This window comes from Schistocerca americana, chromosome 2 (genome assembly GCF_021461395.2).
Source record: "Schistocerca americana isolate TAMUIC-IGC-003095 chromosome 2, iqSchAmer2.1, whole genome shotgun sequence".
NCBI lineage: Eukaryota > Metazoa > Arthropoda > Insecta > Orthoptera > Acrididae > Schistocerca > Schistocerca americana.
In genome coordinates, this window is record NC_060120.1 from 872,513,130 (window position 1) to 872,627,702 (window position 114,573).

Consider the following 114,573-nt stretch of genomic DNA (forward strand, 5'->3'; position numbering starts at 1 on the left):
CTTCATCCAGTCCCAAACATGCTCAATGGGGGACAGATCCGGAGATCTTGCTGGCCAGGGTAGTTGACTTACACCTTCTAGAGCACGTTGGGTGGCACGGGATACATGCGGACGTGCATTGTCCTGTTGGAACAGCAAGTTCCCTTGCCGGTCTAGGAATGGTAGAACGATGGGTTCGATGACGGTTTGGATGTACCGTGCACTCTTCAGTGTCCCCTCGACGATCACCAGTGGTGTACGGCCAGTGTAGGAGATCGCTCCCCACACCATGATGCCGGGTGTTGGCCCTGTGTGCCTCGGTCGCATGCAGTCCTGATTGTGGCGCTCACCTGCACGGCGCCAAACACGCATACGACCATCATTGGCACCAAGGCAGAAGCGACTCTCATCGCTGAAGACGACACGTCTCCATTCGTCCCTCCATTCACGCCTGTCGCGACACCACTGGAGGCGGGCTGCACGATGTTGGGGCGTGAGCGGAAGACGGCCTAACGGTGTGCGGGACCGTAGCCCAGCTTCATGGAGAACGTTGCGAATGGTCCTCGCCGATACCCCAGGAGCAACAGTGTCCCTAATTTGCTGGGAAGTGGCGGTGCGGTCCCCTACGGCACTGCGTAGGATCCTACGGTCTTGGCTTGCATCCGTGCGTCGCTGCGGTCCGGTCCCAGGTCGACGGGCACGTGCACCTTCCGCCGACCACTGGCGACAACATCGATGTACTGTGGAGACCTCACGCCCCACGTGTTGAGCAATTCGGCGGTACGTCCACCCGGCCTCCCGCATGCCCACTATACGCCCTCGCTCAAAGTCCGTCAACTGCACATACGGTTCACGTCCACGCTGTCGCGGCATGCTACCAGTGTTAAAGACTGCGATGGAGCTCCGTATGCCACGGCAAACTGGCTGACACTGACGGCGGCGGTGCACAAATGCTGCGCAGCTAGCGCCATTCGACGGCCAACTCCGCGGTTCCTGGTGTGTCCGCTGTGCCGTGCGTGTGATCATTGCTTGTACAGTGCTCTCGCAGTGTCCGGAGCAAGTATGGTGGGTCTGACACACCGGTGTCAATGTGTTCTTTTTTCCATTTCCAGGAGTGTATTTTATGTGCTGTGGAATACTGTCAATCATTTTATTAAGGGAAAACCAAAGTGCTACCCTGCCTTTGTTTACTTTAATTTGACTGTTTAATTTCTGTTTCTCACACTACTTAACAACGACGATTCCGGCTGAATGGTTATTGCTGAATCGAAGATATGGCTCACCCGGCGATGCACTGCTGTGAAGGATCTTGCTTGTTGCTATTGCCAGGGCTACAGTGCCACAACAGAAGAGCGGTGGCAAGCTGGTTGATTAGAAAATTAATCACCAAAATTTCAAATCAATTTCCAGCGGCTGTTCCGACACATACCCTGTGATCAGATATACAGTGTAAAAACTTCTGTTTCCGAGTAGGATGTGGGACGGAATATGGTTCACAGATATAGTATTTTTCATGCTATAGCCACTATAGAAATGATAAGAACTTTAATATGAAAAATAAGTAATAAAAATAGCAGTCACAGAATTGAAAGCCATTTTTAATGTATGAAGATGTAATGTGAATAAATAGTACTGACTAAGAAGTAAAAAGTTAATATTAGCGGTACTACTATTACGATAACTACTGCTGCGCATAAGATGACAATGATAATAGTAACGATAGTAATGACGATGACAGTAATAGTAGTAGTGCTAGTTTAGGTACAAAAAGTATTTATTGGCCTATAAAAATGATATTTTCTGGTATATCTTGTTCTGAGCAAGTAAAATTTAAGTAGACTGCAATGAGGAAGATCTGGTAGCGAAAACGACGTAATAGGGTAATGAATGTGTATAGGGACAAAGGTAGACATGATTTTTGCTTCAGTAGATAAGGCATTAACTGTCTTTTGATAGTGGAGGTGTTATTCTCGGTTAGCTGCCTTTAGAAGTCACGGTGTATTTGCTTTTATTAAGGCCACTGCTTCTGGTTCTAGGTTGTTCGATGAATCTTTGCTTTCGTCTTCTTCCCAGCGTCTTCCGCGATGATCTTGAAATAAATCTTCTAGCTTTTAAGTCTTCTTAGGTCTTTCCCACTTGCGCTTACCTCTTCTACTTCGATCTTCGTAAAAAATAAACTTCTCCCAGAAATATTGGTAAATTACTGCACCAACAGTGAAGCAATCGTTTTCTAGAAGGCTCTAAATTCCGCTCGTCTCTACTTGTAAATAACAGTGTTCTGCATTTCAGTACACTGATCATCGAGATTTTCCAGTCTTATCCTCCTTCCACCGCTGATAAAACCGTTTTTCTTCCCATAAATTAATTGATCTTCCACGTTTCAACTCGTACTTCAAACACTCTCGAATCCCACCACGAACTATCAGCTCATCGACTGCCACTTCCGCACACACAGTATTTTTTTTACATATACGATATGTTTCCTATTGGGCTAAAATTTCAAAAATACACAGAGGTTACTTACAGTTACATTGAAAATTGTATTACGACTCAAACAACATTTTCTTTTCCTGTCCACAGACATAGATACATGGAATAAATAAAGGGAATAAAAATGTGGGTATATTTAATTTTACAATACGTTCCTAGGAAATATTAAATTGGTGGGCTGGGTTTTGCTTAATCATTGAAGAGACTGAAATACGCTCGTTAAAGACTCCAAAATTTCTCAACATCGCGTGATTAAAAGAATAAAGCTAGAATGAGATTTTTCACTCTGCAGCGGCGTGTGCGCTGATATGAAACTTCCTGGCAGATTAAAACTGTGTGCCGTACCGAGATTCGAACTCAGGGCCTTTGCCTTTACATATTCCATGCGTCTACTGCACGTGCTGAAACCCTTCTAGAACGTGCCGGTGAAGAATCTCAACCTTCTAAGCAGATCTTGAAAACTTCGTGTCGTTTAAGTGCCCCAAAAATAAAAATCCAGTAGACAAATCAGGACATGGAGCAGGCCAAGATATTGCTGCCCCTCGACCTAATTGTTCTCCTTTGGAGCGCAGAATGAGGTAGTGCCTCATCGTGCAAGAACCACATGTTCTGACGGAAGTGTAGTAGAACGTCCTCCAGCAATACAATTAAACGTTCTATTAAAAATTCTCTGTATGATGCTCCAGTCAGTGTTCCATTGAAAACGAAAGGTCCAGTTAACCTGTCTTATATTATGTCAGGCCATACATTAACGCTAATGTCTTGTTTCGAAAACTGCAGAACGATTCTCATTCGCCTATACAAGAGCGTCGTCAAAATCGTGCACTTCATTCTTGATAAACTTTGCTTCATCAGTGAACAATATGGTACATAGAAAGTTTTGGTCCTGGGGGTACATCTCCAGCCACCAAGTACAAAATGATTTTGCTGGATTGAAAATCTGTTTCCAAAAGACCTTGCACACTCTAACAATGATATGAACAAAGGAACTGATCTCGTAACGCTTTCCACACTATCACATGACTTACATTCTCAGTTTCTGCTATTTCTCCGATACTACTGCCATTGTCTTCAATATGATGAAGCACCCGTCCTTCTAAATCAAGTGTTCTAACAATATTTTCTCTTCCTCAGTAAAAGAAACTTTTCTCAAAAGAGCCGGTCTCCAAAATATGTTCGTATATTCTTTGAAAGGACTTCTTATTCGTACATATCTGTTAAGATATACTTCAGCATACAAACCTCTGGCTGCAGACGCATTCACTTTCATGTCCGTCATGTGCTCATTATAATACATTTTAACCAGAAACGTAGAATAGGCAGTGGCGGGAGAGAACATTCCGTACACACTAAACACTAGTAGAATAAGAGTAAACTTCCACTACAGATTGTGAGCGGAATATTAAAGCATTTGTTTATTGACTAATACCATGACAACTAAAATAAATGTAAGAACATGACTAACAAAAAAATTGTCAGTAGCTAAGAAATAAAAAAAGTTACGAAGTTGTACATGACATTTTTGCTTTTTTTTAAGTCCTCTGTTCATTCCAGAGTGTTGTCTCACATGTTACTGAATCCCCCGTATAATAAACATAGCGTAATATCACTATGTTCAGACAATAAAATTTATAGAAAGTTAGGTGTAATGTGTGATGCCCTACAAACATGTATTGAGGCAAGAAACGTTACACATGGAAATTTTGACACTTAACTGTCGTCGTAGCGATTCTGTTCTGAGTCTTGTGAGGTAGATCTTAAAGCTTTTATGGTTTGTCTCATTCCGCCTTTTTAATTTTATCGTTCAACTGTGTACTTTTAGCTAATTATGAAAAACAATTCAACGTAATGTGTTAGTTATTTATTACATTGTGTAGCTCACAAGATAAAAAAACTTCTATGATTTCTAAGCTGGGCGACTGTAATTTAAGAACGTAGAAGGACGCCTTATTTCCCTGCAAGAACACAATTTATGTTTCATATACCCTATCCAGGACGTCATTTTGTTATAAGCAGAGTGGGAAATAGGAATCCCGGAAAAATCCCCCTCCGCCCCCCCCCCCCCCCCCCGCCTAAAAAGATTAGAACTTTCAGAAAAGACAATTCTTTCAATTTTTTTATGTTGCTCTAGCCGTTGCCCCTGTTTTCATGTACACTAAGTGAGCAAATTCGTGTGATTTATCTCTTTGGGATTTGTATAAAGTTTGATGTGTGTGCATTCGTTATGTAGCTCTATTGGTACTACAGAAATGGGTAATGAGCACACCATGTTACTAGACAAATCTTCCCTAATGTACGCTACTCTGCTCACTGTGGGAGACTCAGTACCATTACAATCCAACTGGTCTATTTAATCTGAATTGGTCTCACCATCCTGTGTTAGACCATTATGAATGAATCTATACGAAAAGATGTAGGCGCAAGCTGCACAGAGTAACTAGATTTTTGTACTTCACAAAACGTTTACGAAATTAGCCGCCTTCATAACAGTATCCATTGGATCTAATGCGCTTGCTCCATGGATCTTGTCTCGGGGTACCTTACACAACAGGAAAATTTCACATGAGGCCAGATGTTGTGAATAGGATGAGTGAACGTCACTGGGTTTTTACTCATTAGCTGCCTAACACTCGACATTGTTATCACCACAATGGTGATCACATCTTCCATACCGCCTAAAGCTATGGTTTTTGTGCTAGATAATAGTATACCTAGATAGATGTCATACATAGGGAACTAAAGTTATGACAAGCTATTCCATTCATGGCGGTACAAGATGGTTTCCATACAGTATGGTTTCCACATGGATCCATTGTTGCACTGTTTCTGGTCTATGTTGACACCGTTTCTGCAACAGAAAATATAAATTTATTTGAGTAATTCTTGCACTGCGTTGGCATAAAGGACCAGTAACTCAGTGTATTTATTATTTATTTAGTTCTCCACCACATTTTCATCTTTTAAAATCACATGCAACTGTGATGGAAAACCAAATAACAAATTCATCAATCAATATTTACACTTTATTCTATCACATTTGTAGCAGCAAATTCACCAATCATCTGAAACATATAGCAGAATAAGTGTGCCGTGCACGCACGACATCCTTTGTGCTAGGTAATCGATTATGGAGTCGGCACAGAATACTGGGGCCACTGGATGTGCAGATGACAGGACACATGTAGGGAGAGTGGTAGTGGTGGGGGTTCTGGGAAGGTGCTGTACGGGAAATGCCGAACGCTGGAGGAGAAGTGCCGTTCTAAACTGAAGCCTATACTCACATTCTTTTGTAAATATGAAGCAGGTCCCCTCCATGCCTACACTTCCTCGGTGATCATTCAAAAACGCCTGTCACCTCTGCTTTGGCTAATATTTAAAGAGAATTCTGCCAAAAATTCAGCGATTTGTTTTCGCCTGGCTTGTTAACCATTTTGTGCCAACGGCCTTGCCGCACTGGTAACACCGGTTCCCATCAGATCACCGAAGTTAAGAACTGTCGGGCTGGACCAGCACTCGGATGGGTGACCATCCGGTCTGCCGAGCGCTGTTGGCAAACGGGGCGAATTAAGCCCTTGTGAGGCAAACTGAGGAGCTACTTGATTGAGAAGTAGCGGTCCCGACCTCTTAAACTGAAAAATGGCCGGGAGAGCGGTGTGCTGATCACATGCTCCTCCATATCCGCATCCAGTGACGCCTGTGGCCTGAGGATGACACGGCGGCCATCGGTGCCGCTGGTCCTTCACACTGTTCGGGTGGAGTTCAGTTTAGTTTAATTTTGTTAGCCATTTATAACTTTCAGAAGCGATCATCAGTGGCGAATTTTGATTAAAACCTACACATTTCTTTTGCTTCTTTTGCCAAAACACAGCAGCATTTACACAGTCTCACCTCACTGAAATGTTGTGCAGATGAAACTGTGAGAAAATTCTGAAACTGTGGTCGATTAAGTTTATTAAGTGAGGAACGGAGGAAAAGTAAGGTCAGTATCTTATGAAAAAGCTCATCCTCAGTACAAAATAACTGTGTAATGTCTTCAGCTGTTTTTTTCTAAAATCCATAGTATTTCTCGCTTCACCAGATTTCGATGACCCTCAAAAACAGCATTGTTTCATTGAAAACATCTGTTGTTAGTGGAATAACATGATAGATAATGAAGTTATCCATGATAACCATATGGTAAAATAATCTCCTCTTTGCGTGCCATCATTTGCCAATAACTGATTTCGATATCTCAAACCGTTTATGAAATATGAGGAATGTTGTAAACATTTCTCTCTGGCTTTATCGCTGGCGCGGTGTGATCGCAAATGAGTGTGCTACGTCAGATCAATTTTCTAGAGATTGGTGAGAGATAGAGACCATCACCACAGTCTAAAGAGAAATTCAATATGTTAGCTAAATTTCACACAAAGCAACATATTATGTAATATACAGTATACCAAAGCCAAACTCATAGCAACACCTGTTTTTCATTGCAAACATTTTCGAATTTCGCGCAGTGTCTTACACCCACGTAAATATCAAAATTACTACGACTGTTCACGAAATATTGGTCACATAATAATGTAAAGCGACAAGTAAGTACATAGGCAGCAGAGGACGCGATATAGGGGTGTGTTAAAGTCAGGAGGGAGGTGGCTTGCTGTCTGCTGCATGGACAGTTGTAACTGCTGGTTTGCCGATGACGTGCTGGGCTGAACAAAGTTGGATGGTGGCGGCGTGGCCTGTGGAGTGTTATTGACACCTTCAGACCGGTTGGAGTTTCAACTGTTAGCTACATTACCGTTGGAGGAAGCGAGCCTGTTTGGCGAACAGTTGTGCGCCGCCTGTATTGCGGACTGTTCCGTAGTAACGATAAGCGACGGCACCAGTAAAGAAGGCTGTGAGACGACGTCAGCCAGTAGCCCGCTAACAAGGACCGCACCACGACAGGAGCGGCCTGTAGCGTAAGCACAGTACTAGACCCGGCCTAGCAGAGAGCACCACGATAGCTGTTGTTGGTGATCCATACCAACTGCTTACATGGACCTTGTTTATAGCAAAGGACATTCTTTGCAAGTCGCCCATCGCTTGCGACACTATTGTAAATTGAAAGTTAAGTATTGTAATAAAACTTATTAATGTGATTTGCGTGAACTGTTGTATAGCTACCCGCAAAAGCAGCAGCCTTTCGGCACCCTATAAACGACGAGTGGGCAGGTCCACACGTGGACTATATGGTGAGGCCCTGTTTAACGGGTTGTAGTTTTGTACTTTGCTGCATTCCTTTCGGGTCTAGTTGATATCTGAGGCCGTTCTTCCGATTTCTTGTTGTGAGCAAGGGTGCTCTTTTGTATTTTTCTAAAAGGCTACGTCCAGCCGCTTTTTCTGATCACGTATTCACAATTTTTCGTAACTTCGGATTATAATTAGGTTCTTGCTGCCCACTCGTCACACTACTGTGTAGTCTGGCTATGTTGTTTGTGCACGCAAGAACGAACTTCCTGTCAAACAATGGTTCAAATCACTCTAAGCACTATAGGACGCAACAGCTGTGGTCATCAGTCCCCTAAACTTAGAACTACTTAAACCTAACCAAGCTAAGGACATCACGCACATCCATGCCCGAGGCAGGATTCGAACCTACGACCGTAGCAGGCGCGTGGTTCTGGACTGAAGCGCCTGGAACCGCTCGTCCACCGCGGCCGGCGCACTTCCTGTCAAGTATGTCTGGTGTATTATCTATTCAGTGGTCACTAACCGTCTTTAATTCATTGGTGTTTATGCAATTTATTAAAACAGTATTTAACGCATTTACTATGTAGCTACTGTCAGATACTTGTAATCAGTGCTTACCGAGCAATAATATGTGCACTGATGTTTGTATTTCGTTAGAATAATGTTTCAAACTTTCAGTGCTTGCCAAACCTGTTTTATTCCTTGGAGTTTCTATAGCCTGTTACTAGAACAGTTACAGGACCGATTAGCCGTTATTTAATGCCTTGCTTACCGAAACTAGTGGAAAACCCAGAAAGGCGGCCGGCCGGGGTGGCCGAGCGGTTCTAGGCGCTATAGTCTGGAACCGTGCGACCGCTACGGTCACAGGTTCGAACCCTGCCTCGGGCATGGATGTGTGTGATGTTCTTAGGTTAGTTAGGTTTAAGTAGTTCTAAGTTCTAGGTGACTGATGACCACTGCAGTTGAGTCCCATAGCGCTCAGAGCCATTTGAACCAGAAAGGGGCCTCATTGTATGCTTTTGTTCTTCTGGTGGCATTTTCTTGTGGCATTCGCGATATCATTCCTCGTACATCTGTGGAAAAGATATCTATTTGTATAAGATAGCTGACCAGCTTATTTTAGTAAGTTTGCATTACTTCTCATTAGCTATTATCCGAACTAGCCGCTAGTATAATAATTATCTTGTGATTTGTTTATTTGCCTCTTCTGCCAAGGAGATTTTTGTATATTTGGTTGGTTATCGCCACTGTTTGTTTTCATGTAACCTCTGAAACTAAGCGTTTTCCTCGATTTGGTATTTTATATTAAGTTTCTGTATACAATGGAGCTGGTTTCTTCTAATTCCCTCTTAAATAAATCCAAGCAACACCGTATAGAAGTGGCATTCAGTATGAATTCAAACTGATATTTGGACATTCTGCAATAAATCTCACTGTGTTTGTAAGCCTGATAACCTGCTTGCCCATGGATGAGTCTTCAAACGTAAACATAAATCCTTCAAAATAGTTACTAATAGAATCCTTGGATTTAAAAAAAAATTCATTTAAATCCTGAAGCACCTTCCCCAGATGTAAAAGTTGTTCACAAGGCCGCTGGCAGTAAATTTAGTCACGCTCTATCTGTCTCAAATGCTACTGAAGTTCCTTGCATTCAATTGTGTTCACTTAAGATGGGACACTATTGCCATAAACTGGTCTTTATGGCCGAGGTGTCGTCTCCTTAATGGAAGCCGTTTATGCTATTGCTTTATATAGTCATTTCCTTGCTCAGTGATGTTCTTGCCCTTTATTTGTCTGTTAATAACGTCAGTGCAACTACTTGATTCTTGGTAGACATTCATCACTGGGTTTTAAGCCATTCGTGGAGACGCTAATTATAGTCATGTGCTTGAACAATTGATCTTTTTGACCTATAATTGCCTATTGACGAGCAAAGCTGTATGGCAGTTAATAATTTGGTTTTAACTGCTTAGTTCTCAGAATTATTTTGATTATTTTATTTTGGCCACCAATGTTAAACGATCTTAGTTGTTTAATTACCATCCTACTCCCTTGCATTTCAAGGATTACATTTAACTGAATATTTTCTCACTGCAAGGAGTTCGTCTCTGATAATAAATTGGTGTTGGTGTATACTTCATTTTATGGTCAAAGTACCTTATCACCCCGCAACCAGCTCTCCACCGCTTCACAAACTGTTTGGGCAGACTGAAACTTGCTTACACATGACAGCTGGTTGACTGAGACAAAACAAAAAGTTACAGAGGCCCATAAAGGGAGATCCCTCCCTCAGCATTGCTACTGACTGCATACTTCTTTCCAGTTTCAAGAGTTACCTACTTGATGTTAGGCAAACTCACAAATTCTGCAGCAGAGCTGCGGATAATTTTCCAGTAATTGTGAGATGTACCTGATAACTCCTAGTCAAATCTGTGGCAGCGATAAGAAAGCTGTTTTGCTGGAACAGCCACTGGACAACATGATCTCAATGAGTCACGTCCCGTTCCGGTACGGAATCCCTATAATACGAGATATAACTGGGATAAAATGATCTAATATTACAGAATATAGGTCCATACATCAAACCATGATACAACCACTTGAGATCCACTCGCGTAACGAAAACTGATTGGTTTCCCACAGTAATTACAAATACTAAAGAGATAATATGAGCTGTGGGCTTTTTGGTGTAATGTGTTCGTTCTTCCACATTTTCCTGGAGACAATAGTGAAGTTAATCGTTTTAAAACGAATGTTAAATGTAAGAGGGAAAGTAAGAGAGATGCCTTAGGTCTCCATCACAGTCGCAGGGGTCTGTGGACTGGGAATATACATAAGATTTTACGCAGCACGGCCAGTTGGATTCTTCTTGAGACTATTTATAATTCTATGCATTTCTGCCGGAGGCTGGCTCTGGTTCTGAAGATGTAGGTCGAGTACTCTCCTGACAAGGTCATTCATAGCGCTGATGGAAGAACATTACGAGAATTTAAAAAGTTCACAGTTGTATTTTACGTTTAATATATCCCATAGCTGCAGTTACTGTCACTATAGTAGTCGTCCAATGTTAATAGCTGCCTAGTTCTACGTATTAAGTTTACTACAGATGTAAAAATAGAGCTTCTTTCCTCCGTCGACTATATCGCATTTTATGTGAGTCTTGGAGAACATATGGAGGCCAATGAGCGTAAGAGCTACACGCACATAATTTCGTCCCCAAACATTTCACTTTCTTTATCTCACATTCCCTCTCTACAAACACTCATTGCTAGCTATTGCTCCATATTCTGTACCCGTGGCGTTCTAAGTAAGTCATTGGCGACTCCTTTTCTTATAATCTGCCAACAGCCTGTTTTAGATATTTTGTTAATTATACACCACACTCGGAAGTCTGTTACAACCGCATATACACTGGGTTTAAAACAGAGCGGTTTGCCTCAACTTCTCAAACAACGCTTCATGGAAGACAACGCGTTCTAGATTTCCTTCGTCACCACAATAGCAAACGACTCTCTGCTTAACCTTGAGTCATTCAGGATGAGTGGGATAAGCACTGTGTCCTACCAAAAGATCCAAAATATGTAGCATGATTCGAAGAAAACTGAAATTGCATATTTTCAACGTTTCTCGAGTTGTCAGGAAGGGGAAGTAACCCCGTCGGCTCTGAGTGTTATCCTATCGACTCTGTCAGTTAACAAACCTCCAGTCTTTTAAGTGGAGCTTATTGGTGATCCTGAAGTTTGTTTTCTCTGAGAATTTTATACATTTTTGTTCCTTGGCCAAAATGATAATGCACTGTACCTAACAGTGACGTCTGTCAGGTACATTCAGAGAAGCACGTATAGTTATTTCGTTGCATTGGTTCGGAGCGTCCCACATGCACGGGACCCTGTACTCGACACACAGCTAGACTATGCTCCTCGGAGCACAGTCGGTGAGCCAATTCTTTGACTCCAAAACTGACTGTGGCTATCAAATATGGCACTGTCATTAGCTTTCACAGCGCTAAGTAGCATCCTTAAATTTGTAGTTCCTGTACTTGTTATGTTGTGCATTATGTTATACGGCATGTCCACTACAGTTCAGAACTGGGCACTATAATTATGTTTCTAATAAATTCGTACCCTAGTGTATGTGTAGATGTTTCTAGCTATGAAAGTGTTGCCTAATTAAAGAGTTAGAAAATTTGTGTTACCGATGAAATACATTTAAGCAATAGGTAAATAATTTTGTTCGCTGCATTCCTTCACACCACTTCATAACATACTTAGATAACCTAGTGACTATTCTGAAAAACCACGCTTGAGTTGACGAAAACCACTAGAATACGGTCGTCAATGTGCACTAGAACCAATTAAGATCAATGTCCCCAACCATTAAAACAGATGATGGATTCTATTGGTAGATACACATACTGACCTCTCAGAACATTCCTTCATGACTATTGGAATACTTTCCGGTATCCCGCAGACCACTCTACCGCTAATCCCTGCCAGTAATAACGGAAGATGTAGCAGAGTGAGGCTGATAGATGTATATACCTTATTGTCAAATTCTCGAGCAACGCAAACTAAAATAAAGAGAATAAAAATGATTAGCGGACCTTACGCTGTCGATCATAACTGACGTTGCGTATTTCCGAGAGGGTTCGTTTACTATGTCAAGTGAGTCTTCTATCCGTCCATCTTGTTTTAATGCCAGCTACGTTTATGAAGGTCCCTGTGTTCTTGGAGTCAATCATACAGGATGCGCTCCTGGACCATAGCTAGAGTATTGAAAAGCGAAGCAGACATGTCGGACTTTCATTTCGATGGGTTCTTTAATTCGGATTTTTTGACAATCAGCGCTCTCGCCAACTTCCACGATTCAGCTTCGACGTACTACTGGACCCTGTGGGTTTATGACATGATGACACACAAAGTATTGATAAATAATAAAATTTAAATGACGAAAACGGCACCACGAAGTAGGACGTTCCACAGGCACCAGCTCCAACCCAGTGTTTCGTTCGTAACTACTTTGCATAAGGTACGGTCTGCGACGTTATTTGTTGCATGACTTCAGCGTGGATACCGTCAAGTTCGAATACTTTCTATTTCTTTAACTCCGCCAGTGCCCTTGCAACCTGCTCTTGAGAATGAACTTTGTCCATTGTCTCCCTGATTTATGTGCGTTGATTGCAGGTAAGTCATTGTCGGAGAGGAGTTGTTACATCAGACATTCCGCTGTACCTCTGTTCCCTTGTGAAATTACTGTCATTCTGAAGTAGTGCTTAAGTGTTTTGCTCCAGTCAGCCAGTTATTACTGACCCATATACAAGGGTCCTGCCAACCGTTTTTAGCAGAAATTTTTAAAAAAATTATTTACAATATGACTGTTAACTTTTCAAAATACCTTCCATGAGCACTTGTAAATTTTTCCATCGCTTGAAACCACTTCGAAAATGGCCCAGTCCTAGCTCCTTTAGCGAAGTCACTTAGTGAAAGGTTGTAAGCTGTGATAGCCTCGTTACCATATGAAATACCGTGCACACAATTTTTTTCTTCGTCTTTGGAAATATGAAGAAGTCACAAAGGGCTATATCAGGTGAGTGTTTCGGATGCGGTAGCACTTGCACCTTATCTTTCTGCAAGAAGTCCACTACTTTGACCGTAGTGTGTGCTGAGGTATTGTCGTTATGCACAAGAAGGTACCCACTTTTAGACTTTGGGTGCAATGACGTTCATGTGGTACTGACTTTCGTCAAACATTCAGTCACATATAACTCACCATTGACTGCGCAAATTGTGCCCACGTTCACAGACCCATCTTCGTGACGAAAGTGGCCACCGTCTTCTTTCTGGAGATCTTTCTTCTCTAAACGGAAACTCAAAAACACCGTCCTGAAGTCTGCGTTTCCATTTCGCGGTCATAATGGCACACCGATGTTTCGTCACCTGTGGTGACATTGTGAGTGTCTTTGCTGGGAATTTAGTCGAATTTTTCGAGCACAGAACGACGCCAGTCCTTTCTCGTGTATTTTTGGGCTTCTGTTAGGGAATGTGGCAACCAGCTGGCACATATCTTGGTTAGGTCTAAGATCGTGAACGATGGTGTGCGCCACAGCAATTCCAATATTTAGGGCCACTGCAACGTCACAAAATACTAGATGAGGATCACTTTCTATTATTTGTCTCAGAACATCAATGTTTTTTTGGGCTACTTCCGTTTTGGGTGACCGGCAGGCCGTTCGTCTTCAAGATACTCTCGACCCTCTGAAAATTGGCAAAAATAATTTCCAGCGGTGGCCCTAGAAGAGGTGGACCTATCAAAATCGCGTACCACAGAAGATTTGCGTTCTTCTGCATTTAACTTTTTTTTGTAGTCATAAAACATCGCACGAAAATCGCGGCTCGTCTTTCACTACGTCTGACTCAGCACTAACTTCGTCTTCACTCCTCATTCGCAGTGTGAAGTGAAATCCAGAATTGGGGCAACCGCCGCGCGCATCCTCCAACGTCGAAAATCAACGCTCCTTCAATCTGAAATAATTCCATTATCGACTGAAACAGCTGCTAAAAGCTTTCGGTACGGTCGTCGTATACAAGGCTAACCAGAACTACATCAATAAACTTTCAGAAGTTGTTCAGGGAAAGCTACAGAGTACTGTGATATTAAAGACCCAATGCCTCCAGCGGCTCGTTACAGAGTTAATAGCGTTATTACAATTTATTTGGCTTGTTACGTCATTGACACTTGGTCTTATGAATATACCTTCACAGAAGTGGAGAAGCCAGTAATATGCAACAAACAACACAGAGTAATGCAGCACACGAGTGCAGACTATGTGGGTACGACGGGGATCGAGCACCAACACACATAATCTTGAAGGTGCGCCGTACCCACAAAATTTTTAGTATGATAAACACAAAGTAAAATAAATATTTCTCACTTACCTTTATCAAAAAGTAATGAATTATTGAAACGCTAAGATGGAAGTTAAAATTTCTGACCTCTAAAACATATGTTTGTTTCAGATGTCTTTGTGCAAAGACAATCAAGCAACACACCACCCCATTCCTTGCCTTTCTCTGGCCAAGTCAAAGGCACCGCCCAGAATAATAGACGCACAGTACTGTCAATCGAATTCCAACTATTCCGCTTGCGTTCATGTTTCCTGACAACTGATACCCGCTCCATTCGTCAACAATTGTTTTAATATATCTGCTTGCCAATATTGAGCAATAATTTGTTACAGACTACCTTAACAGCTATTTTTTTTAAAAAATAACAGCGGTGTGGTTTTTAAATTTCAGAGACATTGTTTTCACGTAACCTGGATTGTTATTGTTCTGTTTGTTGAGACAATGGCCTTGAAGGACGTGGGAGCTTACATTATGAACTGTGTGGGTGTTACCGCATTAATAGCACAAAGAAGAGGATCTATTAACGGGAGGCATGGCGCAAAAGCTCTTTGCGAGCAACAATTTTCGCAGTTTTCAAATGTTCAGTGACTACTGGAGGAGTGTCAAAAGCCGAAACACAATACTGAGTTTTGCTTCTATACACACTTTCGAATTCGAACAGTTTCCTAGTCGCTGTGGATAAATTCGTCATATGTTTGTCAACAAGAAACCGCCAAGCACGTCACACCATTAAGGATGGAAAAACACATTTCCTTTGATTTATTACGACGAAGAATTGGACGAAGCGTTCCTTAGCGTTTCAGATCAATGCACAAAATTTTAGCTGTTTTTAACTATTCCCGTTGTTGTTTCTTCGGCCGGCCGGAGTGGCCGAGCGGTTCTAGGAGCTTCAGTCTGGAACCGAGCGACCGCTACGGTTGCAGGTACGAATCCTGCCTCGGGCATGGATGTGTGTGATGTCCTTAGGTTAGTTTGGTTTAAGAAGTACTAAGTTCTAGGGGACTGATGACATCAGATGTTAAGTCCCATAGTGCTCAGAGCCATTTGAACCATTTGAACCTGTTTCATCGGGTGAACGCTTATTTTTGGAGCTCATACTTATTATGTGGAATTCTATGACGCAAAACAAGGTTAGTTAACGCAGCCTCCACAGTATCCAATGTCACCTATTGATGCCAATGAAATAATCAATACCTTCCACCATAGAAAGTACGCTACATGATGCGATTTCACTAGAAGTCAAGGTAAGCACAGTATAGTTTCCTAAGTACAAATCAGTCAAACAACAGATAAACTATAGGCCTATGCTTATTTATATTGACTGTCCAGCATTATTATGTGTTTAATTTTCAATAACATTTATCGGTATTAAAAATTTTTATTTAAACTTTGAATATACTAAACGAATGATCTCTGAGTTTATATTACATGGGATTTTACAACACACTCCATTTCTGTTTCTTCCTACTGTAATGAAAGTTAATGATAGATTATACATTTTAACTTAAAAGGTCAGGATCTTTATTTTTGCAGGCGGGCCTATATCGCGTACGTGACGCTTCCGGGTCTGAAGGTTCGTCCAAGTACATTTGAAGCCGAGTTTGAGCTCTTTTCTGTTGCTTTTAAGTCAGCTGTGTTACCGACTGAGGTAGGGCAGTCTCAACGTAAGCTTACAGTACCGGTAAAATGTTTCTTTATCACAGCAAAGATCTTTACGACAAAGGCAGTGCTCATAAAAGACTATAAATGGAAGGTGATGTTTTTAAAAACATCGAGACCGCCCAGAAAACTTATACTACATTCCGCCATTGATAAGCACCCACACAAATTTTGGGAAGTCGACACCACTGACTGCAGATGTACTACTTACTGTTCGATTCTATGAAATTCTGAGTTATTGTACGTTGTGTGTTAAGTTAAACTCATAGGCAAGAACATAAACACAATACGAAAACACAACTGGTATAGAAGACAGCGCTTTTTAGTGGTACATGTGTAAATTCTTGTTACGAACGCGTAGGATATTTCAATATACAACAGAGAAAGTGATCGGACTAATCCTTGCTAAAGAGAAGGTTAGTGTTTCTGCCGACCCCTTCAATAGCTACCCTTTATGTGCTTAAATCACTACCATTATCATACGATTTCCTATCACAGCTGCATCACACACTTTTTAGACACAGTACGGAAGATTCATTGTAGCTACTAGTATTGCGGTTGTATTACTCTTCAACTACAATTGTTTCATCAGCTACAACTATTTCATGTATTGTAGTTCGTCATGACACGGGTGCTTCATACCTTTCTCAGGATTTTTTTTTATTGTAACTTTTTGTATTAGAGTGCTGAATCGCGATGATATTACTGTTGTTCTAAGAATCATACTTCATTTTGGCAAGCCTGTTGGATAAAGTAGAATGGTAATTCGTACCAAAGTGATGGTATAGGTAGGAAACAATAGATGGTATTCTTCATATTGTTTCTCTGGTCTTTTACCGCGCTGGTAATGTAATGGTGCATAAATAATCAAGGTGTAGATGCCATGTCCGTACTAAAGGTATTATTGTGGAACGGAATTAAACAGTCATGAAGCAGTAGTTCGAAAAGCATAAAATGAAATCAAACAAAATGATTATCGAATAAATAAAGGCTTCACGTGTCAACAGTAATACAAAAGTGTATTACCTAAAAATATGTTCTATATTGTCTAATGTTGTTCTCAGGTACAATAAAATGGTTCTCACGTCTCAGAATTACAGGAATGTTCCAGATATATTTCCGTGTAATTCGTTTCATTTCCAGGAGTGCTGGTACTGAAATTCGCAGGACGTTCTTAAGTCAGTTATCAGGTCAACTTAGTCCATTGCTGAAGGAAGTCATTCACAAGATGTGCACAATGGGGGCGCGAATTGTCGTCCATGAAAACGAATGCCTCGCCAATATGCTGCCGGTATGGTTGCACTATCGGTCGAAGGAGGGCATTCACGTATGGTACAACCGTTACGGCGCCTTCCATGCCCACCAGCGGCGTAGGTCGGCCTCACATAATGCCATCCCAAAACAGCAGGGAATCTCCACCTTGCTGAACTCGCTGGACAGTGTGTCTAAAGCGTTCAGCCTGACCAGGTTGCCTCCAAACACGTCGCCAAAGATTATCTGGTTGAAGGCATGTGCGACACTCAACGCCGGAGAGAGCGTGATGCGAATCCTGAGCGGTCCAGTCGGTGTGTTGTCGGGCCCATCTGTACCGCATTGCATGGTGTCGTTGTTGCAAAGATGGACCTCGCCATGGACGTTGGAGGTGAAGTTGCGCATCATGCAGCTTATTGCGCACAGTTTGAGTCGTAACATGACGTCCCGTGGCTGCATGAAAAGCGTTATACAACATGATAGCGTTACTCTAAGGGTTCCTCCTAGACATAACCCGTGGGTAGCGGTCTCTCCTCCATGTCCGAACATCGCTTTCGTTCATACTGAGAGAACCCTTCCTGGCACAAAGTAACAATGCGGACACGATCAGACCGCGGTATTGACTGTCTAGGTATGGATGAACTACAGAGAACACGAGCCGTGAACCTCCTTTCTGGTGGAATGGCTGGAAATCGTCGGCTGTTGGACCTCCTCCGTGTAATTGGCGCTGCTCATGCATGGTTCTTTACATCTTTGGACGGGTTTAGTGACATCTCTGAACAGTCAAAGTTACTGTGTCTGTGATACAATATCCACAGCAACGTCTATCTTCAGGAGTTCTGGGAACTGGGGTGATGCAATTTTTTTTTTTTTTTTGATCTGTGTATGTTGCTGCAGTAATGCTGGGTAGAGGTAAATAAAAGGTGGCATGGAGAAGTACAAGGAACTTGTGCAGCCGGCGGGTGTGGCCGAGTGGTTTCTAGGAGCTTCAGTCTGGAACCGTGTGACCGACCGCTACGGTCGCAGGTTCGAATCCTGCCTCGGGCATGGTTGTGTGTGATGTGCTTAGGTTAGTTAGGTTTAAGTAGTTCTAAGTTCTAGGGGACTGATGACCTGAGATGTTAAGTCCCATAGTGCTCAGAGCCATTTGAACCATTTTTTTTGAACTTGTGCACAACCACAAAAAAAAAAAAAACCGGAGGTAGTGAGGAATGAAAACTTCAAATGAACGATGGAGATACATGAAATGTTCGTATGTCCATATTAGACATGTGGATGGTAAAAGAATAACCGCAAAAATCGCAGCGCGTGATGTGGCGCTTTGGTTAACACACTGGACTCGCATTCGGGAGGGCGATGATTCAAAGTCACTTGCGGCCGACTGAATTTAGATATTCCGTGAAGTCCCTATATCGTTTCCGGCAAATTCTGGCATAGATCCTTCCACAGGGCATGACCGAACTTCTTCTCCATCCCTAATGACCTAGTAGTCGACGAGACATTAAATTCTAATTTGTTTGCCTTTTTTTTAAAAAATGTATGGATATGGATACTTCCAGGAAGGTGGAAGAGAGATGGATATGGAAAGGACTGAGCTGAAGCAGTTTCAGAGGCTGCGCAGGGAAGAACCTGTCTACAACGACATCTGCGAACACAAGTTCCTAGTCGAGCTTCGCTGTTTTTTCTCCACGTGACCACTGCTCTGCTTACACTACGCAGGAAAGTCGTAAGAATGGACGCATGAGATTTTAAAAAGTATATTTAGTTTAATGAAATCAAAAAGGCGCATTGCTTAAAACAATGGTTAAAATTTCTTTCACGAAAACTCCGAAAGGCATCTGCATTAAAATTATCAGCTTTACAGGTGGAAAAGCCAGTTTAATTATTTATAAACCGACATGTAGGATATGAATCAGCTGCAGATAATGTCTACGCCAGTACATACTCATCTGCAGGAATAGTGAAACAGGCTACAAAAGTAATTATAGAAGCAAACTTATATAGCGCCAAGCGATGATTACAAAATCTAAAACAAGTTATCAGTGTTGCGAGGTGTGAGTGTATGGTGACGACATGAGGTCAGCATCAAAAAAGTTGAAAGGCTGATGAGTGATAGATGGCGGGCTAAATGATTCGCTGACTCACGTCCATGTTTATAATTAAAATGATCCAGTTAGTGAAGCGAGTCAGTATGATTCGCCAGTATCTGTCTCAGCGCCTGAGTGCGCTTGCAACTGTTAAGTCACCGTGACGCTGCACTTGCAGCGCGATAAAGGCAGGCGGCAGCCTCCCTTCCTGGTACAGACGCCGAGGCATCCGGCAAACAGCTCTACGCCATCGCAGCCAGACGCCACACTTGGTATGTAATGTACCGACACTAATTTTCCTAGCTGTATCACATAAATAATTACATTTTTCAAGAGCAGTAACTAGTCACAACGCCAATTAAATCTTTTATATAAGAAACTACCTCAGCACGCGGAATTGCCGGGTTAAGTAGACTGTCGCAACACGAAAAACTAATTAACGTAGAGAAACGAAATTTGGGAAACGCATTTGTCGAGGTAGAATATGTAAGTGATTAACAAATGGTTCAAATGGCTCTGAGCACTATGGGACTTAACTGCTGAGGTCATCAGTCCCCTAGAACTTAGAACTACTTAAACCTAACTAACCTAAGGACATCACACACATCCATGCCCGAGGCAGGATTCGAACCTGCGATCGTAGCGGTCGCGCAGTTCCAGATTGTAGCGCCTAGAACCGCTCGGCCACTCCGGCCGGCTAGTGATTAACATTACGAGATCTCACGTTAATGTAAGAGCGATATAAGCCATTGCAAACGTGAAATGCTGGTACATTAATAACTAGCGTAGCCACCAGAATGTTGAATGTAAGCATGCAAACGAGTATACATTGTGTTGCACGAGTGCCGAAAGTCAGTTTGTAGGGTGGAGTTCCATGCCTGTTGCACTTGGCCGGTCAATAAAGGATCGGTTAATGCCGTTAGTTGATGACGCTGGAGTTGTCATCCGCTAATGTCCCATGTTCTCAATTGGAGACGGATCTCGTAATAGAGCGTCGTCCTGTTGGAGAACACCCCCAGGAATGTTGTTCATGAATAGCAGCACAACAAGGTGAATCACCAGACAGACGTACAAACTTGCAGTCAGGGTGAGTGGGATAACCACGAGAGTGGTCCTGCTTTCATACGAAATCGCACCCCAGAACGTAACAGCTGGTGTAGGTCCAGCGTATCTAAGTCGCAGACAGTTTGGTTCCTGGCTCTCTACTGGCCCTCTCCTAGCCAGCACACAGGCATCACCGGCACCGAGACACAGCAAGATTTCGTCAGAAAACACGACAGACCTCCAAGCTGCCTCCAATGAGCTCGCACTAGACACCATTGAAGTCGCAAATAGCGGTGGTTTGGGGACAAGTGGAGTGCACGCAACAGAGCCACTAGATCCGAGCTGACCTGGAAGTACCCGTTTTGCGCCAATTCGTAGTCACTGTGATGCCTACTGCTGCTGAAATTGGTGCCGCAGGTGCAGTACGACACGTCGGAGCCATACGTTGAATACAATCGTAGTGCCTCGCGGCCGTGGGGCAATCATGTACAGTGGCTACATTCCTGTCAAGCCTTTCTGCAATATCGCAGAAGGAACATTCTGCTTCTAGTAGCCCTATTACGATACCTCGTTTAAACTCACTGAGGTTGGCGTTAAAGGCATTCTTGACTAACTTCAATTCAACACGAGCAACAGCGTTTATTTAAAGCAACCCTGATTTGCATCGTCACCTGGTTTGCACTACTAGCGCCACTCTTGTGCTATACCCGCGAAATTTTAATAGATATAACCTTTCAGATTTAGAAACACGCCTAGCTATTTTCGTTGATGTCACACAACTCCTTCTTGGTGTTGCGAATTTTTTGCGTCAGTGTGTAGTCCGTCTCCTCCCCCCCCCCCTCTCTATCAGCTCCTCCTCCTCCACCTCCTCCCATCTCTCTCTGACTATGTGCTCCTCCCGCCTCTGTCAATCTGCTCCTTCCCCCTCTGTCTGTCTCCTCATCGAATCCTCTAAGTTAATCTCCTCCACATCTCTATCCTCTCCTCACCTCATGTAAATCCCTCTTCTCCTTTTCCCTCTCTCTAACCATCTCCCCCTTAGGAGTTTGTTGATTCTTTCGCCAACAGTATTTCTTCCTAGATAGTAAATACTAACCAGTATGTGTACCAAGTTTGGTTGAAATCGATCCAGGTGTTTAGCCAGAACTTTATGACCAGCTACTTTTCAGCCGGTACGTCCACTTTTGGCAAGGAAACACGTAGCGACACGTTGATGCATGGAAGCAATGTGGCCTTTGTAGATCGCTAGAGGAAGTTGGCACCACATCTAGGTACGCAAGTCACCTTAATTCCATAAATTCCGGGGAGAGGTCGACGAGCTCTGACGCCACATTCAATCACATCCAAGATCTGTTCGATTGGGTTCAGATCTTGCACGTTGGGAGGACGCAAGCACATCTATTTGAACTCTCCACCGTGTTCCTCAAACCACTCCATCATAAGCCTGACCTTATGACATGACGCATTATCGTCTTCAAAAATGCCACTTCTGCCGGTAAACATGATCCTCGTGAAGGGGTGCACACTGTCTGCAACCAATGTACGACACTCCTTGGTCATCAAGATGTCTTGCACGAGCTCCACTGGATGCCCACGTGGATATTCCCCAGAGCCGCCATGAGCTTCTCCCCGTCTAGCCGTGCAGGTGACAAAGAACTGTTGCCCCAGAAGATGACGGATTCGGTCCCTCCCATTGGCGCAGTGGGAAAGCGTTGCATAGCATAATGAATCCTGAAGGAATCAGGATTCATTATAAAATTCAGCGCTCTGCCACTGCACCAGCGTCAAGAGTCGATGGAACTGTGCCCATTTCTGTTATAGTTGCCGAGGTCGTGATAACATTGGCACATGCATGCGTTATCAGCTGCAGAGGTCCATCGTTAGGAGTGTTCGGTGCACTGTGTGTTCAGACAAACTTTACTCTCACCAACATTAACTAACGTCTGATATTAGTTCCGCCACAGATCGCCACCAGTCTTTGTTTTACCAGTCTGCCCATCCTACGACGTCTGACACGTGTAATGAGGAGTGGCCGCCCAACCACGCGACGTCTGGATGTGATACCACCTTGGTTTCGCCACGTGTTGAAGACACTCACAACAGCACTCATCGAACACCCATGTCATGCAGTTTCAGAAATGCTTGTGCCGCCGAGACTCGGGGCCATCAAAATCTGCCCTCCGTCATATTAAGATGAACCGCACACCGTCCTCATTTTACACACAGACAGCACGCTCGCTGATAATCCATGCACTGCGTGTCTGACTAGCAGTCACTACTTCCCCCCAGGGGGTCCACAACTCTTTTGTGGACACGTGCGTAGCGAGCACGGGACCCCGAGCTAATGTGGCCCTCCTTCCTTTCCGGGCTGCATACCTTCCCTTCCCTTTCCGCATCCCTCCCCGTCCCCCATCTTGGCCCCCCCCTCACCTCTGGCTCTTTCCTTCCCTTTCTCCCCCTCTGGGAGTATGGTTTGTGCCTACGTCCGGAGACGGACGCTCGAAACTGTTCCAAATTCCTTGCTTTTACACTTGCAAGTCCTCGTCCTTCCTCTGTCCTTCTCTTTTCCTTCCCCTTCTCCTTGCCCTTTTCTCCGCTGCGGCGTTTGAGACCCCCTTTTCTTTCCTTTCCCTTTCTCTTTTTTCCTCCCTGTGCGTGTCTGAAGGCCGACCCACGCACTTCCATGCGTAGCCGGTGACGGGGTAACGCGTAATTCCCCGCCCCGGGTAGACAGGTAGGACACGTACGTACCCCCTGGTAACGGCCAGGCCCAGGGAGGGGTGATTACCCGAGCTGATACCTTCCGAAAGTGCCGATTGGTCCCTCCGTCCGTTTGTCGGGAGGTGTGACCTGAGGTGTGAACAATCACCTAAGGCGGGTGTGCCCTCGGTGAGGGCCCCCACAAGGGAGGAGCGCGCCATCGGAGACGCCGGTAATCATGGGGGATTCTTCCGCAATGGTTTCCTCACCTTCCACTATGTCTGCTCACAAACGTAAGTTCACTGAGTCTCAGCCACAGACGGTTCTTCCATCGTTGCCACAGTTCCTTGTTGTTTCTCGGTCTGACGAAGATCACGACTTTTCCACGGTCAACCCTTTCATTATTCAGAAAGGTGTCGACGCAATTGCGGGTCCTGTAAAGTCTTGTTCCAGATTACGGAATGGCACCCTGTTGTTAGAAACACACTGTGCCCTCCAGGCTCAAAAATTGCTGCGTACTTCTCTGCTCCACACCTTCCCTGTCCGGGTGGAACCGCACCGTACCTTAAATTCCTCGCGTGGAGTCGTTTATACACGCTCCCTCGATGGATTGTCTGACGAAGAAATTCAGCACTATCTGTCTGACCAAGGCGTCACGGCTGTTCATCGGGTTATGAAAAGGGTTGACTCGAACATCATTCCAACCCGCACTGTCTTCTTGACATTTGACAAAGTTCAACTCCCATCAAAAATCAAAGCAGGCTATGAGATAATTTCCGTTCGCCCTTATGTCCCAAACCCTACGCGTTGCTATCGATGTCAGCGGTTCAATCACACCAGCCAGTCCTGTTCCAATCCGGCCAAATGTGTTATGTGTGGCAGGGATGCCCATGAGGGTGCTTGTCCACCTCCATCCCCTCGCTGCATCAACTGTATGGGTGACCACGCTGCTTCCTCTCGAGATTGCCCTGTTTTTAAGGACGAAAAGCTGATCCAGGAAATAAGAGTGAAGGAAAAGGTGTCGACCTTTGCTGCTCGAAAGTTACTCGCCAGTCGACAGCCCACCGTGCCTCAGAAAGGAAAATACAGCGCTGTCCTTGCTTCTCCTCGGCCAACAAAGGAGGCGGCCACGCAGACTTGCGACCTCACATTTAGTACCACGGTCATCAGATCGGCCAGAGCAAAGATCGCCCGTTCAACCTCACCTCTTTCGCCTGCCCACTCTATGGCTCACCCTTCGTCGGGTTCTGCTAAATCTCGAGCCCCAAAGTCAGACGCCAAGTCTTCAAAAAAAAGAGAATTCTCGTGAAGAGTTTTTACGTACTGCAACTTCACAACCATCGGTTCCTCCTTCATCTAAACATACCTCCAAGAAGGCTACGAAGAAACACAGTTCCTCTCCTTCTCCGCCAAGGCGTGTCCCATCTACAGCACCACCTGGCGGAAATCGCTCTCGGCCATCTTCTGTGTCGCCGAGGCGCACTGTTGGTGGCCGGTCAACTGGCCGATCATTGGTGGCAGGAGCTGCTCCTGACCAACCTATGGATCAGGATCTTCTGCCTTCGACTGAATGCCATTCCATGCTGTCGGTCGCAAGCTCTGAGCAGTCGTTGAGTTGACAGCACCCTTGGTGACGTTCCTCCATTTTCTGTTCACCCTATGTCCATTATCCACTGGAATATCCGCGGCATTCGCGCCAATCGGGAGGAATTGTCGATCCTCTTACGATCCTACTCGCCGGTCATCTTCTGTCTTCAGGAAACAAAGCTGCGTCCCCATGACCGCTTTGTTCTCCCTCATTTTCAGTCCGTCCGATATGACCTCCCCTCTGTTGAAGACACTCCAGCCCATGGAGGACTCATGATTCTGCTCCATGATACTCTCCATTATCACCCAATCCCCTTAAACACTTCCTTCCAAGCTGTCGCCGTCCGTCTTTCCCTTTCTGGATACACGTTCTCTCTTTGTACGGTATACATTCCATCGTCTACACCAATGGCACGAGCTGATCTCCTTCATCTTCTTGATCAGCTTCCACCCCCCTATTTGCTGGTTGGGGACTTCAATGCCCACCACCCGCTTTGGGGATCTCCACATCCTTGTCCACGTGGCTCACTATTGCTAGACGTCTTCCACCAAGCGGATCTAGTCTGCCTCAACACTGGGGTCCCCACATTTTTGTCTGCCTCCACGGCAAATTTCTCCCATTTGGACCTTGCGGTCGGTACTGTTCCGCTAGCTCGGCGCTTCGAATGGTTCGCCCTTGATGATACACACTCGAGTGACCACTTTCCATGTGTTCTTCGACTGCAGCCTCAACTGCCATATATGCGCTCGCGACGCTGGAAGTTTGCCCAAGCCGATTGGACACTTTTTTCGTCTCTAGCGACATTCGATGACCGTCGCTTTCCCAGCGTCGACGATGAGGTCACACATGTTACCGACGTTATTCTCACAGCTGCGGAACGTTCAATACCACGCACCTCCGAATTGCCCCGGCGCCCTCCAGTTCCTTGGTGGAACGAGGCATGCCGTGACGCAATACGTGAGCGGCGACGTGCTCTTCGCATTTTCCGTCACCATCCAACTTTCTCCAACTGTATCCGATATAAGCAGCTCCGTGCGCGATGCCGTCGCGTCATCCGCGATAGCAAGAAGGCAAGCTGGAAATTCTTTACTAGCTCATTTAACAACTTCACTCCCTCCTCGGAAGTTTGGAGTCGGCTTCGACGGTTCTCAGGCGCGCCTAGTTTCTGCCCGGTCTCTGGGCTCACTGTCGCGCATGATACCTTAGTGGACCCCGTCGCAATTTCTAACTCATTGGGTCAGCACTTTGCTGAGATTTCGAGCTCTTCAAATTACCCGCCAGCGTTTCTCCCGAAGAAACGTGCAGTGGAAGTGCGACATCTTGCTTTCTCCTCTCAAAATCGCGAAAGCTACAATACTGTTTTCTCCATGCGCGAACTCCAACATGCACTCTTCTTCTCGCTCCTCCGCCCCAGGACCGGATGGTATCCATGTCCAAATGTTGCTGCATTTATCAACCCATAGCCTGCGTTACCTCCTTCGCCTTTATAATCGAATTTGGACCGACAGTACCTTTCCCAGGCGATGGCGGGAAGCTATTGTCGTTCCCGTTCCGAAACCTGGAAAGGACAAACATCTCCCCTCTAGCTATCGCCCCATTTCTCTCACGAGTAGTGTCTGTAAGGTTTTGGAGCGTATGGTGAATTACCGTTTAGCTTGGTGGCTGGAGTCCCGCAGTCTTTTAACACCAGCCCAATGCGGATTCCGAAAGCATCGTTCTGCTGTTGACCATCTTGTTGCTCTCTCCACTTATATCATGAACAATTTTCTCCGGAAACGCCAAACGGTAGCAATATTTTTTGATCTGGAGAGAGCGTACGATACCTGTTGGAGGACAGGCATCCTCCGCACACTGTTCTCTTGGGGCTTTAGAGGCCGGCTGCCCCTTTTTCTTCGCGAATTTATGGCAGAGCGCACATTTAGGGTGCGGGTGAACACTACTCTCTCCCGTACTTTCTCCCAAGACAACGGGGTACCCCAGGGCTCCGTGCTGAGTGTTGTACTGTTTGTCATCGCCATTAATCCAATTATGGATTGTCTCCTTCCTGATGTCTCGGGCTCCCTCTTTGTGGACGATTTTGCGATCTACTACAGCTCTCAACGGACCAGCCTTCTTGAAAGACGTCTTCAAGGATGTCTCGATCGCCTCCACTCGTGGAGCATCGAAACCGGCTTCCGTTTCTCACCCAGTAAGACCGTTTGTGTTAATTTTTGGCGACGTAAGGAGTTTCTTCCGCCCTCCTTACATCTAGGTCCTGTCAACCTTCCGTTTTCCGACGTCGCTAAATTCTTGGGTCTTATGTTTGACAGAAAACTGTGCTGGTCCTCCCACGTTTCCTATCTTTCGGCTCGCTGTCTGCGTTCCCTTAACACCCTCCGTGTCCTGAATGGTACCTCTTGGGGAGCGGACCGGGTGGTCCTTCTCCGCCTCTATCGCGCCTTAGTGCGCTCGAAATTGGATTATGGAAGCATAGTCTACTCCTCTGCTCGGCCGTCTATTCTTCGGCGTCTCGACTCTATCCACCACCGTGGATTACGTTTAGTGTCTGGAGCTTTTTACACCAGCCCCGTGGAAAGCCTTTATGCTGAGACTGCTGAACCTCCGCTGTCCAATCGGCGGGCAGTCCTTCTGAGTCGTTATGCTAGCCATCTGTCTTCCATGCCTGCTAATCCAGCCCATTACCTTTTTTTCGACGCCTCCTTTGATGTCGGGTATGCAGGCCGCTCCTCCTCCCTACTACCCCCGGGAGTCCGCTTCCGTCAACTGCTCCATTCTCTTTCCTTCCGCTTTCTTAAAACCTTCTTGACAACTTGGGGTACAGCACCGCCTTGGCACCGTCCCCGGATCGACTTGCTCAGAGACCTATGTCAATTTCCCAAGGATGGTACCCCTACACTTGGTTACCGTCGGGCATTTGCTGCTCTATGTGCACAAATGACGGAAGCCACATTTATTTACACCGATGGCTCGAAAACATCGTTAGGTGTAGGGAGTGCCTATATTGTTGGCGACACCCCAAATCACATTCGGCTTCCCGACCAGTGTTCGGTTTATACTGCGGAGCTTTACGCTGTTCTCCAGGCTGTCCACTACATCCGCCGCCATCAGCGGATACAGTACGTAATCTGCTCAGATTCTCTCAGCTCTCTCCTAAGTCTCCAAGCTCTTTACCCTGTGCACCCTCTGGTCCACCGGATTCAGGACTGTCTGCGCTTGCTCCACCTGGGGGGCGTCTCAGTGGCGTTCCTCTGGCTCCCGGGACACGCTGGTATCTGTGGAAATGAGGCGGCCGATATAGCGGCCAAGGCTGCAGTCTCTCTTCCTCGGCCAGCTCTTCAGTCTCTTCCGTTTACCGATCTACGGAGCGGTTTATGTCGCCAAGTTACTCATTTATGGCATGCGCATTGGTCAACACTTCCCCACAATAAATTGCGGGAAGTGAAAGCCGTTCCTTGCGCTTGGACCTCTTCCTCCCGAACGCGTCGTCGGGAGGAGGTAATTTTAGCTCGACTCCGGATAGGGCACTGTCTTTTTAGTCATCGACATCTTTTAAGCGGTGATCCTCCCCCACTCTGTCCCCACTGCTCTCAGCTGTGGACGGTCAGACACCTTTTAATTGAATGCCCCTATTTTAATCCGTTACGCTCCCGTCTACAGCTATCGCCTGATCTATCGTCGATTTTAGCAGATGACACGCGCTCAGCTGACCGCGTTCTACAGTTTATTAGTGACAGTGAAATGACGTCAGTCATTTGAAGCTTTTTTTTGGGGGACAACCAACCCCTTTCTATAGTGGACTTTTAAGCATTCCTTCTGCCTTTAGTTTCTCAAATTTTCTGACTTTGTTTCCATTGCTGCTGATTTTAAATTTCGTTTTTTTCCTGTTTTCTACGTCACGGGCTGGGCGCTAATGACCATAGAAGTTTTGCGCCCTAAAACCACAAAAAAAAAAAAAAAGTCACTACTTATCAAGTGACTCTGTTGTCGCCTGGACGGGTCTATATTGATATTAGGTCATTGGTCATAATATTTTGGCTGATCAGTGGAGACCAGATTACATGCATCATTAAAACCTTAAAATATGCAAGCAAATATGCATGAAAAATACCTAAAATGAATGAGAAGTATAGAAAAATTCGAGATCAAATAATGAAAAAAAACATGGTAGTTACCGCGTGCATTATGTTCCAAAGTCGAACCTATGCATGTCAGTTACGCGGAAGAGTACCCGCCACGCGAAAAATCGGTACATTTAGAGCGCTGATACCATTTTCTGAATTATTTCTGGTAAAGGTTAGGAAAGAGGTCTTTCTGGGATTATTTTCAAAAAAAATTTGCAGAATGGGGAAGCATCCCGTGTTTTAAGAATTGTACCTTCTATGTTGTTGTTGTCAGTAACAAGCGGATGCAATGCGAGTCAGTCGCATCGAAACACTCGATGTGTAGAGGACCAACTTGAGATATATCGCACACAGAGGGGCAAGCTCAGAAACACTGAAATATTTCTTTTAAAATACAACATTCAATCATGATTATTTGAACAGCACTAACTTTTAATGAATACTATTGAACCAAAGCATCATTTACAATTTATTTTACATTTTTACTAATGCAGACATAACGACCAAGTACTGTTCCAAATATTCGGTAGTAAGATTGTGTCTTCGATCACTCAAAACATTTTTATAAGCGGAAAAGGCCGTTCTACATCAACTGAGGTAACAGGCAGTATTTGAATTTGGATGCTATGTTGGCACTCACTGTTTCTGGTAAAAGTTGACCCGTCCCATTCATAAAGCTATCGGTTTGGCACTAGGGTTCAAAGCCTGGGTAATTGTTTAAAATGTTTGCAAACTTATTTTTGTTTTCTTGTGAACACCTCCGGCAATGAAGAGCTCACTAGAATCATTTTATTCATTAACTGAACAGATTTATTCAACGCCAAACCTTGAGTCCAAGCTTTTTAATCGATGCAGATATATGGGAAAAATGAGAGCTAATCAAAGAAATGTCTTTTTTAATATCGGAATCATTAAAAGCTTCCCCTCACTGACGAACTGCGAAAGCCTCTGCAGTATCGAAGTCGTTTACTACCACTCTAATGGTCTCGAAATGTTCATTGTGAAACAACACAGCTTCGATCCACGTACCCCATCGAGTCACCACTCTTTCAGGGAGGTAAAGGCATATTTGGTAGTTGGTTTTGTAGGTCTTGATGTGAGCAGAAGCCTTTAGAAACACTTTCTATGTGGATCAAATCAGTTTATTTGCATTCACACGTACTACTTCAACACGGCGAAATATTCCATGAGCAAAGCACGTCACATGATAAAATACTCGGAGGGCCTTTCTTACTTTGATCATATAGGGAGCAGCATCTGATATAAACACAAACACCCTTTCGTCTGCTAAAGATTCTGAAATATTTTTCTAAAACCCTCATTCACAAATCTGCCGATCGAAGAATGATTTACTTTTTCAAGTTCTTCGCAGGCTGCTAAATAGGAAGAAGAAGGCTCTTCTTTTAAAGCACCAACAATTTAACTTGCTATGTATTGGCCACAAGTGTCTGTAGTTGGTCAACTGCAATTCAGATAATGCTGTCCTTGAATTCATTGCGTATTTCTTTCAGAACATTTACGTAAACTGTCGGTATATAATTTTAACGCAATGTTGATTCGTCTAGTATATTTCGATTTAAGTAATATTTACACAGGAAGCCTTTGAGGGTAGGGTTTGTATGTTTGTGAGGAGGAATATTGCTTGCAATCAGGGGCGCCGACTTATAAAAGTATTGGGGGGGGGGGGGGGGCATACTGAGTGTCTTGCCGTGGGAAATTTTCTAAATTTTAGATGAAAAATAGTGAGTTTTAAAGTATTTTTAAGCATTTTAGAGTCATATGACCAACATTAGAGCCCCAAAAACTGGGCTCTCTATAACTCGACGCTCCAGGAAACTCGACAAGCCTGACACAATTTTTGGCTTTGAAAAAAGAAACAAAACATAAACACACACGGTATTTTCGTAAAAAGCTAATTTAATTTTCAGTAATAATCATGCTTATAGACTACTACAGAGCAGTGAATATGTAGCTCTGAAAAGACTGAAATTATATTTAAATAAATCCTAAACTATCATTAAATGAATAAAACATAAAATATTGCTGTCGCACAGTAATAGTACTTTGATTAATAAGTGAAATTTCTAATTTAAGCTTAATTTGAATACGGCTCAGGGTTCATTAAACAAAAACAATGTCTCAAAATTATTACCTCAATACAGTTAATAAAGTTAATACAGAATTACTAATACTGCAAGGGTCGCGGGGGTTAGTTTTCTGCTTGTTTACTCTTGAATTGAGAACAACTGTGTGAGATGAAATGGCAAGTTTAATGTCGCAATATTTCTCACCACACTACAGCTTCTCACACAGTCTTCAACTCGCCAACATAAAAACAGCACAATGGATAACGTATCCTGCCAACATCAAATGTGAAATCAGTTTATATACAACAATGTTAAACATTAACTCTCTGAAAGGACATTAATCTTAAGCACAATATTATATAAGTTTAATTGGAAGTTTCTTTACATTAATCCTAAGCACAATAACATGAGCGTTTAATTGGACGTTTCTTTACAAAATTGCTCCTAGACATACGTTATGATGTTGGTCAGTACTACGAAAATCGTCCGATTCTGGTTCAAAGTTCGCTACTCTTTAGGATGACAATCAAGTCTATGGCGGATGGTTAGTCAAATGACAAATTTGAGCGCAAGATTACCCAAGGATGCTCGAGTTTACAGTGGGTGCAAGCTGGTGAACCAACAAAGTTTACGCCTCTGCACGCCGTATTTACCTTAAGCTGCGACGTGCTGCTGTCTACAAGTCTGCTCTCTCCCACTGAAATTCCTACAAAACTAATCTGGCCTTTGCTGAACTTCCCAGCCGAAACTTTCGCTACGTTTCTCATTATGTGAGATAACATGTACTCAGTCCTAGTCTTATGCGATAGACACACGCATGGTTGGAGCAGCGTGCATATTATAGTGCCCTCTCAGTTCTCGCAAGAACCATTAACTAATTTGGTTGGTTCGTTCCTCCATAGTTTGAGTCAAACATTGCTACAGCTAATTTTAGCTGGAGTGCAGCCGCTGTGAATGCAGTGTCCACACCAATTTCTTCTCTGCCTCGTATGGAGCGTTCAGCACTCCATTCTGCACTTGACACCAGTTCAGTGAAGAGATCCCCACAAAATATCTCTCTTGTCCTACTCATGACAGAACTGCCTCCCTCCACTTAGATTCCTTTTCCACGTCATGGCTTTTTTCGACAAATAGGATCATTCCTCTTATTTTGTAGAAACACCCTCTACCAATCGCAACGTCCCTTCTATCAAACTGCGTCGAAACTTCAGCAGTTTTCTCCTTCCTAGTGAGTTTCCGCCAATCGGACGTTTTGTGCCCGTTCTAGACGCCCAAAGTACATTGACCTTTCCGTGCGTCGCACTCGCTGGACGAAAATGCGTCACTTGCTTTTGTTCGTACCCCAGTGGAATTTCGAAACGCAGTTTTCTAAAGCTTCTTCTCTGCTCTTGTATCGATGCCCTCGCTACAGGCGGCCCTTCAGCTTGAATCACCTGGCCCAGGGTCGCTGTCCTCCTTCCTGCCCCCTTTAAGTAGTTCCTGATGTAACTCCCGCAGCGCAGCTTTGCTACGCCATATTTTCAAAACTAAAAGCAACTCGATTCGCGTTCCCTGTCCTACCTTCCGCTCAAAGACATGCATTGTATAGGAAAGGTGTGTTAATTACCGTCGATTGACGGTCATCCCTTTTTACATTACATATTGATAGGCAAGTGTTCTCAAAACTGTCGATTTACGTTCGGTGTCATTTTCACCTTCTCATTGCGATAGGTAAAGGTCTCATGCGAGATGCGGATCTGACCATTTATTCTGCCACCTAACAATACTTTTAGTCAATAAGTGTGTAAATAGCGAGTTTTAATTGGGTCTTACACCCTAAAAATATTTAAGTATTTGAATACAGTACGATAGCAGTAATATAGTAATACAGTACTAAACTAGTACTAATATTTGGAAAATGAAAATTTAACATTGTGTCTGTATTTAATTCTCTGTTTTATAAAGATTTTTAATATTGCTCTAAATGTGATTATCAGGGCCAGAGTGTCTTTAGAAAGGTGCAAATGTCGACCGTCTGACTGGATTACTGAACATGAAGTCATTGATGAGTGGTCAGATATGCAATTCATCCAAAACATCTCGGTGGGTATGAAGAACAGCCAAGTTTTTCAATCACTTCTGTCCCATTGATGATCGGAGATATGACTTCAGACATCTAAGGGCGCCAAATGTCTGTTCTGCTGTTGCTGTTGTGATTGGAGCTACTTGGAGAAGCTTAATGCACTTCACTATTTCACTTAACATTTCTTCAACTGCAGGCTCTTCTGTAATGTACTTTCTTACATCACACATGTTCTTAAGACCAGTTGTTTTTTACTAGCGATATCAGTTAACATATTCAAGTGTAAGCTCAGACTCTCAAAGTCTAACTCATTTTCGAAAAATGTGGTTGATTTTTTCCAAATTTGTTTCACCTCTGTTTAGTAAAAGCAAGCACTCTTGTTCAACTGCGATGACCTATGTGAGTCCAGTTGAAGTAAACCACTCAGTAATGTAAGATTGCACCGTTTCACAAACTTAAATGTAAATAGCCCTGTAGTATCCCTTTGGGGTTTTGAAAGTGTGCAGTGAGTTGGCTTCATTGTTATCATACTTCATTGGTATACTTCGATTCCGAGGAAGTGAACAATCATCAACCTGTGAAGGTTTTTCTTTTAAACACAATTCTCAAAAGTGTTTAAAATGATCACACTTTCATTCAATATACAAATCAAGCTCTCACATATTTTTTCCAGATCAGCAACACATAGATAAAAAGCACACCGTCTGAAGGCCACATGTGGTCCATTGGGGCCACCCAACAGCTGTGTCATCCTCAGGTGAGGACGTGGACAGGAGGGGTACGTGGTCAGCACACCGCTCTCCCGGTCGTTATGATGGTTTCCTTTGACTGGAGCCGCTACTATTCGGTCAAGTAGCTCCTAAGTTGGCATCATGAGGCTGAGTGCACCCCGAAAAATGGCAACAGCTCATGTCGGCCCGGATGGTCACCCATCCAAGTGCCGGCCACGCTCGACAGCGCTTCGGTGATCTGACGGGAACCAGTGTATCCACTGCGGCAAGGCCGTTGCCAACAGTTAGATAAGGGCATTGAATTTTATCATTTACATCCTCTACTGGATTCACTGCATGGAAAAAGATGTAAACCGAATGAAGTATTGAACTGTAACATTGACTCAAGGTAGCCTGCCTTTCTTTTGTCCTCTGCAGAAGATGTTTCAAAAAACTCTAGTTCTTCAAAGTTTTTCAATATTCTCAAGATGCTAGAAGCTCACATAGTCCATTGAGTCTGGCAAAGGTGTCGTAGACCAGGTTGGTCATTGGTGCCCTCACAGCATACGCTTCTGAGTAGTCTCATCCTTTTGTTGGATTCTCTTACAGTGTTTATTAAGTCCTTGGCTAAAGCCATAATATCCCTCATAGTCGTAAGATGGTGGAGACTGTCTACAACTGCCAAGTCTAAACTGTGAGCAGTGCAGTGGTGGTATATCCAAAACTAACTTTTTTTAGTCCTTTGAACTTACCTCTCATATTAGAGGCACTATCATAGCACTGTCCTCTTAAGTTATCCATTGACAAATCAAGAGGAACAAAAAGTCTTTTAAAACACTAGACAAAGTTTGTGATTCCATGTTGGGGGTCTCGCATAAGCCAATAAAGTCTTTGTTGATGATTAAGGAATTGTCGACAGTACGAATACAAAATGACACTTGTAAATAATAGATTTCAGCTATCAGTTGTCCTTTTGAGCCGGCCGAAGTGGCCGTGCGGTTAAAGGCGCTGCAGTCTGGAACCGCAAGACCGCTACGGTCGCAGGTTCGAATCCTGCATCGGGCATGGATGTTTGTGATGTCCTTAGGTTAGTTAAGTTTAACTAGTTCTAAGTTCTAGGGGACTAATGACCTCAGCAGTTGAGTCCCATAGTGCTCAGAGCCATTTGAACCATTTGTCCTTTTGAAGTTTTATTGGCAGATCTAGATTTCAGCTAGAAACTAGCCATTCTTATTGCACTATCATTTTTGATCAATGCATGTCATGCCTCTTGGTCGGGCTTCATCCACAGTTCATACCTGTTTTTCAGCTGGCCTACACACTTTCGTTTCATTCATTTAAGCTACGTGTGAAACAGATGAGGAGTACCATGTATAGGGCTCCTAAAATGCAGGAAGCCTCTTGGATGCTTTCAACTTGTAACAAGACAACTGGGAAATATTATAACTGCTGCTGTAAGACTGAGATGTACAAGAACCAACTGTAAATAATAGCTAAACACACAAAATTAAGTGGAAGAGTAAAGTGAATCATCAACACACTGAGTTACAGTGAGTCACAGGTGTCATACACAGGGTGGCAGTAAAACAGCAGCATTTGGATCTCTCTGGTGTTCAGTTAGTAACCAACCACTGTCTTTTAAGCTTTACATAATTGCCCAAACAGAATTCTGAAACAACTTTGGAACTGATTCATGGCCACTTGTCAGTCATAGCTCTTTGATAACTATGATTCAGAAGATATACTGACACAAGTCTAAAGTTTCGCAAGCGTAAGGCAAGCTTGATAGACATGCTTCTGAAGAAAAGTGACTCATTAATCTTAGCTTGTAATTCTGCATGCATAATGAATTTTTTTGTGTAATGATTCTCATCTTATAGACGACGACTCGGGCAGTGCAAATGTCATTGCTGCCTGTAGGATCGGAATCTAAAAGTACAAGGAAAGTGAAAATATAAACCCTAAGCGTTATCGATGATAAAGCGAAGAAGACTGATCTGAGCTGTCACCGCCTGCCAAACTACAGCAACACTATATAATGTGGACCTGAACATACTATGTAAAATGAAGCAAAGTGCATGATGGTGCAAAGCATGTCCATTACTCTTTTCAAAGGATCCTTTAAATTGGAAAAAGAGTCATGTGGAAACCAGTGCTAGGTCTTAATAAGCAAAGCCACTTGGTTTCATGATCACACAAAGCGAAATTTTAATATAGTGAAAAAGAAGAATGCTGATAATTTTTATAATGGCGATACAATTTTCGAGTATTTTGCTTGCATGATACGTTGCCCAGAATGAACAACGGCAACCATCTCAAATGTTGCAGAGAAAACCACTGAACTCCTAATTTTACCATAAGTAACGAAATAACGTGCTCAGCATAACATGCTTACTAATACTCAAAAGAGATCGGGATTGATTTCTATGTGTGCTCACAGACGTCTTTATCCACGTGGGTCCATGCTTGTGAATATATCATGAAGGAATAATAAGTTCCATAGTATTTAAAGAAACGTGCAACACGAGAAATTTCTCTGCAAGAAATTCTGATTCAAAAGTAATGTGCGCTTAAAGGAACATAAGTGAAGTACACATGGAACATGCAGTGTAAGCTAGGAGCATGTAGCAATCTCAGTCATATAATTATAACAGTAGAGGGAAACAGTAGACTACTGTCTGTTTGATACCAAAACTGAAACCAGACAGAATGGTGACTCTTCGAGCTAACCATGCACTCTCTAACTGAAATTCGCATTAAGGCCAATGATTGGCTTGCGCAAGGCAAAGTCCTTGAGCCCCGTAATGATTTCACTAATGTCTACACAGAGATAATGTCGCATGTGAGCTAGGTGGAACAACCTGCATGTGGGTATAATATGGGGAGTTGTCTTGACGTCACAAGCTTGAAGCTGATATTCGCTGTGGTGGAAGTGTTTTGATAAAAATGGAACTGTTCTGATAAAAAATGCCAGCTTGCATCATTTACGGGCGCACTAATGAATCTGATAATAGTCTAAAGTATAAAGGAATCACATTCCATTCATAAGAGAACTCGTTCAAGCCGTATTTTCTTTTGTATACATGAATTTTTGTTGCCCTGTTCACTTTTAACATAGCGCATTTGTTTCTGACGTTTGTCATTTTCTGTCAGTCCAACTCGAAGAGAAGGAAAGATTGGAACACAAATGCATACACGAACAGACCACAGATACTTCAATAGTTACACTCATAAGTTTGGCAATAATATTCGATCTTTGGCAAAAACATTTGACAGTCTGCAACAGAAACCAAAACATTGCATTAAAACAAGCGTTCAGTGCATAGTGCTGTGGAATGTGGAAAAAACCGCAAATTGGCGTTCATAAGAAGAAGAACAACACCAAAAATGCAACAGGAGCGTAATATGTAAGAAACTGTCCACGCAAACTGTTAAGTACAGTTCAAAACATTACTACTTAATAGGAAATACCAACCACCAGAACTGTTTATAACCTATAGGCACAGTGACAAAAATGTAAATAAAATAGCTAACATATGTACATATTCCAGGCCACTGATGATGCCTTGCAGAAAATAAAGGCGAAAAGCGTATGGCACTTGTAACCTCCCCACAAAATTTTTATAAAAATGACAATATTATCTAAGAATGCTAATGGACATTGCGCTAAGTGTAACCTCTCCACTGAAATTTTAAAGACAGAAATAATAAATGAATGGGAGCCAAACGTAACCTCCCTAGCAATTAAATTTAATGACAATAAAAGTGAGAATCGCAATCTGATTCTGGTGTAAGCTCCCACAAAAATAATGAAACACAATTCAGTGCTAATAAAACTTCAGTGACAATGAAAATTCAATTAAACCGAAACATCGGTCTTTGGCCCTTGTGTAAAAATCAGAATTAATTTCTTACCTCATTGAAACTGCTTGTCAAATTTCTGCTCTTATTGTTAGCCACGGCTTGGAGGAACTGCATTGCAAATGATATATTTTTTTTTTTTTTGAAATTTAACTGAAACTTTTCTTTAAGGGAAGTGGAACGAAATCGTTAGTTCAATTAAATAAATTTTTTTTTGTAAAAATTGCTTTGAGATCAAAATTATTATTGGGGCACTTGTTCAAAATTAATTACAATAAATAAACTTTACGTTATCTGATGGTTACCTACATTAACAATATACCTCATTCAGCATTTTGACCAGAATGCCACGTCGATGCTCGCCGACTGCGTCCCGCTCGCGACCGTGACAGGACTATACCACTACTGCCGACAGACTACATCACACAACCGCACTGGGCTGCTACTACTGACCGACTGCTCTGCATGACGACTACTAGCGAACTGCTACCGACAGAGTGCACTGGCCTACTGCTACTCGCGTACTGCTCTACATGACGACTACTAGCGAACAGCTCGCAACACTCGCGCGGTCAAGCGCAGACTAACCACGATAATAGGCTCTCTGGTCAAAGATTTTAACGTGCCTCACCATCGCTGCTACGTTACATACGTGTTTCACACTAAAATTGTGTTTTATTCAGTTGCTGTCAGACGGTCCATAAGTAAAAATTATCAATATACCGTAATATTACACACAACTGAGGAAGACAGGACTACAAAAGTTAAAGACTTCGTAAAGGCTTTGCCTAAAAATGGACCATGTTTTAAGTGTCTCAGCCAAAAGTTTTCACACCTTTCAGAAGCTAAACTAAAAGAAAGCGTCTTTGTCGGACCTGACATTAGAAAATTGATGTTTGATGTCAGCTTTTTATCCACAATGGCCTTAAATGAGAAATAAGCATGGGTATCATTCAAGCAAGTCGTTACAAAGTTCTTGGGACATGAAAAAGACCCAGAATATGTTTCTATTATAGCTACAATGTTAAAGAAGTTTAAAACTTTAGGATATTTAATGAGCCTGAACATTCACTTTTTCAACAGTCACCTTAATTGCTTCCCAGACAATTTGGGAGATGGTAGGGAGGAGCAAGGAGAGCATTTTCACCAGAACATTAAAGCGATCGAGAAACACTACCAAGGCCGCTGGAACACCAACATAACGGGGGACTAATGTTGGCCACTTCACTGAGAAGTTCAGCAAGCGACTCATCGTAGAAAAAGCTACACAAGAAGCTTTAAAGAAAAAAGAAAAATACAAACCAATTCCATCTGACAAGTGAAATCTCTATTGACACATATCATTGTTTAAAGCAGCTTATTGTAAATACGAGGTTTGGAACTTTAATAGCGGCAACTATTTATTTACAGCTCGTACAAAATAAATATGTGTTTCAAAGTTTTACTGACCTTCAAAGTAGTCACTAGAATTGTGTGTAACCCACTGCCAGCGATGTGGAAGTCTTAGGATACTCTTAGCAGTTCAGCTGTGTTCACAGTTCGAGTGGCACGGTCTGTTGCCTGACGCACTTGTAGCATTTCTGAAGCGAATGCCGTGAAGTGTTTCCTTCGGTTTAGAAATCCAGTTGAACTCACAAAGGCTTAAGTCAGGGGGGTGCAGTAGCCCCATCAGTCAAACAAATCAATAACAGCTTGCACTATATGTGCTTGAGCATTGTCCTGCAAATGGATGGTCAGGTCCTGCAGAAAGTGTGATCACTTCTGTCTCTATGCTGTTCATTTTTGGAACACACCCTATGACCAGCTTCGGAGTTTTTCTCTATATTGAGTTTCAAAGAAATTTTTTCTTAGGTGAATCTTAATTTCTCATTCGCAGTGGTAAGTGATCTGTGCTACACTTGTGTTGTGCTATGCTGGATCTGTTTGCTACAATATTTTGTAAAATAGAACCTAACGAAGTATCAAGATTAGGATTCGTACAACTGTTATAGCAGCTGATGTTAGGAAATGAGGAAGAAACAATGAGTATTACAATCATTTCCCTGCAGATTCTGTGTAAACGGGTGCAATGTGTTTTGACTATCTGATGTCAGAATAACGAGCAGATCTTTACAGACGTTTACACATCCTGTAACAGATCTTAACTGTTAATTTCACTTTTCTTCTGCAACTCAAACAAAAAGGATTTGTTATGTAGTTTTACCAGTTGCTGTGACTGTGGTATTTCTCTACAAAGCAGACATCAGTGATACTAACACTTGTAGAACACCTTCAGTTTAAATCACACACACAATGACATTTCCATCCAGGAGCACTCAAGGCCAGATCAAAAGCACCTGGAATGTCACTGAGAGCGATTTAGAACTACGTTTTTATCTAACTGTAGAAGAACTTTGTTGGATGTACATTGTTTCAAAATTATGTAACTTGTATTTAAAACCTTATAATGACATGACACGCAGCATACGCTCTCGGAAAGTTAGCAGTAAACTTTTAAGTGACAGACAGCGCTACTTCTCTTGCAGCTCCTGCCACTATAATTGGATGAGCATCCCCATGACACATGCACGTTTACTAAATGGTCCCGAGATGAAATACGCTAGTCTTCTCCGGATTATGCCTATCTTCTCTGTCAGTCATGTCTTGTGCTTTCTCAGACTGCGGATAGCATTGATGGATAAGCTGAAGAAGAATTTTGTTAGCTACCTCGTTCGTAGGTAAATTGTATTTTCTCTGGATTTTTTCCAATGAATCACGGTCTGGCATCCTCATTTTTGTTGCCGTTCCACTTCAGGTCGTTCTAGATATAAATTCGTAGGCATTTTGAGGCTGCTACTGTTTCCAGCAATAAATGAAACCCAAACCGATTTTTCCATCTATTTTGGTCCATACTTTACACTTTTTTATGTTGAAGTTCAACTGCCAACCCCAGCACAGACACATGTCTTCAACTGGCCTTCCTGGGTTTTGCTGTCATTTTCTGACATTGCGATTTCTTTGCATGAACCAGGTATAGAAGTACGAAATAGGAAATTCCCTATAGGTGGTGCTAGCCGTCAGCGTAGGGCCCATAAGACCGCGTCTGCAGCGCCATCTGCTTCCTGTAACAGCTGACGACGAATGTCAATACACTGTAACGCAAGTTCCATACATCGGTATCTGTTTCAGACCCGTACACATGTCGAGTTTTGTGCCTATGAACTACGATTTGCAGACAGCATTGGTTGTCTGATATCATTTGAAGAAAACGGCTGCAGAATCGCATAGAATGCTTGTCGAAGTTTTCGGCGGACATGCTCTTAGGAAAACACAGTGTTTCGAGTGGTTCAAAAAATTCAAAAGTGGTGATTTTGACGTGAGAGACGACGAGCGCAGGAAACCACCGAAAAAGTTCGAAGATAAGGAATTGCAGGTCTTATTGGATGAAGATGATACTCAGACTCAGCAGGAACTCGCGAAACAACGGATTGTGACTCAGAAAGCCGTTTACCTTCGGTTGAAAGCTATGAGAAAGGTGCAGAAAGTGAGAAAATGGGTTCTGCATGAAATGAATGAAAGACAGCAAGCAAATCGAAAAAGCACTTGTGAAATACTACTCGCCAGATACAAAAGAAAGTCTTTTCTGCATCTAATAGTGACAGGTGATGAAAAATGGATATATTTTGAGAATCCTTAGCGTCGTAAATCATGGGTGAATCGAGGCAAAGCATCGACGTCCACTGCAGGACCAAATTGCTCTGAAAAGAAGACAATGCTCTGTGTTTGGTGGGATCAGAAGGGTGACATCTATTACCAGTTGCTAAAACCTGGTGAAACCCTTAATATTAATCGCGACTTCCTGCAAATGGTCGATTTAAATCGAGCATTACGTGAAAAATTACAGGAATATGGGAAAAGGCAACACAAAATTATATTGTTTCATGATAACGCCGCATCACACACAGCAAAATGGGTCAGGGAAACGATCGAGGCTTTCAGTTGGGAAATAATAGGGCGTGTGGCTTATTCTACAGGCTTTGGATTTTGAATGGAAACGTGTAGGTTCTGTCTAAGTATTTTCTGCGTTTTGGAAAGCTTAAAACCAGTCTCTGCTGCAGTTCTTCGGAGGGATTTCCTAGGATTTCGCAGAATAATCCGAGAAACCGAGGCAACATTTCAGGAATAATTAAAATTTGCGTGGAACTAAAATCCGCCGCTATATCATGAGACACGCTTCCTGTCCGTTGGAAGCTAAGAGCCTGCTAATGGTTTTCGCATCGGGTCCTTTAGGAACATTAAATCGTGTTTGAAAACTAGGTCTCGTTGCTGCGCGGCTGGGTTCTAAATTGTGGTATTTTTGCAGCAGAAAAACACATTGTTCTGTGGAATACCCGATTTCAGCCTACATTCACGTTTCCATGGCGGAACCGGTAGCTCTGAGCTGCGAAGCAGCACTTACAGGCACTACGTATTGTGATCACAGCGTCATTTGTTAGCAGGTTTTCGAACTATTTCCAAACTTCTGTGTAAAATTATTACATCTGTCATAATAGACATTCTGTTTATTGCGCTCGCCTATCGATCACATTTTTCAATGTATCTAATTTTGAGATCAGTGAGTCCTTCGCTGGACACCCTGTACACATACAGTATTCTTTCAACATCAAAGTTGTACCATTCATCCTCGAATGCTTAGATGCTAGTAATATGCTGCAACCAGTTAGGGTACAATGGTACTCAGTCGTCTCACTTTACGCCACCTATTCCATTTATTGCTGACATTAGCAGGTCCCTTTAGTTAAAAAGTTATAAGCACAGCGCTCATTAAAACTTCCTACAATAATCTTAAGAATTAAAGTAGGTAAATACTTTGACATATATGACTAACTGCTGACAGGATGAAGGCTGGTGCTAAACTCAAATATTAAATCACATTGGTTGGGTACAGTACCTGTTACCATTACGGCATAAAATATCATATAGCTTTTCCGGCAGAGCCCCTCTAGCACCCACTGCGAGACCCCCCATCTACATACCACAGAGACGGTGTCACTAGTCTACTAGAGATGAAAGTATATGTTGGTGCACATTAACTTCTGATTATACACTGATGCGGTAAAACATTGTGACCACCTGCTTAATAACGTGTTGATTCACCTATGGAGCACAGTACGGATTCGAGAGGTCGTATATGGGGTTTCGGAGAAATGTGGCACCAGATGTTTACGCACAGGTCAAGCAGTTCTCATAAAGTACGGGCCGGTGGTCTGTGAGCATGGAGCTGACGACTGTTAGCCTCCCTCATGTGTCCCATCGGGTTTAGATCAGGATAATTTGGTGTCCAAGGCATCAACAAGAGTTGACTGCCACGCTTCTCAAACAAATGTAGCACTCTTCTGGCCTTGTCACACGAAGTTACCCTGCAGGCAGATGTCATCGCCAACGGAGAAGACAATAAGGTTGAAGGGACGAAGGTGATCGACAACAGTGTTCAGGTATCTACCACTGTCATGGCACCTTGGACTATTACTACAGGTCACCTGGGGGTGAATGTCACCTCACAGCTAGTACTGTTCCTACCGGCCTGTATGTTTCGAGTCGCCGGCCGGTGTGGCCGAGCGGTTCTATGCGCTTCAATCTGGAACCGCGCGACCGCTACGGTCGCAGGATCGAATCCTGCCTCGGGCATGGATGTGTGTGTTGTCCTTAGGTTAGTTAGGTTTAAGTAGTTTTAAGTTCTAAGGGACTGATGATCTCCCATGTTAAGTCCCATAGTCCTCAGAGCCATTTGAACCATTTTATGTTTCGAGTCGCTGTTCACGTGCAACAAGGCACATCGAGATACCATTGACCTGCTGTAACAAAAATCTCATCTGGTAAAACAATACGTTGAAAGGTGGCTACACTGAGCCACAGCGCCAGAGATAGCGCCAAAGAGTATTATTTAGCCGCCTCCACTGGCAGTGCTGGCTGAGAAGTCGTAGTGGAGAGTGCTTATTGAGAAGTAGCAGTAGGCAGTGCTTGTTGAGATGTAGCAGTAGCGAGTCGTTGTTGAGAAGTTCCCATGGAGAGTGCTTGTTCAGATGTTGTCATATTGTTTTGATGGGCTAGACACCAGATATTGTTGGATTGGGGATGCTGTAATGATCAGAGTGTGCTTTTCGTCAATATATATACAGGTAAAAAAAATTCCTTTTTTTTGTATTATTTCAATGTCTTAAACAATAATGCCTCTTGGTCACAGGTTCAGTCAACAAAGCATCTGGCTCGTGTTCTTGTAATAGACTGTATTTCTGGTTTCTATGTGCAATTATAGTATTTCTGTTTTTTTTAATTACTTCAGTATAAATGGTGTTTAAAATATCTGGTCTTATTGAGGAAGAACCGTGCCAGATGTGTACGTTGAATCACACTTCGACACACAGAACAGCGACACTTGTGCCTTGTTGCTTCGTAGCTTTCATAGTTGCTGGGGACTTAATGAATTAATTGTGTTAACGGAAATTTCCTTTCATTCTTTGTTGATATGCTATGCAGTCAGATTGCGTACAAATACCAGTCAGGGCCAACCGGTTACGAGACTGCATAACCGGACAGTCAGCTACTAAAAATAAAAAAAGTATTTGCATTCATCAAATTTAATTAAGCCCCCATGCACGTGGCGACCGCTGCTTCGGATCGTCCCTTGGAATTCTTCTGATTGTAAAAATAGCAGACAGTAGTATTGTTGTAGTAATTTGTAGTTTAGTAATTGTAGTCTATATTGCATGTGTAGATTTGGTAATTGTCATTCTTCTAATGGTATTTTTTTTGCAGAATTTAATTTTTGATGTCTTGTATACGCGTTTGACAATTTTGTGCAATTATGAAGTTTTCAATTGTTCGTTAGGCGTGTTTGTTGTGAAGCATTTCGTGTGAATGGTATTGTTGGTGATAAAGTGTCATTGTGTGTAATTTTCGTATAGTGACGAGTTTTGTATGTTTTGTAAATGATTACGCAATCGATGAAAAAGGCAAAAATGATGAATAGTGAGAATGACGAAGTTGTTAACATGGCGAACTCGCCGACACAGGAGAACAGTATGATGAATAATGAAGTGGAAAACATTTTAATAAGTCGGGAAAATAGTCCAGAACCATTTCAAAATTTTTCTCAATCAGAAAATTCACAGAATACGAGATTAATGATAGAAGATTCTGAAATAGTATCGAACACAGATAGCTTTACAGCTATGGCGAAAGAAGTTGGTTTTGCGGGAAATGTTAGGGGTGAAAAGAATTTCGAACCAATTAACATGGAGCAGTTGATGGGTGCTATATTAAATTTGGGGTCACATATGGGAACAATGGGATCACGGTTAGACTCACTGGGATCACAAATAGGAACAATTAAAACAGAGCTAGGAACAATTACAACTGGTATGGGAACAATGGAAACACGGTTATACTCAGTGGGATCACAAATAGGAACAATTAGAACTGAGATGGGAACAATGGAAACACAGTTAGACTCACGAATAGGGACATGTTTCAAAAACATGAAAGATGAATTAAAGAATGAAATTAGAGAAGAAGTACAACCGATTTTGAATGCTCACAATAATAGATTAATTTCAACAGAAATCAGGCAAAAGGAACAGGATAGAGAACAGGAAGAAAGAGATCGCGTGATAGTACAAAAGTTTTCAGAGTTAAATTTACAACGTGCACATGATAAGGAAGAAATACTTGAAAGAATCGAGGAATCCGTACCAAATGACAGAATAAATAACCTAACACAACAGTATGGACAGTTAACTACTAAATGTGTCAATACCGAAACGCGAGTCGCGACACTTACGGAAGACGTAAATAAACAGAAAGAACAAATAGGTGACTTATCGGAAAGAGTTGAGGAGATTTCAGATAAATTGACAAGTCTTAGTTTAAATGGGGACAGAGATTCAGACGATACAGCTCCATTGCCATTTGCAGAAACCGAAGAGTACCAGAACATTAATAAACATGTTGAAAATCAAGGAAAATTTAATGAACGCGTTAAAAAGGAATTTGAGGCATTACAAAAGCAAGTCAAACAAATTGAAGGCGAAATCGTAGGAAAAGACAGTAGAAGATATTTAGAATCACAGACAGCAGAGGGGTTTGAAGAAAATAATTTGTGTCATTTACGGGATGCAACAAGAGAGCTCCAGGTGCGCGAACTTGACAATAATCGACATTCGGACTGGGACAGACGCGGTAGGTCTTTGTCGCCACGAGGAGAAAATTTTGACTATAAACACTTCTTAACTGTTCGAAAATTTAAGATCTTTCGCAATTCTAAGAACGACGTACATCCATGTTCATGGTTAGATCAATTTATGTACGCACTTCCACCAAATTAGCCACTAAGCCACAAACTGGAATTTATGTGTGGATATTTAGAAAACGAACCGGCGACGCGGATGCGCGCACTTATTAGAGATTGTAATAATCTAAATGATTTTTATCATGCATTTCTACTGGCATATTGGTCCGAAAACACGCAAGACAGAGTCAAACATAGTCTTATTATGCAGCGTAATTTCAAACAGTCTGAGTTCCGCACGCCAGCAGAATATTTTGAAGACATGATTCGAAAGAATCAGTTCCTTTCCAACCCTTATAGCCCGACTGAATTAATTCGCATTTGTTTAACTAAGCTGCCACAATCCATAAGACAAATTGCTTTAGGTGGAAGATGTAAAGACGACATTGAGACTTTTAAGAATTTGCTACAAGAACTTGAGTATGACAACGACGACGGGACTTCTTGTAATTTTTTCAGTAACAGTAATTGCAATATATTTTCAGAGAAAAGGGATAGTGATCGGAACGGACGTTATAGCGGTAATTTGGAGAATGACAGACGAAACAGACAGGACAATAGATATCAGCCTTATGACAATAACAGACGTTCTAACAGAAATTACACAGACAATTATAATAACGGAAATTCCTACCGGAATGATCAATCATACGGAAACAGTAATCGGTATCATCAAGACAGAAATTATTCATACAATAATAGAAATTCTTACTACAGAAATAACCAGGGTAGTAGGTACAACAATAATTTCAGAAGTGACAGTCGAAATTACACAAGAAGCAGTCATGCAGATAGACAGGAAAATAGAAATTTTAATAACAGACACAACCAAGAATTTGCATCTAACTGACAGGAGGGACTTAATTGGCATCCTCCACGTGACAGAACTTCAGAAAGACATGTGCAAATCGTAGAAATTGATCCGCGAAATGACGCGAATAATCAAAGACGTGAGGCAAACAATCGACAATGACTTGTAGCTTCGGCTTCTGGTAGCAATATAGACGGTTCAGAAAGTAATGACACTACGACTTTACACTACGTACGCCTGGAAGACATGAGAGACATTTTGCTAGACGAAAAGGAAAATAATGTATACGCATTTTTTCATCCTGTTATTGAAGTATGTGTGGGTAAGAATAAGTTCACTGCAGTTTTAGACTCTGGGAGCCCATTGAATGTCATTAGTGAATCAGTTTTTCGTATATGTGTAAGAACTATTGCTTGTCCTGTGTTACCTGTTTCTAAAACTACAATTCGAGGCGCTATTTCTGGAAAAAGCGTGGAAGTCAACCAACAGACCAACCTAAATTTCATTTGTCAAGGATACGAATTTTCTGCTAATTTTATTATTGTTTCATTACTCAGTACACAAATTATATTAGGTATGTAGTTTCTTAACACACATAAGACAATTTTGAACTTTAAAGAAGGAAGTGTGAATTTGACTGTTGCCGGAATGCCGAAATGTTTGAAATTTTTCTTACTTCTGATGTTTTCGTTGAGCATTATGACGACAATGTGTTCATTCATGACAACGACAATGGATACAGAGACGCGATGGATGATGTAATTAATAGCGAAGAATTAATTAATGAAAAGGTTAAGAAAGTTGAAGTGCCAGATGACGTTGCAAGAGAAGAGTTGCACCAAATTTTGACTTCACATGCTACAATATTTAGTCATCACACAGGAACTATACAAGGCCTACAGTATTTATTTAAAGTAAAAGAACACACACCATTTCGGGGGAAAACGTACGCTATTCCTTTGGCTTACAGAGACAAGGTTAAGAGTGAACTTCAATACATGTTAGATCAAGGCATTATTGAGCCAGCAGTCAGTCCTTATACCAGCCCATTACACGTCTTTCTTAAAAAGGATGGGTCAATTCGTTTGGTTCTGGATTCCAGACAGATAAATAATATCATCATTCCTGAAACTGACCGTCCACAAAATTTAGATGAACTTCTTCAACATTTCCATGGAATTAAAGTTTTATCCACGATTGATATGCGCGCAAGTTTTTGGCAAATAGAACTCCACCCTGATTGTAGAAAATACACTGCCTTTTTAGCCTTTGGTAACTGTTACCAATTTCGGAAATTACCGATTGGACTTACTATATCTTCTGCAGCATTCATTCGTAGTTTAAACGAAATTTTTCCTGTTTATCTTCGTGACAATATTACTTCATATGTTGACGATATTCTTATTGCTAAACGTTCTTGGAGTGAGCACAACAAAATTTTGGATTCATTATTACGTATTTTTGCAAGAGTTGGCATTACAGTGAACTTGGAGAAATCTGAATTTGGTCGTTCTCAGGTGAAATTTCTTGGTCTTATTATTTCTACAGAAGGTATTCTTCCTGATACAGAGAAACTAGATGCTATTCGTAATTATGCTGTTCCTACCACAAAACGTGATGTTCGGAGTTTCCTTGGTGTCTGTAATTTTCTTAGACGCTTTGTTAGATTGGACGATTTGGCCACACCTCGTTTCTGTGAACTATCTGGAAAGAATTCTAATTGGTGTTGGGATGAGGAAGCTCAATCAGAATTTGAACAACTTCGTGATGCTTTAGTTGCTGCTCCACTTCTTTCACATCCGGATTTATCTAAAGATTTTTGTTTGGCGACGGACTCATCATACAAAGGCCTAGGTGCACACTTATTTCAAGAGATAGAAGAAAACGGCGTTGTAGTACAGAAAACTATTGCATTTGGAAGTCGTGTTCTCTCTAAATCAGAAAAGAATTATTCGATTACGGAACTTGAAGCTTTGACTGTGTATGGGCTTTCACAAAATTTCGCATATTTTTGTATGGGAGACATACTAAGGTTTTCACCGATCATCGAGCTCTGGAGTTTCTTATGTCAACAAAATTAACTCATGGCAGATTATCACGATGGGCGCTGTATCTACAGGAATTTGACTTTAGTATTGTTTACATACAGGGTTCTTCAAATATTATTGCTGATGCTTTATCACGTGCACCGATGGGTTTGAAACAAAGTGCTGAGGAGGACTGCAAAGAAAACAATTATTGTTTGATGTATATTCAAGGTGTTGCGTTTGAGAATTTTATTTCGTCTTCGCTCCAGGACATCGCTAAGGAGCAAAATAAGGATCCAATCTGGAAGGACATTAAGGAGAAGTGGAGGAGAAAGGAAAGTGTAGCGATTAGACAGTATTATTTAGTTCGCAATGATATTCTTTTTAAACGAAAATCGGTCGACAACTCTGTTTGGATAGTTTGTATTCCTGATGAGTGGGTCAATAAATTGATTTGGTACACACATTTCAATTGTGCACACTTTGGTCCTACAAAATGCTTTCATAAATTACAAGAAAATTGCTACTTCAGTAATATGGAAAAACGTATTCGATCTGTTCTTGCCAAATGCAAATTATGTCAAAAGGCTAAGCCGCCAACTATTTCTCACAGAGCACCGTTGTTTCCTATCGTTCCAGTGAAATTAAAGGAGATGGCTGCGGTTGATTTGTTCGGTCCAGTGGTTCGTTCTACTAATCGTTTTGTGTACATTTTGGTAGCAGTGGAATTAACATCAAAATATGTGTGTTTTACACCTTTACGCAAAGCAACAACTCGTTCAGTATCTAACGCTTTCATCAAACATTTTCTTAAAGAAGTGGGTCATGTTGATAAGGTTATATCAGATAATGGATCACAGTTTCGTTCTAAAATTTGGCTTCGTACTCTACGGCGTCGTAAGATTAAACCAATTTTCATTTCACTTTTTCACCCTCAATCTAACGCTTCAGAGAGATGGATGAAGGAAATCAATAAATTGTGTCGGCTTTATTGTCATCAGAATCACAGAACGTGGGATCAGTATCTTCATATTTTTCAAAACATTCTGAATGAACTCGCTAATGATTCAACTTCTTTACAGCATATACTGATATTAAAAAATAAAGCACCAACAAATCGCATTTCTGAAATCGTTCCTTTTCCGCCTTCACGAAAACTGCGGCATTCAGAAGTTGTCAACCTGGCTCTACGAAATATTGCATCTGCGGCTGCTAGAAGAGGGAAATCAGCTAACCGTCCTGGTCGTTTAAAAACCTTGTCAGTTGGTCAAAAGGTGTTAATTAAATCTCATCGTTTGTCTCACAAAGGAAAAGGCTTGTGTCGCAAATTTTTTCTGCTTTATAACGGTCCATATAGAGTTCGCAAAATTATTCATGATAACACTGTCGAAGTAGAAACTCTTAAATCTCGGCGCTCTAAGGGAATACATCATATATCGAACGTTAAAATTTTTGTGGAATGACATACTATTGAGAAACTAACAGCTACATGTAAACATGTAGAGAATACAAGGATACCACGCTGTGTTTTGGCGGCGGCACATACTCAAAGCAACAGTCAAGTCTGCGCAGCGCACAAGGCAGTCGTCGACCGCAAACAATAACTTCCTACGTCACGCGTACCTACAGCTGATCGAGTGCTCAGTGCGAATGCACTGACAGCCGTAAACAAATACACAGTCTAATTTCTATGATTAAATTCGGTATAAAGCTATAGTGACTAGATAAATTATGTTATTAACGTTCAGTATTTTTCAGGATACAGTTGTATAAAATATTTAAGAACTTCAGGTAAATTCTGTGTGTCTCCGACGTTAAGAGGACTTGCTATGGAGAAAATTTCAGGAAGAATGTAATTTCGAAGAAAAAAGTAATAAACCAAAAAGGTAACTGTTAATTGAGTTTATTTTTCAGGTAACATATTTCCACTTAGGTACGTACTTTAGATGTAATTTGCTGCTCCCGATTACGTGATTCATACTTTGTGCTAAATTTCATGTTTTATGAATTTACTTGTGAAGCGACGTGCTTGCGTACATTAACTGATTTTGACAATGATTGATTAATGAACAGGGTTGTTACTTGTGTATATTATGCATCGCTTGGCTGCACTGCTTTTTCACTGATGTCATATTTTTTTATTATGTGCCTGCTGTGCTTATTTATTTAAATTATAATTGTCACCTGATTAATTGTGCTGACTGTGGTTATGTATGTAAGTTATACTTTGTGATTTATCTGCTTGCGCCTTCATGTTTACTTATTAAGATTACGTATGAACATTTATTTGCTTATGCTGATATGATGCTAATGACCTGTTTATTATGTAAGATATGTATTTGCTGCTTTGCGTATGGATTGCATATTTATACATTTCTGTTTGTTGTCATAACTACTCTTTAATTCGGTATATAGAAATGCTGATGTACGGTGTACAAACATGGAGCTTAGGTCACACTATGGAATTAATTATAGATTGTTTGCTTGGCAGAGCCTCGTTGTAGGGATTGTGCTGCATCCACTTGTTGACATTCTGTTCTCTACTGGTATATTTACTCGCTATTGCATGTTTTGCTTACGCTCAGTGCCTTATATTTTAAGATAAGAAAATGAACTGCTGTAATTCTACGAACGACATTGGTACAAGAAACTTTATTGAAGTCAAATGAGCTGGAGGTTTTATGGAAGCTGTATAAATTTATGCTAATAGAAAGGAAGCTAACGACATGAAATACCAACACTAGGTTTATGTCATTTACAGTTATTACACTGCATTCTTCGTGAGCAATAGAAATAGCAAGTGACACTTGACACAAAAAATACTCCACATGTTTGCTTCTGTTTTGCCATAATTCTTGAAGTGGTGTACACACTGTGAAAAATTACGATCATTCACACTCCGTATTCGTACTTACTTACTGAGAGTTATTCAAACTAAAGGCTGTTAGAGGTCATGTATGCATTTCTTTTGTTTAATGATGGAGAAGGTAACCAAAATGTATCTTATAATTCATAATGAGTAGATTTGAGTCAGATGGATTACACAGAGGTTGTGTGTGGACATTGTGTCTTCGGATTGTATGGAATGATGAATTGAAGTTTGCACTAGGATTATCTGTACTTGTTCGAGGAGACTGACTAGAGGAAAGAGTTGTTATGGAAGTGAAATGATATTGGCGATAAGGTTTATATGTATCGACGTATTGAAGAGGTATTATTGAGACATTGAGATTGTGTGAAGTTGATTATTGGAGTTTTGGTGGACAAGAGGTAAGGCAAATGATATTGATGATAAGGTTTATATGTATAGACGTAAGAGGTATTATTGAAGTATTAAGATTATGTGATGCTGATGATTATTGGAGTTTTGGTGGATAAGAGGTAAAGTAAGTGAGGAGCATATTTTTTTGTTGGTTTATATGGAACAAGGAGGATGAAGATGGCAGACTAGAAAACTCAAGTGGAAGGAAGATTGTCTACATACACACTTTGTTAAATCAATCAGCAGTATATACTTTTTTTTGGAGAGAGGAAGTATTTGCATATCTTGGCACACTGAGAGTTGTTCAGCAACAGTACATTTGATTTGGCTTGGCAAACATTGCTCTTGACATGATGACTATGACGTTGACTAACTATTATTGACTGTTATACATTGCTGCCATTACTACTTGATACACATGTCGAACATCAAATCTTTGACAGAATTGCATTTACACAGTTAACACTATTCAACTACACAGTAGCACTTAAAGTGGATGAAAGATGAGTGAGTGTGTTTTGTGTATTTTCCTTTCCTAATCCCAAATAATTGGTACTGACCTATCACCTAAATATTATTTTATATGTTTGTTGTGGCTTGCACTGACACCGATAAGTATTATAGGTTCACTGATATTTGTGTAATTGTAATAGTTAATATGACAATTATCTGATATCATTGTGTGTTTATTATAATTTGTATATGTAGTGTAAGAGCATTGAGAATAATTTTGTAAAAGCAATTGTGTGTGCCTTCAAACTGTTGTTCGTGCTTGCACCTATTCAACATTGCTGGGTGCCACTTGGAAATGTTTAATTTCTGCTGATAAACTCTGATGAACTGTCTAATTAGTGATAGTGAATATTATGGACTGTTACCTGCACTTGTTCAACATGATGGGTGCCACTTGGAAATGTTTAATTTGTGCTGATAAACTCCGATGAACTGTCTGATTAGTGATAGTGAATATTATCGACTGTTACCTGCACCTGCTCAACATTGCTGGGTGCCACTGTTGGAACTGCTCAACCAGTGATGAGATGTCACTTGTTGATGTCTGCACCTGCTCAACATTACTGGGTGCCACTAATGGAATTGCTTCTACTGAAATAATGTGACTTGTTGCTGTCTGTACCTGTTCAACACTGCTGGGTGCCACTAATGGAACTGCTTCTACTGAAATGATGTCACTTGTTGCTGTCTGCACCTGCTCAACATTACTGGGTGCCACTAATGGAACTGCTTCTACTGAAATGAAGTCACTTGTTGCTGTCTGCACCTGTTCAACATTGCTGGGTGCTACTGATGGAACTGCTTCTACTGACATAATGTCACTTATTGGTGTCTGCACCTGTTCAACATTGCTGGGCGCCACTAATGGAACTGCTTCTACTGAAATGTTGTCACTTGATGGTGTCTGCACCTGTTCAACATTGCTGGGCGCCACTAATGGAACTGCTTCTACTGAAATGATGTCACTTGTTGGTGTCTGCACCTGTTGACCATTGCTGGGTGCCACTGATGGAACTGTTTCTACTGAAATAATGTCACTCGTTGGTGTCTGCACCTGTTGACCATTGCTGGGTGCTACTGCTGGAACTGTCAACTACTTGTTTATTGATATATTGACAAGATTTTATGTGAATATTTGTATAAACTGATTTTTTGTGTATTTACTGTTTATGAAATGTTATGAGACTCTTACCTGCACATATTCGTCATTGCTGACGCTATTGATTGAATTGTTTAACCACATGATACTTGTGTAAACTATTATGTAAAATCACATGTATGCAAGTATTTGTATTCCTTACTGTATTTTATATATTAGGATATGGAACGGTCAGTGCAAAGCCAAAATTTTATCTACTTATGTCATATTTACTTATTAATATTATCTTTTATTTTTGTCTGTATTTTTTTTTTTTTTTTGGACGAATTTGGTGGTATTTTCACCACCAATGCTGGCAAAAATACCATCAATTTCTAGCCCGTGGAGGAGGGGCATATGAAAGGTGGCTACACTGAGCCACAGCGCCAGAGATTGCGCCAAAGAGTATTATTCAGCCGCCTCCACTGACAGTGCTTGCTGAGAAGTCGTGGTGGAGAGTGCTTATTGAGAAGTAGCAGTAGGCAGTGCTTGTTGAGATGTAGCAGTAGCGAGTCGTCGTTGACAAGTTCCCATGGAGAGTGCTTGTTCAGATGTTGTCATATTGTTTTGATGGGCTAGACATCAGATATGGTTGGATTGGGGATGCTGTAATGATCAGAGTGTGCTTTTCGTTAATATATATGAAGGTAAAAAAAATTCCTTTTTTTTGTGTTATTTCAATGTCTTAAACAATAATGCCTCTTGGTCACAGGTTCAGTCAACAAAGAATCTGGCTCGTGTTCTTGTAATAGACTGTATTTCTGGTTTCTATGGGCAATTATAGTATTTCTGTTTTTTTTTAATTACTTCAGTATAAATGGTGTTTAAAATATCTGGTCTTATTGAGGAAGAACCGTGCCAGATGTGTACGTTGAATCACACTTCGACACACAGAACAGCGACACTTGTGCCTTGTTGCTTCGTAGCTTTCATAGTTGCTGGGGACTTAATTAATTAATTGTGTTAACCGAAATTTCCTTTCATTCTTTGTTGATATGCTATGCAGTCAGATTGTGTACAAATACCAGTCAGGGCCAACAGGTTACGAGACTGCGTAACCGGACAGTTAGCTACTAAAAATAAAAAAAGTATTTGCATTCATTAAATTTAATTAAGCCCCCATGCAACGTTTTCATTGATGCACGATTGAATCTCTCTTATCACGTAACCACGGAAACGGTAACTCACCTTGTTCTTGGGTCAACACGAGAACACGAATAGGTTGTTTGCTGCAGAGTCCAATGTTCAACAATGTGTACTGTATTCCAAACACTTGTTCCTGCACTAGCGTTGAATTCTCTTGACATATCTGCCACAGATCACACATCTGTCCTGTTTTACAAAATGTGGTAGTCTACGACCTCTACGTTCTGCGACGAGGCATGGACGCTCAACGCCTTTTCACCTACTCGTGTTTCGTCGACGTTCAAACATTTTGCATGGACGCTCGAGACAGTAACACACAAACAGCCGACCAGTTTCGCCGTTTCAGAGATGATTGTTCTCAGTCGCCGGATCATAACAAACAAATGTTCAAAATGTGTGTGAAATCTTATGGGACTTAACTGCTTTAAGGTCATCAGTCCCAAAACTTACACACTACTTATCCTAAATTATCCTAAGGACAAACACATACACCCATGCACGAGGGAGGACTCGAGCCTCCGCCGAGATTAGCTGCACAGTCCATGACTGCAGCGCCGCAGACCGCTCGGCAAATCCCGCGCGGCCGGATCATAACAATTTGCCGTTTGTCAAAGTAGCTTAAGTCAGTTGATTTCCCCGCTTGCAGTCCCTATTTTCGTTGAAACGAATCCCAATTCATGTCTGCTCCGCTTGCACACGTAGTTTCCTTACGCGGTGGCCAATCGTCAAAACGTTTCGGTTCATCCGTGTATTTACAAAATCGCTGTGCGTCACATTTTCACATCATGAAAGTACGTTGTGCACTCTTCAGAGTCCACTCTCGTTAACCGCAAACGCTAAAAAGCGCGTCACTTAGATATAAACTTATAACAATTTTTTCTTCTTGTAATCTCCTGGAGGGCGAAAGCTTCTTTACACAGATGCCTCTTCCGCAACATTCGGGACGTCTTAGAGAAACGCATAAAAGTGAGATAAAGAAACCGCTCCCTTACAAACTGATGTTAGTACCTATGTAACCTTCAGTGTCATTGCCTTGTTAAGACTATGAGACTGGTGATATTGTGACGTAAATCAAACTGAATATGTATCCACAATCACCGGCTGATTGTAAGGCTATTTCAAAATTAGCTGCACCACATCTGCTCGTGTATTTCGTATTTTTTTAATGAAATCATAAACATCGCAAAAATTGCTTCTATTCTCCTGTTTACTGCACAATGCGCCAAGTCCCAAATTGCTGTGGAGAACAGGCTATTTTTGCAAAAGTGAATTATTTAATGTTCAATTTCTTTTTCAGAAAGCAAAATGGCTCCGCTGGTTCTTTACAACCATCCCTTGAGCCCTCCATGCCGTCTGGTACGAGTGATCGCTGGTATCATCGGTGTTGATCTCAAAATAGAGGATGTAAATGATGTCTACAAGGACCTGAAGACGCCTGAAATGTTGAAGGTAAACTGTGTACTACTATTTACCTAAATTACCTACTTCATTATTTATTGAGCGCAAGAATATGCTTTCACAAACGTTCGAGGATGAGAGTTTATATGGAAGAAAACTATTTTAATTGCTTCCGATGAGCAAAGGAAATTTCATGGGAAACTTCCAGGTATTAGCTTTAAGTTGTGTAGGGAATTAATGGAAAACATCTCTCTGTATGGTCTCCCAAATAGCAGTCCAATGCCACACTGCCTCCCCTCCTCGCTGGTATGCTTTAGATGAGAAAATGCTCGTAAACTCTATCATTAGCTTTGACACCAGCGGACTTCTTTCCGTGGGATCATCATAGGAATTTGGTTTTGGTTTATTCTAATTACGTGCAGATGGTGAAAGATCACATGCTTTGCGTTTTAATGACATTCAAGTTTTTCAGCCAAAAAGCAGATATATATAGATGCACTTGCTGCGTGTGTGCTGAAAGTGGACATATCACGCCATCACCACTGTAACAGTGAGTAATTACAGAATGTTTTGGTGGCTAAGTGGGCATTTGTTAGACTAAATATTCAAATGTGTGTGTTGCAATGCTGAGATGGTACAAGAGCTTTTTTTCTGTTATTTTTCGGTTCTTTCACCTCTGGCAGTGTTTCGTAGATTTTGTAAACGTTTCTTTGGTTCTTGTGTACCAATGTGCACAGCTTTTATTAATTCACAGTTTAAACAGACATAGAACAACGGTCAAATTCAGAAAACCTGAACGCACTGGGTAGGCAGCAGCGAGCGAACTTTACTGTGGAAGAATAAGCCGGAATCTCCGTATATCCTTACGAAGTCATTATCAGCACTGAAGGTAAAACTCTATATGGCAATCTGTAGCCCAATCCAGAGTCGAGCAGCCAGGTTCCATTGCGTCATGAGGATGACGTCAGAAATCTTCGCTTGGCAAGCACAATGTCAGGGGAGCTCTTGCCCGCTGCTTATAAAGGCATTTTGGGCTCGAAGTAGCGGGACCAAGTGAGTCACTACAAGCGACCCTATCGTCAGTTGCATGAACTGCAACCTGTTTGACTCGATACGTCGATATCTTATGTGGCAGAATCAATGTCGTTACCCGTGAAGAGTAGAAAACTGGGGCGTGCTTCGGAGTCAACGTAGAATGTATATCCCCCTTTAAATCGATGGATAAGTCGATTCAGTGCTTGGAGGATGCCAAGACAAGGAACTGGGGTTCTTATTTTGAAGCCAACCTTCAGGAAAAAAACCGCAGTGCGCACTTGTTTGAAGTGTAACAGCTACTGCTGTCACTTCAGTTGCTCCTACCGCGTCGTCATACACAGGGTGTTCGGATATTCCTGTTACAAACTTCCTGGACGTGTAGTGAGTAAATAATATTTTGAATGGGAACCCATGTCCGGAAACGTATCATTTCCGGTTTACGACGGTTTAAGTTCAGATATGTAACGCGTCCACGTGTGCTGAGGAAAAGAGAAAACTCTCGGTGTTGCTTGTCTTGGTATGTCATAGGGGGACAGGATCATGTGTTCTACTCCTTGTGGGGTCGAAAGCAGAATTTACTTAAGGAGACTCGTGTAGAGATGGAGAAAGATCCGATGGCACGAGTTCCGGCCGCTGCGCCGCAAACAGAAGGGACCCAGGTGGCATGGAGAGTGTGTACCAGAACATGTTTCGTAGGTACAATGTCTGTGACAACGTCGGTGGTCGCCACATCGGGCCGCTGTTGAAATGTGTGTCAGTGCCGTTGCGTATGTACAATATGCGGTGTTTCTTTTTCGTTTTGGAATAATGTAAGGACTTGATGTTTACGTTTTAATACAAATGTGCTTAAGTGATAAATAAGTGTTTTATTATGTTCGCTTTCGAATTATTACCTAATAAGTCTGCTGAGTCGCGCCTAATTCAAATCCTCAAGCAGAAGTGGACGAGTTTAGCACCTGAACTGAAACGTCGCAGGACGTTACGTTTTCAAACGTGGGCTCCTATTCAAAATATTATTTGCACACTCCGCTCTACAAGTCCTAGAAGTTTGTAAAGGGAATTTCCGAGCACTCTGTAGGTCCCCAGACGTAAGTCTAGTAATGTCTGAGCTTTAATTCCTAATTAAAAGAAATACGTTTTCATGTACTTGTTATTCACAGAAGTTCAGTAATGTAGTTTCTGAGACTTCTGTGTAAAATTAATAAGACCTATAACAACTAAGGCGACTGAAGATGGTAAGGTTACAGAATCAGTTTCTGTCTGCTTGTTAACCGAGCACACTGCAATATACAAGATGAATACGAACTCCGTAGACAAAATTGTGGACTTGTTCAGGAGTATTTGCTGAATATTTTGATACAATGCAGCAGTGGCCTTCGGTAGCTCATTACAGAGTAATTGCGTCTCTTTTGATTTCTTACCCCCGTATATCTTTGTGTCTGAATGGCGCTTAAAAATCTACCCAATAGCGGAAAGATCTACGGTACACGTTATGTGTCTTGTCTATAAAGTAACTTGTTCCATTCAGTCACAGTACTCTTGACCCCCAGCCTGGCATTCAGACTGCTCGGTTCTGTTTCGCTTTTTTTTCCAGACAGTTATAGTTGTGCATTGACAGTAATACACAGGAGTATGGATAGGTTTACTGATAAGGAGTTGGCCGATATGGACTTCGTGTGTGGGTGCACTGAATACAGTGGAAGAGCGGCAGAACGATACTGCGCTGAGCTGTTGCCAATGCGGCGGCAACTGCTACACACTACTGACAGTTGCACGCCACAGTACTTTTGCATATTCTGAGAGTTGTTGATTTACTCTGTGCCATGTGTTGAACATTTTGGTGATTGCTATTAGAAACTTTTGAATGTACGAGGAGCGTTCAATAAGTAATCTAACACATTGGTTTCCTAAGAGCATGTTGGTTTTGTTCAGGATTTCAATAAACCGCATTATTCCTCACTCTCTTAGCTACAGAGCCCAATATTTCAACACGACCTCCGTTCAGTGCGACGGCCTTACTAGGAGGGCATGTATGCTCGCACGTTACCACTCTACTGGTCGACGCCGGATCCAAAGTTTGCTTCATGTAACCTCCCCATCGCTAACGTCCTGCTTCTCGCGTAGTGCATACTCCATTGGGCCAATCAGTTGAAAGATGGAAGGTGCAAGATTAGGGCCTTAGGGTGCATGAGTTGGGTTACTCTCTGGTATGCAGATTTGTTCGCATTTTTGTGGCGTTGAACACACTGAAGTCGTTTCTTCAGTTTCCTAAGTGTAACACAATAACTTCAGAGTTGATAGTTGCACCATGCGGAAGGACATCAAACAGAAAACCGTCGCCATGACTTTACCGACTAAGGGAGCGTCTTTGAACTTTTTTCCAGACGGGAGATGATGTGGCGCCACTCCATGGGTTGCCGTTTTCTTTCCGATTGAACATGATGAACCCATGTTCATGTGACGATTTCCGACAAAAAATGTCACTATCAGCCTAGTAACGGGCAAGCACTTTGCAAAATCCCCTCGCTTCTAAACTGATACTGTTATTACTCAGCTTAGCCGCGAGTCCGTATAGGGTGATATATGTGACGTACAGTATGACTGGTCAGCATTTCCACCCGGAATTTGCGAGTGTAAGTCGGACCTTTCTTGATCCGCCTTGGTGGGTCGTGTCATCGGATTTCCTCCTACCTGTGCGCGGTGCAGCTCTCGTAAATGTCGTCCCCTGTAGATTCTTCATTGGCGCATTGGATGTCTCTGTCGGTGGAAGATAATTATCTGAAATTGCTGTCCATCAACTTTGGGGTATTTATTTACTCGAAATTAACATTCAGAATGCCGTAATATCACTTTTATTCCTATTGAGTGAAACACTCATGTCAGAAACTACTCGTAACCGAGAGCATGGCTACCATCGAAAAAGACAGGAAGAGCTCTTATCTTAACGCCGACTGCCGACTTTGGCGCGCAGTCCGTATCTTTTACTAGTTTCGCCATAGTTCGTGGATTTCCGATCAAGTTCGTACTTACTAAGATATGCATTTGTTAATGAACGGGTGTGAAGTTTAACGAGGCAAAATTATGGTAAATAGTTTTAAACATCCAGAGGCTTCTCCTAGTATTCATGTGGTCATAAATGACTCTAATTATTAAATATAAAAAAACAAAATAGGTGACTTTGGCGCCAAGATGGCGGTACTTCCGTCATGTATATTTCCCAGGCTAACGCTTGTTGCTACGGTCCAGCGCCGAACCCAACCCCATTACGCGCGACATATGATCGCTTCGTCACCTAGCCAGCCACGGTGGGAAATGCTCTCCAATTCATGGGCGGTTACGGACTTCAGCACATCCTAACTTTCGTGAATACATCAATGAGAAACAATAATTTATTAAAACTGGTAAAAATGTCTTCCTCACGTAAGAGGCACCTTAGAAGTTCCACACAGATGGTCCTTCGTGCTCCCTATAGTTTTCTGTTAGATGGCGAGGTACGCAGTGGGTACACACTTCCAGAACACCAGCTGGCGCACGAGTGCGTCAGCACTACCAACAGAGATGTCCAGCTGGGCAGCGAGGTGTTTGGTTGCGATCCGTCGACCACGTTCCTACATTGGATGAGTCACAGCTGTGTGCGACCGACCGGCACACGGGAGGTTGGACAAGTTTGCACGACCTTGCGATGATGATATTCGCCTTGCCCGACGACTCACCGTGCTTTTGTTCATTCCCCGGTTTCCACAGATATTCTGCAAGTATCGATGAATATCTGCGATGCCCTGGTTTTGCACCAAACGAAACTCAATGACAGCTGTCTGCCTGGAACGCACCTCCGTTATAGGCGGCATTCCGAAGGCCAACGCATAGCGCATCCACCATCGGAACGTCATGGTACTGTAGTGGCCGAAGCACGAATATTCCACGATGTCCCACAACAAATTCCAAATTTGCAATCGAAATTGGCCGAGAAAGAAATGCGTTGCGTTACTTACTGAAAACCTCTCCGTTTTCACTGAGACAAAGGTAATTTGAGTAACAAGCTGTATAAATATTAATTAAATTATTGTTCTGTAAGGTTCCATCGGATACCACGGGGTCCTTATAACAGAATTAGCAGAAAACGTCCCTGAACCGTCTCCAAAATTGTGTGAATGGCGTTTGCGTTCAGCCTGCATTACGACCAGTTTCTGTTATCATGCTCGTGTTGTGAGTGATGATATTAACAATTTCTGCAGGGAACGTAGTAAGTACTTGCTATCTGGTAAACCGATATGTCAGTACGTACACTACTGGCCATTAAAATTGCTACACCAAGAAGAAATTCAGATGATAAACGGGTATTCATTGGACAAATATGTTATACTAGAACTGACATGTGATTACATTTTCACGCAATTTGGATGCACAGATCCTGAGAAATCAGCACCTAGAACAACCACCTCTGGCCGTAATAACGGCCTTGATACGCCTGGGCATTGAGTCAAACAGAGCTTGGATGGCGTGTATAGGTACAGCTGCCCATGCAGCTTCAACACGATACCACAGTTCATCAAGAGTAGTAACGGGCGTATTGTGATGAGCCAGTTGCTCCGCCACCATTGACCAGACGTTTTCAATTGGTGAGAGATCTGGAGAATGTGCTGGCCAGGGCACCAGTCGAACATTTTCTGTATCCAGAAAGGCCCGTACAGAACCTGCAACATATGGTCGTGCATTATCCTGCTGAAATGTAGGGTTTCGCAGGGATCGAATGAAGGGTAGAGCCACGGGTCGTAACACATCTGAGATGTAACGTCCACTGTTAAAAAGTGCCGTCAATGCTAACAAGAGGTGACCGAGACGTGTAACCAATGGCAACCCATACCATCACGCCGGGTGATACGCCAGTATGGCGATGACCAATACACGCTTCCAATGTGTGTTCACCGCGATGTCGCCAAACACGGATGCGATCATCATGATGCTGTAAACTGAACCTGGATTCATCCGAAAAAAATACGTTTTGCCATTCGTGCACCTAGGTCCGTCGTTGAGTACACCATTACAGGCGCTCCTGTCTGTGATGAAGCATCAAGGGTAACCGCAGCCGTGGTCTCCGAGCTGATAGTCCATGCTGCTGCAAACGTCGTCGAACTGTGCGTGCAGATGGTTGTTGTCTTGGAAACGTCCCCATCTGTTGACTCAGGAATGGAGACGTGGCTGCACGATCTGTTACAGCCATGCGGATAAGTTGCCTGTCATCTCGACTGCTAGTGATACGAGGCAGTTGGGATCCAGCACGGCGTTTCGTATTACCCTCCTGGAACCACCGATTCCATATTCTGCTAAGTCATTGGATCTCGACCAACGCGAGCAGCAATGTCGCGATACGATAAACCGCAATCGCGATAGGCTACAACCCGACCTTTATCAGAGTCGGAAACGTGATGGTACGCATTTCTCCTCCTTACACGAGGCATCACAACAACGTTTCACCAGGCAACGCCGGTCAACTGCTGTTTGTGTATGAGACATCGGTAGGAAACTTTCCTCATGTCAGTATGTTGTAGGTGTCGTTACCGGCGCCAACCTTATGTGAATGCCCTGAAAAGCTTATCATTTGCATATCACAGCATCTTCTTCCTGTCGGTCAAATTTCGCGTCTGTAGCACGTCATCTTCGTGGTGTAGAAATTTTAATGGCCAGTAGTGTATTTTGATCTTGATGGAGTAGTTGCAGTGTTAATGTAAACAGTGAGATGTTTTGTAATAATAGCTCTGAATATCGCTGTACCTCTCTAAAACCGGGAATGATATACTGCAGTGCTGCCATCCAAACGCTAAAAGATTATTCACACTATTGTAGCTTATTCATCAGAGACATCATTTGTAACGTAATCTGCCTCATTCACTAATTCAAGTTATGTAGATAACAGTATTAATAATGTTCAACATTGCAGGTTCACATGAGTTATATCGTCTTCTCTGTGTAATCATATTGTCCAGGTGTAATTTACGCTAACCATTGAAATTCATTACCTGAAAACTTTGTGCTTTCATCGCTAGAAATTTGGTCAGAGTCACTATCAGCTCTCCATGCACATGAACAAAAGAAAGAAATTTTGAAAAAACTTGTAGCTGAATTTAAGAAATTATACAAGCCCATTTTAAATAATCTAGTAGAGTCCATCCAAATACTCATTTCTCTTTAACTGCCGGAAACTATCGTTCTCGAAAATGTGGGATACATGTTCATGACTCTAGTACTGTTCTCTATAAACCACTTATTTTTCCCTAGAAAGCTCACTTTGTCGACTAAGAGGTTAGCAGGAACAATTGAAAATATTCTCTGGCCTCACAAGCTCTACCTTTGCATATACGAGGAACTGTCCAGACAAAGTGGTAACAAACGTCCCTCTCGTTCAACATTGCTGACCGCAAGTCTGCAGTGTTGGCACTGCGTATTCTCTTTTCAAATATTACACAAGAAAAAAGAAATAACGAATAACAATTTGAAATATAGAACACACAATGGCCTTGCACCAGGAATGAAACATCTCGATTCACATTTGGTCCTATTTAAACAATTCTCGAACTAAGACCTCCGAGAGGTCGGTCACCCTGACTTAACTTGTAGCTCACCTTCACCATGTACCTACTAGTAATTCATTTTTCTAGCAGACATTTCCCATGTTCTAACGTCCAGTGTTGATGATTGACAACTGCAGTAATTAGAAGGTAACCAAAGAATGAGGTGAATAATCTATAGCGGGAATACGGCTCTTGCTTGAATTTTTGTTGTTCACTGGCAGTGAATTGTTGAGGCAATTGTTGCTCAGTAAGACATAAATTTTCTGTTACAATCCTAGTTAGCCGATGACAGCCGAGGCACACACGTTACTGACGACACCATTTGATCCTGACAGCAGTGACTTCACTGTACGGCATACCAATCACCTGCTGCCCATGCAAGACTCATCGCGTATGTTCATATGGGGATGAAATGTGGTACACATCTAACTCCGATTATAAGGACGTCATAAAATGCTATAAAAGGTAGCAGTTAGTGCAACAGCACTGCGAATCCCACACAAATGACTTCATGTTCAACGCCTACATCGAAGTACAACTTTCTTCTGAACAAGATTGTTTGTTACCTTTAATTTCGTTCATCTTTGATGTATCCACGCATTGTAGCAAATGATCGAAATATGTGCAAAGAAGTACATATGGTAGCGTCCACATGTCAAAATAACATTCTCATCATTAATTAAAGTCACGCTTCTTGAATTTGTAAACGAAAATAGGCGGTAGTTATTTTTATAATGAAACATTCGACTTGTTTTCATATTTTGAAGTCATTAGTAATATGGATATTATTTGAATAACTAAACTGACTTCTAACTTTCTTAGTTCAAATTTCCCTCTCTTTATTGTTTTAGATACTACAAACACTAACACTGAATAACCTTTTTGATGTGTTATGTTTTCTCGATCTTTTCAGAAAAATCCCCAACATACAGTTCCTATACTGGAAGACAATGGCCTGTACATTAGTGAAAGGTAGGCATTAATTATGAGTTACAAGTATGCATTAGATCTCTACTCACCATTAGCTAATGACTGATCCAGATGCAGAAACACCTTAAACACTGTTATGGAAACGAAACAGATGTGGATGAAAAGTAATGCTGGATTTCAAACTGTGTTGAGATATTATTTACATTCCAATAGCGATGTTAGAGACAGAGTCTTTATTCAGTCTGATAAGTAATTTTCAAGAAATCCCGTGTGGCTGTTAGAAATCGCGACATTTATCTGACGATCGGAGAGTAAATTACATTCACTTACTATAATATGATAAAATGAACCCTTTATCGGAGAACTGGTGGAGTAGGTACTAGCTCTTTGGTTTTAATAATCCTGAAAACCTAGCAATAAGCTCAGTAAGTTTTTTCCAAGTTCTCAAAAAGGAAACCATCATAAACAAAGTACACTATGCACTAGATAGAAAGATAAGTGATAATAAATTAAATAAACTCGTATCTTAACTTTGGTTTCGTTCTACTTCGCCAATTAAAAAAAAACTCCATTTCACCTGAAACAAATAAAGGAACATGGAGTTACCATGTGTGTTAAATGTTAACATTAAATTAAATTTGAGTAAATTAAAGTTGCGCTAAAAATTTAACGTGTACACATGTGTAATTGTGTACATGGCGGTATTCTCATGTTATGATGACAATGAATTCCATGTGCTAATTTCAGAGGTAAAACAATCTGTAGAAGCGTGGTTATAATATTTTGATTATATTAACGAAATTGTTACACTGCCATTAGTTAAAGCTTGGACGTCGTGAATAATTTAGGAAGTAAAGTGGCGCAACCCGTAGATCAATTACCGGAAACTAAGTAAATGTAACATTGAAGTAGTTTTATTGTGTGACGCTACTGCTGGTTTCCTAGTGAGGCATGTAATGATCCAATGGCCGCATCACATTTATCTGTATTAGTTGGTTGCAACATTGTCTACTATCGTGATGGCACTGTGGCTGTTGCAGCATTTTCCGTAATCGTACTCTACTACCAAGCCAAAGTTTCCCGCAGAAACAATTTTCACTACAATCTGGGCCTTCAGAAAGCCCATCAGAAAACGTTTCAGTTCAAGCTCTCAGCAGGTTTCCACAAATCCATATTAAGCTATCTCACAATGTGTTAGAATGTACAGTGATATGTCTGAGCTTGTATGTCACTAATATTTTGCTGCCTTGTTGACAGCCGCGCCATTGCCATGTACCTCGTCTCGAAGTATGCGAAGGATGACTCTCTCTACCCGAAGGATATAAACAAACGTGTTCTCGTCGACCAGAGGTTATTTTTTGATCAAGACTTGTACCACAGAATGTCGAATGTTTTAGTAAGTATTATGTCATTAATCTTCTTAAAAATGGATTCTCTTTATTAACTTAACACACAGACACACACACACACACACACACACACACACACACACACACAGACACGCTTTGCCTCTGTCAGAAACTGCACCTTTTTTTGTATTCTATATGATATGGTTCACATTTTCGTTCTGGTTTTACCTTTGTGCTTGATTATTTCTGCTTGCGAGGAAATTAGAACTATACTGTTTGATATTAGGGTTTATGCCGATAAGGTTTGCGTCCTTTACGGTTACTCGTCGCGATATCCACATAGTGTTAGAATGAGAAGTCTCTTCACTCACCAGTCTTCGTTTGAGGATGCCAACTAGCTTGCTTGCACACTAGGTTCATGAGCACACGAGGGGGTATCAGGATGTTTATAATCGGAATGTCCTTGATCACTTCCAACGACATATGGGTCATTGGAATCTGCAAGTATCAGTGACTCCTGAACCTTTTAATTTTTTACAGAAGGCTTCTAAGGCAAGGAACACGTGACTTTTAGCTGTCACTAACTGTAACTCTCTATTTACCAGCAGTAAGTCCACAGTAACCGTGATCGAGATTACATTAAAAATTACTGTCTATAGATGAGTAATGTCGGTGAACAAATCCTCAAATCATAGATTTAAAATATCAGTGCCTAATAATGAACAATCCCAGGCTCACCATATCTGTCAAACATCAACGAATAACTGGGGCACAAGTCCGGAAAAACATTCGCACTTCGGTATTGTCTACAAACATCAGAGCTATATGTTATGCCATAGTCTAGGAAACATTACCAGAACCTGAAAGTAAATTTGAACTTAAACTGATGCCGGGGCCATTTTGTAATCCTTGCCATTTCCAACAATTTTTTTGTGAAGAAGCTAAGGAAGACGGACGAAAATATGGAAACACCTAAAACACATTACCATTCCCAATACTGTGTAGGAAAACCGTTGGCACTCAAAACTACTTCCAGTCGTCTTGGAATCGATAAATAGAGGTTCCGTCTGGTTTTCAAATTCCAATGGAATCGTATACCATTCTCCCTGCAAAATAGTGGCAAGCTTAGGTAGCAGTAATGGAGGTGGATAGCGATCAGGCGCCATTCTCTCCCAAGCAGATCACAAAGACTCAATAATATTCAGATCTGGTGACGGTAGCGGGCAGGGAAGATGCAACAGTTCATCCTCGTGCTCACACAACCAGTCCTGAGCGATGCGAACTGTCTCAACAGCGGCCCTGTCGTCTTGGGACACAGCACAACCATTGGAGAACAAACACTCTACCATAGGATAGACTTTAACATCCAGAACTGTCTCATAATCCTTGGCAGTAATGCGATCTTGCAGAGAACGCATGGGGCTCATGGAATACCGCGATATGGTTGCCCAGATCATCAACGACTCCCCACCATGTTTCACTCTTGGGACGTAAACGCGGCCAAAATTTGGATACCGTGTGCAACGGGACCAATCCGACCAAATTACATTCTTGCACTGCTCAATATTCCAGGATTTATGACTTTCGCCCCATGTTTTCCTCTTACGAGCATTTGCATCACTAATGAGTGGTTTTGAAATTCCAGCTCTCCCTTCAACTCTCTGCTTTGGAACAGACCTTCAAGTTTGTTTGGTGACGAGAGGATTTGTGAGTGCGACATTCAGCTCTGCACCGACTTTTGCAGCTGTCGTCTTTTTTTTTCTTACAATCCTCTTCAATAACTATGCGCCACTGTCACCCAACATACACTTTCGTCCGAGTTGTGACTTAGCGAATAATGTTTTTCCGCTTTCCATGTATGCGATACAAATTGTCTATATGATCCCTTTGAAAACACCGAACACTTCGGCTATCTTGGTTATGGAAGCACCCACCGTACGAGCACCAACAATTTGATCTCGTTCGAATTCACTTGGCTCAGACGTCGTAAAGCACTCACAACTACACATTACACCGTTCTGACCATGACTGACACTTGTAAAGTGTTGAGGACATTCTAAAACTGCCGTTCGTGGTCAAATACAACAGCGAAACTTGCAGGTTTGGATAGCATTTGCATTTATCTTCTAGCATGCATTTCTCGCTGTGTGTCCATACAGTCTTAAGCCTTTCTGGCATAATAAATGTGTCACAAGGGCTTGCAACTGGGTGACGAGACGCGAATGAGCCACCGAGCCAGGTTTTGGCATAAAGTCAGGGACGTGCACTGGCAGTATCCACTGGAAAACTCACCTGAAGATGAGTGAATGGTTGTCAGCCTGAATATCGTGAAAAGGTGTCGACATCGTCGGAATATAACCCCGAAACATCATGAAATAATAAACGAATTGGCAATGACGGAAAGGGTGACACCCCTCAACAGATTGTATCAGGATCCTGCTACGACTAGACTGAAAGTTAGCTATATCCAAGCGCAAAACATCAAGATGCATTTTCTCGGTCGCATTCTGCGCCACACTCCACTGGGCCTGAGGGGGCCCAAACCCCTTCTAAAATTCGTTTGGGGGAGCGGAGCCTCTCACCCCCCCCCCCCCCAATAATTTAAGAAAATTATTAGTTATATTAAGCTTTGTAAAATCACAAAATTATGTTGGAATTTTTCTTTTTCTTCTTTGATGATAGTTACCTTATGAAATAAATTCAATAATGTGTTAAAATAAATAATTATTATGGTAGTAAGCAGGTTAACTGAAAACAAGTGGTGTGAATCATGACAGTGTTACAGTGCAGCGCGAGCACTTAGAATTTGTCCTGGTGTGCGAATCTTCGGGTAAAGTCTGGCGCCGGCGGGCCAGCGCTGCGGCCGCGGCGACATCCAAAGGACGGGAGCAGAAGCGCCTGGAACCCTCTGCCTCACGTCACCTTGACGCTTGAGACATTACGACGCCGCGGCTATATAAAACCCACCCTCCTGTTGTAGTCATTCAGTGTGGATACTTTCGTTCAGTGCATGTTGCAGACGTGTGTACTGTTCCGACTTTAGTGCCTAGTGGAGTATTTCGTTTGACTATATTTTATTCCTTTATTTTAGTCTCTTAGTGTATTGTGAATTAAATTTGCAATGAATAAATTTGTTAGGAAAAAGGCGTGCTTGGAAGTTGATGATAGTGCAAGTCAACCTCCAACAATTATTGTATCGTCAGTTGCTTCGTCGTATTCAGGCGAGAACTGTTCACAGCCGAAACCTGGACAATCCGGTAAGGGGAGATTTCTAAAGTATTGGTTGATCAAGTATACTTGGCTATAATATGAAGCATCTACCGAAAATGATTTTTGCAAAACTTGCAAAGAGGCAGATGCTAAAAATCTATTACAAATTTCTTCAAAAATAGAAGTTGCATTTACTTCCGTAGGGTTTTCTAACTGGAAAAAGGCTTTGGGAAAATTCCGTCTTCATGAAAATATGTTTACACATAAAGAAGGTGTTCTGAAACTAAATTCTATCACTAACCAAAGTGTGGCCTCCCAATTGAATGAATAGTGAGATAGTGATACGAAGAAAGGCCGATTAGTTCTGGAGACAATTTTTACTACCGTCGAATTTCTATGCCGACAAGGACTAGCAATTAGAGGGCACCAAGATTTAAACTCAAAATTTTTCAATTGTTGGAAATCCAAAAGAATTACATATCTAAGTTTAAAGATTGGTTAGGGCGTTCGGGGTATAAGTGAACGTCCCACGACATTCAAATCAAGTTCATTAATCTATTAGAAAAGTCTGTGTTGAGAAAGGTATTGGCTTCAATCAAGAAGACTGTACATTTTTCTATTATGGTTGATGAAACAAGTGACTCTTCGATTCACGAACAAGAGTCATTTTGTATTCGTACTCTTGATGATTCCATAATCATCAACAAAGACTTTATTGGTTTAAACGAGACCCCCAACACTGAACCACAAACACTGTTTAGTATTTTAAAAGACGTTTTTGCTTGTCTTGATTTTTCAAGTGCTGTGATGGTGCCTCGAATATGAGAGTTGAGTTCAAAGGACTAAAAAAGTTAGTTTTGTATCTACATCCAAAAGCACCTTATGTGATATGCACCACTGACAGTTTAGACTTGGCAGTTGTAAACAGTCTCCGCCATCTTAGGTCTAAGACGGATATTATGGCTTGAGCCAAGGACTTAATAAACACCGTAAGGGGATCCAACAAAAGGATGGGTCTTTTTAGAAGCATACGCTGTCAGAGTGGCAACGACCAAGCTGGTCTACCATTCCATTGCCCGACTCGAGGGACTAGGCGAGCTTCTAGTATCTTGAGAATATTGAAAAACTTTGAAGAACTTCTAGAGTTTTTGGGAACATTTTCTGCAGAGGACAAAAGAGAGGCAGGCTACCTTGAACCAATGTTACAATTCAAGACTTATTTCGGTTTACATCTTTATTGCCATGCACTGAACGCGGTAGAGGATGTCAATGAAAAATTTCAGTGCCCTCATGTGTTGCTGATCTGGGAAAAATATATGAGGGCTTGATTTGTATATTGAATGGAAGGCGTGATAGTTCTGAACACTTTTGGGCATTGTGTTTAAAAGAAAAACCTTCACAAGTTGGTGATCCTTCGCTTCCTCGGAAACGAAGTACGAGTATACCAAAGAAGTATGAAAACAACGAAGCCAACTCACCACACACTTTCAAAACCCCAAATGAATACTACAAAGCTATTTACATTGCAGTTTGTGAAATGGTGTAATCTTGCATTACTGAGCGGTTTGCTTCAACTAGACTCACATAGATCATTGCAGTTGAACAAGAGTGCTTGGCTTTTAGTAAACAGAGTTGAGACAAATTTGGAAAAATCAGCTGAGTTTTTCAGTAATGACCTAGACATTGAGAGACTGCGCTTACACTTGAATATGTCTGACTATATCGCTAATAAAAAAACAACTGGTCGTAAAAAAACATGCGCGATGTAAGAAAGTAGATTACACTAGAGCCTCCAGTTGGAGAAATATTGTGTGAAGTAGTGAAGCGCATTAAGCTTCTCCAAGTAGTTCCAATCACGACAGCAATAGCAGAATGGTCATTTAGCTCCCTTAGATGTCTGAACTCATATCTCCGATCAGCAATGAGACATAAGCGATTGAACAATTTGGCTATTCTTCATGCCCACCGAGATGTTTTGGATGAATCTGATATTCGGCCAATCATCAACGACTTCATATTCAGTAATCCAATCAGATGGTCGACATTTGCACTTTCTTAAAGACACTAGCCCTAATAATGGCATTTAGAGCAATATTAAAAATCTTTATACAACAGAGAATTAAATACATACATAATGTTGAATTCTCAGTTTCGAAATATTAGTACTAGTTTAGTACTTTATTAGTTGTTTTCAACTACTTAAATATTTTTAGGGTGTAAGACCCAATTAAAACTCGATATTTACACAATTTTTGACTGAAAGTGTTGTGACTTGGCAAGACAACCAAGCCACTCTGAGGAAGCCGAAAGGCACTCGTTTAAGCTCACGCAGGCTGGCGTCAGGTCTGGAACAGTTAAAGGAATAGAGACCAGCAAAAAAGGTACGTAGCTTCTGGAGTACTTAACTTTAATCCATAATTGGTGAACATCGGTCTGACGGTACATTCATCACAAGATAAATAGCAAATGATAATGGCGCCTTGCTAGGTCGTAGCAAATGACGTAGCTGAAGGCTATGCTAACTATCGTCTCGGCAAATGAGAGCGTAATTTGTCAGTGAATCATCGCTAGCAAAATCGGCTGTACAACTGGGACGAGTGCTAGGAAGTCTCTCTAGACCTGCCGTGTGGCAGCGCTCGGTCTGCAATCACTGATAGTGGCGACACGCGGGTCCGACGGATACTAACGGACCGCGGCCGATTTAAAGGCTACCACCTAGCAAGTGTGGTGTCTGGCGGTGACACCACATTCCTCCCCCGCAAATCGGCGTACGGTTGTGTTATAAGGTTTCCGCCCGCCGTGGGGAGGACCCCATGTTGACGTATGCGACGAGGTGGGGAGCCTAACAATAGGCGAGGGTGTGCCACCCGCACCCTGCCATTCGGCCCGAGGGGAGCTAGGAAACGCCTGAAAACCTACTCCATGGTGCACGCCAACATGTGGTGTATGCGCCCGTAGAGAGACAGGAGGGGCCGAAGGGTCGACCTCCATCGGGTCGGGGCACCCGACGGGCGAAGACGACATATGGTCCGGCGCGGGCAAGAGTTCCATGTCGGAGGACAACTGGTCACGGGATACGATCGGCGGCGCGTGACCCAGGGAGGCGCCCGGCGGTTGCAGCGACGCGTCCACGGCGGGCGTCGCCGGCGGGAGAACAGGCGGCGGCGGCGGCGCGTCGCCATGGGGCAAAATGGAAGGCAGCGTCGGTAACACCTGGGGCTGAGGCGAGCCAGTAGATGGGTCCCCAGGGCGCTGACCGGACGGCACCGTCGCTGAAAGCAGACGGGGAGCGGCAGAACCCGTACGACGACAGAGGCGCAGCTGATTGAGATGCCGACGCACCTCACCAGAGGCCCCCAAAACCAGATACATAGCGCGGCCGAGGCAGCGAAGAATGCGCCCTGCGAGCCAACGCCGTGAACCTCGATAGTTGCGATAGTATACAGTCGCAAAAGCAGGTGTCTGCCGCTGCACAGGAACCTGATGCGGCGGATGTAGCAAAGACAGGATCGGCAGCTGTGGCTGTAGCTACACGACGAAAATCAATCGGAAACGATTCGACCATGTCATCGGTTGCCGAATCAATGAACATACAAGCAAGTTCGGAGGAATTGAATGCTCTATCCACAACAACAGGCAAACGGGACAACGCATCGGCGTTTCCGTGCTTAGCAGTGGACCGATACAAGAATGAATTTCTGCGCTGTACGTGGAGGTACAGGCTTGGTCGGATGAAAAAGCGATGTCAAAGGTTTGTGTCTGTGATGATGGTAAAGTGACGACCATACACGAAATCATGAAACTTAGTAACACCAAATACGAGAGCCAATGCTTCTTTCTCGATCTGTGAATAATTTCTTTGTGCAGACGAGAGCAATTTGGACACAAAGGCAATAGGGCGATCGTGCGAACCATCTTTGTGCGCAAGCACAGCACCGATCCCGAAATCCGATGCATCCACCATCAACAAAAGGGGCTTCCGGGGATCGAATGGCGTAAAACAAGTATCGGAAAGCAACGCCGATTTCAACTGGCGAAAGGCGCGTTCGCATTCCGTCGTCCAGACGAACGAAACACCTTCACGGCGTAAGCGATGAAGCGGAGCTGAAATGGAAGAGGCGTGGCGCACATATTTATGGTAATAATTTATTTTTCCCAGCACACTCTGTAGCTGCTTCAAATTCTGCGGCGAAGGCAAGTCTTGTATGGCACGAAGGTGCGTGGGACTGGGATCTATGCCTTGAACACTGAGTACATGTCCCAGGTATGGCAAATCACGAGCAAAAAACACACATTTGTCCTTCCACAAGCGAAGACCATTTTCTCGCAAGACCTGAAATAATGTTCTGAGATTGGCCAAATATTCTTCTTCCGTCTTTCTGGAGATCACAATATCGTCCAGATAATTTGCTGCAGTAGGGACCGACGCACAAACAGTTTGTAGATATTGCTGAAACAATGCAGGGGCGGATGCACACCCGAATGGCAGTCGTTTGAATTGATACAACCCAAGATGCGTGTTAACCACCAAAACGCGCTGGGATTCTTCGTCCACCGATATTTGCAAGTACGCATCTGCTAGGTCCAACTTCGAAAAATATTTACCCAGGCACAGTTTGTCAAAAAGATCTTCTGGGCGGGGTAAAGGAAAAGTTGCAATCACTAGTTGTGGATTCACTGTTGCCTTGAAGTGCACACAAAGTCTCAATTTTCCAGAAGGTTTTGGCAAAATTACTAAGAGTGATGCCCAGAGAGAAGCCTGCACACGTTCAATTACACCTTGTGATTCCAAATCGTGTAATGTTTTTGCGACCTCATCACGCAATGCGTGGGGAACATTGCGCGCTCTGAAAAATCTCGGTTGCGCATTTACTTTCAGTTCCAAATGTGCTTTATAGTTCTTAGCGCTACCAAGGCCCGGTGCAAAAATGTCTGCAAATTCTTCACATAGACGAGAAACACCGTCAGAAGGCACAGTCTGGTTCACTGATAGGATCTGATTTACTATAGACAAGTTGAACAACTGAAATAAATCGAAACCAAACAAGTACACTGCAGAAGAAGAATGAAGGACATAAAATGACACAAGTTTTGTTTGTCCTTTGTATGTTGCAAGTAGGCTGCACTGTCCTAACACAGGGATATCTTGACCTGAATAACTAGTTAACTTAACATTTGTGGCTTGCAACGGAGGTGTGCCCAGCTGTTTGTACGTGTCCTGATTGATCAGTGAAACTGCAGCTCCAGTATCGAGCTGGAATGGTATCACTTTGCCGTTAATGTCCAATCCACAAAAAGTTTATTGTCCTGCTGACGACAACAAGAGCGACTGTGTCGTGCAACGTGAACTAACACTAGTACATAATCACTTGCGACTTGACGGGATTTCCGGCGATGTCGATGCACACTATTTGTGGGACGAACACAGTCACTGTTAGAGAGAGTGGCATTGAGCGGAGTGGGACGAACCACATGAATTTCCATGGGCGAAGTTTCACGAGCATGAGTATCCTTGGTTCGAATCCGGCGTGAAGCAAAGGGCCTGGAATGGTTGTGAGTTTCCGATCTGAGCTTTTTCTGGCGAACACTCTGAACATGTCCTTTTTTTATTACAGAAAAACCAAATAGCTTGTCGTGACGGGCAATTCCCACACGAAGGTCTAGTAGCGCACTGCGGGCATGATTTTAGCACTGCATTTGCTTGCCGGCGCGGCACATGTGGCTGAGAGCCTGGCGGCAGCGGTGCGGCCGGGCGTGAGGACTGTTTACTGTTCCTTGAAGCTCGCCCGGCGGGCCGGTTAACCTGACACATGGGTGGCAAAGTTGCAAATGATTCCTGAGCAAAGTCAAGTGTGTCCTAACGATCCAATATGTCCATCACTTGTTGAAGGGAGGGATTGACTAGTTTCAAAATATGTTCCCTTATACGAACATCAGAAACGTTCTGTGCAATTGCATCACGTACCATAGTATCTGAATAAGGGAGTCCACATTGACACTCAAAAGCACAATCCCTAGTAAGGCCTTGCGAGGTTGCAACCCACTCCCGATTAGTCTGACCTGCCGTACGTTTTGTACGAAAGAAGGTATACCGTTTGGCAACTACATTGACTGATACTTTGAAATAAGCATCTAATGTAGAAAAAATTTAGTCGTAGGACAGAGTTGCTACGTCACGTCGGGGAAATAATTTGACTATCATATGGTACGTATTCACACCAACCGATGATAAGAGATAAGGCTGCCGCTTGTTACCTTGAATTCTGTAGGCGGCGAGAAAGAATCCAAATTGGCGTGACCACTCCGTCCAGCTTTCCAGTGCAGCATCAAAATGTCGAAAAGTTGGTGCAAGAGCGTTGTGGCTGCGTCAGCGGTGGAGCGACGGCTGCCGCATCGTTTTGCATCGCACGTTGACCCTGGACAAGCTGTCCAAGAGCATCCAGTAAGCCCTGCGTCTGCTGATTCTGTAAGAGATAAAAATCGGACAGTACATCTGGAGATTGTGGCGATGCCATTACACAAGTAAATCAGGGCAGTTTAGAGAAGAACGCGGTTTTGCCTCGTCGCCAATGTTGTGGTTGGCAGGAGAGCCAACACTGTGTTACCAGAGGAGGCCGAAATGCACGCGTTTTAGCTCACGCAGGCTGGAGTGAGGTCTGGAACAGGACAAGGAAATTAGAATTTAGAAAAACGGATGTAGCTGGTGGAATACTTAACTTTAATCCATTAATGATGAACGTCGCTCTTGATGGTACATGATTCACAATATCAATAGTAACTGAATATGGCGCCTTGATTGGTCGTAGCAAAATGACGTAGCTGAAGGCTTTGCTAAACTATCGTCTCGGCAAATGAGAACGTAAGTAGGCAGTGAACCATCGCTAGCAAAGTCGGCTGTACAACTGAGACGAGTGCTAGGAAGTCTCTCTAGACCTGCCGTGTGGCAGCGCTCGGTCTGCAATCACTGATAGTGGCGACACGCGGGTCCGACGTATACTACCGGACCGCGGCCGATTTAAAGGCTACCACCTAGCAAGTGTGGTGTCTGGCGGTGGCAACACATTTTGTTTCTTTTTTCAAAACCAAAAAATGTGTCAGGCTTGTCTAGTTCCCTCACCCAATAGTATCCAGTTTTCTGGGTTCTAATGTTGATCATGTGATACTAAAATGCTTAAAAATAAAACTTCCTATTTTTCATCTAAAATTTAGAAAATTTCCGGGGCAAGACGCCCAGTAGGATCACCCCCCTCCCAAACATTTTTTATAAGTCGGCGCCCATAACTGTGGCTCTACTATATGTTGAACATAATACACTCTTTTAAGGAGGGCTCCCGTTGCTATCACTTTAAGAACAGTTGGATACTGAAATGTAAGTTGCATAACAAATACATCTTTCAAAAATATCTGCCAATAGCACTAGCGGAGGACTAATAAGAGACTGCACATAAAATTTCTCACAATAATTTCTTAATATTCTGTCTGGGAAGAGAACCAATGAATAATTATTTTAATTTTATTTTTTATAAATTCTCTTCCTTTTGCTTAAACATTATGCATGACGTTTCTTTTCCATCATGCACTGATCCACATTTGTTAACTATCCTTACACCCTTATCCAGGGCGAAGAAGAGAACGACAGCGCGTTTGAGGAAGAGTTCATTTTTAAGTGCTCTGTGTTACAGTCGATGTAGAAGAAGAGTACCTCAGTTTCACTTTACAAGGCGGAAATATTCTCTAGAAGACGATTTTGTTTCCTAATTGAGCAGAATGGTAAAGAAGCGGACTATGGTGAGAGAGGGGGAGACTTTATTTGACTTCTGATTGGAACATCCGGGGTCACGGTATCGATCCTAGTTTGAGCTTAGATACTGAATGGAAATCATCAGCAATGGTGGCCGAAGAAATATGGTGTATAAGAAGTCACCACCTCGTCAGTGAGGACGGAGGGATTTTTCTTGGTGTGTGTGACTACCTCTGAAAAAGGAAGAATCAGCATGATCAACGGAATGAGAATGTACAAAGCAATGAAAATCATTTCATTAGACATACACTCCTGGAAACTGAAATAAGAACACCGTGAATTCATTGTCCCAGGAAGGGGAAACTTTATTGACACATTCCTGGGGTCAGATACATCACATGATCACACTGACAGAACCACAGGCACATAGACACAGGCAACAGAGCATGCACAATGTCGGCACTAGTACAGTGTATATCCACCTTTCGCAGCAATGCAGGCTGCTATTCTCCCATGAAGACGATCGTAGAGATGCTGGATGTAGTTCTGTGGAACGGCTTGCCATGCCATTTCCACCTGGCGCCTCAGATCCGGAGATCTTGCTGGCCAGGGTAGTTGACTTACACCTTCTAGAGCACGTTGGGTGGCACGGGATACATGCGGACGTGCATTGTCCTGTTGGAACAGCAAGTTCCCTTGCCGGTCTAGGAATGGTAGAACGATGGGTTCGATGACGGTTTGGATGTACCGTGCACTATTCAGTGTCCCCTCGACGATCACCAGTGGTGTACGGCCAGTGTAGGAGATCGCTCCCCACACCATGATGCCGGGTGTTGGCCCTGTGTGCCTCGGTCGTATGCAGTCCTGACTGTGGCGCTCACCTGCACGGCGCCAAACACGCATACGACCATCATTGGCACCAAGGCAGAAGCGACTCTCATCGCTGAAGACGACACGTCTCCATTCGTCCCTCCATTCACTCCTGTCGCGATACCACTGGAGGCGGGCTGCACGATGTTGGGGCGTGAGCGGAAGACGGCCTAACGGTGTGCGGGACCGTAGCCCAGCTTCATGGAGACGGTTGCGAATGGTCCTCGCCGATACCCCAGGAGCAACAGTGTCCCTAATTTGCTGGGAAGTGGCGGTGCGGTCCCCTACGGCACTGCGTAGGATCCTACGGTCTTGGCGTGCATCCGTGCGTCGCTGCGGTCCGGTCCCAGGTCGACGGGCACGTGCACCTTCCGCCGACCACTGGCGACAACATCGATGTACTGTGGAGACCTCACGCCCCACGTGTTGAGCAATTCGGCGGTACGTCCACCCGGCCTCCCGCATGCCCACTATACGCCCTCGCTCAAAGTCCGTCAACTGCACATACGGTTCACGTCCTCGCTGTCGCGGCATGCTACCAGTGTTAAAGACTGCGATGGAGCTCCGTATGCCACGGCAAACTGGCTGACACTGACGGCGGCGGTGCACAAATGCTGCGCAGCTAGCGCCATTCGACGGCCAACACCGCGGTTCCTGGTGTGTCCGCTGTGCCGTGCGTGTGATCATTGCTTGTACAGCCCTCTCGCAGTGTCTGGAGCAAGTATGGTGGGTGTGACACACCGGTGTCAATGTGTTCTTTTTTCCATTTCCAGGAGTGTATAAATGTCTTTTTCAAATTATGTCCACAACTTGTATAAATAATATTGTTATATATGAAACACCACACTGCTGCCAACATTTTGTGAAACTAATTTCGACTGAGTCGTTATTTGGTAAACTTCACGATTTAAAAGTGATGTGTATACCAAGTCGATAATATTACACTGTGCCGTATGTTTATTTGATGCTGTGAGGATAAATGAGCATTAAGCATAGCATTTAGCTCAAGATACAAGTTTGTTATCTGGTCTGTAGAGAGTAATGCCTTTGATGATTTGCGCTTTTGTATTCCATCTTCCTACTAGTTGGTAGCAGTTGTTGACGTTTGCATTGATTTAATTTCCTGCTTACAGATGCCAATATTTCAAGGCAAACAAGCGGAACCCAGCAACATTGAGAAAGCGAACGACAGTCTGGAAACTTTGAACCGAATGCTGGATGGCAAACAGTGGCTGGCCGGAGATCGGGTCACTATTGCTGATTACGCCGTCGCTAATAGCCTGTCAGCATTGGAGGTAACGTGAAGTTGTCACACTTACTATTGGAAAGTTAAGAAAATATGAGAGAGTCATAAAATTGCTAAATGTGATGCAGAAAAGATTATTTTGGCGACTTACTGGAGACATCTATTTTTATTTTCGTTATCACACCACTGTCTCTACATAAAAGGAAAATGTCCTGACTGACTGACTGACTGACTTATCACCTCCCAGTCCAAACAGCCACTGATAGAATCTTGAAATTTGAAGGTGTTGATCTCATACTGCAGGAATCGTTTAACAAGGGATTTTTCCAAATTCCACGCTTAAGAAATAGGGAACGAAAAGATACTGAAAATATGACTCTATTATGGGAATTTTTAATCTCGAACTACGAAAATTGGTACTTGGTTTGTCAGTTAGAATTAAAGAAATAAATGTTTCAGCATTTCCTTGAGTTTAGCCCCTTTGGGATGAAATAGTGGGTGAAAGTGTTTTTAAATAAATCACTATTAAAGGACTATTAAACACTTATTAGAGTTACATCTATTAAAATTGACTTTTGATTTCTCGGTTAGTAACAGAAAACATGTGTTTCAAAGTTTTTGGAAATTCTTCCCCTAACGGCGTAAAAGGGGGGATGAAAATTTATATGGAAGTATTTCAGTATGAAAGATTTCTAAAATTTTATATTTTGCGTCGGAGTTTGAAACAAAATGATATGTGTTTGTGTTTTTGGAAATTCAATCTCTAAGGCGGATGAAATGGGAATGAAACTATTTATGAAAATATTCCGTTACCAGCTAAATCTACAAAAATTGGGGTTTGGCTTCTGATGAAATATGTGATAGGGGATGAAAGTTTCTATGGCAATATCATCATAAGAAGTCAGAGGGCTGGACTGATAAAGACCTTCGACTCCAGCTGCCAGAGTCTCGTTTTGGTTGGAAGTACATTCCGAAAAGACAATGCTCCAGTAGACTTAATTAGCGTGCAAAGTTTAGATGTTGCTATCTGTAAACAATATGAAATTTCGATTACATAGAATAAAAAAAACAAAAAAACAAATAAGAAACAAAACTACTGCTCAGCAGACCATACAGTCTAATCGAGCGAAGCAGCATGCGCTAATCTAGTAAAAGATAATTTATGTCTCATCAGGCAATGTATTACATCATATGTAGCTCTTCTTACCGTTAACAGATAAAAAATTAGCTTTCTCAACATTGTAAATCTTAACAGAGGCTCTGAAGTATTATGTTGAAATTTTTTGAGCTAAATCATCTGTGAAGGTGTACTGACACCATCAGATACAACGCATGAAAACACAGAAACAAAAATTAGATTATTTTCAGCAATTATTTAATGTCTGATGTCGGTATCTCTTTTTCAGTTTCGTCTAAACATCGGAGTTGATGCTACGAAGCAGCCTAACGTTATGCAATGGCTTTCCCGTGTTGAAAATTCTCACGCAAAATACGGAGATGTCGCCAAAGAATATCGAGAAGCCTTGAAGAAACTGATGCAGAAGTAAATACGTATAATATAAACGAAAATTGTATAGGTGTGAAAATAGTAAAAATGTCAAGATTTCTAATCAAAGGAAGTCATTACTTTATTACCATGCGTCATTACAACGAAACAGAGACCCTCATCCTTTCCTTGTTCCTGTCATCTAAGGGATCGTTCAAAACGCAGTGTGACAAGTTCTTTGTGCCATTAAAGACAGATACATTCACGCAGGACCGGGTTCTCTTTCTTCATTGTAAAAATTCTATGTATAAGTGTTTGCTACAGCGAAGGGCTGAAATGCTGATCTCTGCTTGATTTCGATACTGATCTTTGTTTCCTGTTCCATTCTTGTTAGCCTTTGCCATAGTATTTTTAACGATGTTGAACATGTGGGTAATATAAAGATATATACTCGAAACTAAGTACAACAGATAGTAAAATGCATGTTATTTCATGTTTTCCTACGACCAAGAAAGTCACAACAGTCTTTTTTGTTACACATTCACTATTGTTCTGTTATCTGTCATAGTCTTGTGCCGTCAAAGTTTTCATCGACGACACAAAGCAGAACCATGGTGCAATACTTTGCATACAGTCAGAACCATCAACAGGGACAACATATCGGTCTTTAATTGTAAAATATCGCTTGACCTGCTCAAATGGAAAAGCGTTAGCTTCCAATACACTACAAGTCAATTAGGCTTGAAACAATTCTTACGATCCACTGATATAACGAGTATCCTCTCCACAAGATATTTAGGCACTAGGGCGGAAATAGTGCACTATAAGTTCTCCTGCAACTGATAGGTATCATAGTATTAGTTGAAATATCAGAAGACAGGAAAGAAAGTTTAGTGACATACAGAACGAAAAACTGCAGTACAGGTCCCTCTGTATTACGACCCCATGTAAAGTTATAAAACAAAATCCAAGTTTCACTTATGAGGAATTGATTACTACTATAGAAATGTATAAATCAAAAGAAACGAATGTACTGGTCGTAAAACTGGTTCCGATCTTTGACTGTATTAAGTCATCATAGATGTTACTCTCTGTACAAAATACCTGCTTGTACTGTACGTGTAACAGCACTATGCTTCTGACTGGGTGAATGTGCAAATAATGTTGACGACTTGTTCGACAGTAGTTGGTTCAAGCCAGCCCCAGGTGGCGCAGTTGCAGACGCATAGTGCTCATGACTAGAAATAGAAGCCAGGAGGATCGAAACTACAGTGACACTGTGTTATATGGTGTGCTTGTTGACGCGATTACATTACAGCTGTTGTTGCTTCTTTCCAAAAAGAGATATTTGCCAGCCGATTTCCTAATGGCAATGGCAGTGCTAATTTTCCAAGTATTAAGGCACCACATCTGAGCAAACTACACTGACGGAAGAAAATCACAACACCTAAAAGCATTTGATGCAGAGTAATGAAAATTCGGGAACACATTTCTCGAGGTAACATTTTTAAGTGATTAACATTGTAACACCACAGGTTAATGTTTGCGGGAGATAAGTCAATGCAAATGTGAAATGCTGGTACATTAATAAACGGTGCAACCACCGGACTGTTGAATGAAAGCGTGCAAACGTGCATGCATTGTGTTGTACAGGTGTGGGATATCAGTTGTGTGATGGAGTTCCAAGCCTGTTGTACTTGCTCGGTCAGTACAGGGACGGCCAACGCTGGTTTTGGATGACGCTGGAGTTGTCCTCCAAGGATTTCCCATATGTGCTCGATTGGAGACATATTTGGTGATCGAGCAGGCCATGGTAACATTTCGACGCTCTGTAGAGTATGCTGGAATGGTGTTCAGGAATGGCAGCACAGCGGGTCGAATCACCAGATTGGCTTACAAATTTGCAGTCAGGCTGTATTCGTAAACCACGAGAGTACTCCTGCTGCATACGAAATCGCACTCCAGACCATAACTCCAGGTGTAGGTCCTGTATGTTTAGCACGCTGACAGGTTGGCTGCAGGCCCTCAGCTGGCCTCCTAACCAACACACGGCCATCACTGACATCACAGAACCAGCTTTCATCAGAAAACACAACAGACCTTCACCCTGCCCTCCAACGAGTTCTCGCTAGACAACACTGAAGCCGCAAATATAGGCGGTTTGGAATCAATTGAATGCACGCTACAGGTCGTTTAGCTAAGAGCTGACTTCGAAGTAACCTGTTGGTAACAGTTAGTTGTGTCACTGTGGTGCCAACTACAGCTCATTTTACTGTTGCAGCTGATGTACGGAGTGCCCGAGCCATACCTCAAAGCCGGCCGGTGTGGCCGAGCGGTTCTAGGCACTTCAGTCTGGAACCACGCGACAGCTACGGTCGCGGGTTCGAATCCTGCCTCGGGCATGGATGTGTGTGATGTCCTTAGGTTAGTTAGGTTTAATTAGTTCTAAGTTCTAGGGGACTGATAACCTCAGATGTTAATTCCCGTAGTGCTCAGAGCCAGCCATACCCCAAAAATGCTGGTCTTCCCTTTCGGCATTGCCACCTGATACTCCAGAGCCTGGTCTCCTTGCGACTGTACATTCTCGTAACCACCAGTGCCGCTAATCATGTACAGTGGCTACATTCCTGCCAAGTCTTTCTACAGTATGGCAGAAGGAAGTCCTTTTACATTACCTCGCTCAAACTAAGTAAGTTGTTGATAATGGTGTCCTTCTCGCCTTAAAATCCATTGCCCAAAGGTTACTAACGCCAACGTCCGTTACAGAGTGTATTTGAAGCAAACCTGACATGCATGCTCATATTGGTGCTACTGGCGCCAATGTTAGATTGAAATTTCAATAGACATAATCTTTCAGACGTTTGTTTACGACACACAACTCCTTCCTGGTGTTGACATTTAGTGTATTAAAAACGGAACCTTGAAACTTGTAAAGGAGACTGACGGCAATCTTTATTTGAGTTTAATGCAGATTCAGACACATTGATTTTGCAGACAGTTGTTGATATTTGTTTAATAATTTGGATGGTAATGAAATTAATAATCAATTATGCTTTTATCTCTGAAACAAAAGTAGTGACCTTACAAAACTAAATGTGATTCCGACGGTTCATTACAAGTCTAGAAAAACGTAAGATATTGTCAAGTATTTCTGATGCATACTTCTGGAAATAATGGTATATGTAGGACGAAAAAATCGCCTCGATAACTGAGCGGTCAGCGTGTCTGACTGCCATGTGAAAGACCCGAGTTCATATCCGGAATGCTGTCAGGGATTTATCGTGACTGGATGAGTGGGACGTCATACTAGCTGAAGAGCTACTTGAGTGAACAGTAGTGGTTCCAAGACGTCGAAAGGTGACAACGGCCGAGAGATTTGTGTGCTCACGTCGTTGTCTGTCCTTAAACTATTATCTTTGTTTCTATTTCCCGGGCTGTCTCTTTCATAAGTCACACACAAACTGACAACTAAATCAGTGACACTACTAACTCAAAAATGTGTGGGTGCTTGAGAGAAATCCAATACAGTAGACAATTTCCTACGCTCAGGCCATGCTCTATTGAGCTGAGTCCATATGCAAGACGTACGTCAATGTCATCCAACTTTTTTTCAGCCATTATTAGAAGTCGTAGGCGTTGCAGAACATTTTCATTCAGAACATTCTATAACTAACTCACTTCAACTCCCATTCCAATTCCTCAGTTTTCAATATAAGAAATAGCACCATGATACTCCTTACGACGCGTTTTACCTCAGTATTTTCAAACTGATTATACAGATTCTAGATTATTGCCATTCTCTGTTTTCGTGTAAGTACTGTAAAGATAATGAACTTTAAATTTCAGCTTCTTCTTGACGAACTTACGTGTTCTCGTTTTAATCATTAGGCGCATATGTGGCTCGTTCGTCTCCGTATCACTAGTATTGTTAATACTCTAGGTACTACCTTCTTTTATAATTATTAAACCATATGTTACGAATGATTAAACTGCGCTCTGTGCAAAATTGTACACAGTGGCATCTCCCTATTCGCTAACCTACTATTGTTCCTTCTCTTCCTTTTCCTAATACCGCATTCCAGTTCCCCATTACAGTTACATAGGGTGTCACACATAAAACTGGTACGCCTCGCGCTCGAGAGCCAAGTGACAATGAACTAACTAAAAAGAATAGATAATACTAAACGTCCCCTTAGAAAAATTTATGAATGACTGTGCTAATAAACCTCTTAGATTATTTGATTTTCAAACGTCTGAGCAGAACTGAACGTACTCAGACATTTCGCTCTTTACCTATTCTGATACACAATATTTTTAGCGCAACACAATATGCCTTTCAAAGATCCCTACAAAAGAATGGCCCTGACTAACAATAACCTATACCTTTCATGAATCACTTACCTCACAAAAATCTTCGTTACTCAAACTACTGAAAAACAGCGAGCGCCACTACTGCCAGCTAAATAAAAGATTCAAACTACTGAAGGCACTAACTACTGATAGGCATAGTTAGCAAATGAAAGATTTTGATAGAGAACAAACAATGTATTTACCTTAATAGTGTTCAAAAGTCATTATATATATATATATATATATATATATATATATATATATATATATATATATATATATATATATATATATATATATATATATCAGTCCATGATTCCAATATTACAAATTTACTCTTTCTGATGGACACATGTCCAGATCGTCCGCTCTCAAAATTCCGCCATCTCTCTCCCCACATCCACCACTGCTGGCCACATGTCCAGATCGTCCGCTCTCAAAATTCCGCCATCTCTCTCCCCACATCCACCACTGCTGGCGGCTCAACTCCAACTGCGCAACGCTACGCGCTGTTAACAGCCAACTGCCCAACACTACAATGGCGAATATTACTCCAACAATGCAAACGAACCACAGCCTTCACACAGCACAGTCAGTGATTTTCATATAGAGCGCTACATGGTGTTACCAACATAAAAACCTAAACAGCCAACTTACATTACTAATGCTGGTCACTGCTGACTTTCGCGTGATGACGTTACCAGCAACATGATGTAATTCTGCGGGCGTGATGTTTTTAGTTTCTCTAATAATGTCTCGTTTAAGAACGTCTGCGGTGAGGGGATTTTCAGCATACACTTTGCCTTTTAGTGTGCCACATAAAAAAAATCACAGGATGTTAAGTCCGGAGACGTTGGGGTCAGTGTCGTGTACTGACAAGTCAGTCTTTTGGGAAGACGTTGATGATGCGGGCCTGACTTGGGTCGGATGTGTGAGCCGTTGCTCCATCTTATTGGAATACAGTGTACTGCTTCTCTGCAACTGTGAATTCTGCATAGAAAGATTAAAAGACTTCTAGATAGCCGGCACTATTTAGGTTGTACTTGAAAAATGTGGGGCCAATAATCCGCATGTCTCTGAGTGGAGAGTTTCTTCATGCAGAAAATGTGGGTTGTCCTGCTGCCGGTATCTGCAATTCTGGGAGTTTACATAACCTGAAAAATGAAATCGGGCCTCATCTGACATGAAGTATAGCAAGGCGTCCGAGTAACCGTTAGCAATTGATGTTAACAGCCAGTTACAATAAAACTCTTTTTTTCCTGATCCTCAAATTCCAACTGTTGTACGACACTCACACGGCAGGCTTTTAATTTCATATTTTCTAGCACACGATAACATGACGTACGAGATACACCAAACTGCTGCGACAATCTCCTTAACGACGTGCGTGGACTTCCTGTGACGTCTATGTGAATTCCGTTTATTTTCACGGGTCCTCCCTGTCGGTCGCCCATTCGTCTGCACATTCTGAACGGATCCTATAGCCCTCCAGTTCTTGTACAGCTCTTGAATAGTGCCGGCCGTGGGGAGTTTCCTACCAGGACACTTCGCTTTTCCTTCCTTAATGGAGCCTGTCTTTACGTAGCACTTCACACTATTAATATCGTTCGCTCTTCTAATGCAAAGTGCCCCATTTCCATAACAACTAAAGAATACGAGCTTCTCGCAACTTACGCGCGCACACAAAGCTATACTCAACTTTCCGATAAAATCAGTGCGACCAACTTCTGAGACATGTTGCCACTTCACATGCAACTCGACTTGAGATGATTAACCGGTACGTGAGGCGTACCGTTTTTATGTGGTATACATGGTATTTATGTCTCTATTATCAATCTTGGCTTCGATAAATTGGTCAGTATTCATGGCAGATCACTATTTTCACATCAATTTTTGGATGTACTCCTGCATTACTTCTGAATGATTTTTTGCTGACCAGGAGTACCGTGGTGACAATATCCTCCTTAGGAGTCCCCGCCTGGAGATCCCAAAGGGGGGCTATTTTATCCCGAACATTTTGACTCAACAGGATGCCATCATCATTAAGCCATACAGTAGAGCTGCATATTCACGGGAAGTATAAGGCAGCAGTTTCCGTTTGCTTTCATCTGTTTGCAGTACCGACAGAGCAAGGATGTGCCGGTTAATGCTACAATGCCAGGTAAGTCTGTTAACCAGACTATTACTGCTGCACCTATTGAAAAGACTGCTGCCTGTATTCAGGAGACTGATGTTAACCTGGACTCTCCATAGCTAGCCTTTCTGCACCTATGGTATGACTGTCTGCCTCGATGAGCCACGGTAGACACTGCACCGAAGAACTGAAATCGTTACCATGGAAAATCAACAAGCTTCTGCATCTACATGTTAATTAATGCATCCCTTAGCTACTCGATATGTTTTCGGCTCTCCATTTGTGCAAGGTGCAATGATCAGTAGTAGCTCTTTTTCTACAGAAGTTACACTAGTACAGACAAAGACTTAAAGTGGTCTTAATTTACTTCTCTGTGATTCTTACGAGCAAAGCAAGCTATCACTACTACTGTGGCTCTGAATTAGTTACGAGAGTCGTACAATATTTCAGTAACGTATTAATACGCTGCCGGCCGTGGTGACCAAGCGGTTAAAGGCGCTACAGTCTGGAAGCGCGCGACCGCTACGGTCGTAGGTTCGAATCCTGCCTCGGGCATGGATGTGTGTGATGTCCTTAGGTTAGTTAGGTTTAAGTAGTTCTAAGTTCTAGGGGACTGATGACCTTAGCAGTTAAGTCCCTTAGTGCTCAGAGCCATTTGAACCATTTATTAATACGCTGACCTAAAGTACAGTGGCTATTCCTGCAACTGGTAAGAATGAGACAATCCTTTCTCTCGCCCCACCCTGTCTGTAATGTTCTGATACCAAGAGTTCACTACCTTGTCACAAGTACTTCATTCCTTAGTACACAGAGTGGTCGCAACCACACCTTCCTGACCAAATTTAGCATGAAGTACGAAGCTCCTGTGACAGGACAGGCTTAAGACAGAATGCTCGAAATCTGACTAAATAAATCCCTGAAATCGTCTTGTGGCTAGCTTTCTGTTATACTAGACTGAGATGAGCAAGCCAACACACTCACACTCTTGCAGTCACTCCTGCAAAGCAAAAGATACAAATGTATACGTACACAGATAATAAGATACTATACCAGAAGGTCTGTTGTAATGTTGATTACTCATACCTAACTGATTGCTATTATAATGGATATCAGGAAATGTATCTCAATTACGTTTGACGCAATTGTTGTGCAAAGAACAAGCGATCGGAAATGCTCTATGGATTTGTATTAGCTGTTCGGTGTTGCGTGATATTCAGATTGTACGTAATAGCAAAATGCCGACTATCGTAAATTTCGGTCGCGTATGGATGTGCAGAGTCAAGTTATTGTGGTACCAGAAACGCACTTGGTGCACTGAATGGCTACAGCACATCTGTATGAATTCTAAAATCAAGGTTTCTGTTACGTGACAGTAATCTTTTGCTATCTTTCACACTAAGTAAGGCCTGCGGTGAATGGCTTCAGTGCACAAGCATAATATCTTAAATCAACGCTGCTGTCAATCCATAGTAGCACACATCCCAAAAAGCTTACATAAACTTTATTACAGTGCATTACTGAGAGTTCGAACTGCGAGAGAGAGAATTCTAGCGATGCTAATGTATTTTATGTGGTGTGGAATACTATTAATTATTTTATTAAGTAAATACTAACAGTGCTACCTTGTCTTTGTTTACTTTAATTTGACAGTTTGTCTAAATTCTGCTTTTCACATTAGATAACAATGGTGATTGCGGCTGAATGATAATTCCTGAATCGCAGATATGGCTCACCTAGAAATGCGCCGCAGTGGAGGACGCTCTTGGCTGTTGTTGCGATGGCTGCTAGACCACAGCAGAATAGCGGTGGCAAGCTGGTTGATTAGAAAATTAATTACCAAAATTTCAGATCAACTTCCAGCGTTTGCTCCTTCACATACTCTGTGATCGGACATACACCGTAAAAAGTTCTGTTTCCGAGTGGGATGTGGAGCCGGATATTTTAAACTGATCGGATTAGGGGCTTCAGGTTCTCTGTTACACTGGAGGAGGGTTTCACACTTTCAGCATATTTTATGCTATAGCCACTATAGAAATAACAAGAATTTTAATATGAAAAACAGAAATAAAAATAGCAGTCACAGAACTGAAAACCATTTTTAATGTACGAAGAGACAAAGTGAATAAATAGTACTGACTAAGAACTAAGGAAGTTAATACCAGCAGTACTACTACTATTACTACTACAGCTGCTGCTGCCCATAACACGATAATAATAATAATAATACGAGGGTCATTCAATAATTAAAGAGACAATTTGAACTGGGGAAAAACTGTTAGTTAGTAGAGCAAGTTTGGTACGTTTATGGCTTCAAGTTGGCATCAATGGGATGAGCCCTGATCAGCTGATGTATCAACACTGTTTTGTTTATAGCCTCAAAAACACATTTCAAGATGGCGAGTCCACTTGAAACGTCCACAGTAGTTGCACAACGTTTTGTTATTCGGTTTTTAGTAGCTGAAGGCGAGAAACCAGTGAATATATACTGTTGAATGTCTAAAGTTTATGGTGAACGTAGTACGAATCGTGAAAATTTTTACAAATGGGTAGAGCAGTTCAAATGTGTCGCGACTCAGTGACTGACGAACACCGTTCTGGCTGACCAGTTGCAGTTTCAACTCAGTCACTTGAAAGTCGAATTGATGACATTATTCGTTCCGACCACCGTGTTACTTTGGAAATGATAGCTGATAAGCGTCAATTTAGTACTGGTAAGCCCACCTGGCTAGCCGCGAGGTCTAACGTGCTGCTTCGAGAGCGGGAAGGCGTGCCGGTCTCCTGCACGAATCCGCCCGGTGGATTAGTGTCGAGGTCCGGTGTGCCGGCCAGCCTGTGAATGGTTTTAAGGCGTTTTTCCATCTACCACGGTGAATGCGGGCTGGTTCCCCTTATTCCACCTCAGTTACACTGTGTCTTCGATTGCTGCGCAAACACCATTTCCACGCACGTGTACACCATGAGTACTCCACCACGCAACAACATCTGGGGTTACACTCGTCTGTCGTCTGGTATGAGACTGGATGGTAGGGGGGAGGGGGCGGGGGGGGGGGGGTCCACTGTGGGCCGAACCGCACAATAACCCTGGGTTGGTGTGGGGCAGTGGTGGGAGGGAAGGACTGATGTGGCCTGTTGTGGTGTTGTGAAACACTGATGGCTACGACGGAACGGAGACTCTCCGTCGCTTCTAGGTCATCGATTTAATACAATACAATACAATAGTCCTGGTACAGTTCATAACATTTTCAGTAACAACCTGAAGTACCGCAAAACATGTGCAAGAGGGGTCCCAAAGGAATTGATGCGACTACAAAAGGAAACAGGGTTGAGAGTGTGCACAGAGCTAAAGGAACGTGTTTTGGGATGGTGAAGGTTTAATTTTTTTGTTATTATCTCGAACAGCAGCGTACAATGAACAGCCAAAATGCCCGGATTTGCTTTTGAACAAGGTGAAGCCAACCATGAGACGTCGTGGATCTCAGAGGAGTGGTGTGATTCTCCAGCAAGACAATGCACGTCCTCATATTGCTCAACTAACAAGTGAAACCATCGCCAAAATGGGTTGGGAAGTACTTTCTCATCCCCCTTACAGTCTTGATTTAGCACCTAGTGATTTCCATTTATTTAGTGCGCTGAAGGAGGCATTATATGGGAAGAGGTTCCAAGACAAAGAGGACGTGAAAAAGTTTCTGGGAAATTGTTTCAAACAACAAGACAAAAGAGTTCTTTGCAGCCAGAATAAAGAAGCTAACAGCCCGTTGGAAGAAATGCATAAATGTTCAAGAGGATTATGTTGGAAAGTTGAAAAAGTACTGTTTTGTAAAAATAAACGCATTTTCCGCCAGAACAATTTCTCTCTTTACTTATTGGATGACCCTCACAGTAATTATAATAAAGACAATGACAGTAATAATAGTATTGCTAGTGCAGGTACAAAAAGTATTTATTGGCATACAAAAGTAATATTTTCTGGTATATCGAGTTATGGGCAAGTAAAATTTAAGTATACTGCAATGAGGAAGATCTGGTTGCAAAGAAGAACGTAATAGGCTAATCAGTGGGTACAGGGACAAATGTAGACATGATTGTTGCTTCAGTAGATAAGGTATTAACTCTCTTTTGATACTGGAGTTGTTATTCTCTGTTAGCTTCCTTCAGGAGTCACAGTGTATTTGCTTTTATTAACGTCACTGCTTCTGGTGATAGGTTGTCCGATGTGTATTTGCTGTCGTCTTCTTCCCAGCGTCTTCTGCGATGATCTTGAAATAAATCTTTTCGCTTGTACGTCTTCTTAGGTTTTCCCCACTTGCGCTTACCCCTTCTGCTTAGATTTTCGGAAAAAATTAACTGCTTCCCGAAATGTTGATAAATTATTGCAACAATAGTGAAGCAATCGTTTTCCAGAAGGTTCTACGTTCCACTCGTCTCTGCTTGTAAGTATAGTGTTCTGCATTTCAATACACTTGCATCTAGGTCTTCCACTCCTCTCCTCCTTCCAGCGCTGCTAAAACGGTTTTTCTTCCCATAAACTAATTAACCTTCCACAATTTAACTCTTAATTCAAACACCTGCGAATGCCACCACGAACTACCCGCTCATCAATTGCCACTTCCGCACTCCCAATATTTTCTTACTTAGATGTTTCCCAATGGGCTCAAACTTCAAAAAGGGAACAAAAAATGTGGCTATATAAAATTTTGCAATATATTTCTAGGAAATATTAAATTGGTGGGGTGGCTGTTGCGTAATCGTTGAAGAGACTGAAATATGCCCGTTAAAGACACCAATAAATTCTCTAAATTACGTGATTAAAAGAATAAATGGTTGAAATACTTTATATCTGGAATTTGTGGATACTTTGTTATTGCTACTATCAAAATGTGTTTATGTCTATTGTAGTTTGCGAGTACGTTTAGTTTTTTCTCCTACCATCTATCTCCGCCATACATACAGGGTGTCCCAGGGGGAAAGATCACTCAAAGCAGATAAGTCTAGTAAATATGGGCTCTAAAATGCATACGTTAAGAGCAGTCAGCTCTTCTTGATTTTCGATAATGTGAAACAAATCTGCTCTGCTGCAGGCTCTTTGATATCCATATTTTGGGAGACTGTACTGTGGACCAAAATAAGAAAAAAATTTGGGCTCTAACGAACATACCTCAAGAACTATAAGCACTTTTTCAGTGAAAGAGATGTTTCACAGTGGCGAAGATGAACAAGTGCGTATAGCTCTTAAGGTAAGGTACGCATTTTAGAGTCCATGTTCACTACTTTGCTTCGAAGGATAGGTTGTGTCAGGTCTCTGAATATTGTCCACCTCCTGGGTGGCCCCGTATACAGTGTGTTAACTGATATGTGGGAAACTTCTTGGAAATCGATAGAGGACATAAAAAGAAGAAAAAAATTTCGACTATATGTACAGGCATCTTTTTGTTTTCTTGGTTACAGAGGCTTTTTTATGGTTGCACATTTCCTTTGTTTCCAGTTTAATGGTTTCAGATTTCTATCTTGGGTGTAGCCCTCTAATGGATAAATGAAATGCTCCAAATCTCTACCATTAGCTCAAACAGAAGCTTCTAAACGCCGCATTATGGATTGTGGTGCTCGCTTCCATATTCCACGTGCCTGCTGTATGTGCTGAAACCCTTCTAGAACGTGCCGCTGAAGAATATCAACATTCGAAACAGATCTTGAAAACTCTGTGTCCTTTAAGTGTCCCAAAAATAAAAATCCGGTACACTGCTCAGGGGATGGAGCAGGCCAAGATATTGCTGCCCCACGATTTAACTGGTCTTGTTTGGATAGCAAAATAACGTAGTGCCTCATCATGCAAGAGTCACATCTTCTGACGCAAGTGTACTGGAACGTCTTTCAGCAATAACATTAAATGTTTCCTTAAAAATTCTCTGCATGATGCTCGAGTCAATCTTCCATTGAAAATGAAAGATCCAATTGCTCTGTCTTATATTGTGCCAGGCTATATATTAATGCTAAACTGATGTTGATGTCTTGTGTCCAAAACTGCAAAACGATTCTCATCCGCCTATACAAGAGCGTTGTGAAAATCTTGCACTTCATTCTTGATAAACTTTACTTCATCAGTGAACAATATGGTACATAGAAAATATTAGTCCTGAGGGTGTATCCCCAGCAACCAAGTACAAAATGTTTTTTCTGGATCGAGACTCTGTTTCCAACAGACCTTGCACATTCTAATTTAGGGAAAGCAGGAAAAGGTGTGAACGGGGCCTAATCAGTTACCGTTGGTTGCAGAGTAAACACATACACTTTATTTAAGGAAATAATTTTTTAAAACAATCATTTAAAAAAAAATTGAGTGTAACCAAGCTACATTGACGACTGAAGGCCTTATTACGAAGGTATTCAAAATTATTTGTCAGTTGAAGGCCACAAGCAATACTTCAGAACAATTAGCGGCTGAATGCATGAATTACAAGTGAGGAAGACAATTACATGTTAAAAATGCCAAAACAATTTTTTAAAACAATCATTTAAAAAAATTGACTACAACACAAGCTACACTGATGGCTGAAGGCCTTATTAAGAAAGAATTCTCATTATTTGTCGACTGAAGGCCACAAGCAGTACTTCAGAACAATTAAAGACTGAAGGCCTGAATTACAAATTTTGTCGGCTGAAGGCCACAAGCAGTAGGAATAATTTAAACAAAATATTATTTTTAAGCAACTGACATAATCAGACCAAATAAGAAGGGAGTGATCCACCTGAGGATCGACCTGAGAAAAGTCCCTACAGCTGCGTAAGTGGTGAGACAGACAGCCGAGAGTTATGCTCACCTAACAGGATGGCAACTCAAATTAGAGAAAGTTTAAACGCCGATCAATGCTCTTAGCAAATCCACCTAACATGTGATAACCAGTACAACTATGGAGAATGAAGTGACAGACAACACTGCGTCTTCAGAATTCAGTGTTTAAATCATCGAAAGACAGAAGGAACCACTACAACTACGGTAGACAAAAGAAGCCACAATCCACACCGCAATAAAGGAGGCTGTCAAACTACACGTCATGCTGGACAGCATCGGCAAGAGGAGGAAAAGTACACTGCCGCAAAAATACGCTTACCTCCAGGGCAGGTAACTGGGGCGTTAGCGGTGTCTAGGCAGTAAAATACCGCTGGTTGCACTTCACCAATAATAACACAAAATTCAAAAAGTAATAACAGGCAGTAGAAGATGACTAATAGATTCTGCCAACTCGACACGCTCCACTTGTTGCTGTTCGTCTCACAGCGACCATCAAGCAGCAACGCACGAACAAATGGTGTGATCACAAGATAGGGGAGGTTTCACAACTGCATTAATGTTCACTTAACTCAACGTCCTGGGTCTGGTGGACAACGAGGTTGTGGCCCTCCCAACAACAGCCTCTCCATCCGGCAATGCCTGCGTGCCTCCAGTGGTCCCGGCACCTCGCACTGCCAGACCTCTCTGCTGCTCCGTCTCAACCGAACTGCTGACACCCCGACCTGGAAAGGACTAAACGTCCTTCGAAAGATAGTACGGGTACTACATATCGATAAACATTGTGCTGCCACTCGTAGGCAGACGAAGAAAACGAGACGCCACTATCTCTATCACACGATGCCAACCTACCAACAGCACCAACACGAGCCGAACATGGCTGACATATGGATAAAGAAGTTGATCTCGTAACAGTTTCCACACTATCACATGACTCACAGTCTCAGATTCTGCTATTTCTCTGTTACTGCTGCCTTTGTCCTCAAAATGATGAAGTACCGGACCTTTTAAACCAAGTGTTCTATCAATATTTTCTTATTTTCCACAATGAAAGGACCTTTTGTTAAAAGAGCCTGTCTCCACAATACGTTCATCTATTCTTGGAAAGGAATTAATATTTGGTAAATGTCTGTTAGGAGATATTCCAGCATACAAACATCTGGCTTCAGACGCATTCAGTTTGATGTCCGCCATGTGCTGATTATAATACATTTTAACCAGAAACGTAGAGTAGATAATGGTGGGGGAGGACATTCCACACATACTAAACACTAGTCGAATAACAGTAAACTTCCACAACTGATTAGTGTGCAGAATATTAAAGCATTTATTTATTTACTAATACCATGACAACTAAAATAAATATAAGAAGGCTTTGACTTAACACTTCCCAAAACAAACAATATGAGTAACAAAAGAAAGTCTGTAACTAAGAAATTAAAAAAGCAATTACCATGTTATACATGAACTTTGAAATCCTCTATCCATTCCAGAGTGTTGTCTAACATGTCTTTTAATACCTTGTATAATAAATACAGCGTGATATCTGCAACGCAATTATGCTCAGACAATAAAATTTATCAAAAATTATCTATAATCTGTTATGCCCTACACATGTATTGAGGCAAAAAACGTTACACATGCAAATTTTGAAACTTACTGTCGTCGTAGCGATCCTGTTCTGAGTCTGGCGACATAGATTTTGAGGCTCTTTGTGCTGTGCGCCCGCGTTTAATTTCGCGTAATAGTGTTTTTAGAAACGTTAATAAAATCATTATGGCTCAGTACCGTTCCACTCAACACCAGCTCCCTACCGCATTTCACTTTTATGATTTGTCTGATTGCGCCTTTTTAATTCTGGCGTCAACTGCGTACGTTTAGCTCATTATGAAAAACAATTCAACGCAATGTGATAGTTACCCATTATGCTGTGTAGCTAGGCAAGATCAAAAAACTTCTAAGATTCCTGCCTACTGGTAAGCTGGGCAACTATAACTTAAGAACTTAGTAAGACACCTTACTTCCCCGCAAACACAACAACTTACGTTTCATATACCCTATCCAGAATGTCATTTTGTTATAAGCAGAGCGGGCAACAGGAACTCGGAAAAATTCTCCCCCCCCCCCCCCCCACACACACACACACACAAAGTCGTTAAGCAATAGCACGAGAATGTTCAGAAAAGGCGGATCCCAATCGTAGAAGGACAATTCTTTTAATTTTTTGATGTATGACCAGTCGTTGCCCCTGTTGTCAGGTACACTAAGTGAGGAAATTCGACTGATCTATTTCTCTGGGAATGGTATAAAGTTTCATGTGTGTACATTCGTTGTATAACTCTATGGTTACTACAGAAATGGGTAATGAGCACCCCATGTTCCTAGACAACTGCAGAAAATCTTCCCTAATGTAGGGGACAACTGCTCTGCTCTCTGTGGGGGCTCAGGGCCATTACAATCCAAATGGTCTGTTTCATCTGAATTAGAGCATTGTGAGTTAATCTACATGAACAGATGTACGTGCAAGGTGCACTGAGTAACTACGAGTACATTTTTGTACTTCACAAATCATTTTAAAAATTAGGTCACAACAGTATCCATCGGGTCTAACGCTCTTGATCCATGAATCTTGCATAAAAATACCCACAAGTATTAAACTTCACCTTTTAGCGGCCTTATGGAATAGGAAAATATCACATGGGGCCAGATGTGAACAGGAGGGGTGAACGTAACTTGGTTTTTACTAATAAGCTCCAAACACTCGACATTGTTATCACCACTATGCTGATCATTTATTCCATACTGCCTAAAGAAATCGTTTTTGCGCTAGTTAGTATCTGGATAGATATCATACTTAGGGAAATAAAATTATGGCAAGCTATTCCATTCATGGCGATGCATGTTTTTCACATGGTTCCAATGTTGCATTGTTTCTCGTTTGTGTTAATACCGTTTATGCAACAGAAAACATAAATTTATTTGAGCAGTTCTTATGCTGTGTTTGAACAAAAGACCAGTAACTCTGTTCATTTGTTATTTATTTAGTTCTCTGTTGCATTTGCACCTTTTAAAATCAGACGCAACTGCAGTGGAAAACTAAATAAAAAGTACATCAGTCTGTATTTTTTCACGTTATTCTATCTCGTTTGTAGCTGCAAAGCCAGCAGTCACCTGAAATATAACAAAATTAAACTGTGCCAAGCACGCCTTGGTGCTAGGTAATCGGTTATGGATTCAGCGCAGAATACTGTGGCCACTAAATGCGCAGATGACAGGACGCGTGTGCAGACCGCAGTAGTGGTGGGGGTTGCCACAAGGCGCTGTAGGGGAAATGGAGAATGCTGGAGGAGAAGTGCCGTTATAAACTGAAGCCGGCATCACATTTTTTTAAAATATTAAACGGGGCCCCTCCACGCCCAGACTTGCATGGTGATCATTCAAAAACGTCTGTCACCTCTGCTTTGGTTAATATCCAAAAAAGAATTATGCCGAAAATGCAGCGACTTATTTTCGCCTGGCTTGCTATCCGTTTATAACTTTCAGAGGAGAGTCATGACTGTCGAATGTTGAGTAAACCTATCCATTTCTCCTGTTTCCATGCTGGAAGTTGCTTCTTTTGCTAAAACACAGCAGAGTTTAGAAAGTCTCACCTCACTCACATGTTGCGCAGATGCAATTGTGAGAAAATTCTGAAACAGTGCTTTATTGAGTTTATTACGTGAGGAACTGAGAAAAAGTAAAGTGAGCATCTTATGAGAAAGCACATCCTCGATATAAAGTAAATGTGTAATGTCTTCACTTGTGTTGCTCTAGATCCCATAACATTTCTCGTTTCATCAGATATCGAGGCCCTTAAAAATCACATTCTTTCATTGACAAAATCAATAGGTAGTGGAATAATACGGTAGATAATGAAATTATGCATCATAACCATATGGTAAAACACTCTTCTCTTTGCGTGCTATTATTTGCCAAAAACTCATTTCGGTATCTCAAACCATTTATGAAATATGAGGAATGTTGTGAATACTTCATTCTGGATTTCTCGCTGGCGCGGTGCGATCGCAAATGAGTGCTACGTCAGTTCAATGTTTTCGACAAAGGTGACGGATGGAGGCCTCCACCAAAGTCTAAAAAAATACGTTAGCAAAATATCACACACAGAAACATCTTATGTAACATACAACAAAAGCAAACTCATACCAACACTTATTTTTCAATACGAACATTTTCGAATTTCGCGCAGTGTCTCACTTCCATACAAATGATAAAACTACTGTGACCATTAGTGAAATGTTGTGAACATAATAATGAACCTGACATATAAAGTTACAAGCAAAGCTCGACGGCAGCAGCGGATGCAATATAGGGGCGTGTTCCTGTCAGGAGGGTGGTGACTTACTGACTGCAGCATCTACAGCTGGAGGACCGGGTTTACCGAGGACATGTCAACACTCTGCTGGGTTGAACATAGCTGGGACGTGGCGTGGCCTGTAGAGTGTTACGGACGCCATCAGATCGGTTGAAGTTTTAATTGTCAGCTACGATACCGTTGGAGGAAGAGAGCCTGCTTGGGGATCTGTTGTGCTCCTATGTTGTGGACTATATAGTGAGGCCCTGTGTAATGGGAGTAATTTTTTCCGCTCCTGATGTGTGACACACTACATACTGTTTCCTTTCAGGTCTAGTTGATAACAGTGCCCGTTCTTCCGATTTCCTGCTGAGAGCAAGGGCGCACGATTGTACTTTTCTACCACACTGTGTCCGGCCGATTTTTCTGGACACTTATTCGCAGTTTGTGGCAATTGTGGATTATAATTACGTTTCCTTTGCCTACTTCTACACACTATTGTGTAACCTGGCTATGTTGTTTGTGCACGCAAGAACGCAGTGCCTGTCAAGTCCGTCTGGTGTATCATCTATTCAGTGACCTTGGGGATTTTTGTAATTTATTGCAACAGTATGTAACGCATTTGCTATGAAGCTAGCGTAAGCTACTTGTACTCAATGTTTACCAAGCATTAATTTGTTCACTGACGTTTCTATTTCATTAGAATAGTATTTCAAGCTTTCAACAATTGCCAAAACTGTTTTATTCCTTGGAGTTTCTATAGCCTACTGCTAGAATAGTGTTTCATTCTGCATATGTGCTTGTGTTACAGGACAGATTAGCCATTATTTAAGGCCTTATATAGCGAAACTAGTGCCAAACCTAGAAAGGGGCCCTATTGTATCCTTTGGTTGGTCTTGTGGCATTCGCGAAATTGTTCTGTAAACTCCTCATGCATCTGTGGTCCTGTATTGGCATGACAGCTGGCCGGCTGATTCTAGTAAGTCAGCATTACTTGTCATTATCTATTATCCGAACAAGTTACCACTGTAATAATTATCTTGTGATTTGTTGATTTGCCGTTTCTATAAACAAGGTTTAGGTATATTTGGTGGAAGCGTTTGCTTCGATTTGGTTTTCTATATTTCAAATATATATGATTCAATGTAGCCAATTTTTTTCTAAATCCCTCTCAAATAAATCCAAGCAAAACCGTCTATATGGCATTTAGAATGAATACAAGCTGATGATTTTGCCATTCCACCGCAAAGCTCAGTGTGTTTATAAGCCTGGTAACCTAGCTTCCCGTGGATAGGTGTCACCCATAAGCATAAGATCCTTCAAAATAGTTACTAACGGATTCCTTGGATTTTAACCAAATTTCATGTAAATCCTGAATTTCCTTCAGCAGTTGCGAAATTTGTTCACATGGCCGCTGGACATTAATCAGTTGCACTTCAGTGTCTTATATGCTAGTCTTAAATGCAATTGAAGTTTCTTGTAGTGAAATTCTGTTCACTTCACATTGAACATTATTACCAAAAACTGTTGTCTATGGCTTATGTGTCGTGTTCCTCAAATTTGTGTGTAAAACTTGAAATGGTATCGGCATGGTAGACATGTATCATTGGGCCTAAAACCATTTATGCTAGTATTCTGTATAGTTATTTCCCAGTACCTTACCACTCCCCAAACAGCTCTATACCGCTTCACAACTCTTTGGGCAAACTGAAACTTGCTTACACATGACAGCTGGTCGACTGAGACAAAACAGGAAGTTACAGAGGCACATAAAGGGAGATCCCTCCCTCAGCATTTGCTACTGACTACATACCTCTTTCAGTTTCAAGAGTTACCTATTCGACATTCCGCAAACACACAAGCCCCGCAGCAGAGCTGTGGAAAATTTTGAAGTATATGCATCTGATAACTCTTCTTACCACTAATGGAGAAACATTATGACAATTTATAAAGTCGCAATCTTATTTTACGTATAATATAACCCGTAGCTACTGTTACTGTCACTATAATAGGCGTCTAATGTTAATAGATGCTCTATTCGAAGTATTACATTTGCTCCAGATGTAGGACCAGAACTTCTTTCTCCGTCGATTAAATAGCATTATTATGTGAATCTTGAGGAGCATAAGGCGGGCGATGAGCGTAGGAGCTACAAGCGCGTTATGTCGTCCCTGAACATTTCACTTCTTTTATCTCAACTCTTTACACACACTCATTGCTTGATCGTGCTCTCTATTTTGTAACCATGACGTCCAAGGAAGTCCTTGGCAGTCTCTTTTTTTGTACTTCGCTAACAGACTATTTTCGATATTCTGTTCGCGTCGACTTAGTTGTACACCACATTTGGAAGTCTGTTGCAACCGCATACAGATTGGATGTAAACAGAACAGTTTGCCTAAACTTGTCAAACAACGCTTCATGAAAGACAACACGTTCTAGATTTCCTACGTCGTCACAGTAGCAAACGACTCTCTCCATAATCTTGAGTCATTCACGATGAGTGGGATAAGCACTGTGTCCTATCAGAAGATTCAAAAGAGGTAGCATGATTCGACGAGAACTGAAATAGCAAATATTCAACGCTTCACGGGTTGTCAGGAAGAGATAGTAGCCTCGTCGGCTCTGAGTGTTATCCTATCGACACTGTCAAGTAACAGACCTCCTGTCTTTAACTGGAGTTTATTGGTGATCCGGACGCCTGTTTTCTCTGAGAATTTTCTAGATTTTTGTTACTTGGCCAAAATGATACTGCGCTATACCTAACAGAGTTGCCTGTCGGGTACATTCCGAGAACCATGTATAATTAGTTCAGGGGATTAACTCGGAGCGTCCCACGTGCACATGCCTCTGTACTCGCGTCACAGCTATTCTATGCACCTCGGAGCACAGTCGGTGTGCCAATTCTATGGCTCTAAAACTGACTGTCGATATCAATATGACACTGTCATTAGCTTTCACAACGTTAAGTAGCATCCTCAATTTGTAATTTAATGTGTGTGAAATCTTATGGGACTTAACTGCTAAGGTCATCAGTCCCTAAGCTTACACACTACTTAACCTAAATTATCCTAAGGACAAACACACACACACATCCATGCCCGAGGGAGGACTCGAATCTCCACAGATACCAGCCACACAGTCCATGACTGCAGCGCCTCGGACCGCTCGGCTAATCCCGCTCTGTTTAAATTTGTAGTTCCTGTACTTGTTATGTTATGCATTGTGTCACACAGCATGTTCACTACAGTTCAGAAGCGGTCGCTGTAATTAAGTTTCTAATTAATTAGTACCCTAGTGTATGTGTAGGTGTTTCTAGCTATGAAAGTGCTACCTAATTTTAGACTTAGATATTGTGTTACTGATGAAGAACTTTTAAGCAATAGGCAAACAATTTTGTTCGCTGCATTTGTCAATTTCTTTCCTTCACACCACTTCCTAATCCACTTAGATAAACTAACTACTTTATTCTCAAAAAAAAAACCTTGAGTTGGTGAAAACCACTAGAAGAAGATCGTCAATATGCACTAGACCCAGTTAAAATGAGTGTCCCCATCCATTAAAAATGAGGATGGATTCTATTGAGAGATATACATATCTGAGAACATTCCTTCATTATTTTTTTCAATACTTTTTGGTAACCCGCAGGTCACTCTACCACTAGTTCCTTCCAGTAATAACGGAAGCTATAGCAGAGTGACGCTTGTCGATGTATATACTTTTTTGTCAGTAAATAGAAAAAAAAGGATCTGCGGGCGGACCTTACGCTGTCGGTCGTAACTGACGTTGTGTGTTTCCAAGAGGGTTCGTTTACTGTCAAATGAGTCATCATACAGGAGGCACTCCTTGACCATACTGAAAGTTACGAAAATAAATAATAAAAATTATTGTCTGAAGTACTCTGCTTCTGACTGTAAGCCTGAGCTGTGATAACAAGCAAACTGTCATAACGTGAAAAACAAGCTGCACAGTAATGACAAAACGAGACGTATTTCATACTGTAAGAGTTAGCAATGTGACTGCAAGAATTTTGAACACTATAAACTGCCTGAATAATTAACTTGGCCATGAAACCTAGAGTAATTAGTTTTGCAAAATTTGATCACAAAAACTGTCATTCAATAACGTAAGTTGGCCCTGATTGAATAAATAAAACAAACAAAATATTTTTTCCTTTCCTCTAATCTGTGCAAATCAGGATAACGCGTTGCAGTACTGCTCTGTCTTGGGCGCCGCTTTGCTAAAGCTGCAAATTACTGTATGTGCAGAGACACTCGAGAGGTCCAATGAGTTCTCTGTTAATTGCTAATCAAACTGTTTCTCGAACACACTTGGTTGGATAATCCATTAAAAAGAATTGTCAGAGAAAAACTGGTAAGAAAGTGAAATATGCGCAAAAATGACAACACTCTGTTTTCTTTTGTGTAATGAGAAAAATTGCTTAAATCAGATTTTAAATTTAATGAACGTCTCAATATCCACAAAATACACTTTCCTATCTCTAATATGTAACAAATGTCATTACAATTACCACGTTTGTTCGATGGGGCAGCAGTAGCAAAAGATAATAACATCATTATTGTATTTACCTGACATTCCATTAGATTTCTTACTTCACAAATCAGTTTTGTTATCATGTTGATTGAACAAAAGATAAATTTTAATTTGAATCATAATATTGATATAGCTTCCTCAGTAACACTGGTTAACATTATCAAACTGTATCACAGTTGTACATCGACTCAACTCGCTTCCAAAGCTAAACATTGCTTTCTCTGCGGCCTCGCGCAGCTCAAAGATGTTAAACTTCTGCGATACAGCTTACAACATCGCTGCCCGCCCACAATAGATTCAGATACCAAAAATTCACATACCAAAATTATACAAGACACTTATCAATAGCTAAGGTATTTACAAAGGAAGCACCATGTAGGGCTTTCATTCCGACGGGGTTCATTAATTCGGATTTTTTGATAATTAGCGCCCTCGACAACCTCCACGATTCAGGTACGACGTCCTCCTGGACCCTGCGGGTTTATGACATCATGGCACAGAAACTATTCGTAAATAATAAAATTTGTTACGAATAAGAAATTTAATCTAGGGAGAGAAAAACTTATCATTTACACATCCTTACTTTCACCATGCGCCAGAGCGAAGCTGTAAGAAACCGCACCACGAAGTGGGACGTTTCACAGGCACCAGCTCAAACCCAGTGTTTCATGCGTAACTACTTTAAATAAGGTACGGTCTGCGACGTTATTTGCCGCATGACTTCAGTGTGGATACCGTCAAGTTCGAGTACTTTCCATTTCTTTAACTTGACCAGTGCTATTGCGACCTCCTCTTGAGCGTGAATTTTGTCCATTGTCTCCCTGATTTATGTGTTGACCGCAGGTAAGTGATTCTCATGGATGAGTTGTTACATCAGACATTCCGTCGTGTACCTCTATTCCCTTGTGAAATTACTGTCATTCTGAGGTAGTGCTTAAGTGTTTTGCTCAGCTCAGCCAGTTCATAGTGTCCCATAAATGAGGATTCAGCCTACAGTTTTTAGCAGAAAGTTAAAAACAATTATATTTACAATATCACTGTTAATTTTTCAAAATACTCTCCATGAGCACTTGTAAGTTCTTCCATCCCTTGAAACCACATCGAAAATGGCTCAGTCCTAGCCTCTTTAGGGAAGTCACTTAGTGAAAGGTTGTTAGCTGTGATAGCCTCGTTATAATATGAAATACCGTGTTCACAAATTTTTTCTACGTGTTTGGAAACGGGAAGAAGTCACAAAAGGCCACATCAGGTGAGTATTTTGGATGCGTTAGCACTTGCACCTTATCTTTCTGCAAGACGTCCACTACTCTGGCAGCTGTGTGTGCTGAGGTATAGTCGTAATGCAGAAGGTGCCCACTTTTCGACTTTGGGTGCTATTACTTCCATGTGGTGCCGACTTTCGTCAAATCTTTAATCACATTCAACTCACCATTGACAAATTGTGCCCAAGGTCACAGACCCATCTTGGTGAAGGAAGTGGCCAGCATCTTCTTTCCCGAGGTCCTACATCTCTAAACTAAAACTCGAAAACACCCTACTGAAGTCTGCGTTTTCATTTCGTAGTCATAATGGTTCACCGATGATTCGTCACCTCTGACGGTATTGTATCTTTGTGCTGCAATTTGTCGAATTTTTCAACCATTAAACGACGACAGTCGCTTCTTAGGCTACTGTTAGGAAATGTGGCACCCAGCTGGCACACAACTTGGTTAGGTCTAAGATCGTGAACGATGATGTGCGTTACAGTCGTTCCAATATTTAGGGTCAGTGCGATGTCACAAAATGCGAGATGAGGATCAGCTCCTATCATTTTCCTCGGAGCATAATTTTTTCTTTTTTTTTTTTTTTTTTGCCACTGCCGTTGTTGGGCGACTGGAAGGCTGTTCGCCTCGAAGAAGCTCCCAATCCTCTGAAAATTCACAAAAAAATTTCCAGCGGTGGTCCTAGAAAGGGCAGACTCATCAAAAACGCATACCAGAGAAGAGTTGCATTCTCCTGCATTTAACATCTTTTTTAAGTCATAACATATCGCACGAAAATCGTGGCTAACAGACCCATCTTGTACTGCGTCTGACTCAGGAGTAACTTCGTCTTCACTCACCGATCGCAGCATGGTGTGAAATCCAGAGGGGGTGGAACCTGCGCGCGCTTATCCCTACGTTGAAAAGCAACGCTCCTTCAATCTGAAAAAATTCAATTATCGTCGCACTTCCGGTGTAACAGCTGCTAAAAGTTTTGGTACGGTAGTCGCATACAAGGTTAACCAGAACTCCGTCAACAAACTTTCAGAAGTTGTTCAGGGAAAACTACTGAGTACTGTAATATTAAAGACCCAACGGCCTCCAGCGGTTCGTTACAGAGTTAATAGCGTTATTATAATTTACTCGGCTTGTTAGCTCAGTGACTCTTGGTCTGTGAATATACCTTCACAGAAGTGGAGAAGCCAGTAATATGCAACAAACAACACAGAGTAATGCAACACACGAGTGCCGACTACGTGGGTGCGACGGCAATTGAGCACCCACATACATAATCTTGAGGGTGCGCCGCACCCACAAAATTTTTTATTATGATAGAAACAAAATAAAATAATTATTTCTCACTTGCCTTTATCGAAAAGTAATATAGTAAAATAGTGAGATGGAAGTTAAAATTCCTCACCTCTAAAACATATCTGTCTGTTCCAGATGTCTTTGTTTAAAGGCGACAAAGCAACGCGCTCCCCCGTTCCTTTCCTGTCTCTGGCCAAGTCAAAGGTGTCCCCCAGAATAACAGTTGCACAGTGCTGTGAACAGAATCCCATTTTTGCCGCCTGCTTTCGTGTTTCCTGACAAGTGTTACCCACTCTATTCGTCAACAATTGTTTTAAATATCAGCTTGCCAATATTGAGCAATAATTTGTTACAGGCTACCTCAACAGTTATTTTTTTGGACATAACAGCGGTGTTGTTTAAAATTACAGTGAAATTGTTTTCACGTAATCTAGATTGTTATCGTTTTATTTGTGAGATAATGGCCTTGAAGGACGCGGGAGCTTCTATTGTAAACTGTGTGGATGTTACCGCATTAATAGCTGGTAGAAAGATGAGGGTCTACTGACGGGAGGCGTGGCTCAAAAGTTCATCGCCGAGCAAACATTTTCGCAGTTTTTAAACGTTGCGCGATTACTGGACGAGTGTGGAAAGCTGAAACACAATATTGAGTTTTGCTTCTATACTCACTTTCGAATTCGAACAGTTTCCTAGTCGATATGGATAAATTCGTCATATGTTTGTCATCATCATCACAGGCTGATATTATTATCACCGAGAAGAGTGAAAAGAATGCACAGCCAGAAAGTAAGGAACCCGAGAAAGTGTCTTCTGCCAATACCTGTAGTACATGACCAAGAACTGTCAAGAAACCGTCAAACACGTCACACCATGAAGGATGGAAAAACACATTTCCTTGGATTTATTACGACGAGGAATTGGAGAAAGTGTTCTGTAGCGTTTCAGATTAATGCACAAAATTTACCTGTTTTTAACTATTCCTGTTGTTGTTTCTTCCGCTGAACGCTTATTTATGGAGCTCATACTTATAAAGAACTATCTATGGAATTCTATGACGCAACACAGGGCAAGTGAACTCAGCCACCACAGTACCCAACTTCATCTACTGATGCCAATGAAATACCCATAGAAAGTACACCACATGGTCAAATTCCACTACAGGTCAAGGTGAGTACAGTATGGTTTCCTAAGCACAAATCAGTCACACAAAAGATAGAACCATAGGCCAACGCTTATTGATATTGGCTGTCAGTCATTGTAATGTGTTCAATTTTCAATAACATTTATCAGTATTAATAATTTTTATTTTATACTCTGAAAATAGTAAACGGATCATCTCTCAGTTTATATTAGATTGGATTTTGCAGCACTCTTTATTAATTTCTGTTTCTGCCTGCTGTCCAAATGGTTCAAATGGTTCTGAGCACTATAGGACTTAACATCTTAGGTCATCAGTCTCCTAGAACTTGGAACTACTTAAACGTAACTAACCTAAGGACATCACACACATCCATGGCCGAGGCAGGATTCTAACCTGAGACCGTAGCGGTCGCGCGGTTCCAGACTGAAGCGCCTAGAACCGCTCGGCCACTGCGGCCGGCTCCGCCTGCCGTAATGAAAGCTGGTTTAGCTAATGTTAGGTTGCACATTTTATGTTGGGGAAGGGGGTGAGAGGGTCAGGAATTTTATTTCTGAAGGCGGGCCCGTATCGCGTACGTGACGCTTTTGGGGTCTGAGGGTGCGTCCAAGTACATCTGAATCCGAGTTCGACCTCTCTTCTGTTGCTTTTAAGTCAGCTGTATTACCGACTGAGCTAAGGCAGTTTCAACGCATGCTTATAGTACCTGTGTAATTTTCTTTATCATAGCGCAGATCTTTATGACGAAGGCAATGTTATTTAAATCTTTTTAAAAACATCGAGACTCCCCAGAAGAATTATATCGTACCTTATTCCGCCATTGATAAGCTCCCACAGAAATTTTGGGAATTCGGCGCCACTGACGGCACATATACTAGAATTCTAATTTATGAAGTTCTGAGTTATTGCAAGTTATGTGTTTGGTTGAACTCATAGACAAGAACATACACTGAAACGCCGAAGAACCTGGTATAGGAATGCGTATTCAAATACGGAAATATGTAAACAGGCAGAATATGGAGTAGCAGTCGGGAACGCCTGCATAACACAAGTGACTGACGCAGTTGTTAGATCGGTTACTGCTGCTACAACGGCAGGTTATCAAGACTGAACGGGGTGTTATAGTCGGCGCACGACCATTTCAAGAGTGTACCGTGAATATCAGGAGACCTGTAAAACATCACATCTCCGAACCTCGCTGCGCCAGGACAAAGATCCTGCAAGAACGGGACCAACGACAACTGAAGAAAAAACCTTCCGCAAATTGCTGCAGTTTTCAATGCTGGGCCATCAAGTGTCAGCGTGCGAACCATTCAACGAAACACCATCGATGTGGGCTTTCGGAGCCGAGGACCCACTCGTGTACCCTTGATGACAGCACAATACTAAGCTTTACGCCTCACCTGCGCCCGTCAATGCCGACATTGGGCTGTTGATGACTGGACAAATGTTGCCTGGACGGAAGAGTCTCGTTTCAAGTTGCATCAAGCGGATAGCCAACTACATGACCCTGTGGACCCTGTGTACCAATAGGGGACTGTTCAAGCTGATGGAGAGTCTGTAATGGCGTGTGCAGTTGGAGTGATACGGGACCCCTGATACGTCCAGATACGACTCTGACAGGTGACACGTACGTAAGCATCCTGTGTGATCACCTGTATCCATTCATGTCCATTGTGCATTCCGAAGGACTTGGGCAATTCCAGCAGGACAATACGACACACCACACGTCCAGAATTGCTACAGAGTGGCTCCAGGAACACTGTTCTGGGTTTAAACACTTACGCTAGCCACCAGATTCCCCTGACATGAACATTGTTGAGCATATCTTGGATGCCTTGCAAGGTGCTGTTGAGATGAGATCTTCACCCCCTCCTACTCTTACTGATTTACGGACAGCCCTGCAGGATTTATGGTGACCCATCCAGCACTACTTCAAACATTAGTTGAGTCCATGCCACGTCGTGTTGCGGCACTTCTGCCTACTCGCTGGGACCCTACACGATATTAGGCAGGTGTACCAGTTTCTTTGGCTTTTTAGTGTAAATACAATACGAAAACACAACGGTGTAGAAGACAATGCATTTTAGTGGTATAAGTGCAAATTCTTGTTAGAACATGTGGAGTATTTGAATATACAACACCTAAAGTGATGAGACTATCCTTAACTAAACCGCAGATTAGTGCTTCTCCCAACCCCTTCAATTGTTACTCTCTATGATGTTAAATCACTACCATTATCATACGAATTCCAATCCCAGTTGCATCACACATTTCTCAGACATAGTACGGAAGATTCAGTGTAGCTGGTATTGTGGTTGTATTACTCTTCAACTACAATTGCTTCATTAGCTACAACTGTTTCATGTATTGCTGTACGTCATGACATATCTTTCTCAGGACTTTTTACTGTAACTTCTTGTATTAGCGTGTTGTATCGCGATTAAATTATTGTCCTAAGAATCATACTTCACATTGGCAAGCCTTTTGGACGAAGTAGAATGGTAGTTCGCACCAAGGTGATAGCATATGGTGGAAACGATAGATGGTATTCTTCATATTGTTTCCCTCGTCTTTTTCAGTCTGGTAATGTAATGGGGCCTAAATAATCAAGATGTAGGTGCCATGTCCTCACTAAAGTTATTATTGAGGAACAGAATTAATAGTTCGAAAAGTATTAACTGTAAGCAAACAAAATGATTAACATATAAATAAACGCTTCGAGTTTCAACAATATTACAAAAATGTATTACTTAAAAGTAGGTACATATTGTACAATGTTGTTCTCAGGTGCAATACAATGGTTGTGACGTCTCAGAATTACAGGAGTGTTTTAGAAATATTTCCGTGCAATTCGTTTCAGTTCCAGTCTTGTTGGTAGTGAAATTCGCAGGACTTTCTTAAATCACTTACCAGTTCATTTTATCCCACTTACTCCTAGTCCAATAATTGATCCAGGAGAGGAATAATACGGGCTGTGAATATTCTGTGGAAGAAGTGGTCGAATGCTAACATGCTGTAACAAAGGCCCAGGAATATGTCTGAGTTTTTGCGCTTCACAGGCGTTAGCAGTAACCGACATATGGGGATAGCCAAAAGACACAGCCATATAATTCCAGCATTACGCTACTACGATCCTCTTCAGTGTTTGGAAGACATTCCAGCCTGCCTGCTTGACAGTAATTAATTTTAACCCGTAGTTGCTAATCCTTTCTGGCGGATATTCGTGGATCATATTAAGAACCGTTCGTCTTGCGATAGTGTATCTTCTTTCGTTCCTGTAGTTCTTCAGTTACGGCTTGGGTAAGATATCCCTGAGATAACAAATATATCTGGATCACAGCACTGTGTATAACTGTGACGTGACTCAGAAAACTGATGAAGTATGAAATGGACCATTTGAATTATGCTGGTGCAAATATATGGTACCGTTGGATAAAGGTAAGTAAAAGGTGAAATGGAGAAGTACAAGGAGCTTGTGAAGGTCCACAGTAATGGAGGTGGTAAGGAATGAAAACATTAAATGAACGTTGTAAATACGTTTCCTACCGGTATATTCATATATGTGGATGGTAAAAGAATACCTCCAAAAATCGTAGTGCGTGATGTGGTGCTGTGGTTAACACACTGGACTCGCATTCGGGATGACGACGCTTCAAATCCGCCTCCGGCCAACTGAATTCAGACATTCCGTTATTTCCCTAAATCGTTTCCGGCAAATGCTGACATACATCCTTCGACAGGGCATCACCAAGCTTCTTCTTCGTCTTTAATGACCTCGTTGTCAACGGGAGTTTTAACTCAAATATCTTTCCCTTTTTTTTCAAAACGTGTGGATGTGGGTACTTCCAGGAAGGTGGAAGAGAGATGGATGCAGGAAGGACTGAACTGAAGGAATTTCAGAGGCTGCGCAGGAAAGACAGATGACGAATCTGCATACGACGACATCTAGGAGCAAATTGTGTGTTTCTTTACAGTAACGAAACAGTCTCTTGTGTGCTGCAACAAAGTTATTTGTAATTAGAAACATTTGGCCCTTTATTATTCAGTTGATGAGGAGATACAGTTTTACTTTTACAAAACATTAATAACAGATTTAAAGCAGATCACATCTTAATTTGTATGTAAAGTGCTATAGTTTTTCTCCATGTGACCAAAGGTCTATACTATGCAGGAAGGTCGTAAGAATGAACACAGAACATTTTAAAAGGTATAATTAGTTTAATGTGATGAAAAAGGCGCATTGCTTAAAAGAACGCTGAAAATCTATTTAGAAAAAAGCTGAAACGCGTCTGCATTAAAATTATCTTCTTTGCAGGTAGAAAAGTCAGTTCTACTAATTGTAAACCGACATCTAGTATATAAATCAGCTGCAGATAATCGCTAAGCCAGTACATAGTAATCTGCAGGAATAGTGAAACTGGTTGTGAAAGTAAGTTCAAATGGTTCAAATGGCTCTGAGCACTATGGGACTTAACATCTGTGGTCATCAGTTCCCTAGAACTTAGAACTACTTAAACCTAACCAACCGAAGGACATCACACACATCCATGCCCGAGGCAGGATTCGAACCTGCGACCGTAGCAGTCGCGCGGTTCCGGACTGAGCGCCTAGAACCGCTAGACCACCGCGGCCGGCGAAAGTAAGTATAGAAGCAAAGTTATATAGCGCCAGGCATTACAAGATCTAAAACAGGTGATCAGTGTTGCATGGTGTGAGTGTCGTAGTTGAATAGATGAAATCAGCATCAAAAAAGTTGAAAGCCCGATGAGTGATAAACGGCAGACTAAATGATCCACTGTCTCACATCCTTCTTTGCAGTTAAAATGATCCAGTTAGTGGGGAGACAATGTAGGAACTAAACGTGAAGCGAATCAGTACGATTCACCAGTATCTGTCTTCTTATCGCGTCAATGTGCTGGCAACTGCAGTCACCGTGACGCAGCACTTCCAGCGCTATTAAGGCAGGAGGTAGCCTCCGATCCCGATATAGACGCCGAGGCATCCGGCAAACAGCTCTACGCCCAGCTCATCGCAGCCAGACGCCAAACCTGGTATGTAATGCACCGACTCTAACTCTCCTAACTGTATCACATCAATAATTACGTGTTTCTAGAGCAGTAACTAGTCACAAATTCAATTAAATCTTTTATGTAAGAAACTTCCAGCACCCGTAATTGCCCGGTTACGTAGACTGCCGCAACACGAAAAATTAATTAACACGTCGGCACTCCACAGATCATTTTGGGTTATAATAGCTATACGTCGGAGAGCGTTATCCTGTTGGAGAACACCCCCTGGAATGTTGTTCATGAACAGCAGCACAACAAGGCCAATGACCAGATAGACGTACAAACTTGCAGTCAGGGTGCGTGGGATAACCGCGAGAGTGCTCCTTCTGTCATACGATATCGCTGCCCAGAACGTAACACCATGTGCAAGTGCAGTGTGTGTAGCACGTATACAGATTGGTTACAGGCCCTCTACTGTCATTTTTCTAGCCAACCCACAGCCATCACTGACACCAAGACAGAACCATCTTTCACCAGAAAACGCAACATACCTCCACCCTGCCAGCCAACTAGCTCTCGCTTGACACAAGTCACAAATGGCGGTGATTTGGGTTCAAGTGGAATGCACGCTACAGAGCTGTCACTGAAGTACCGTTTTGCAACTGTCCTTTGTGTCACTATGACGCCAACTGCTGCTGAAATTGGTGCTGCAGATGCTCCATGGCCGTCTGGAGCCCTGTCTTCTTGCGAGCATAGTTTTGTATCAACGGCTGCCGGCAATCATGTATATTGACTACATTCTCGTAGCCCCATTGTGAGACCTCGTTTAAACTCAGTGAGGTGTTGATAACTGCTTCTTTGTCGCGCTAAAGGCATTCTCGACTAGTATCAACTCACCACGTACAACAGCATGTATTTAAAACAACCCTGATTTGCATCCTTACCTGATCTGCACTACTAGCGCCATTCTTATACCACCAGCGCGAAATTTTAATAGATACAACCTTTCAAATGTAGAAACACGCCTACTGACTTTTGAATATGTCTCACAACTCCTTGATGTTGTGATTTTTTGCCGTCAGTGTATTTATTCCAAACATCTATTTATTAGTCTATTTTCCTTCCCACTCCCCCGCCCTATCATCTCCTCCTCCTCTCTCTCTGTCCATCTGCTCCTCCCGCCACCAATAATCTGTTCCTTCCCCCTCTGTCCATCTCCTCATCCAACACTCTTAGTCAATCTCCCTCACACCTCTATCCTCTCCTCATCTCATGTAAATCTTTCTCCTCTTTTTCACTCTCTCTATCCATCTCCAACTTTCTCTACTTATCTCTTCCAGCTCCCTCAGTGTCAGTCCATCTTCTCCCACTCCTTTTCTCTCCACCTTAACCCGCCCACCCCACCCTCCAGTGAAATTATTAAATAATATTACACTGAAAATTGAAATAAAGATAAATGTTACTCTATTAAATGATTTTGCTCCTAATAAGGTTTTAAATTCACCGTATGGAGTTAAATTTAATTTATTTCAAATAATATTAATATTACAAGGTTGCCGATTCTTTCGCGCACTGTATTTCTTTCTAGATAGTAAATGCTAAGTAGTATATGTACCAAGTTTGGCTGAAATAGATCCAGGGGTTCAGCTAGAACTTTATGGCCACCAACCTTACAGCTGCTATGTCCACGTTTGGCAAGGAAAATAGCGGCAACGCGTCGTGTCATCGAAGTAATGACGCCTCGGTAGGTCGCTGGAGGGAGTTGGCACCACATCTAGGCATGCAATCACCTTATTCCCGTAAATACCGTAGAGGGGTCGAGGAGCTCTGACGCCACTTTCACTCACATCCCAGATGTGTTCGACTGGATTCAGACCCAGAGATTTGGGGGAGTGGGGGGGGAGAGGAGGGGAGCACGTCAGTTGGAACTCTCCACTGTGTTCCTCGAACCACTCCATCACACTCCTGGCCTTGTGACATGACGCATTATCTTCTTGAAAAAAGCCACTTCTGTGGGGAAACATGATCTTCATGAAGGGGTGTAAGTGGTCTGCAATCAGTGCCTTGCATGAGCTCCACTGGATGTTCACTCGGATGTTTCCCAGATCATAAGGGGGCCGTCAGCTCAAATGCTTCGATTCTCTTTTGTTCCTATTTTGTCACAGTCCAAGTTTTACTGCCACAAAATGCTGTGTTCCTAACGTACATCCTGAGAACTTACTTCCTGAAATTAAGACCTATGTTAGATACTACTAGACTTCTGTTGACCAGGATTGACCTTTCTGCCAGTGCTAGTCTGATTTTTATGTCCTCCTTGCTCTGTCCGCCATGGGTTTTTCTGCTGCCTAGGTAGCAGAATTCCTTAACTTCGTCTACTTCCTCATCGCAGTTATGATGTTAGGTTTCTCGCTGTTCTCATTTCTGCTGCTCCTCTTTACTTTCGTCGTTTCTGATTTCCTTACAGTTCATATTCCGTAATCATTAGACTGTTCATTCCATTCAGCAGAACCTGTAATTCTTCTTCAGTTTCGCTAAGGATAGCAGTGTCATCAGCGGGTCTCACCACTGATGTCTTTTCACCTTTAATATTAATTCCATTCTTGAACCTTTCTTTTATGTCTGTCATTGCTTCTTCGATGTATAGACTGAAGAGCCGATGCGAAGACTACAATCCTGTCGTACATCCCCAGTGTTATTGTTCTCTCTCGGTGCTCGTATATATCATACTTGTATATTACCCATCTTTTCCTGTATCGTACCCCTATTTTTCTCAGAATTTCGAATATCTTACACAATTTTACATTATCGAATGCTTTTCCAGATCGACAAATCCTATGAACATATCTTGATTTTTCTTCAGTCTTGCTTCCGTTACCTGACGCA

The 114,573-nt window shown here is 42.1% G+C and overlaps 1 protein-coding gene and 1 pseudogene across 1 annotated transcript; both read left to right on the top strand.

The window, feature by feature from the left end:
• The first annotated feature begins 5,904 nt into the window (after positions 1-5,904).
• LOC124596865 lies at positions 5,905-6,022 on the top strand (annotated as a pseudogene).
• Positions 6,023-19,753: 13,731 nt separating this feature from the next.
• Positions 19,754-81,090, top strand: LOC124596305 (glutathione S-transferase D5-like). The gene is made up of 6 exons (XM_047135408.1): positions 19,754-19,860; positions 56,282-56,433; positions 64,900-64,958; positions 66,174-66,312; positions 79,220-79,381; positions 80,739-81,090. The coding sequence occupies exons 2-6, from the start codon at positions 56,290-56,292 to the stop codon at positions 80,877-80,879; spliced, it is 645 nt and encodes a 214-aa protein (XP_046991364.1). The 5' UTR covers positions 19,754-19,860; positions 56,282-56,289; the 3' UTR covers positions 80,880-81,090.
• The last annotated feature ends 33,483 nt before the right edge of the window (positions 81,091-114,573 follow it).

Excerpts from the sequence above, each read along its gene's own strand:
- LOC124596305 (XM_047135408.1), top strand. The coding sequence starts at position 56,290 with ATGGCTCCGCTGGTTCTTTACAACCATCCCTTGAGCCCTCCATGCCGT. Across the intron at positions 56,434-64,899 it reads AGACGCCTGAAATGTTGAAG|AAAAATCCCCAACATACAGT; the intron begins GTAAACTGTGTA and ends CGATCTTTTCAG. Across the intron at positions 64,959-66,173 it reads GGCCTGTACATTAGTGAAAG|CCGCGCCATTGCCATGTACC; the intron begins GTAGGCATTAAT and ends CCTTGTTGACAG.